General features: G+C 41.1%; 1 protein-coding gene and 1 pseudogene across 1 annotated transcript; one reads left to right on the forward strand and one right to left on the reverse strand.

The window, feature by feature from the left end:
- Positions 1-5,994: 5,994 nt before the first annotated feature.
- PRSS38 (serine protease 38) lies at positions 5,995-63,645 on the reverse strand. Its single transcript, XM_060094577.1, has 8 exons — positions 63,492-63,645; positions 63,138-63,300; positions 62,279-62,550; positions 39,134-39,276; positions 38,407-38,657; positions 8,639-8,648; positions 8,518-8,579; positions 5,995-6,100 (listed from the first exon to the last, which is right to left on the reverse strand). Exons 1-8 carry the CDS (start codon positions 63,643-63,645, stop codon positions 5,995-5,997), a joined length of 1,161 nt encoding a protein of 386 aa, XP_059950560.1.
- An 82-nt stretch (positions 63,646-63,727) lies between these two features.
- Positions 63,728-110,319, forward strand: LOC132487021 (RNA-binding motif, single-stranded-interacting protein 2-like; annotated as a pseudogene).
- Positions 110,320-126,965: the final 16,646 nt, after the last annotated feature.

Genomic DNA, 126,965 nt, shown 5'->3' on the forward strand with positions numbered 1-126,965 from the left:
GGGACTGTAGGGGGTTTGCCGGCTGGAGGGAGGCTGTGGGGTGTGGGGCTGGACAGTTCTGGTGTGGGAGCTGGAAGCTGGGAGGGGCCTTTCCTGAGTGGGGTTCCTGGGAGGGGCCTCTTTGACAGGTGCTGGTCCTGAGGGTTGATGGCTGAGGGGAAAGTGGGGAGAGAAGTGGCTTCTGGCCCAGCTGGCAGGAGAGTGGCCAGGACACAGCCGACCTCAGGGGCAGCTTGGCTGGGCCCCAGGGTGGGTGGGCACAGAGAGGAGGTGATGGCGGCAGTTCCCCCACCTTCCCAGGCTCCTTAGCATGTGGGGCCATGCGGGCGGGTGGGGGGCACCGGGCTGACAGGTAAGCTATCTGTGCCGAGTGCTGGAGAGGAGGTCCTATCAGTGCTGGCAGAAGGCTCCCGCGTAGATAGGGGCAGGCAGCCGAAGGTGACACCTGATAACGCAGCCCTGCTGCTGGGATGAGGTGGAGGTGAAGAGCTGGCCCCAGAACCTCCACCCTCCTGTTCTTTGGGCTGTGGGCATCATCTGGGTCATGGCCATCTGGGTTGCGGACACCTGGGGCCTTGTACGTCTGGGCCTAAGGCGATCTCGTGCGTTTACCTAGTCCAGGCACCACTGTGGTTTGGTGGGGGTGGCATGTCCCCTGAGCCCTGACCGGGAGGGCTGGGCTGGGCCTATTCACACAGGATTGGCTGAGGATGTCTGTCTGATGGGTGTTGCAGGCAGCAGAGATTAGCTCTGTAGGAAAAGCATAAAACATTAAGAGACACACTGGCTGTAATTTGGAGCAAATGTTTGGTGCTGAGACTTAGATGGGGGCCCGTCCCAACCTGAGGGAGCCCTCACGCTCCCACCGCACCCCACAGCAGCCGGGCACCCTCACACAGGCCCACACATGCCGCTCTCACTCCACACCGCAAGCCCAGCAGTAGGGGATAGAGAACAGTCCCCTTCCCCATCTAGTCACTCCAACGGGACGCAGGAATAATCCCTGAGCCCCAGTGCCAAAGCGTGGCCCTGTGCTCCCAGGCCCCAGGGGCACCTTGTCAGGACCCATGACGGTGGGCCCCATCTTGCTTTTGGGTGCCCGGGGCTGTCCTTCAGGCTGCCCAAAGTGGAGGGGGACCTTGCCACCCATACCCTCCTAGTCAGGTCTGCTCTCCAGCCGGCCCAGCCTCCATGTGCAAGTGTCTGGGGGTCTCCAAGGCCGGCCCTGAGATCCACTGGGACCCAGGGCAGTGGGGACAGTTTGCTGGGCTGGAGCTGCCCACGGGCCCCCAGCACAAATACATGCATTTTATAAGGAGATAGGATGTGGCGTCTGCCACTACTCCGCTGCATTTTATTAGAAAAAAAGAGAGAAGAAAACAAATAAACAGTGGCTCCTACAAGGGCCACACAGATGGCATGAGGCAGCTGGGGGAACGGCGGGCACAGGCTGTGCCCCGCTGACAGGAGCCCCGCCCCCATGACGCTGGCTCCCAACCCCCACGGGGGGCCTGGGGTGGGATTAGTACTAATGAGTCCCACTGGCCTCAGTCCAGGACTCCACGCTCACTGTCTACCTGCTGCCCTGGGATTAGGGACTAAGGCTGAGGGAGCTTGGGGGATGAGTCTCGCCTGGCCCTTACCCCCTTGGCATAGTTCTGGTTGGAGCCTGACTTGTCACGAGATCTGTTTGAGCCCCACATAGCCTCAAATGAGGTCTTTGCTGAGGACGCCAGCAACCACGGGGCCTGTCAAACAGTGGCGTTGGGGTGGTGCTGACCCCTCCAGGGACCCGCCCCTGACCTGTCACCTCCAGATCTGCCCTGGGTACCCCTCACCCCACCTCTCATCTCCAGGTCTACCCTGGGCCCAACCTACCCCTGGAGTCCAGCTCTCTCCTGTCACCACCTCAGACAGACCCTGGTTTGCTTTGCCCTGTCTTTTCTGGAGCCTACCCACAGGGACCGCAGAAGCCCCAGGCCCTGGTGTCAGTGTGTCTGCGTGCGTTTGTGTGTGTGTGTGGGGGGGGGGGGGCTGGAGGCAGCCACCGTGGGTAAAGGCCAGAGGGGGCCACAGCCCAACCCAACCCATATTGCAGAGGCTTGGAGCCCCCTCCCGGCTGCCCCCCTCCCCAGGTTGTGCACCTGCAGGGCTGATGGCGTCCAGGAAGGACTCTTCTCCTGTACTGGTAGGAGGAGGAAGGAGGCAGGCAGAGGTGAGTGGGAAGAATCAGATTTGAGGCCCCTCCCAGGGGTGGGCCTGGAGTCTGGCTCCCATTCCAGTGACTCTTTGCTCCCGGGTAAGGGGTGGGCTCAGGCCGAGGCGGTGGGTGGCAACCCAGAGACCCCACTGGGGCCCAGGGAAGGAGACAGGCTGAGGACCTGGAAAAAAACACTCATTGTGAGCATAAACAGGGCTCCACCTCTGCCAGATGTTCCTGGGAAATGTTTAGGATCCGCATCAACATATGAAATTCCCATCAAACCTTTTATTAATTGGAGGCGTTTGCTGTTAGTCCCCACCTGGTCCCTCCGGACATTCCTGGGAGGGGCCTGGGCCTCGGTCAGTGGGAGGGCTTGAGGCGGGGCAGGGCTGCAGCTGTCCCACGTTCAAGGCCAGGTTGGCTGCAGCTCCCCAGGCCACAGAGACCAGAACCAGGCCCACTGAGAGACCGAGACCTGAGACGGAGCAACCGTAGTGCTTCTGTGGGTCATGAGCCCATGCTTCCCACGCTCAGAGCAGCCCCTCTCCCACCCGCCCAACCCAGGGCTGCCAGGGGCCTGGCAGGGCCTGCAGGGCTGCTGTCAGCTATTTCCAGAGGTTCTGGACTGTGCACAGCGGTGATCCTTTTATGGGGTAGGAGACTCATAAAGAACCAAGAGCCCCACTTAGGAGCTGAGAGCTGGGCTGGCTCCCCAGTCAGGCAGAGGGAGGCTTAGGCAGGACTTCTGGGGAGGGGGTCCTAGGGGAGGGGTGTCCTGGGGGAGGGGGGTTCTGGGGAAGGGCTTCCTGGGGAGAAGGGTCCTGTAGGGGATCCAGTCAGCCCCTCCTCAGACCTGGATATCCACTGGCCTCCACCCCGCTTCTTCCCATCCTGCACATGCTCCCTGCTGCTGCAGAACACCCCTCCCTAGTCCCCTCCCTTCCCAGGCCTTCACAGGAGAGAAGTTCTCTCCCGTTCCTGGAGGGAGAGGGGCTGGGCTCATCCTGTCCTGGGAGAGCATCCCAGAGATCTTCGTGGGGTGGGGGAGCTGGGAGCTGATGCTGGAATTCCATACAGAAGTAGCGGCCGCTTTCTTAAAGACTGAATGTATGTATGCGTCTTTGCCACCTCTGTCAGGGCTACCCCAGCTGACTCACAGCTCTCTGAGATGGAGGTGGAGGGAAGGAACACTGTGTGAGCCACTCTTGGGTTCTGTCGTGGCCCCAGCCTCCAAGCGCCTGTGGCCTCAGGCTGTTTCGGGCATTAAGCTATGTGGAGAGTTGTAGCAGGGGGGTGGGGAGCATGGGGCGGGTGAAGTGCTGTTTTCGTGATGACCAGGGCCTGTATGTGCCTGGGCCACTGGGGAAGAAGAGCCCGAGAGGGTCCCCTGACCGTGAGGCCTGGGTGGGTGGGGTGGGAGCTCAGAGCAGCCCACGTTCCCATGACCCCCACAGCGCCTGTCCACTTGGGTCTTCTCTTCGGCTCTGGGGGACGTGGGCCAGGCAGAAGGGTAGAGGGCAGCTAGGGTTGGGGCTGGGGGATTAGGGGGTGGTTCAACCGCCCCACCCTCCCTGGGGTTCCTGAGGACTAGGTGGTCAGCGAGACCTTGGGCTGTGGATTAGGGGGGCAGCCTGCCCAGGACATAGCCTGGGGGTGCAGCACTTAAAGCGGGCCTCTCTCTGGAAGCTCCGGGATAGTCAAGGGTAGAAGGGGTGGGGTGGGGAGTCCAGACGCAGTGGGTAGGTGAGAGGACCCTGCTGGCCCCTCCACCCGTTTCCTGGGGTGAAGATCTTTACTCCCACCCCTCCGGAGGCCACAGTGGGGTGTCAGTCCCCAGCACTTATTAAGCACTGACAGTACGCAGCACCCAGTGATGAAGAGGGCGAGGAAGGAGAAGTGGGAGAGGTCCTGGTTTGCATTCCCGCTTGTTACTCACTTACAGACGGGGAGAGGGTGCACGCCTTGGAGTGTACAGGCGCCTCTCTGGGACAGAGTTCCTCGCGACCACAGCAGCAGGCACTCCACCTGCGGTTTGCACAGAGACATACATTAAATTTAAATCTGCAGCTCCAGGCCTACCCTGCTCACAGCAACCGCATCCTCTTTGTCCCACATCCCTGGAGCAGGGAGCAGGCAGCTCACAACAGAACTGGCCTGGGAGAGCCTGAAAGGGAAGTAGAAAGGGAAAAACCTTTGGTGGTGGGGGGAGTCCCCCGGAGGGGGCGGGGCGAGACGAGGTGCTGTCAGAGGGGAGAAGTCCCTAGAAGAGGGAGGGGTAGGACAAGGGGAGGGGCTTGGGGGAGAGTCCTGGGAAAGGGGCTGGGCGAGGAGAGCGGATTTCAGAGGGGAGGCGGGTAGGTTCCAAGAAGGGCAAGGGGTGGAGGCTCCCGCAAGCCCGGAGGTGGCCTGAGCAGCAGCGGTGGCAACAGCAGCTGGGCCAGGGGCGGGAGTGGGACGAGTGGGACTGGCTGCCAGGGTTCAAATGTTCTCTGCGGTACTTTGGGACGCGGTGTAGGGGTGGGGCCACAGCCCGGCCCAGCCTGCCAGTTCAGCGCTGAGCTGCAGGGCAGGGGTCCTTTGCCTCGCAGATCAGGGGCCCCTGGAGACCCTGGAAGAGGAGGGGCTTGAGGTGGGGCTGGGAGGTCGTCTCCCAGACCCAACAACAAATGTCCTGCTTAATCCAGAGGGAAAAGGGCTTCTGCGCCCTGGGGCGCTCCTCGCAGGGGCTGCCATCCCATGCCCCAGATCCCGCCCGGGTGGGGGTGCCAGAGACCTCGGCCCCTGCCAGGAACCGCAGTTGAACTGGCCTGAGGAGCCATCCACTCCGAAGTGACGGGCCCTGCAGGAGATCAAATGACCCTTGTCTCAGGAATGACTCCAGGAGGGGACCGCCAAGATGGAATCCTAGACAGGCAGCACAACGAAAGGGACAGACTGGGGTCTGGGTTGGCACACGGTCTGTATGAGCCTCCTGTCTCCAGCCAGGGGCAGGAACAGGCCTGGCCTGGACACTTATCCCTGAGCAGGCGGGGAAGGGGTGATGCCTCCCCATGAGGTCATAGCCTTGACCCTGAGGTTGGTGGGGCGCAGCCTTGTCCCTGACACAGGTACAGCTGCAGGTATTGTCCCTGCTGGACCCTTGGGCCTGACGGAGGGTCTTCACAGGCTATTCTGTGGAGAGGGGTTGTGCTGGGCCAGAGTAGACCTCCTGTTCTTGTCTCCTGCTCTGTCCTCTCACCTGCTTGTCCATCTGGGCATTGGCCCTCCAGGAAGGACACATCTGTCCCAGGTACCTTCCAGGCCCTTCCTGGTTCGGGGCTCAGCAGGCAGGGGCTGGGGAGGGGCACCACCCATGGACACTGGCTCTGAATGCTGTTCAGGAGAGCAGCCTGTTGTGATCCATCTCACAGGTGAGAAAACATCTCAGAAAGGTTAAAATAGCTCATTACACCCAGGTAGGGACAAAACCAGGTTCAGGCTCCCTGTGGGGTCTCCTCACCTGTGAAGTATGGGCAGGTGGCCTGCAGAGCCATGGCTGTGAGGATGCAGGTGTGTGCAGGCAAGGCTGGCATGTGGGGCTGTGTCGTTCGTCTAGTTGAATGCTAGGTCTTTGTTGGGGGATGGGAGGGCTGTCTGACTTTTGGGATTTGAGGGCCTGAGAGCATCTCTTCTGTTGAGCTGTGAGAACTTCTGAGGAACAAGAGTCTTGCTGACTGTCCCGCCTCCAAAACCTCGACACTACTGTGTGAGATGCAGAACCTGGGAGGGGAGCAAGGGGTCAGCAGTTATCACTACCCCAGGCTCCTGACACCAGATGCTCTCCACACGTCCCCACCAGACACGTGGATAACAGGCTCAGAGGCTAAGCTGTCAGCCTGGGCCACAGCGGAGGTGGTGCTGGAGAGAGAGGGAGGGGTGGTCTCAGATCCCCTCCACTTTCTCGCACCTTGTAGCGCCCCCATGTCTCCACTCCCCTCTCTGCATCATGTGCAGCCTTGCAGAGGAGCCTTCAGCCTGCAATTCTCCCACCCCATCTGTGTGCAGGGGAAGGCTATTTTTGTCCCGGCACCTGCATGGTCATTGAACACTTAGACACTATGTGTTCAGCTAGAATTGGACAAGCTCCCTGCCACACCCAGGTGGCCCACCTGCCCACAGCTTGGCCCCTGGCCTGGTCTGGGACCCAGAACTTTCCCAGTGGCCATGTCTGGAAAGTGTGAGGATGGTGGTCAAGAAGCACTCTGGCTGTAACGTGACCAGGACCCTCGACTTGCTCAGTAAGTACGGGCAGGACACAAGACTTTATCTGGTCCTCTGGCTTGTCCAGCTTTGCTTTTTGGGGTTGGTGATACACCACGAGGACTCAAATCCTTGATTCTTTTTTTTTTAATTTTTTTTATTAGTTTCTGCTTTATAACAAAGTGAATCAGTTATACATATACATCTGTTCCCATATCCCTTCCCTCTTGCGTCTCCCTCCCTCCCACCCTCCCTATCCCACCCCTCTAGGTGGTCACAAAGCACTGAGCTGATCTCCCTGTGCTCTGCGGCTGCTTCCCACTAGCTATCTACCTTACGTTTGGTAGTGTATATATGTCCATGCCTCTCTTTCGCTTTGTCACAGCTTACCCTTCCCCCTCCCCATATCCTCAAGTCCATTCTCTAGTAGGTCTGTGTCTTTATTCCTGTTTTATCCCTAGGTTCTTCATGACTTTTTTTCAAATCCTTGATTCTGATGGACCTGAGGGGAAGAGGTAGCTTAATTTAGCCATCAGGGGCCAGAAAGTCCTGGAGAGACCTGTGTCGCTCCACTTTGAGACTTGGGACTTTGAGACTGCCCTGCACCGCACCCCCACCCCATGCTGCCCCAGCAGCTCCCAACCCTGAGCAGGTCCCTGACCTCTACACTTTTCATGACTCTCTTTTATCTGTACCTGGGCAGCCTCTGCTTCCCCTGGTCCCTAGAGACAGACCGCACAGGGGTGGGAGCTGGTTCTGAGGACCCTCCGCCTGCCCCGTTCTCTCTTCTATGCCCTCCTTTCTCCTCTTCTCCCCGTTTCTTCCTCTCTCTGTCCCCTTCTCCCTCCCTTTTCCCTCTTCCCACTTTTTCTCTCTGGCCCTCGTTTTCCTCCTGTCTCCTGCCCCACCTCCCTCCTTCTCCCTTCTCCTCCTGTCCTATCTCCTGTGCCCTTCTCCTGCTCTGGCCCAGGGCCCAGGACATTCTTGCATGTTTTGGGGCTCAGACAACAGAGTCCCTCACCCTCACTGTGGCGTGCCCCCACCTACCCTAATTCTTACTGCATACCTACACACGGGGTGCACAGATGCCTGCTGCTGAGACAAGCAAACTGATGTGGGAGCCTCGGGGATGTCCCTCATCCCAGAACCTCCAAGCAGGGGAGGATGGCCCACTCCCGGCCCAGATGCTCATGTCCCTTGGAGACTGGGGACAAATCGACTTCCATGGCTCATCCTTGGGTAGCCCTCAGAATCGTTGGCTAATGAAACTACTGTATACGCGATACGTTTTGAAAATGTCCAGGAAAATGGGTGTTTGTCAGTGTTTAAAGGCCACGTGGCATCTCTCCGCTTCATGACCCTCTATTTCTCTCCACACTGAGTCCGCTCTGGGATCCGACCCCTGTGCTGCCACCCCGAGGGGCAACTCCACCCCCCCATGGCACCCACTGACAGGGGTCCTGCCCTCTCCCCTCGCTCCTGGACACAGGCCTGCCAGACCACCTCCACCCTTGTGATTCGGAAGGGCCACACGTGCACAGGGTGACCTGGCTCTGCTGCAGTTAGGCCCTGACCACACTAATGGAGAGCCCCACCTCAGGCCTAGCCCCACCTCCACTCAGAGAGCCCGCCCAACATGACCCCGCCCATCAGGACCCCACCCTTGGCCTGGCCCCACCCCAGCCTGGCCCACCCATGGAGAGCCTGTCCCCAGCCACCCTAGCCTAGCCCTGCAGACTTACTGTAGACTCACTAGCAGCAGCAGGGGGTATTGTGAGCACCAGCTGTGGGTGAGGATGGTGATGCTGTACGTAGCAGGTGTGGTGGCCCAGGTACTGCCTTGATGACCTTGCCTTGCGTCTGTGGGGCACATCTGACGCTGGTTCGGGGCGGGGCTGGGGGAGGGGAGGCATCCTTCACAAGCATGCGGCATTCATGAATGTCCACCTTGTAAAGAGACCTCAGCGTCCTCCACACCTCAGGTCTTCAGAGACCTGTGCGCTCCTGTTCTCACTGTGATCGGCAAGGAGGCGGAGGGCATGACATGCTGGACAGGCTGCACCTGTTCCTCTTACACTTGCTTGCCGAGCCCATTGGAGCCTCCAGGACAGCTGCCCACCGCCTGGGGGTTCCTAGGCTGGCGGGGGTGGGAGGGCGGTGGGTCAGATGGACAGGGTGTGGAAATACGGAGCTCACCAGCAGGCAGCTGCAGAGACGGAGCAGGGGCCCAATGGCTGCTCACACCCAGGACGACGGTCCTGTGCCTGGCCGCCATGTGAGAGGGGTCCTCGAGGGGCTGCTGCTCCTGGGAAGGCTCCGGTCGTGGGTCCTAACTCTCTTGGCAGTGTGTGATGATGTATGACATGATTTTATGATATGCAGGTTTTGCACGTTTTCTAGACTGATTCCCAGCTACCTTTTTTTGCTAATGGTTGCAGTTGCTACTGTAAATGGTGTTTCTATAGTATTTTCTAATGCCTGCTGCTGTAGAAAGATCAAATGTCTTCTTATATTGGTCTCAAATCCATGCACCTTGCTAAACCTCTTTAGAAACTCTCTTTCCAAATATATGGGGATTGAAAAAATTATCTTGTGGTATTAACTCTTTTTCTTTCTATAAATTTATTTATTTATTTTAGGCTGCATCGTGTCTTTATTGCTGAGCGTGGGCTTTCTCTAGTAGCGGCAAGTGGGAGCTACCACTCTTCGTTGCGGTGCACGGGCTTCTCATTGCGGTGGCTTCTCTTGTCGCAGAGCACAGGCTCTAGGCGCGCGGGCTTCAGTAGTTGTGGCGCACGGGTTTAGTTGCTCTGCAGCATGTGGGATCTTCCCGGGCCGGGGCTCGAACCCGTGTCCCCTGCACTGGCAGGCAGATTCTTTTTTTTTTTTTTTTTTTCTTTTTGCGGTATGTGGGCCTCTCACTGTTGTGGCCTCTCCCGTTGCGGAGCACAGGCTCCGGATGCGCAGGCCCAGCGGCCATGGCTCACGGGCCCAGCCGCTCCGCGGCATATGGGATCCTCCCAGACCGGGGCACGAACCCGTATCCCCTGCATCGGCAGGCGGACTCTTAACCACTGCGCCACCAGGGAGGCCCCTGGCAGGCAGATTCTTAACCACTGTGCCACCAGGGAAGTCCTGTGGTATTAACTTCTAACTGAATTGTTTTGCAGTGAGAGACATTGATATATGACACATGGTGTTGGAAACTGTGCAATGGCTTAAGAGATGGGGAACTTTTATGGGGGCTGCCAGCACCTGGGAAGTTGTGTTGCTGTTGCTGCAGCAGGAGGGCCTGTGCCCCAGAGCAAGCTCATGTGAGGCCTTTTCCCCATCAGTATTGGTCCTCTCTGCCATGTGTTCTCTCAGAGTCAGATATTCCTATAACTATATTATCTTTCTTTTGGCCAATATTTGCCTGATGTATCTGTCCCTGTGTTCTTGCTTTCAACTTCCCTGCATTCCATTGTTATACTGCGTTGCCTGAAAACAGCATAGAACTGGGAGTTGTAGCTTTAAAAAAAAAACAAACCCAATATGATCCTGTGTTTTAAGTGGTAAGAATAGCCCAGTATTTACTGTGATTATTGATATATTTGGACTTGTTTCTTTCATTTTATTTTTTGTTTCCACTTGAACCAATATTTCTTTTTCTTCTATTTTCTTGCCTTAATGGAGAGGTTTGTTTTAATATTCCCCCCACACACACTTATTGATTTTTCTCTATACAGGCTTGAAATTTATACTTGCTGATTCTAGTCTTTCAGTGCCGCCTCTAGAGCTGTTACCTGACTATTTAAGTTAACAGAGACTTAAATAATATTTGATTACCTCCAAGGCAATAAAAGTACTTTAGAACGTTTTAGCTCCAATCATCACTTTCCAACTTAGTATTGTTGAGTATTTTAGTTCTTTCTTTAACCTCATAAATTAGATGTTGTTTTGTTGTCTTATGGACAATGGCTGTTTGGATTCATCCACATATTACTGTTTTGTTTGTTGATCATTTCTTCTTACACACTGGACTGTCCTTCTAGGATTATTTTCCTTCTTCTCAAAGCACCTACTTGAGAATTCCTTGAGAGCAGGCTCTGATGTTAAATTCCCTCCATTTCTGTTCATCTTGAACTGATTTTATTTTGCCTTTGTCCTTGAGGAATAGATTTTTGCTCAGTATACAATTCTATGTTGGCATTCATTTTTCTCTCAAAACTTTGTAGCTGTTATTCTAACAAATTGAATCTATTGCTGCAAAACAAATTAGGTCAAAACTTAGTGGCTTAACACAAAAATAATTTTCCATGGTTTCTGTGGATCAGGAATTTGGGAGTGGCTTGGCTGTTCTGTTCTGCCTCAAGATCTATTGTGAGGTTAGATACTGTCTGAAGGCATGGAGATCTGCTTCCAGGGTACGTCAGTCACCTAGCTGTTGATTAAAGGCCTCAGTTTCTCTCCACGAGGACCTCTCCACAGGTCTACGGAGTGTTCCCCTTCCATGGTCATTGACTTTCTCCAGAACTTTCAGTCCAAGAGACCAAGGTGGAAGCATGAATGCTGTTCATGTTTTAGCTTTGGAAGTCATACATCATCACTTCCTCAATATCCTGTTGGTTATACAGGGCCAACCCGATTCAGTGTGAGAGGGGACTACAAAAAGGCACAAATGAGGTGAGGGTTACTGGAGGCCACTTTGGAGGCTACAACAATACCTTCAGTTGTTGTTGTTTAGAAGTCTATATGTCTTTCCTTTATAGGTGATTTATCCTCTCTCTCTCTGGGTTCTTGCCAGATATTCTCTTTGTTGTTGATATCCTTCAATTTTACTATAATATGTCTAGGTGTCAGATATGTTGTGCTTCCTACACCTGTGAATTTATATTTTTCATCACTTCTGGGAAATTCTCTTAATATATAGCTCTCTTAATGTTTGTGGCCATTCCCAAATAAATTCTTACCACTTTCTTCTTCAGAGATTCCAGACACAGACTAGAGCCTCTCATTGTATCCCCTTGTGCCTCTCAATCTCTTTTTCATATTTTCCATCTTCTCTGTTGCATTCTGGATAAATTCACTGGATACACCTTCTGCTTCACGACTTCTCTCTTCAACTATGTTTAATCTGCTGCTGAACCCATCCACTATGTGCATGTCTCTTTAAAATTTCAGTGATTATATTTTCCATTTTTACATTTAAAAAATCCTGCTAATTCCTGAAGGTTTGCTTTTATAAGCTAGCTGTGTAATTGCATCCTTTGTTTTTCATTTTTAAAAACATTTCATTTAAAAAATAACATCCATACATAAAATTTCACAAAACAAGATTGTGCAGCTGCAAGTTATCATGAAGGAAATGCCTTTATGGTGGGAACACCACCCAGATCAAGAAATAGAATGCATCTAGCAGCCCAGAAGCATCCGTGTGCTCCTTCTAATAACTCTCTCTTTCCTCCTCCTTGTAACTTCCTCTAGGCAACCACTGTCCCAACTTTATAATAACAATTTATTTGCTTTTCTTAACACCTGTATTCTTAAAAACCATAGTTTAGCCTTGCCTGTTTTTTGAACTTTATATAAATAGAACTACACACTATGTGTTTTGTTGTGTTCACCTTCTTTTACTCTATATTAGAGCTGTGAGATTCATGCATGTTGTTGCTTGTTGTAATCTGTTTATTTTCATTGCTGTATAGTATTCCATTGTATGAATATGCCACTTTAAAAAATACCTTCTTCTGTTGCTGGATATTTGGTTTTTTCCCCTGTTTGGGACAATTGTGAATAATGAGGCTATGAACATAATTTATTTGTATTTCTTGGTGTACATGTGCACGTATTTCTTTTGCGTATATACCTAAAAATGGTTTGTTAAGTCAAAGGATGGAGACATATTCAACTTCAGTAGATATTGCCAAAACAATTGAACCAATTTAAACTTTTCGCAGAAGTGCATGAAAATTTTCATTGTTCCATATGGTCTTTTTAAAAAAATATTAGGTATTGTGGTGGGTATGTAATTGTATCTCACTATGATTTAAGTTTGCATTTCCCTGATGAGTAATAAGTTGGTTATTTGAATATCCTCTTTTAAGAAGTGTCCAATCAAGTCTCATCCATTTTTCTACTGGGTTATCTGTCTTTCTTGATTTTTTTTGGAATTCTTCATATTTGTCAGTTTTATGAGTTATATTTTCTTAAACTCTATGGTTTTTCACTATCTCAGTAGTGTCTTCCGATGAAAAGAAAATTTTAATTACAATATCGAAAATTTCATATTTTCCCTCATAGTTAATGTTTTTTTGTGTGTGCATACACTCTTTTAAAGAAATATTTGCCTACAGCCAGGTTGTGAAGACATTCTAGCAGCTTTGTCTTTCACAATTGGATCTACATGCACCTGCAGTTGACAATGAGAGAGGTAAGAGTTGAGTTTCCTTACTTTTCCAGGTAGATATTGAAAGCACCACCCCTTCTCTACCGCTCTGAAGTTATTTTGTCTTGTAGCAAGTATCCACATGGAGATATGTCTACTTCTCAGCTCTGTATTCCATTCCCTTGGCCCATTTGTTTACCTGTATAACAGTACCTCACTATCTTAATTACTATAGCTTTATCATAGTAATTAAGATAGTGTGCTTTTGTATGTTTTAAGTACATTTGTACTTTTATATAAATTTTAGAATCAGCTTGTAAATTCATACAATGGAATTTTTATTGCAATAGCATTGACTTTGTAGTCCAGTTTGGAAAGAATTGATACCTTACTGCATTGGGTGCTCCAATTCATGGCCATGACATAGCTCTCATTTAATTTAGGGGTTCTTTAATTTCTTACAACACCGTCTGTAGTTTTTTGGGTAGAGATCTTGCACATATTCTGCTAGATTTATTCCTAGGTAGATGATTTTTTTTTTATTCTGTTGTAAATGGTGACCTGTCTTAGGCTGAGTTTATTGAATGTGTTAAAGCAGACTCAGGGAGGGAGGGAGTGGTCTCAGGAGAAGAGGCGTGGTGCAGCAGTGCAGGCGGAAGAGGAAGCTAAGCCAGGATATGGTCTGCACTGAAGCCCAGAGGAAAGCTCTTGCACAAGAGCTGGTGGCAGAGTTTTTGCAGCCTTAAGGCAAAGGGCTGGCCATCCTGTCAGATCTTTCATGGTCCCAGGCTCAGGTCTGCCCTGCAGAGGGGTGGTGCTAGCTTCCCAGACCAGGCACTCCCACTTGGACAAGTATAACCCTCTTGAGAAGAGCAGCTGTGAGCTGCTCCAGCCAACACTCACAGCAGCTGGCTGTGGGCACACCGGCTGCTACAGAGGATCTGGGAGAAAAACCAAGGGCATCCACCACATCCTCACTTCTCTTATTAAATCCACTCTGTCTGGCTAGCTTCCTTGAGATTTTGTTGGTCACACTTTCTTAGAAAATGTTGAAGAGGACAGTCAGTGGGATAGACCATGATCCTGCTGCTGCAGTAGGTCCTGAGCCCGATGATACTCATCCCCCTCCCCCTCTCCATTCTACTTCCCACTGCCCTTTGCTGGCCTTGGTGGCTTACCTGGGGCAGGGGTAACCCAGGTCCTCATCTCTGAGGAATTTGAGACACTCCTCAGGCCATAGTGACTTCATTTGCCACTTAACAGTCACAACTGAGCATGGGAACAGCGAGAGACACCCCCAGGGATTGCCTGGGTCCAAAACATATTCTTTCTGTCCCTGCCTCCATTTTATGGCTCCAGCCCAACTCCTCATGATGATCAAGGCCCATTAACCCTGCCAGCAGAGGTGCTCAATCAGGTGGAAGCTATCACTTGAAGTCTGGTGGGACTCTTACTGCACTCCCTGGTAGAGTTCTCTCTTTTTCAGAACCAAGATCTCTACACCATATAGCAGCCATTGATTTAAAGTGCATGCCACATTCTGAGACATAGTGCCCCAACCTTGTAGGGTTTTACCTCTAAGCTGGTGCCTAATCTACACCTTCCAGAGGCCAATCAAAGGCAGCTTCCAACTGCTGGGAGAGGTGGTGGGTCCGGTGGATTCTCATTCTGATATTTTTGTGTATTAGCTGCCGATCTATATTGCCTCAGAAACACCAAGTTCTTATCAATTTCATCTGTATAGACGCCTGAGGGTCAGATTCCCCTGGCTGTCATTCTGACCTTGCTGCCCACTATGGTAATTGCTCATCTTGCTTCTGATAGTCATGCATTGCCCTGACCTCCATTATTCCAGAGCCCAACATCCCCGCAGTTACCAGGGAGCCCAGTTTGGGGACAGCATCTCCTACATTTGGCTCTGCCCACAGAGGACAGCTCTCTGGGGCACACCATATGCCCTTGAGACATGCAGCGTTTGCGAGGTCCTCCTGTGGAATGTGGCAGCTGGTGGTTTCTGGTTTCATATAACTGACATATTCTAGCATGCCCACTTCTGCAAAAAGTACGTTGGGGTTTTGATAGGCATTTCATTTAATCTGTAGATCACTTTGGGGAGTATTGCCATTTTGACAATGTTAAGTCTTTCAATCCATGAACATAGGATGTATTTCCATTTATTTAGGTCTCCAATTTTTTTCAACAATGTTTTGAGTTTCCAATGTACAAATTTGTGCTTCCTTGGTGAGTATTCTTGGTAAGTATGTTATTATTTTAGATGTTATTATAAATGGAATTGATTTCTTAATTTTATTTTCAGATTGTTCATTGCTAGTGTATACAAATACACTGGTTTTTGTGTGTTGATTTTGTATCTTGCGACTTTGCTGAATTCACTTATTAGGTCTGATTTTTTGTGTGTGTGGCTTCTCTAAATTTTCTTTATATAAAACCATGCCATCTGAGAATAGATATAGTTTCACTTCTTCTTTCCATTTGGATGGCTTTTATTTCCTTTTCTTGTCTAGTTGCTCTGACTAGGACTTCCAGTACACTGTGGAATAGCAGTGGGGAAAGCAGACATCCTTGTCTTGTCCTAATCTCAGGGGAAACTCATCAGTCTCTCATTACGGAGTATGCTGTTAGCTGTGGGTTTTTCACATAGGCCTTTTATCATTTTGAGGAAGTTCCCTTCTATTCCTAGTTTATTGAATGTTATTTTATAAATGAAATAATGCTGGACCTTGTCAAATGCTTTTTTTTTCATTATTTCAGATGGATATGTGTGTTTTCCCTTTATTCTATTAATATGGTGTTTTACATTGATTAATTTTTGTTAGTTGACCCATCCTTGGATTTCTGGAATGAATCCTACTTGGTCATGGTATACAATACTTTTTAAAAAATTATTTTTTAATTGAAGTATAGTTGATGTGTATAATACGTTTAATATTCTGTTGGATTCATTTTTACTAGCATTTTACTTAGAATGTTTATACCTATATTCATAAGAGATATTGTTTGTTTTTAGTTTTCTTGTGGTGTCTTTGTCTGGCTTTGGCATCAGGATAATACTGGGCTCATGGAATGAATTAGGGAGTGTTCCCTTCTCTTCTAATTTTTGGAAGAGTTTGAGGAGGATCGATGTTAATTCTTCTTTAAATGTTTGATAGAATCCATCAGTGAAGCCACTTAGTCCTCAGCTTTTCTTTGTTGGAGGGGTTTTACTTATTGATTCAATCTCTTGACTTGTTATATGTCTATTCAGATTTCTTATTTCTTCTTGAGGCTGTTTTGGTAGTTTGTGTGTTTCTAGGAATTAGCCCATTTCACTTAGGTTATCTAATTTGTTGGCATAGCATTCTCTTACAGTCTTATTTCTGTAAAGTCGTTAGTAATGTCCCCACTTACTAATTTTTAGCAATTTGAGTTTTCTATCCTTTTTTCTTGGTCAAGTCTAGCTAAAGGTTTGTCAATTTTCTTGATATTTTCAAAGAACCAACTTTTCATTTCATTGATTTTCTCTATTTTTCTATTCTCTATTTCTGTTCTAATATTTACTTCTGCTAGCTCGAGTCCATTACTTCTGCTAGCTTGAGTTTAGGTTTGTTAGGTCTAGTTGATCTACAGTGTTGTTCAAATCTTCTATGTCCTTATTGATCTTTTGTCTGTTGTTGTATCCATCATTGAAAGTGCAGCATAAAGTCTTCAGCTATTCTTGTAGAACTGTCTATTTCTCCCTTCAATTCTGTCAATTTTTGCCTCATATATACACCTAACAAGATCACTCTTGTTAGGTGTATATATGTTTATAATTGTTGTATCTTCTTAATGGACTGGGACTTCTTTCAATATATAATATCTTTCTCTGTCTCTTATAACATTTTTTACTTGAAGCCTAATTTGTCTTTAAAGCCACTTCAGCTCTTTGTTGGTTAATGTTTGCATAAAATACCTTTTTCCATTCTTTCACTTTCAACTTATTTGTGTCTTTGTATCTAAAGTGAATCTCTTCTAGATAACGTATGGATGGATCATACTTTTGTTTTTGTCTTTGTAACCATTCTTCCAGTCTCTGCCTTTTAATTGGAGAGTTTAATCAATTTACATTTAAAATAATTACTGATAGGGAAGGACTTACTTCTATCATTTTGCTATTTGTTTTCTATATGTCTTATATCTTTTTTGTTCCTCAATTCCTCCATTACTGCCTTCTTTTTTGTTTGAGTTTTTCTACCAAACTGTTCTGATTCCCTTCTCAGTTCCATTTCTGTATATTTTTTAGTTACTTTCTTAGTGGTTACCTTGAGGATTAAAATTAACACGTTAAACTTATGACAATTTAGTTTTAATTACTACCAACTTAGCTTCAATAGTGTACAAAAACCCTGCTTCTATCCAGCTCTGTCCTCCTTCTTTATGTTGTCATTGTCACAAATTACATCTTCATACCTTGTGTGCTCATTAACTTAGATTTATAATTATTGTTTTATGTGTTTGTCTTTTAAATCATATAGGGAAAGAAGAGCAGTTACAAACCATAATATAATTCAACAGGTCTTTATGCTTATCAATATAGGTGCCTGTATCACTGCTATTTCTTTGTATGGCTACAAGCTACCTGTTTATATCTTTCTTTGCAGCCTGAAGGACACCCTTGGCATTTCTTGCAGGGTAGGTCTTACAGAGCAGATTTTGATATTTTTCATTTTCGTTATTAGTCAGTTTGAACTATTTTCTAGTATTGTCTTTGACTCAAAAGTTATTTAGAAGTGTATTTCTTAATTTTTAAACACGTTGGGATTTTCATTTAGAAAATCTTTCTGTTACTGACTTCCAGTCTAATTTCACTGTAATCAGAGAACATACTTCTGAGCTCATTTTTCTTCTCACTGCAGTACATTCTATAGTATTTTCCAGTGAGATTCTGTGTGGTAAACATCATGAGTCCTTGTATATCTGACAAAATATTTTTATTCCATTCATATTTATTTGACTGATTTAACTGGGTGTAGAAACTTCAAATTTGTTTTCCCTTAATCTTTGAGGATATGACTGCATTGTCTTCTGTTATTCAATATATTCTTTATTAGGTAGTCTGATTTCAATTTGCATCTCTTTCTTTCTATCTTTTTATCTTGAACATTTATGATTTTTCTATTTGCTATTGGTTTTCCAAAGTTTTACAAAGATGTGTCTAAGTGGACTTTTAAAAGAATGTGCATCTAGGTCTTTAGTGAGATAAATCAAACAGAAGACTCATAGCTTTCTTTTCACTAATGGAAAATTATTGGCCACTGTATCTTCAGATTTTACCTCCCTACCATTCTATCTATTCTCTCCTTCCAAAGTTGCTATTAGAAGTATGTTGTTGCTCTGCATTGTCCTCCATATTTCTTAACCTTTACTTCTATCTGTTTTGTATGCTGGGAATTTCTCTCTAGTTGATATGCCAGTAAACTAACAGGGCTGTCAGTGAGGCCAATTCTGACCTTAAGGCCTGGAGCAGACCCTTGCAGACCACCCAAGTTCCAAGGATTCTCTTCCTTAGACCATAGTATACTTGAACTTCAATCATCAGCACCTGTGACCCCTCTTTGGCAAGCTGACCTTGACTTCTGGCGCCAGTATGCCTGCAGAGAACAGGAAGTTCCTGGAAGTTTGTGTCCCCCAGGGTGGACCACAGCCAATGAAAGTTGAGTATGAATGTTTGAAAGCCCAGATGTCCTGAATCAGGTCAAGACAGCTTTGAGGCATAAGTGGCACTCACAGTCCTTATGCAGGGCCAGGCTTAGGCAACCTCCTACTGGACATTACCTCCATCAAGACTTCCTCATCTCTGTCTGGCTCCCCTCTGCCTGCCTGTATTCTCCTGGGAATATTTTCTTAATAAACTGCCTGCACAACAATCCTCATCTCAGGGTCTGCTCCTGGGGAGACTGGCCTAAGACAAGCTGTTTACTGATTTTATTTATTTGTTTTTATTGAGGTAGAATTCGCATAACATAAAATTAATCAGTAACCATTTTAAAGTGTACAGTTCAGTGGCATTTAGTACATTCACACAAATGACATCCTTAATACATTTGTGTGCCCATTATAATAGATTTCTAATTACTGTATTATGCATGTGTCTTTTAAATCACATAAGAACATAAGGGGAGTCACAAACCAAAACACAGTAATACTTGGCCTTTATATTCACCTGTACAGTTATGATGAACAGTGTTCTTTATTTCTTGCACAGTTTCAAACTACTGTCCAGTGTCCTTCCATTGCAGCCTGAAGGTCTCCTCTTAGCATTTCTTATAGACCAAGTCTACTCATAATACACTTCCTCACCTTTGGCTGATCTGGGAATGTCTTCATTTTTCCTTCATTTTGAAGGACAGTTTTGCTGCTATGGAATACTTTGTAGACACTATTGATCTTTAAATTTCAGTGATTATATATTTTTAATTCCCCAAATTAACATTTTCAGCCATCTCTGTTTACTCCAGAGCATCCTGTCCTTGTACCCTAGGTGTTACTCTATCTTCTATCTCTCTGAATATATTAAATATGCTAATTAAAGTCCTTTTAGGAACTGCTGTATTTAAAAAAAATTTTATTGGAGTATAGTTGACTTACAATGTTGTGTTAGTTTCAGCTGCACAGCAAAGTGAATCAGTTATTCGTATACATATATCCACTCTTTTTTAGATTCTTTTCTCATATAGGCCACTACAGAGTACTGACGAGAGTTCCCTGTGTTATACAGTAGGTCGTTATTAGTTATCTATTTTATATACAGTAGTGTGTATATGTCAATCCCAATCTCCCAATTTATGCCTCCCCCACTTACCCCCTGGTAACCATAATTTTTTTTCTACATCTGTAACTCTATTTCTGTTTTGTAGATAAGTTCATTTATACCCCCTTTTTTCAGATTCCACATAGTGATATTATATGGTATTGTATTTCTCTGTCTGAGTTACTTCACTCAGTATAACAATCTCTATGTCCATCCATGTTACTGCAAATGGCATTATTTCGTTCTCTTTTACGGCTGAGTAATATTGCATTGTATATATGTACCACATCTTCTTTACCAAAGCAACTGCTCTATTATTCCATTTTTTTAAATCTAAGCTCTTCTGTCAGATTTACCTTCTTTATGCTATTTCCCAACTGACTTTTGGTTGTGTACATGTCAAGTTTGTTGTTTCTATTATGTCTGTGTGTGTTCAAAGTAAAGAGTGCTTTCAACCTATACTCTAGCTACCATCTCTAGGCAGAGGGTCCTCTGACCTCATTCCTCTGCTCTCCCAGGAAGCCACAGTCTGAGAAGCTCAGCTACCCACCTAGCTTGGTTTCCTCAAGTCTAGAGGAGAGAACACAGAGGTATTGAATGCAAGCAGACCCTAAGTAGCAAGAGTGCCAGCAGGACCAAGGAGCCCAGACTGGTGAACAAAAAAAGGCCTTGGCTCTGAGCAGCTGCTACACTGAGACATTGTGTGTGCAAAGGGGTCAAGGGGCCTGATGTTAGGGCAACAAATGCAGGAATTCCAGGTCTCCCTTTTTGTAAAGCTTCAATGACCTTATAAAATCTCAGACATGATTACAGCTCAGAGCAGCCCGTCGTCTCCTGCATGTAATCCTTGTGTGCCCATCAGCCACTTCAGGACCACACCCCTTCTAGTCTTGCTTCAAGCTCTGGCACCCAAAGCCTGCTCTTACTTCTTGTACTCAGTCCCATTACAGTCCACTTACCCGGGTGGTGATCACTATGACAGATGCAAAGGGATGGAAGGTAAAGCGATTTGGGGAGAGAGAATATGCTGCCTAAAAGGCTGGAGCTTAAGCAGCCTGGCGAGCAGGGGGAGCCCTTCGTGTCTTGAGAGACATAGAGTGACCTTGAGGTGCTGGCAGGGTCAGGGAAGCAGGGTCCCCTGTGGGGCCTGAGACACCCCTGAGGAGGTGGCAGTATACTTAGCAATATGAAATCCGTCGATTCTGCACAGTATGAGAATTGGCACGAACGCCTGGGAACACAGGGAGGGCAGCCTCGTCACTTTTCTACGTGGCATCCAGATGTGGCTCGATTTACAGACCAGCAGTCCCCCAGAATTCCCCTGAAGAGAAGAGTTTGCTGTGGGCTGGGAGTAGATTGGCCCTCCTGTTTCCTGAATTCTCACTTTGATCACCAGGCACCATAATCCACCAGAATCTGGTGGTCAGGCATCCCCTGGGAGCTGACCAAGAGCTGGATGGGGCAGACCAGGCTGGTGGGGAGCAACTCGTCTGTCCACTCTGGATTCAGCTGCCTGCTCACTCACAGACACAGGCTCCAAAGGCCAGAGTTGGAATCCTTCTGCACACGGCCGTCTGGTATCCCCGACACTGGCCTGCAGAACAGAGGGCTCCTAAGAACATCACCCTTGAGGCTCCCTTCCCACAACCCCTGCTGGGGTAGGCATACACACACTGCAGGACCCCTGCCCAAAGGGGCCAACAGGGAGCGCCCCAGTGCCCAGCCTGAGATCTGCACATGCTGCAGTCCATTGGACGCCAGGCGACCTGCTCGCTGGTCCCTGCCCCACAAGCACCCCTGCAGCTGCTCTTGCAGGGCCTGACTAGACATGAAGCTGTGCTCTTGGAGTCCCTAGGGCCAGGCCTTCTAGGCCCGTATGATCTGTGCACACCTGGACTCCTTCTGAAAGCTCCCCCTGCTCAAACAAGTGAAATGTTGGAAACTGCTAGATTCAACTTGTCATTTTTGCCACTGTAACTCAGCACCTCCAAGCCAGGCATTGCTCACTTCCAAGCTGCCTGCAGCAAGTCTTTCTGGGTATAGAAACTCCCCCGCACAGACAAATTGGGAGGTAGGAGATTGCTCCTGGGCTGACTGGGCACACCCCCTGGCAGTGGGATTGCTCAGGCCATGACTGAGAAAGCAGCCTCTTGTCTTACTTTGTCAGTTCCTGGAGGAACGTTGAGGTGTGAGCTGGAGCTGGCAGGGGACTGAGCGGTGCTGGGCTGACGCCAGGACTCTGTATACAGGCCTGCCTGCATGCTTGCCTGTGTGCACAATGTGGTTTAGGTGGATGGACCTGTGATGTTTGAATCATGATTTTATGTTGAATTTTATCAAAAGTGTTCGAAACGCTCCTGTGTGTTTTCTCTTTTATGCTTTTGATGTTAATTATAGTTACGCGTTTTCTACTGTAAAACTATCATTGCCTTCCTAGAAGTAATAAGAAAATGAAAGGCAAACAAAGGAAATAAAGAAAACAAAGTCCCTTTATTTTCAGATGATTGATGACCTAACTTGGAAACCTAAGAAGAATCTACAGACAAATATTGTAACACTTGGAGAGTTACTCAGATTTAACGGATTGAAGATCAATATACAGAATAATTACACTTCTCTCTTAAGTAACAAGTAGCTAGGTGAGACTTTCAGAGGTGGCCACTAAGGGACTTTGTGGCTCTGAAGAGGGCTTATCAGGCCAGAGATCAAAAGTTGACTCTACAGCCCACCCAGGGATGGCCCTACTTGGAGGGTGCCTGGAGACTGCCTGCAGGGAGCTGGTGGTGGGTGTGGCCCTATGGCATCACTGTGCTCACAGGAGGCAGGAGCAGGAGAAAACCGCAGCCCATGTGCCTGCCGTCCTCACAGTCTCATTTGTAAGAAAATCACATTGTCAGAACCTAACATGGCCTACAACAATTGAAAATGGCCTAGTCTGGAACAAACTCACAGGCAAGCTGACATGAGACCACACGCCAAGACAGCCACCCAAGGAACCACAGAAATTCAGGGCAGATGCAAGGAGGAACCTGCTGGTCCACACTCTCCATGGCCCCTGCCTGTTGATGGTGAGAAGCAGCAGAGCTCTGGATGGACATGTTGGACCTGAGTAACACTGAAACCGAGGAGGTCTCCACGCAGGGCTGGGTCTCCCTGCCAGGCCTCTCAGGACTGCAACTCTGTAAGCAGCAGAGTTAGAGGACAGGCTGAGATGCTCTGCAGACAGAATAGACGTTTCCACAGTCCTGTGGTGTTGGGGAAACAAAGGTCAGTCAGTAGGAGGAATGCTGGAGAGAGCCCTGGTGGGGTGAGGTGAGGACCAGGAAGGCCTTTCCAAGGGCATTTGCCAGTTCTGGGCCTCCTATCAGCCATGTTGTGGCTTGGCTTGGCTGTGGGTGGCTGGAAAAGAGGGACCAGCAGAGTCCTGGCAGCTTGTTGGGTTGGGTGACAAGCTGGAAGAGCCACAAAGACAAAGACTATTTCCCGAATAGGAGAAATTCTGAAACTTCAGACAGCAGATTAAGGTCCAAGACAAAAATCTCAAGAGAGAAACACATTTTCCAGCTGTCTTTGATGTGGAGACCTGAGTAGGACTTTGGGGAACACACAGGATTTCTCTGAAGTTCCTGGAGCTGTGACCAGACTGCACAGAGCCTTGATCCTGGGTCGTGCCCATATAACTAAGATCATCAGACCACGCCTGCCGCCTGCCCAGCAGAGGGGACCAAAAGACCCGTAGCTTCCACTGTTCTTATGCAGAGGACCTTGGCATTCAAGCAAAACTTACTAGGCAGTGAGAGAGAGGATCGAGCACCGCCACATCAGAGGAAAAACAGACAGTGGATAGGCTTGCCTAGCCTCCCAGGAGGTGAGAAGGAAGCCTGTGTTGCTAGCAGCCTCCCATCTCTCCTGCCCCTCAGGTCTGGGCATCTCTCCCACCTGAGTGCCGCCCAGGGCCCGCCAGTGCCAGGAATGTGTCCATTTATGGGGGGTTGTGCTTAGAGGTCCAGCTGCCAGAGACTGGGACAGTCGGGGGGCTCACCAGCCATCCCCCTGACCACTGGGAGGATGTCCTCTGCTTCATTCCTTTTCTCTTTGGGACCTCTGTCCTGCTGGGTGGGCAGGTCCACCTCTTTTCAGTTTTATCTATGCATTTCTTTATGCCCATTTATTGCCACACCAGTCCTCTTAACCCCCTCCACCTGAGGCAATTATTTACATATTTTCAAGGTACATTTTTATTGGAATGTGTCCTTGCAATGTGTGTATTATTATTCTGTGAGCTTGCCTTTTTTTTTAAGTTAGGTGAGATTCACGTATAAAATTAACCATTAACCATTTAAAAGTGAACAGTTCAGGGGCATTAAGTACATTCGCACTATTGTGCAACCTCCAATTCCAAATGTTTTCATCACCCCAAAAGGAAAACCCATACCCATTAGCAGTCATACTCGACTTCCCCCTCACCCCAGCCCTTAACAACCACTAATTTGCTTTGTCTATTTGGATTTACCTTTTGTGGGCATTTCACATAAATGAGATGATACAACATGTGTCCTCTTGTGACTGGCTTCTCTCACTTAACATGTTTTTGAAGTTCATCCATGTTGCAGCATGTATCAGAATTTCATTCCTTTTTATGGCTGAATGATATTCCATTGTGTGGATGAACCACACTTTGTTTACCATTTGTTAATGGACATTTGGGTTGTTTCCACCTTTTGGCTGTTACTCAATGCTGTTGTGAATATTTTCGTACAAACATTTGTTTGAATAGCTGTTTTAATTTCTCTTGGGTACATACCCAGGAGTGGAGTTGCTGGGTCATATGGTAACTGCATGCTTAACTCTTTATGAACGACCAGAGTGATCACCCCAGCCACTGAGCCTGTACACATACATTTTTAGTTTATATAAACAGTTTACGCTTTAGCTTTCATTCTGTTTTATTCTCCAAACGTGAGGTGTGTAAGGTCACCTGCGGTGTTACATGTGCCCCCAGATCCTGACTTTATTTGCCTCGCAGCTTATTCCATGGTGAGCTCACCAAACTTCACCTACCTAATGGTGGGCAGCCAGTCAGTTGTTGCCACCCCCCACTCTCCTGCCCCCCAGCCCCCAAATTGCAGTGATTCGAATCCTCCCCTGTCCCTTTCAGGATCTGTGGGGGAAGGAGATACAGGCAGCAGTGCCTGCGTGTCCTGGCAGGCCAGCACCGGTGGACATTCCTAGCAGCAGTGGTTGGTGATGAGGCTGAGCATCTCTGCCTGTATACTGCAACTTGTCAGGTTTCTTCATATGTAAATTGAGTCTTCACACCTTAGTCCATTTTCTATTGAGCTGTTGCCTTTTCTGACTGATTTGCAAGATTACACTATGTATTTAGACATTATTCACATGTTGGTTTTAGGCATTTCAGACTTCTTACATTCTTCCAGTTGTCCATGAACTTTGTCCACGTGGTCCCTCATTGAAAAGACATTCTTTAACTTGCTGGATTAAATGACTGTTTTTCCCCAGATGGCTTGTGCTTTGAAACTTTTGTATAAGAAGTTCTTTTCCACTCCTAGGTTGCAGAGATGTTCTGCATTTTTGATTAATGTTTATTTTATTTTATTTTATTTATTTTTTTTTTTTTGCGGTACGCGGGCCTCTCACTGTTGTGGCCTCCCCCGTTGCGGAGCACAGGCTCCGGACGCGCAGGCTCCGGACGCGCAGGCTCAGCGGCCATGGCTCACGGGCCCAGCCGCTCCGCGGCATATGGGATCCTCCCAGACCGGGGCACGAACCCGTATCCCCTGCATCGGCAGGCGGACTCTCAACCACTTGCGCCACCAGGGAGGCCCAATGTTTATTTTTAAGTTTTGTGTTTAGGTCTTTAATTGGTCTAGAGGCCACTGCCATAGGTGGAGCTGGTAAAACCCAGTTTTGTTTTCCATCCTGTGGTGAGCCCCTCTTCCTGATGCTGTCTACACTAAACAGCCTGGCCTTTCCTTGTCAGTGGCACATTTTTCACCTGGGTCTCTTTGAGCTCTCCCTTCTCTTCCATTGGCCTATCTGTCTTTCACCAAAATCAAACTCTTTTTATGAAAACCATCATGGATTTGAAGTAGGTATTCATTCATATTCTCACACTTACATTTCATGTTGACTTAGCTATTTAAAAACCTTTATTCCACTGTATACATTTTAAACATTAAATTTATGGAATTTCTTTTACAAACTGAAGTTTTGGAATTTTGAATTTATAGATGTATTTGGAATAAAGTGGACATTTATTCATATTGCATTATCTCATTCAAGACTGTGCAATGTCTTTTTATCTTTCATTTCACTTTCTATGCCTTCTTTGCCTTTATTAGATTTGGAAAGTTTCCTCCAGAGAAGTTTTATGTGTCCTTTACAGTTCCATTTATCTTTATTTGTGATTATGTTTCCTGGTTAGTTATTGCTGTGTCAAAAAATGCTATTGATTTTTGTAGGCTGATTGTGTGTCTGGAAAACATGCTGAATTTTTTTTTAAATTTTATTTATTTATTTATGGCTATGTTGGGTCTTCATTTCTGTGTGAGGGCTTTCTCCAGTTGCGGCAAGTGGGGGCCACTCCTCATCGCGGTGCGCGGGCCTCTCACTATCGCGGCCTCTCTTGCTGCGGAGCACAGGCTCCAGACACGCAGGCTCAGCAATTGTGGCTCACGGGGCTAGCCGCTCCGCGGCACGCGGGATCCTCCCAGACCAGGGCTCTAACCCGCGTCCCCCGCATCGGCAGGCAGACTCTCAACCACTGCACCACCCAGGAAGCCCTGCTGAATTTTTAAACATTGTTTTAATAGTTTGTTGACTCTGTTGGTTCTTCTAGGAGGACAGGCTAGCCTGTCATCTGAAGTATCATCAGATTAACTTCCCTTCCAGTCCTCCCTCTACTCAGCCTTGGCCAAGATGGCAATATGCTATAAGCACTAAGGGGCGTGCTCAGCACTCTTTCAGAGTTCCCAGTCTGGACAAGGCTGCACGGAGATGTTTTCCCACCGTGAATGTTCTGACATTTGCGTAGAGCCTTTGCCAAGGCAGGATGTTTCCCTGATGTATACCCAGTTTGCCCTGGGTGTATTTTAATAAAAAATAGAGTTGAAGCTTATGAAATGTCTTTTCTGCATTGATTGGAATAAACATATGATTTTTCTCTGTTAATCAATTAATATGGTTTCTGCTTCCGTGAATGGCTAAGTCGTGCCTATCAGACCAAACTTCCTGCAAATAACAACTATAAACTTGGATAAAACATAAAAAACAACCACCTAAAGACTTTGAAAAGTGAATAGCCTTTTCAAAATACCAACTTATGACTTTATAGATCCTCTCTATCACACGTTTAGTTTCTATTTAATTCACTTCTCTTGTTTTAGGTACATTTCTTGCAATAGTATATGGGTTTTGTTGTTGTTTTTGTTTGTTTTTTACCAGCCTGACCACACTTGATTTTCATTGGAGTGTCTGGTACATTTATATTTAGAGTAATTGCTGGTGTGTTTGGTTTAAATCTACTACTTTATTCCGTGTTTCCTATTCTTCCTTCCCTTATGCTGGTTCATTGTCTCTTCTTTCCTGCCACCTTTGGATTGGCTGATAAAGTTCTCCACTTCCTCCTTTATTTACAATTATACACTGTTTCTATTCTTTCAGTTTTTATTCTAAAAGTTATAATTTATAATCATAATTTAATCAGAGAATAAAATTAACCAGAACTTTTAGTCATCCTGGATAATAGGAGAACTTAGCTCTACCTTCTCCACCCTAACCATATGCTCTGTTATGTAGTCTTTTACTTTCTTTTATTTTTTAAATTTAAATTTTATATTGGACTATAGTTTATTTGCAATGTTGTGTTAGTTTCAGGTGTACAGCAAAGTGATTCAGTTATACATATACGTATACTTATTCTTTTTCAAATTCTTTTCCCATTTACGTTATTACAGAATATTGAGCAGAATCCATGTGCTATACAGTAGGTCCTTGTTGGTTATCCATTTTAAATACAGCAGTGTGTATATGTCAATCCCAGAGTCCCAATTTATCCCTCCCCCTCTACCTTTCCCTTTTGGTAACAATAAATTTGTTTTCTAAGTCTGTGAGTCTGTTTCTGTTTTGGAAATAAGTTCATTTGTGTCATTTTTTTAGATTCCACATATAAGTGATGTCATATGATATTTGTCTTTCTCTGTTTGACCTACTTCACTTAGTATTATAATCTCCAGGTCCATCCATGTTGCTGCAAATGGCATTATTTCATTCTTTTTAATGACTGAGTAATATTCCATTGTACATATATACCATATCTTCTTTATCCATTCATCTATCAGTGGACATTTAGGTTGCTTCCATGTCTTGGCTATTGTAAACAACATTGCAATGAATATTGGGGTGGATGTATACTTTCGACCATGCTTTTCTCTGGATGTATGCCCAGGAGTGGGATTGCTGGATCATATGGGTAACTCTATTTTTAGTTTTTTTAAGGAACCTTCATACTGTTCTCCATAGTGGCTACACCAAGTTACATTCTCACCAACAGCGTAGGAGGGTTCTCTTTTATCCACACTCTATCCAGCATTTATTGTTCATACTTTTTGATGATACCCATTGTGACTGGTGTGAGGTGATACCTTATTGTAGTTTTGATTTGCATTTCTTTAATAATTAGCCATGTTGAGCATCTTTTCATGTGCCTATTGCCATCTGTATGTCTTCTTTGGAGAAATGTCTATTTAGGTCTTCCACCCATTTTTTGATTGGGTTGTTTGTTTTTTTTGCTATTGAGCTGCATGAGCTGTTTGTAAGTTTTGGAGATAAACCCCTTGTCAGTGGCATCATTTGCACATTTTTTCTCCCATTCTGTGGGCTGTGTCTTTGTTTTGTTTATGGTTTTCTTTGTGTGCAAAAGCTTTTGAATTTAATTATATCCCATTTGTTTACTTTTGTTATTTCCATTACTCTAGGAGATGGATCCAAGAAAATATTGCTGCAATTTATGTCAAATAATGTTCTACCTATGTTTTCCTCTAGGAGTTTTATAGTATCCAATCTTATATTTAGGTCTTTAATCCATTTTAAGTCTATTTTTGTGTATGGTGTCAGATAATGTTCTAATTTCATTCTTTTACATGTAGCTGTCCAGTTTTCCCTGCACCATTTATTAAAGAGACAGTCTTTTCCCCATTGTATAGTCTTGCCTCCTTTGTTGTAGATTAAGTGACTACAGATGCAGGGACTTATTTCTGGGCTTTCTATCCTGTTCCATTGATCTATATTTCTGTTTTTGTGCCAGTACCATACTGTCTTGATTACTGTAGTTTTTAGTATAGTCTGAAGTCAGGGAGCCTGATTCCTCCAGCTCCATTTTTCTTTCTCAAGATTGCTTTGGCTATTCGGGGTCTTTTGTGTCTCCATACAAATCTAAATTTTTTTTGTTCTAGATCTGTAAAAAATGCCATTGGTAATTCGATAGGGATTGCATTAACTCTGTAGATTGCCTTGGGTAGTATGGTCATTTTAACAATATTAATTCTTCCAATCCAAGAACATGGTATATCTTTCCAGCTCTTTGTGTCTTCGATTTCTTTCACCAGTGTCTTGTAGTTTTCCAAGTACAGGTTTTTTGCCTCCCTAGGTAGGTTTATTCCTAGGTATTTTATTCTTTTTGATGCGATGGTAAGTGGGACTATTTCTTTAATTTCTCTTTCTGATCTTTCATTGTTAGTGTATAGAAATGCAACAGATTTCTGTGTATTAATTTTGTAACCTGCAATTTTACTGAATTCATTGATGAGCTCTAGCAGTTTTATGGTAGTGTCTTTAGGATCTTCTATGTATAGTATCATGTCACCTGCAAACAGTGACAGTTTAACTTCTTCTTTTCCAATTTGGATTCCTTTTATTTCTTTTTCTTCTCTGATTGCCATAGCTAGGACTTCCAAATCTATGTTGAATAAAACTGGCAAGAGTGGACATCCTTGTCTTGTTCCTGATCTTAGAGGAGATGCTTTCAGATTTTCACCATTGAGAATGATGTCAGCTGTAGGTTTGTCATATATGGCCTTTATTATGTTGATGTATGTTCCTTCTATGCCTACTTTCTGGAGAGTTTTTATGATAAATGGGTGTTGAATTTTGTCAAAAGCTTTTTCTGCATCTATTGAGATGATCATATGTTTTTTTTAATTTTGGCATCATAATTTAGGTTTATTTGTGTATCCCAGAAGTTTAATTTTTTAAAATTTTTGTTGTATGTTCAAATTTGTTTTTTTAACATCTTTATTGGAGTATAATTGCTTTACAATGGTGTGTTAGTTTCTGCTTTATAACAAAGTGAATCAGTTATACATATACATATGTCCCCATATCTCTTCCCTCTTGCGTCTCCCTCCCTCCCACCTAGAGGGGTGGGATAGGGAGGGTGAGAGGGAGGGAGATCATATGGCTTTTATTCTATTTGTTGATGTGGTGTATCTCTTTGACTGATTTGTGGATATTGAAAAATACTTGCATCCCTGGGATAAATTCCACTTCATCATTGTGTATGATCCTTTTAATGTATTGTTGGATTCAGTTTGCCAGTATTTTGTTGACGATTTTTCCATCTATGTTTCTCAGTGATATTGGCCTCTAATTTTCTTTTTTTGTGGTATCTTTGTCTGGTTTTGGTATCAGGGTGATGGTGCCCTCATAGCACAGTTTGGGAGTGTTTCTTCCTCTGCAAGTTTTTGGAAACTTTTCAGAAGGATATGTGTTAACTCTTCTCTAAATGTTTAGTAGAATTCACCTGTGAAGCCATCAGGTCCTGGACTTTTGTTTGTTGGGAGTTTTTTAATCAGTTTCAATTTCAGTACTTGTGGTGGTCTGTTCATATTTTCGGTTTCTTCCTGGTTCAGAGATTGTACCTTCCTAAGAATTTGTCCATTTCTTCCAGGCTGTCGATTTTTTTGGCATACAGTTGCTTGTAGTAGTCTCTTATGATCCTTTGTATTTCTGTGGTGTCCATTGTAACTTCTCTTTTTTCATTTCTAATTTTATTGATTTGAGCCCCCTCCCTTCTTTTCTTGATGAGTCTGGCTAAAAGTTTATTACTATAAAACTCTTAGAGGAAAACATAGGCAGAACACTCTCTGACATAAATCACAGCAATATCTTTTTCGATCTGTCTTCCAGAGTAACGGAAATAAAAACAAAAATAAGCAAATGAGACCTAATTAAATTCAAAAGCTTTTGCACAGCAAAGGAAACCATAAGCAAAATGAAAACACAACCCACAGAATGGGAGAAGATATTTGCAAATGATGTGACCAATGAGGGACTAGTCTCCAAAATTTACAAACAGCTCATGTGACTTAATTGCATAAAAACAAACAACCGAGTCAAAAAATGGTGACCTAAATAGACATTTCTCCAAAGAAGACATACAGATCGCCAAGAGGCACATGAAACGATGTTCAACATTGCTAATTATTAGAGAAATGCAAATCAAAACTACAATGAGTTATCACCTCACACAGTCAGACTGGCCATCACTACAAACAATAAATGCTGGAGAGGGTATGGAGAGAAGAGAATCCTCCTACACTGTTGGTGGGAATGTATATTGGTACAGCCACTGTGGAGAACAGAATGGAGGTTCGTTAAATAACTAAATAGTTACCATATGATCACACAATCCCGCTCCTGCACCTAAATCTTGAAAAGAGGAAAACTCTAATTTGAAAAGATACATGCACCCCAATGTTCATAACAGCGCTGTTTACAAGATATGGAAGCAACCTAAATATCCATCAACATGTGAATAGATAAAGAAGATATGGCATATATATAACAATGGAATATTAGTCATCCATAAAAAGAATGAAATAATGTCATTTGCAGCAACATGGATGGACCTAGAGATTATCATACTAAGTTAAGTAAGTCAGACAAAGACAAGTATCATGTGGTATCATTTGCATGTGGAATCTAAAAAAAATGATACAAATGAACTTATTTACAAAACAGAAATAGACTCACAGACACAGAAAGCAAACGTAAGGTTGCCAAAGGGAAAAGGTGGGGAGGCATAAATTAGGAGTTTGAGATTAACAGATACATACTACTATATATAAAACAGATAAACTGCAAGGACCTACTGTATAACACAGGGAACTATATTTAATATCTTTTAATAACCTATAATGGAAAAGAATCTGAAAAAGAATATATATATATACATATATATCTGAATCACTTTGCTGTATACCTGAAACTAACACAATATTGCAAATCCAGTATGCTTCAATAAAAAATAAAAATAAAAAATATGTTCTAACTAATAATAGTTGTAGGCCATAAGAATAATAGACAACAATAAATTGTATTTCTGTACACTAGCAACAAATAATCCAAAAATGCAGTTATGAAAATAACTCAATTTACCATAGTATCAAAAGAACAAAATACTTAGGAGCAAACAAACTTATGGTTAACAAAGGGGATAGTGGGGTGTGGGGGAGAGATAAATTATAATAAATTATAACGGAAAAGAATCTGCAAAAGAATATATATTGCTGTACACCTGAAACTAACACAACATTGTAAATCAACTATACTTCATTTTTTAAAAATTGAGCCCTTGTCTTATATCATACACAATAATTAATTCAAAATGGATTAAAGACCTAAACATAAGACCTTAAGCTAATAAAGTCCCAGAAGAAAACGTAGGAGAAAAGCTTTATGAAATTGGATTTGGCAATGATTTTTTTTGGATATGACACCACAAGTAAAGGCAAAGCCAATATAGACAAATGGTCTACACTAAATTTAAAAAGTGTGCATCAAAGGGCATAATCAGCAGAGTTAGAAGGCACCCTATAGAATGGGAGAAAATATGTGCAAATCATATATGTGATGAGTTAATACCCAGAGTATACAAAGAACAATTATAACTCAACAAAAAGAAACAACCTGATTTTAAAAATCAGCAAAGAGTTAAATAGACATTTCTCTAAAGATGGTATACCAATGGCCAACGAGCACATGAAAAGATGCTCATTAGAGAAATGCAAATCAAAAGCAATGAGATATCACCTCGCACCCATTAGGAAGCTTGCTATCAAAAAGCAGAAAATAAGTGTTGGCAATGGAATAGCTTCAGCTCGATAAAGGAAGGAAATTCTGACATATGCTACAACATGGATGAATCTTGAGGACATGCTCAGTGGAAGAAGCTGGTCACAAAAGAACAAATGCTGTATGATTCCACTTATATGATCCTATAGCAGTCAAATTCAGAGACAGAAAGTAGAATGAGGATTGCAGGATTGGGGGAGGGGAAGTGGAGAGTCATTAATAAACAGTCTTAGTTTTACAAGATGAAAAGATATGGATGTTGGTGATGGCTGCACACAATATGAATGTATTTCATACCACTGAAATGTACACTAAAAATGGTTAAGATGGTAAGTTTTATGTTATGTGTATTTTCCCACAATAAAAAATCTAAAAATGAATAAAGAGGCAAATGACAGAGTTGGAAAAAATATTTGCAAATCACATAAAGGATTAATATTCAGAATATATAAACAATGCTTAAAACTCTACAACAACAGAAAGCAACCAAATAAAAATGGGCAAGGGGTTTGAATAAACATTTCTCCAAAGAAATGGCCAATAAACACATGAAGAGATGTTTAACATCACTAATAATTAGGGAAATGTAAATCCAAACACAAGACTACACATACATTAGAATGGCTATTGTAAAAAATCAGAAAACAAGTGTTTTTGAAGTTGTGGAGAAGTTGGACCCCTTGTACATTGCTGTTGAGAAGTTGAGAATGTAAAATGGTGCACCTGCTGTGAAAACAGTATGGCAGTTCCTCAAAAAATTAAATATAGAATTACTATATGATCCAGCAATTCTACTTCTGGGTATATACACAAAAGAATTGAAATCAGGACTCAGATATTTGTACACAAATGTGCATAGCAGCATTATTCACATTCGCCAAAAGGTAGAAACAACCCAAATGCTCAATGACAGATGAATGGACAAACAAAATGTAGTGTATACATCTGATGGAATACTATTCACTCTTAAAAGGAATTAAATTCTGATACAGATTACAACATGAAAGAACCCTGAAAACATTATGCTAAGTGAAATATCAGACACAAAATGACAAATACTGTGTCATCCCGCTTATATGAGTTTCTTGGAGTAGCAAATTCACAGAGACAGAAAGTGAAACGGTGGGCTCCAGGGACTAGGGAAGGAGGGAATAAGAGTTACTGTTTAATGGGTAAAGAGTTTCAGTTTGGGAAGGTGAAAAAGTTCTGGTGATGAGTAGTGGTGATGGTTGTACAACAATGCAAACTGAACTTAATGCCACTGAAATAACTACACCTTTAAATGGTCTAAATGCTAATTTTTATGTTATGTGTATTTACCACAATAAAAAAAGAAAAAAGTTTAAAACAAAACAGTAAGTGGAAACTTTAGTCTTGGAGAACTTACCAAGACACCATAAAAGTTTGACCACCTAAAACCATGTTTAAACATTGTTTGAACCTTCTAGATGTGTGTTCTCTTTGTTTCTCTGTAAATATTATTGTGATCATGCCTGAAAAACAAATTCTTTCACATTAGCAGTGTTGATGAACTGCACTCACAGTGGAAGAACATGGGACTTACCAAGATCAACAACTTCATCAAAACAACCTGCTGTGCCCACCCTTCTGGCCCTCTCACTATGTGTTGTCACTTTCACTTCTGCTGTTTCAGTTCATGATTAGAATGTCCTTGTTCTCATAAACTGCTTCAACCCTTCTGTTGTCATTTCCATTCTCTCTCAACTGGTTCTCAGGACTGTTACCCTTATTTCCTTCATGATTTTGACTACCAGAGTGTTTAGTTTGCATTTGGATGTAATAAAAGAAGTTTTGTCTCTGAAGTCTTTTCTTTTTTTTCTGGTTTGCATTTTTGGCTTCTTTTTCTCTTGATTATTGTTTGACTAGGTTACTTCCTGCCTGTCATTATTTGCATTTTAAGATGATCAATAATACTGAAAAAAATGTACAAATTAATTTGATATTAAGGCCTCCATAAGAGCAATTCAAGATGCATTTTAAGTTGCCACTTTGCTCTACTGAGTGGTGGTCTCTGATGCACTGACATATGTGTGTAGGAATTGTGTCATTGGAGCACTTACTTTTCCAGGCAGTTTGGCTGCATCTGCAGCCATAGTGTGTTGTTTTTCCACCAGGAACCAGCAAAACTTTGCCAAGGCAGACCAGGAAGAGGAACTAAGGCATGAAGGTCATCTGGGATGCATGAAGCACTCAGCTTCAGTGGCCACTTTGCCATTGTGTACTTTAAGTTTTCTGGCCAGCTGATACAGGGATTTGAGTAAGTTGTATTTCCTGAAATTCCATTCAAACAGGAGATGTTTGGTATGTTGACTACTGCACATGCTGCATTATCAGCTATATTCCTGACAGCAGAGAGCCTCCATCTTGACCTGTGTGGTAAGAACTAAACTCTTGCTTGCAGACAAGCTTGTACCTCTGTGCCGCACAGTACAGGGCCTGAGTGTTCCTGGCAGTATTGCTGCAGCCAAATGGCTAGCAGTTACTCACCTCTTCACAGAATGATGTATACCATGTAAATAAGTGCAATGTGGGAAGATGTATCACGCACTGACTCTCCCTTAGCTGGGTCCCCAGTGGCCCTGGATGAGAATGAAGGAGAGGCAGGGAAAGACACCAAATGCAGTTTAAGTTTGTCTTAACCAATTGCTGTGAGAATACTCAAGTGTAGCAAAATCACAGATCACAATGATGGGAATGCATTGCTCTGGCCCCGAGTGCAACTTCATCTCAGCTTCACGCCAAGGTGCCTCTTGTCACTCCAAGGTCCTGACAGTGCTTGGCACACAGCAGTGTTCAACAAATATCTTGTGACTGTTGCATGGAATGAATGTGGTTATGTTTTGACTATTAAAAGAACTGTAGTGTTCAATCATTCCAAAATTCCTGGAATAAAGTCTACTTGGTCAGGATGTATACTGTTTCTGGGACCCACTTTATATGGCCATACCGAATTGCACTTTTGAAAACTTAAATATCTTCAGTGATTTAAAGTGACACATTTCCCATACACTGATTTTCCAACATGTACTTGGGCCCAGTTCTGAGTGTTTTATCCACTGGTGTGTATGCACAGACACAAATTGTCAAGTCTTTATGGCATGTTATAATTGCAGCATCTTTATGGGACATTTTAATTTCTGCAGGGTTAGTCCCCACCATGGCCTTCATATTTAGTTTTATTCCTGGGTTTTCTCACTTGTTTGTGTTTTGATACAAACTTTGAAATCAATTTATCTAGCTCCAGAAAAATAAAACACACACACCTACATTTTGAGTTGATCTGTTCAAGAATATAGGCTGCCTTATCATTCATCCAAATCTACTTTTTCTTTTGTATGTATGTGTGATGTTTTGTTTTGGTTTTTGTTTTTTCCCCAGGAGTATTTTAAAGATTTCCTCATATCTATTTTCACATTTCTTGTTAAGGTCATAGGTATCTTATCTCTTTCATTGTTATTACAATTGGAGTCTTGTCTTCCATTATGTAACTTCTAACTGGAATATAGACCGATTTTGTCATGTTTTATCTAATGACTTTACCGAATTTTCTTACTATTTGTGGTAGTTTCATAGTTTTCTCTTGGGTGTTCCAGATATGCTCTCTTTTTTATAATAGGAGGCAGTTTAAAAGGCTCTTTTCCATTTCCCTGGTTGATCCTCTTGTGCCGCTGTGGTGGCTAATCTTCCAATACGGTGTTAATTAAGCAGCAAGGGATAGAGGAGCACCATTTCTGTGACCCTAACTTCAGCAGAAAGGCACTCAATGTTTTCTCACTAAGGAAAGTGCTAACTTTTAGGCTGAGGTGTATATATCTTACTATCCATTGATTCCTTGTTTTAAAGTTGGAAATGGGTTTTGAATTTGTTAAACACGTTTTCACTAATTTTATTCTCCTTAGAAAAGCAATTAGTATGGTGAATTATATCTATGGGTTTTCTAATACTTAATCATCTTTGCATTACTGGAATAAATCCTACATAATTATAATGTACTACTTAAAAAATAATGTTGAATTGTTTGTTAATCTTTCATCAGGATTTTTTTTTTTTTGTTACGTGGGCCTCTCATTGTTGTGGCCTCTCCCGTTGCGGAGCACAGGCTCCAGACGCGCAGGCTCAGTGGCCATGGCTCACGGGCCTAGCCGCTCCGTGGCATGTGGGATCTTCCCGGACCGGGGCACGAACCCGTGTCCCCTGCATTGGCAGGTGGACTCTCAACCACTGCACCACCAGGGAAGCCCATCAGGATTTTTTTTTAATTGACAAGTTGGATTGTCTTAAATTGTTTTCTGTGTGATCAGTTTTTGTCTTCACAACACTCTCCTCCCTTGTCTGTGTCTGGAACAGCATGGACAGCATTGGGACAATCCTGTGGTTGAAGGCTTGATATGATTCCCAAGGAGGCCATCTCAGCTAAGGACTTTTACTAGGATGGAGAATTTTTTCTTAAATTTCCCCATTTCTTCTATGGAAACTGGTCTCTAGTCTTCTGTCTCTACTGAGGTTAGTTTTGGTAAATTAGTTATTTCCTAAAAAGTGATACTTTTCATTTTGCATTTATTTATATAGAGGTGTACAATATCTCTTATGATTTCTTAAATTTTCTGTGCTTAATTGTCATTTCTTGTTTTGTGTATTTTTGGTCTTACATTATATCTTTTTTTTTGTGGCTGCATTGGGTCTTCGTTGAGGTGCGTGGGCTTCTCAATGCAGTGGCTTCTCTTGTCGTGGAGCACGGGCTCTAGGTGCGCGGGCCTCAGTAGTGGTGGAGTGCGGGCTCATTAGTTATGGCGCACGGGCTTAGTTGCTCCACGGCATGTGGGATCTTCCCGGACCAGGGATCGAACCCGTGTCCCCTGCATTGGCAGGCAGATTCTTAACCACTGCACCACCAGGGAAGTCCCCTCACATTATATCTTGATTATATTCATGATTTCTTTTCCTACTTCTTGATTTTCTTTTCAAAATCTATATTTCTAAAATGCTAGTTTTAGTGTTTTCAGATGTTTGGCTATTGATTTCTGCTTTTATCTTTTTTAGTTTCCTTTGTGTGCCTACTCTCAGCTCATGTTTTCCATTTTCCAAATTAGATGTTTGAATATTTAAAACTCTTTGATATTGATAGGTCTAAGTTTTTAAGATGATGACCTTCCCTTTGCCCTGGCTTTGGTCACACCCTGGATTCTATATCCAGACACCAGGGTTTGTATGGCTATCCTTTCTAGAGATGCTGCAGTTTGGTTTATCCTTCTCCTCTCACCCTTCTGCCTGTCATTCTGATAAGGCAGGGTGATGAACATACTCTGTGTGCATGAGGGAGCCTGCACGCTGGGTAGAAAGGTGAACACAGGACTTCTGGGACACTTGCTTTGTAAATATTTAATATCTTCCCAACTCTCAGGTACTCAGAGCACTCAACCAACATGCTCTGCTCTCCCAGGTACCCCACCCTTCTGTGATGAGACCAGCCTCTGCCTTCCTGGGTGTGGCCCTGGTCAGCCTCCTCTTGGACCTTGCATGTGGGCCTGGCTGATTGCCCTCACCTTGCTCAGGTGTGTGAAGACTTGAGCTGGAGCTGGGTAGGAACAGAGGCATGCAGCCATGAAGAAGCTGGATGAGGGCTGTGGTCCTTACAACATTGACAGGACAACCAGTGAGGTCACAAGGACATTGATGGCAGCCCCCAGAGTGGAGGAGAGGGTAGGGAGTGGCTGAAGAGGTAAGGGTGTGTTTTCTATGTGATAACGAATCCATTCTGAGAAAAAGGAGACTCGGGCATAAACTGCAGGATACATAGGGTATGTGCAACCATGCCCCCAGCTCACTACTCCAATTTGCATCCAGGTGCGGTTGAATTCACAGACAAGTGGGCCCCCAGAGTCACCCTGGAAAAAAGAGGAGTTTCTTGTGAACTGGGAGTTTGGGGCCTCCTGCCTGAGGGTGGCCCAATGCCAACACTGTGGGATGGGGCCAGGATACTGCCACTCATGCAGCCCCACCTTGTCAGTGGGGAGGCCCTGCTGCAGGCAAGCAGTGTTCACTGCATTGTCCTGCAAGTAAAGGGTGGGTGCCATGGAGTGACAGTCAGCAGGCATGGCCCCTGGGCAGACATGGAGCCCTGGGTGGCTCTGGCCAGCACTGGGGTCCACAGGGCCTGACTGAGGCCTGTGTTCCATTTGCACATAAGCTACCCTGTGGCCTCCCACTCAACTCATGGCTGCATGGAGATGTACTTCTGATCCCCACAGGAGCCAGGTGGTCTGGGACCACCTACCCAACTGGCAGAAGTGCCCCGGGCTTAAAGCAGATGGAAGATCTGAAATCCCTGGGCTTAGTCTCCCACCCCCACAGTGGGTTGTACCTCACAAACAGTCTTCACGTCCCTGAGGTCCCCGGCACACAGCATGTCCGGCAGAATGTATGACGTGTGTCCATAGAGCAGCTGGCATAGGGGCAATGGGACCAGAGGCAGCTGAACCTCCTGCAGCTTGTCTGAAGTGTCTCCTGTCAGAAAGGAGTACAGGGCCAGTGAATGGTCTTCTCACACCTGTTCTTCAGGGCACACCAAGCCCCAAGGCCTAGTGGGCTCATACTGGAGCTCCTTCTCTTGCTCCCACCCTCCACATGTCTCCTTTCTCTGCAATGGGGACTCAGGCTTTGGTCAATAAAGTTTAAACATATGTCACATGACACTTCCTAAGAGAGATGTAAGAGCCAGGACTTGGTTCAGCCCATTACATTCCCATTGCTGTGGCTCAAGTGCAAACAGCTCCTTGAGCTGAGTCCCTGGGTGAGAGTGAGCGGATGACAGAGTGTGTGCAAGAAAGTAGCCTCCAATTTTTGTGGGTTGTCACTTCATGTGTCCTTGTCTATGCCAATGGATATAGTAATTGCTCCCAGAAAACTTGCACTTTCCTGACCAATGTGAAAGTGGGCCTGCTCTGCCTGGAAAGGAGTTGTTCTCACAGGTTAAAGAAAATGATTGGGTATCAAGTGGGGGCATGTATTTGGGGATGGCATAGCCTGCAGTAGGTGGGGAATCAGTTTTAGAGCTAACAAATGTGTACCTCAAAGGAAGAAAATGGGAAGCAGAATATCGGCAGTGTTTGTGGTTGCTGCTGTGTTGGCAAGTTAATATCAGGAGAGGAGCCATGGAAGAATTAGATGATTGCAAATAGGAATGCAGAGCAATAGAAGGAGTCAAAAAACTCAGGGTTGGGGATGCTGGAGAAGCAACACAGTGAAATGCAGTTAGGAAATACGTTTAACTACTAAGCCAGCTAAAAATCTACCTGAGGCCTTTCATTGTGGCCACAGTGGGGTGACTGGGAGTGAACTTCCCTCTACCATAAGCTAGCAGTAAACATGTCTACCCAGCAGGCAATTATTTCCCACTGGACCTGAGTCAGGGCAGGGCTGTGGCCCCTGAGAAAAGAGAACAGATGAGGCAAGGTCTACAAGGGCTCCATCATCCTGCTTGGGGCACACTCCAGGCTGTGGCATGAGGAGGAGCACAGGCAGCTGGAATCCTCAAAGGCAGATGCTAGAAGGAGGGTTCTCCAGAGAGAAGGACCCTAGAGGGAACACAGGGGGCTTCAGTGCCCCCAGTCTGCCGTTGGACCCCGAGCCATGTGTGCAGAATGTACAATTCCACAGGAAGGGCAGAATGGCCAGGTTAGACTTCACAGTTCCCAGAGTCAAGAGTGGAGAGTGGAGAGTCTTGTGGAGCAACCAAGACATTGAGTGAAAACAGTGTAGATGCAGGGTAAAATATCCCTTACGCAGATGCCAAGGCCCACATGGAACCAGGTGGACAGAGGGCCAGAATGATGAGCTCTGCACAATTACTAGCACAGCACAAAGGAAGAGATGTATCACAGAAGTGGAAGGGAGAAGTCAGCTAGCTGTAATTTCAATGAGTTCTTCAACTGTGGGCTAGTGTGCCAGTTCAGAATGATGAGAAATCAGACAAGAGGAGGATTGCACTCACTGGTAGGTCTTTCCCTTAGGTCTCCACTAGCAGCTCATGAAATATACTCGGGGCACAGCAGGGGTCCACAGAGAGGGCACCTCAGTGCAGGTGTTCAGAAAATGACCACGTACCACTGGGGACCTGTAAGAACACAGCTTGCTTCCCTACTCACATGTGGAGCAGAAGCCTTCTACTGGTTATGTAGGGGGGGGGGGCACCACATACTCCTGCCCTCAGGACCTGGTACAGGTGGACTATTCTGGAGGAAGAGTAGAAACAAGCCCTACATCCCTGGAAAATCTGAGGTGCCAAGAGCCCACATCAGTAACATGAGAGGTCTGCTAATATGAGGGCAGGGTCTAGATCCTCTCAGAGCCATCACAGATACAAAGCAGAGCTTAGCTGCCCCAAAGGTAGAGTAGTGGTGCACAGAGATCCATTTCCAAATCTAAGACCTACAGCTCTGCCTGAGGCTGAGGCTGGATCAGGGGATCAAGTTTTCTCCTTCTCAATAGCAGCCTAGTAATGAATACCAAGAGCAGCAATTTTCTTCTGGAGGGCAGGCAAAATGTGCTGTGGATGTACAGAGATGTGAAGTGAAGGATGATGCAGGAACAGAGAAACACCCCAGGTCTCACACAGAGCACAGCATTGCAGCAGCCCACCATGGAGGGACCTGAGGCCTCTGGTGCTCTGAAGTCAGTAAGAGCAACAACAGAAGCCACAACCCAGCTCAAGTTCTCACTAGCCTGAATCAGCCCTGCCCCACCCTACTAATGCTTTGGCAGAAGAAGAGGAATGCCTATTTTGGGGTACAGAGACTTTAGTCTTAAATATTCTTCTATAATGTCTAACATTCAACCAAAAATTAAAAGATACACATATATACACACACACATGCACAGACACAAAGGTATGGGGAAGGCAGGAATAAAACACTGGACCCACTGTCAAGAGATAAAACATTGAACACAGTCAGGCCCAGAGATGACCAAAATCTTGAAAGTATATTTAAGGAATATTAAAATAACTATGATTAATATGTTGAAGAAATTATTAAGAAGTAAACAACAAGCATGAAAAAAATGAAGAATTTAAGCAGAGATATGGAAACTACAAAAAAAAGGACAAATTGGAAATGCCAGAAATACACATTATCAGAGATTAAAAAATTACTTCAATGGGTGTATCAGCAGACTGGACACAAATGAGGAAAAAAATCAATGAATGTGAAGATAGGTTAATAACTATTACCCATGCTGAAGCACAAAAGGAAAAGAGTGGGGAATAAAGCAAAACAGAGCACCTAAGAGCTATAGGACAATAGCAGTGTAACATATGTGGAATTATTCCCAGAAGAAGAGAGTACAGGGGATAAGAAATATGTGGAGATACAATGGCCAAGGCTATAATAACCAGAGATTCAAGAAGTTCAGAGAGCCCCAGGCCAGAATAAAACAAGCAGACACACACACTTAGAAACATCATAGTCAATGGAATTCCCTGGTGGTCCAGTGGTTGGGACTCTGCCCTTCCACTGCAGGGGGCACGGATTCAATCCTTTGTCAGGGAAATAGGATCCTGCAGGCCACATGGCTGAAAGAAAGAAAGAAAGAAAGAAAGAAAGAAAGAAAGAAAGAGAAAGAAAGAAAGAAGGAATCATAGTCAAATGGCTGCAAAACAAAGTAAAGGAAAAGCCTGAAGACAGGGAGGGTGGGGAAATATTTCATACAGAAGATCATGAATAAGAGTTACAAGTTTCTCATCAAAAACTATGCAAGCCAGAATAAAATGAAGCAGCCTCTTGCAAAGCAAAATAAAACCAGAAAACCATCTACCCAGAATTCTGTATCTAGAATTATCTTTCAAAACTGAAGGTAAAATAAAGACTTCTTCAGACAAAGAGATCTGTAACTCTTATTCATTGCTGACAGTGTAAAATTGTACATACATTTTGGAAAATCCTTTGTAGTTTCTCAGAACTGCATAAATAAGTAAACACATTGTCATGTATGTGCCCAAGAGCAATGAAAGCATATATGTAGAGAGAGTTGTAAGAGAATGTTCATAAGAGTTTTATTCACAATAGCCCCAAACTGAAGCAACCCAAATGTCAGTCAACAGAAGAATAGACAAATGAATTTTGGTATTTATGTTTTTAAATATTCCTCAACAATAAACAAAAAGGAGCTAGTGATACATGCAAAACATGAATAAGTCTTACAGGGTATACTGAGCAAAAGAGTACTGTAATTCCATTTATATAAAGTCCAAAAACATAAAACTCATTAATGGGGACAGAAATGAGAATAATACTTACCTTAGAAGAAAGAGTTTGGCTGCAAAGCAGTAAGAGAACTCTTTGAGATGATGAAAATGTTAAATGTATTGATTTGAGAGTTTCATGAATGTTTATACAGAAAAAGAAACAATCTTAAAAGCTAAAAATAAGACCAGAGAAGCTCACTGAAGAACATTCAGTGAAGAGTTGAGTGAGTGGGAAAAGTTGTGGTCTTGTGAGCTGAGTGTCAGAGAGTTCTTTTTGTTGGTAATTTTCAGAGGTTTGCTGGTGTGGAATAGGAGAAGAGGGAAATAAAGAAGAAATATGTATTGTATTGAAGTCAGAACCCATGTAATGTTATCTAAGCGACCTAAATAAAGATGGGGCTACTTTCTAGTTATTTTTGGTTTCTTGGCCTTGACTGAGAAACTGCAAAACTGCATTAGGTGGACCTAGGGTTACTTGGACCTTTTTTTATTTTTATTTTATTTTATTTTTCGGTATGCGGGCCTCTCACTGTTGTGGCCTCTCCCGTTGCGGAGCACAGGCTCCGGATGCGCAGGCTCAGCAGCCATGGCTCACAGGCCTAGCCAGTCCATGGCATGTGGGATCTTCCTGGACCGGGGCATGAACCCGTGTCCCCTGCATCGTCAGGCAGACTCTCAACCACTGCACCACCCAGGAAGCCCTTGGACCACTTTTGATTTGTGCATCCTAGAGCATGTTCTTGCATTCTAGATGGTTCTCTCACTGAGTTCTGCTGAGGGAAGGCCATAACACTGTGGTTGTATCTTGAATGAAAGGTAAGTCAGGCCCAGGGTCTCATACAGGATGAGAAGATATATAAAGGCAGCTTCCAGCTAGAAGAGAATGGAACCTGCCATTCTTTTATTTAGGTCCAAGCTTCCCAATCTGTGGCCTTAGTTCCTGAGGGGTAGTGGATTCTATGCCCTGGAATCCATGTATATACCATGATTGTCTGTGAGAGATTTGTGGAGAGGATCCTGGGAGATGGCCAAGCAGGAAACACGGAATCTGTCTCCCACCAGGACAACTGCACTGGCAGAATTTGTCTGATGTAAGTATTTTGGAACTCTAGAATCTGTTGAACGCTTGGAGGGTAAATTGCAGTCAACTTTGGTCAATTTCAGCTCTTAACACAGTAACAGCTACACACCCCCACCCCTGGGACAGGCAGCTGTACAAATATTACTGGAGAGCTTGCACACAGCATGTGAAAGCCAAGGTGAGCAAAGAAGACCCTGTCCTCTGTATACTGGGGATCTGTGCTTTGATTGCTGTTCCAATCACAGAGGTACACACAAAGAGGGAGGCAGCCATTGTTGTTGCACCTCTCCCAGTTGTCACAAGCACCTCCTGCTCCAGCTGAAGTGACTTCTAGGGAATTTATGGGGCCACGGCCCTTTTCTCCCTTCATTTTTCACTTTTCTTTTTTGGGATCAAGATATTAAAGACTAGGACATTCAAAAGCAACTGAACATATGGGGAAAATTAGAAAGTAACCCTGCATGCCCAGGTAAAGGTTCAGAAAAAAACATAAGATCTCAACCTCAAACTGACCCTCTGTACAGAGACAGCCTACACCAATCACTAACACACACAAATTTTTTTAAACCCAGCAAACCCTGGGTAAGGGGGAGGATCTGATTTCCATAGCTACCACATTGTTAGATTAAAATGTCCAGTGTTCGACAAAAAACCACAAAACATACAGAGAAAGAGGAAATGGCTCAATCAAAGGAAAAATATAATTAACAGAATCTGTCCCTGAGAAAGACATAAAGGCAGATATATTAGATAAACTTTAAAACATGGTCTTAAAGATGCTCAAAGAACTAAAAGATGTGGATAAAGTCAAGAAAATAATGTGTGAGCAAAGTGGAACTATCAACCAAGATAGAAAATCTAAAAACAAAACAAAAAGGAGGGGCTTCCCTGGTGACGCAGTGGTTGAGAGTCTGCCTGCCGATGCAGGGGACATGGGTTTGTGCCCCGGTCCGGGAGGATCCCACATGCCACAGAGCGACTGGGCCTGTGAGCCATGGCCGCTGAGCCTGCACGTCCGGAGCCTGTGCTCCGCAATGAGAAAGGCCACAACAGTGAGAGGCCCGTGTACCACAAAACCAAAACAAACAAACAAACAAAAACAAAAAAGAACTCCAAAGCTGAAAAGTACAATGACTGAAATGAAAACTTCACTAGACGGATTCAAAGGCAGCTCTGAACAGGCAGAAGAAGAATCGGTGAACTTGAAGATAGGACAGTGGAAATTATTGAGGTTGAGGAACAGAAAGAAAGAAGATGGAAGAAAAGCAAACAGAGCCTAAGGGACCTGTGGAACACCATCAAGAAGCCAACATGCACATTATGGGTGTCCCAGGAGAAGAGAGAGTTAAAGGGGCAGAAGAGTATTTTAAGAAATAATAGCTGAAATTTTTGCAAATTTAATGAAAGACATAGATATAAGAATCCATGGGGCTCAACAAACTCCAGGAAAGATGAATGCAAAAGGATCCACACTGAAACACATTATAATCAAACTTTCAAAAGCCAAAGCCAAAGAGCGAATTCTGAAAGCAGTAAAAGAGAAGAGGATCATCACATACAAGGGATCCTCGATAAGATTATCAGTATATTTCTCATCAGAAACTTTGGAGACCAGAAGACAATGGACAGATATAGTTAAAGTGATAAAAGAGAAAAACTGTCAAACCAAGAATTTTAATCTGGCAAAACTGTCTCTCCAAAGGAGGGAGGAACCAAGCTATTCTTAGAAATTCTTAGATAAACAAATGTAGAGTGGGTTTGTAACCACTAGACTTGCCATGCAAGAAATGCTCAGGGGAGTACTGCAGGTAAAAAGAAAGGACACTAGGGCCTCCCTGGTGGCGCAAGTGGTTGAGAGTCCGCCTGCCGATTCAGGGGATACGGGTTCGTGCCCCGGTCTGGGAGGATCCCATATGCCGCGGAGCGGCTGGGCCCGTGGGCCATGGCCGCTGAGCCTGCGCGTCCGGAGCCTGTGCGTCCGGAGCCTGTGCTCCGCAACGGGGGAGGCCACAACAGTGAGAGGCCCGCATACCGCAAAAAAAAAAAAAAAAGAAAAGAAAGGACACTAGACAGTAATTTAAAGGCATATGAAAAAATGAAGATCTCAATAAAAATAAATACACTGTTAGTGATAAGAGCCAGTATTATTGTAACAATGTTTTGTAACTGCACTTTTTGTTTTCTACATGATTTAAAAGACCAATGCATTTAAAAGAATTGTTAGTTTATGTTTGGGAGCACAAAATGTGTAACATATAATTTTGTGACATCAACAACCAAATTGGCTGTGGATGGAACTCTAAAGGAACAGAGTTTTTGTATGTTATTGAAGTTAAGCTGTTGTAAGTTCAAACTAGAATATTAAAGGTAATCCCCAAGATAATCACAAAGAAAATAGTTATAAAATATACACAAAAGGGGGCCTCCCTGGTGGCGCAGTGGTTGAGAGTCCGCCTGCCGATGCAGGGGACACGGGTTCGTGCCCCGATCCCGGAAGATCCCACATGCCGCGGAGCGGCTGGGCCCGCGAGCCATGGCCGCGGAGCCTGTGTGTCCGGAGCCTGTGCTCCGCAACGGGAGAGGCCACAGCAGTGAGAGGCCCGCGTACAGCAAAAAATATATATATATATACACAAAAGGAAAGAAATTTAAACATATTACTACAAAAAATCAACTAAATACAAAAAAATAGTCATGCAGGAAATTAGAGACAAAAAAGCTATGGGGCATATAGAAAACTAGTATCACAATGACAGAAGTCCCTCCTTATCAATAATTACTTTAAATCTAAATAGACTTAAACTCTCCAATCAAAAGGCAGAAATTTTCAGAATGGATTAAAAACACATGACCTAACTATATGATGACTACAAGAGTCACTTGAGATCCAAAGGCACAAACAAGTTGAAAGTGAAAAAATGGAAAAAGATAGTTCATGCAAATAGTAACCAAAAAAGAGCAGGAGTGGTTATTCTAATATCAGAAAAAAAATAGATTTTTAAATCAAAAAAGTTTATAAGAGACAAAGAAGGACATTACATACTAATAAAAGACTCAAAACAGCAAGAAGATATAACAATTATAAATATTTACATCAAAATATATGAAGCAAAAACTGACAAAATTTAAGGGAGAAATAGAAAGTTCTACAATAATATTTGCAGACTTCTATACCTCTCTCACAATAATGGATAGGACAATCAGACATAAGATAAACAAGAAAACAGAGGACTTAACACAATAAGCCAACTAGATATAATAGACATATAGAAAACTTTCCACCCAACAACAGCATAAACATTTTCCTCAAGTACATGTGGGACATTTTCCAGGAGAGACCATATTTTAGGCCACAAATTAAATCTCAATAGATTTTAAAATATTGATAGGATGAAAATTTCATGACATTGGATTTGGCCGTGATTTCTTGGATACGACACCAAGGCACATGTAACAGAAGAAAAAATAGACAAACTGGACTTCATGAAGATTTTAAAATTTTGTACATGAAAAGACACTATCCACAGTTGCCTTTTTAAGGCAACCTGTGGTCTAGGAATAAATATTTGCAAATCATATATCTTATAAGGTATTAGTATCCAAAATATATAGAAAACTCCTAAAATTCAACAACAAAAAACCCCAAACAACCCGATTCCAAAATGGGCAAAAAACTCAAATAGACATTTCTCCGAAGAAGACATATGAATAGCCAATAAACACATGAAAAGATGCTCAACATGCACATCAAAACTGCAATGAGATACCAGTCCACACCCGTAAGGATGGCTACCATCAAAACACAGAAAACAACAAAGGTTGGCAAGGAAGTGGAGAAATTGGAACACTTGTGCACTCTTGGTGGGAATATAAAATGGTACAGCTACTATGAGAAACACAATGGAGGTTGCTAAAAAATTAAAAATAGAATTACCATTTGACCCAGTATTTCTATTTCTGGGTATATACCTAAAGAATTGAAAGCAGGGGCTAAAATAGCTATTTGTACATCCATCTTCATACCACCATTATTCACAATAGCTAAAACATGGAAGCAACCCAAGTGTCCATTGACTGATGAATGGATTACCAAAGTGTGGTGTATGCACACTATGGAATATTATTCAGCCTTCAAAAGGGAGGAAATTTTGAAGGCCTAAATAGACATTTCTCCAAAGAAGACATACAGATGGCCAACAGGCACATGAAAAGATGCTCAACATTGCTAATCATTAGAGAAATGCAAATCAAAAGTACTGGTGTATCACCTCACAGCAGTCAGAATGGCCATTATTATGAAGACTACAAATAATAAATTCTAAAAAGGTGTGGAGAAAAAGGAACACTCCTATACTGTTGGTGGCTTCAGCCACTAAGGAGAACAGTATGGAGGTTCCTTAAAAAACTAAAAATAGAGTTACCATATGATCCTGCAATCCCACTCCTGGGCATATACCCAGAGTAATTCGAAAAGATACATGCACCTCAATGTTCATAGCAGCACTATTTACAATAGCCAAGACATGGAAGCAACCTAAATGTCCACTGACACATGAATATATAAAGAAGATGTGGTATATATACACAGTAGAATATTAGTCATCCATAAAAAGAATGAAATAATGCCATTTGCAGCAACATGGATGGACCTAGAGATTATCATATTAAGTGAAGTAAGTCAGACAAAGACAAATATCATATGATATCACTTATATGTGGAATCTAAAAAAAATGATACAAATGAACTTATTTATAAAACAGAAACAGACTCACAGACATGGAAAACAAACTTATGATTACCAAAGGGGATACTGGGGGTGGGGGGAGACAAACTGAGATTTACATATATATACTACTATATATAAAATAGATAAACAAGGACCTACTGTATAGCACCGGGAACTACATTCAATATCTTATAATAACCTGTAATGGAAAAAAATCTGAAAGAGAATATATATATATATATACACACACACACACACATATAGTTTAATGGGTATACAGTTTCAGATTTACAAGACGAAAAGAATCCTGGGGATGGATGGTGATGATGGTTGCACCACCAATGTGAATGTATTTAACACCACTGAACTGAACATTTAAAAATAGTTAAGGTGGTAAATTTTATATTTTGTGCATTTTAACACAATAAAAAAAAAAAGATTTGTGCTATGAAGTTCCCTCAAATGAGAAGACCCAAGAGGGTCAGGATCATAAAGCAGATACAAGTTACAGTGTTCTAATTTCCCTATTTGAGAGATGTTTACATAGGTATGCATTATATTATTACAAACAAACATAAAGAGGATCACGTATGAACCAGTGAATAATGTCTTTTGAACCATGAATTAGGATGACTCCCATTCTCTGCCCCTGATGGCCAAAGAAAGCAAGATAGACAGATACCAGACATATGAAATGACACTGGATGTCTGATAAGGGAGAGAGGACTGGGATGAATTTGGGAAAGGTCTCCTAGAATGAGAGTACCATGGAGAATGCATATGATCTGGGCCTACAGAGATCGTGGGTGTGCATTCCCTCATTCCCCTGCAGAGGTTGGGGTGCAGACATTTTAAAGATAAACCTGGGGGACGAGAAATATTGCTAGGAGATGAGTGGTCCTGGTTTCAGAGTAAACTGAATTTGAGCGTTGGGTCAATCATTTCCTGAATGAGGTTAAAAATGAGACTATTGAAAAGTATGTTGGAGAATTACTGAAGGTTTAAAGCAAAAATAATGTCAATATAGTGTGCAGAAGTAAAATATAGAACAATAGCATAAGGACTTGAAGGGGGAAATGGAGTTATACTATGTTAAGTGTTTATCTGTTAAGCAGTAAACTATAAATTGAGGGGAAATGAATTTCATTAATGAATCCAATTCTCCATACTTTCCTACATATATGCCCTTTGCCTTATGTCTTTGCAGTCACTCCCGTTGAGAGGTGTAATGTATTTTCTCAGTCCTTAGGTCTGAATTTTGCCACATGACATGCTTTGTCAATGGGATTTGAGCAGACGTGTTGCAAGCAAAGGCTTCAAAAAGTGTTGTGTTTCTCCCATAATTAAAAAAAGAGTCATGTACCACAATGTTCATTGCAGCACTATTTACAATAGCCAGGACATGGAAGCAACCTAAGTGTCCATCGACAGATGAATGGATAAAGAAGATGTGGCACATATATACAATGGAATATTACTCAGCCATAAAAGGAAATGAAATTGAGTTATTTGTAGTGAGGTGGATGTACCTAGAGACTGTCATACAGAGTGAAGTAAGTCAGAAAGAGAAAAACAAATGCCGTATGCTAACACATATATATGGAATCTAGAAAAAAAAAAAGGTTCTGAAGAACCTAGGGGCAGGACAGGAATAAAGATGCAGATGTAGAGAATGGACTTGAGGACACTGGGAAGGGGAAGGGGAAGCTGGGGCGAAGTGAGAGAGTAGCATTGACATATATACACTACCAAATGTAAAATAGAGAGCTAGTGGGAAGCAGCTGCATAGCACAGGGAGATCAGCTCGGTGCTTTGTGACCACCTAGAGGGGTGAAGTAAGGAGGGTGTGAGGGAGATGCAAGAGGGAGGGGATATCGGGATATATGTGTACATATAGCTGATTCACTTTGTTATACAGCAGAAACTAACATGACATTCTAAAGCAATTATACTCCAAAAAGATGTTTAAAAAAAGGTGTTGTGTTTCTCCACCACTGCCTGTGGACGTTTTCTGGCCAGCTTGCTGGACAGTGAAAGATGCATGAATCAGAGTCTAGTACTCCAGCTCAGTCTGTCACAGGCCAGCCCATAGAGAGACAACCATCAGATACACAGGCAAGCTCAGCCATAACCAGCAGGACCAAGCAGCTCAAGACCTGTATATGTAAAAGTGTTGCCAGTCTGGGCTAAAAGGTAGTGTGATGTTCGAAATGTCAAAAAGGCTCTGGGCTCCAGGAGAGGCTGGGAAATTTGCTCAATGTGGTATTTTTCAAGGCCTTTTTAAGAAGTAGCTACGGAGCAGGATATCTCAGAGAACAGTGCCAAGAGCCATGGAAAACAATGAGTCATTCAAAATCTTAGCAGGTTTATTGTAGAAATTGGGGAACTAATTCTAAAATTCATATGGAAACGCAAAGGACCCAGAATGCCCATGATAATCTTGAAGAAGAGAAACAACTGTGGAGGATGTGTAAGACCAGACTCATCATAAAGTTATGGTAAACACAGCACTGTTGTACTGGAGAGATCCATGTGGCAGAATAGTAAGCCTGGAAGTAGACCCACACACGTACGGTCACAAGATGTGTGACAAAGGTGCCAATACAGGTCAGTGGGAAAAGGCGATATTCTTTACAAATGGTGCTACAGCAAGTGAATATCAATATAGAAAAAGGTGAACCTTGTTTTTTTTTCCCTCACATCACATGCAAAAAATTAATTTTAGATGGATCTTATCACTAAAGGTAAAAATTAAACTCATAATGCTTCTAGGATAAATGGAGAAATTATCTTCATGAGCTTACAATAAGCAAGTCTTCATAAGCAGGATACAAAAGACCCTACATATGAAAGAAAAAAAACAAGCCATAGTCTAGCAGAGAATATTTACATACCTGTCAAAGTACATGTATCTAGAATATATAAAAAATTCTACAGATCATAAAACCTCAAGAAGCTATCCTGACACAATGATCGGCATAGCTAAAGTGAAACAGACTGATACTATCAAGTGTTGGCAATGATGTGGAGCAACTAACACTCTCACACATTGGTGATGGGAATATAAAGAGTCACAACCAGTTTGTAAAGCAGTTTGGCAGTTTCTAATAAAGTTAAATTTACCCCACCCTATAGCCAACACATTCTATGACCAAGTAAATCCCCAAGATAAGCAAGTACGTATGTTCACAAAAGGACTTATACAATAATATTTGTTGTAGACTTTTTAAAGGAATATGGATAAAAGAAATTTTTCCAAGTTCATATAATGGAAGATTAAATGACAGAAAAACAAGAAGACTACTGATATGAACAACAATGTGGATGAATCTCACAAACAGAAGGATGAAGGAAAGAGAAAAAAGAACACATGCTATATGATTTCTTAAACATGAAGTTTAAGACAAAGCATATCTGGGCTTCCCTGGTGATGCAGTGGTTGAGAATCCGCCTGCCAATGTAGGGGACACGGGTTCGTGCCCCGGTCCAGGAAGATCCCACATGCCGCAGAGTGGCTAGGCCCATGAGTCATGGCCGCTGAGCCTTCGCGTCCGAAGCCTGTGCTCCGCAATGGGAGAGGCCACAGCGGTGAGAGGCCCGTGTACCGAAAAAAAAGAAAAAAAAAAGACAAAGCATATCTAAGAATCCACTGCCAAATCCAAGGTCATGAAGATTTACTCCTATGTTTTCTTCTAAGAGTTTTTTGTTTTTTGTTTTGTTTTGTTTTGTTTTTTTTGTGGTATGCGGGCCTCTCACCACTGTGGCCTCTCCCGTTGCGGAGCACAGGCTCCGGACGCGCAGGCTCAGCGGCCATGGCTCACGGGCCCAGCTGCTCCGTGGCATGTGGGATCCTCTCGGACTGGGGCACGAACCTGTGTCCCCTGCATCGGCAGGCGGACTCTCAACCACTGCGCCACCAGGGAAGCCCCTAAGAGTTTTATATTAACTCTTAAATTTAGGTTGTTGACCCATTTAAAATTTTGTGTATGGTGTGAGATGGGGGTCCAACTTCATTTTTCTGAATGTGGATATTCAGTTGCCCCACCATCATTTGTTGAACAAACTATTCTTTCCCCATTTAATGGAGTGGCACCCTTGTCAAAAGTCAACTGGCTATAGATGTATGCATTTATTTCTGGGCTTTCAATACTATTCCACTGATCTATATATCTATTCTTATGCCAGTACCACATTGTTTTGATTATTGTAGCTTTGTAGAAAATTTTGAAATCAGGAAATGTGAGTCTTTCAACTTTGATCTTTTTCAAGACTGTTTTGGCTATTCAGGTCCCCTTCCAAATCCATAGGATTTTGAGGATCATTTTTTCCATTTCTGCAAAATGTTGGAATTTTGATAGAGACTGCACTGAACATGTAGATCACCTTGGGGAGTGCTGACATCTTAATAGTATTAAGTTTTCCAATTCAGGAACGTGACTTGTCTTTACATTTATTTAGGTCTTGTAAAATTTCTTCTGGCAATGTTTTGTAGCTTTCAGTATACCAGTCTTTCACTTCCTTGGAAAAATTTATTTATAGGTAATTTTCCTTTTGGATGATATGGAATTGTTTTCTTAATTTCCTTTTTCAATTTTTCATTAATGTGTATAGAAACTGATTTTTGTGTGTGTTGATCTTGTGCCCTGCAAATTTGTTGAATTTGTTTATTGTCTGTCATCTGTGAAGAGAGATAGTTTTACTTCTTCATTTCCTATTTGGATGACTTTTATTTCTTTTTATTGCCTAATGTATCTGTCTAGAGTCTGGTACAATATAGAACACCAGTGGTGAAAATGAGCATCCCGCCTTGTTCCTGATATTAGGGGTAAGTTCTCAGTTTTTCTTCACTGAGTATAATGTTAGCTGTGAGTTTTTCATAAATGCCTTTAATCATCTTGAAGAAGTACCTTCCTATCCCTAGTTTTATGAGTGTTTCTTTAAATTATGAAAGGATGTTGGATCCTGTCAAATATTTTTTATCCATCATTTGAGATTATCATATGGTTTTTCTCCATTTTTTAATGTGGTATATTACATTGATCAATTATTGTGTGTTGAACCTCCTTTGTATTCCAGAAATAAATCCTACTTTGTTGTAGTGTCTAATCTTTCTAATATACTGTTGGATTCAGTTTGCTGGTATTTGGTTGATGATTTTTGCATATATATTCATGAGGGATAGTGGTCTGTGATTTTCTTTTCTTGTGGCATCTCTGTCTGCTTAATGTTAGCCCCATAGAATGAGCTCCTCTCCTATTTTTTGGAGAATCTGAAAATAATTGGTGTTAATTTTTCTTAAAATGTTTGGTAGTATTCACCAGGGAAGTCATCTGGTCCTGGACTTTTCTTTGTTGAGAGGTTTCTGAATACTGATTCAATCTTTTTACTTGTTATAAATCTATCCAGAAATTTTATTTTTTCTTGATTCAGTTTTGATAATCTGAGTGTTTATAGTAATTTTCCCATTTCATGTAAGTTATCTAATTTGTTGACATAGAATTCATTGTAGTATTATCTTATAATCCTTTTTATTTCTGTAAGGTCAGTCGCGATGTTCCCTGTTTCATTTCTGATTTTAGCTATTTGTACTTTATCTCTTTTGTGTGTGTGTGGTCAGTCTAGCTAAAGTTTTGTTAATTTTGTCGATCTATTCAAATAACTAAATTTTATTTCATTCACTCTAATTTTTTCTGTTCTCTATTTCATTTTTTTCTACTCTAATCTTCATTATTTCCTTCCTCTTGCTAGCTTTGGGTTTAGCTTGTTCTTTTTACAGTTCCTTAAGTCATAAAATGAAGCTATTTATTTGAGGTCTGACTTCTTGTATAGCTATAAATTTCCCTCTGAGCATTGATTTCACTGCATTCTATAAGTTTTGGTAATGTGTTTTTGTTTTTATTCATCTCAAAATATTTTCTAATTTAATATGTGATTTCTCCTTTAATCCTTGTTTGTTTAAGAGTTGTGACATATTCTTTGGAAATAAGGAAAGTAAACCTAATTGAAAGAAGTATAATGCTAGGAATAAAGAAATTAGATTAACACGTGCATAAAACCAGATAAGCATGTCCTGTATAAAACAACAGTAAAAGAGAATAATCTTGATTGTATAAAAAAGATGGAATGAAAATACTGGAAAACAGTAACATACAAAATGGAAGTAACATATGAAATAATAAAACATATATATGTTTAAATTTATAAATATATGAAACAGGGTATTTTTTCCTTTAGATAACATGTATAACTGAACATACATGAGTATATATGTTCATAACTCATGTATGTTCAGGTATGCATGTTAAAAATTTAAGAAGAGCTACAAGAAGATTAAAAATCGGAAATTTAACTTGCAGAACAGTAGACAGTAAAAAAGTAATATAGAAAATCAGGGACTTCCCTGGTAGTGCAGTGGTTAAGAATCCACCTGCCAATGAAGGGGATGTAGGTTTGAGCCCTGGTCCGGGAAGATCCCACATGCCAAGTGGCAACTAAGCCCATGTGCCACAACTACTGAACCTCCATTTTAGAGCCTGCGAGCCACAACTACTGAGCTTGTGTGCCACAACTACTGAAGTCCACATGCCTAGAGCCCATGCTCCACAACAAGAGAAGACACTGCAATGAGAAGTCCGTGCACCACAACAAAGAGTAGCCCCCACTCTCAGCAACTAGAGAAAGCCTACATGCAGCAACAGACCCAACACAGCCAAAAATAAAATAAATTAATTCATTAAAAAAAGGAAAACAGTCTATTGGAAAGGGAGAATGACGGGGAAAATATTTAAAATAAAGCATCAAACAGTACAAAATAATAATTTAGAAATAAGTCTACACATGGAATTTCTGGCTAGGATGGAGTGAAGAGGTCAGCAAACCCTTTCTCCAATAAACAAGTATAAAACTGAACAAAATTATTTTTAAAAATTTCAGGGCTCCATAGGTCAAACAAAAGCAAAGGAAACTTGAGAGGTGCTTATTCATGAACAACTGGTGGAACTTTGGGTAACAATGGCAAAAGTCTGACCTAGTTGTCTGGGGCTTCACCACTCTTGACACTCCTCTATCTCTGCTCTGTCACTGTGGTAGTTTTACCTTGGTAGGGCTGGCTGGGAAAGCAGTTTTTCTGCAAGAGGGAGAGAACTTGATGTGGAGGGGACAGCTGAAAAAACCAACACTTTGTACTGTCATTTAAAGTATTTAGATTTGTAGGAAATGAGTAAGGAAGACCTAAAGCAGTGTTGGTCTGAGACTGTCATTCTGGGTGGGGTGAACAGTGTCTCTGATGGAAATATATGGGGACTCTGGAAATAAGAGGGCAATAGAAAGGCTAGATAAATCTCCACTGATCCCTGGGATGACTGTGTAACTATATGTATAAACATGGAGGCACAAGTGGGCTCAGTGAAAAGTAAAAGCTGAGGCAGACTCAAGAGTCACACAGACTCTAAATGTGTTCACCAGCCCCCACACAAAACCCACTGTCAGAGGTGGAAGCCTTAGAAGTTTGAGATGCCCAAATCATTGGCTAACCAATGAGATATTAAGACACAGTGGTGACACTTAAGAAGCCAGAATAAAAATAATAAATATAAGAATTAAGGGGCTTCCCTGGTGGCGCAGTGGTTGAGAGTCTGCCTGCCGATGCAGGGGACACGGGTTCGTGCCCCGGTCCAGGAAGATCCCACATGCCACGGAGTGGCTGGGCCCGTGAGCCATGGCCGCTGAGCCTGCATGTCCGGAGCCTGTGCTCCGCAACGGGAGAGGCCACAGCGGTGAGAGGCCCGCGTACCGCAAAAAAAAAAAAAAAAAAGAAAAGAAAAGAATTAAGAATAATAAAAAAAAAATGAGCACAGACCTCAGCAACTACAAACTACAAGAGAGATTCTACAAACTAAGTCCAGGCAAATTACTCAAAACAAAGCAAAAGAAATCAAAACCTTCAGGGAAAATCAGAATCCAAAGTTCTTACAATGTTTTATGTATGTCCAGTTTTCAACAATAAAAATTCTATGCAAAAAATAGGAAAGTATGACACATATTCAGGAAAAAACAAGTCAATATAAAGAATCTCTGTGTGGCCCCAGGTGTTGATTTTAGTTGATAAATATTTCAAAACAGTTGTTATAAGTATGTTTAAAGAATTTTTTTAAACTACATTTAAAAAGTTAAATGAAAATATCATGATAATGAGTTAACACATGGGGAATCTTAGCAGAAATACAAAAACTATAAAAAAAGAATAAAATGGAAATTCTAAAGTTGAAAAGTTCAGTAACCAATATTAATAATTCAGTAGGTTGGATCAACAGAAGATATGAGATAGCAGAAAAAATAATCAGTGAAATTGAAGCTAGGGGATATGGGAACATATGTATATGTATAACTGATTAAATTTGTTATAAAGCAAAAAAAATTAAAAATAAAGAAAAATTAAAAAAAAAAGAAATTGACGCTAGATTAGTAGAAGTTATCTAATTTAAAAAATAGAGTATAGACTTCCCTGGTGGTGCAGTGGTTAAGAATTTGCCTGCAAATTCAGGGGAAATGGGTTTGAGCCCTGGTCTGTGAAGATCCCACATGCTGTGGAGCAACTAAGCCCATGTGGCACAACTACTGAGCCTGCACTCTAGAGCCCATGAGCCACGACTACTGAAGCCCATGTGCCTAGAGCCTGTGCTCCACAACAAAGACAAGCCACTGCAATGAGAAGCCCACGCACTGCAATGAAGAGTAGCCCCTGCTCACCGCAACTAGAGAAAGCCCAAGAGCAGCAATGAAGACCCAATGCAGCCAAAAATAAATTAATTCATTAAAAAAAAGAATAGAGCAAAAAAAAATGAAAAGTGAACAGACCCTAGAGACCTGTGGATACCATGAAGCACATCAACACACATGTAACAAGACTGCCAGAAAAAGGGGAAAGGAGAGAGGTGAGAAGAGGAGAGGAAAGAGAGAGAAAGAGGGGGGAGGGAGAAAGAGAAGTGCAAAAAGAAATTGAAGAAAATGTGTCCCAAAACATCCTGAATTTGATGAAAAAGAATATTCATATCTGAGAATCTCACTGAACCTCAGGAAATATAAACACAAAGAGATACACATCTAGACACAATATGATTAAACTCCTGAAAGCCAAAGACAAAAGAAAATCCTGAGATCAATAAGAGAAATGCAACCAATTACATGGTGATAAACAGTATGGTTAATAGCTGACTTCTCACCAGAAACAATGAAAGCCAGAGGCAGTAGAAGAACAGACTCAAAAGTGTTGAAAGAAAAAACTCTTCAAGGAAGAATTCTGTATCAGAACTATCCTTCAGACATGAAGGTGAAATCAAAATATTCCAAGATAAATAATGTATAAATATATGTATCTATTATAGATTTTCTTTGTGGTTAACATTATATAATGCTTCTATATATACATGATTATTTTACATTGCTGATCTTTTATTTTCAAATGCATTTTAACAACAGTGCATTTTTACTCCCCTTTCTTCAAGATTACTGTTTTTGACATCATATTTTACTTCTTTTTGTTTTGTGTATTACTTAACTACTTATTGTGGATATAGATGGTTTTGTAACTTTCATCTTTTAACCTTCTTACTAGCTTTGTATGTGGTTGATTTACTATCTTTACTGTATATTTGCCTTTACTGATGAGTTTCTTCCTTTCATAATTTTCATGTTCTAGTTGTGGCTCTTTCTCACTTAGAGAAGTCCCTTTAACATTTCTTGTAAAGCTGGTTTGGTGGTGCTGAACTCTTTTAAGTTTTCTTGTCTGTAAAACTTTGGATCTCTCCATCAAATCTGAATGAAAGCCTCGCCAGGTAGATTATTTTTGGTTGTATGTTTTTCCCTTTCACTCTTTAAATATACCATGCCACTCCCTTCTAGCCTGCAGAGTTTCTGCTGAAAAGTCAGCTGATTGCCGTATGGGAGTTCCCTGTATGTAACTTGTTGCTTTTCCCTTGCTGCTTTTAATATTCTCTCTTTATCTTTAATTTTTGCCATTTTAATTACAATGTGTCTTGGTGTGGTTGATCCTGTTTGGGACTCTGTGCTTCCTGGACTGATGTCTGTTTCCTTTCCCCAGTTAGGAAAGTTTTCAGCTATTATGTCTTCACATATGTTCTCTGCCTCTTTCTCTCTCTCTTCTCATTCTGGGACTCCTATCATGCAATTGTTCGTATGCTTGATGTTGTCCCAGAGGTCTCTTATACCGTCCTCATTTCTCTCTATTTTTTCTTTTTTCTGTTCTGTTCAGCTTCATTGATTTCCACTACTCTGTCTTCCAGCTTGCTGATCCGTTCCTCTGTATCATCTAATTTATTGTTGATTCCTTCTAGTGTATTTTTCATTTTAGTCATTGTATTCTTCATCTCTATTTGGTTCTTCTTTATATTTTCAAATTCTTTGTTAAAACATCTAACTGCTTGCTCCATTCTTCTCCCGGGTTCTTTGATCATCTTTATGATCACTACCTTGAACTCTATCAGGTAGATTGCCTATCTCCACTTCACTTAGTTCTTCATCTGAGGTTTCATCTTGTTCCTTTATTTGGAACATGTTCCCCTGTCACCTCATTTTGACTAATTTGCTGTGTTAATATCTATGTAGCTGGTATGTTGGTTGCATTTTCCCACCTTGGATAAATAGCCTTTTGTAGGAGACATTCTATGCATCCCAGCAGTGTAATCCCCTCTGGTCACCAGAGCTATATGCTCTAGTGATGCCCCCTGTGTGGGCTGCGTGGGTCCTCCTACTGTGGCAAGCTGAGTGCTGAGGATTGTCTGGTAGGCATGGCTGACCCCCAGTCAGATTGGTTGCCAGGCCCTGATTTGTGTGGAGGCTGCCAATTGGTTGTTGGTGCCAGGTCATGAGGTGGCTGCCTGAGCAACACTGTGGGGTCCTGGCGCTAGTGCTGGCTTGCTCGTGGACAGAGTCAAGGTTCTGGTGTGTGTGGTTGTGGGGTCAGGATTCTTGGATCTAGTGTTGGCCTACTGGTGAGTGGGGCTGGATCCCAGGGTGGTTGGCTGAGGAGTCCAAGATATCTCAGAGCTGGTGTTGGTCTGCTGGTGAGCTGGCTGCTTCCTACAAGATAGGGTGAAAGGCTGTGGTGTTTCTGGGGCTGGTATACGCCTGGTGGTGCATGGGGCCAGGGGCCAGGAGATGCTGGACCTGGTGTGGGCAGAGCCAGGTCCTGGGGTTTCTCGTTGCATATCCTAGGGGCCCCAAATCATGTGTATTGCTCTGCTGGTGGGCAGTGCTCAGGCCCAGCTTGTCTCAGGGCTGGTGCCAGCTTGATGGTAGGTGAGCTGGATCCTGCCATAGCAGGCTGTGTGTCTGCAGTTGTCCTGGGCCTGTTGTCCACCCACTTGTGGGTGAGGCTGGTCCTGAGGCCAGAGCCAGCTCACTGATGGGTAGGGCCAAGCCCCAGGGCTTTCTGGGGCATATGCCTCCCCACTGGTGGATGGAGCTGTGTCCTGGTGTCTCTGGCTGCAGGGCCTTGTGTGCCCTGGGTCTACTGCCTGCCCAGTGACATGTGGGGCCAGGTCCTGAGCCATCTGGTGGACAGGGCAATGTCCAGTGCTGGCTGTTGTCTCAGGAAGTCTTAAGGCAACCTGTCTATTGGTGGATGGGCCTGTATCCAGCCCAGCTAGTTGCTAGAGTTGAGGAGTCCCAGTACTGGTGACTATAGGCTGGTGGGCAAGGGCAGGACTGAGTTCTGAGGCTAATAAGCTAGATGGAGGATTCCAAAATAGCGCTTGTCAACACAAGTGTCCATGTGGTAGAAAGAGCTCCCCAAAATAGCGCCACCAGAGTCTGTGTCCCCAGGGTGAACTCCGGTTGCCTCCTGCCTCTCTGGGAGACCCTTCAAGATCAGTAGGTGGGTCTGACCTAGGCCCCTTTCAAATCACTGCTTCTGCTCTGGGTCCTGGAGCATGTAAGATTTTGCATGTGCCTTTTAAGAGTCTTTATTTCTCACAGCTTTCTGGGTGTCCCAAAATTAAGCCCTGTTGGCCTCCAAAACCAAATATTCCTGGTGCATGACCCCAGGACTGGGGAGCCCAGTGTGGGGCTCAGACCCTTTTCTCCTTGGGGAGAAGCTCCATATTTGTAATTATTCTCCTGTTTATGGGTCACCCACCCAAGGGTATAGGTCTTGACTATACTATGACTTTGCCCCTCCTATCCATCTCTTTGTGGCTCCTTCTTTATATCTTTAGTTGTAGAAAACCTTTTCTGGTGGATTCCAGTCTTTTTCATCAATAGTTGTTGCATCAGTAGTTGTAATTTTGGTGCTCCAGTGAGAAGAGTTGAGCTCAGGGTCTTCCTATTCCGCCATCTTGGCTATATCTCCCTAACTCTGGTCTCTGTCTTTTGATTTGCAAGTTTAACCCATTTACACTTAAAGTAATTACTGACAAGGAGGAACTTGCTTCTGTCATTTTGCTACTTATTTTCTACATGCCCTATAGCTTTCCCCCCCGCATTTTCTTGTATTCCTGTCTTCTTTGCATTTAGTTGATTTTTTGTAGTGAAATGTTTAAATTCCTTCTTAATCTCCTTTTGTGGTTACCATGGGGACTACATTTAACATTTAAAGTTTTAACATTCTAATCTGAATTTATATCCACTTAACTGCAATAATGTTTTTTTACTTAAGTAAACCAGGTATGAAACTTTCTTAAACTGGTATAAGATATCAATCTGAAATCTCCAAACCAAGCCACAGACTTAATAGTAAACCATTAGAAGCATTTCCATTAAAATAAAAAACAAGAAAAGGAGACCTAGCAACATTTCTACTAGAGGTTCTAACCATTGCAATAAGAAAAATAAATAAAAGATAAAATATAGGAAAGGAAGTGATGAAACAATCTTTATCTGAAGAAAATATGATATTTAAAAATCTAGAACAATTAAATAATCAACTGACAAAATATTATAAATGAGTACTATATGGTGGTTGGGAACAAGATCAATTAACAGAAATCAACAGCTGTGTCTGATTAGCAAATGCAATTAAAAATAATATTTTAAATAACCATAAAAATTCTAAATTATGCAGATTTAAACCTAGAAAGAAAGTGCAAGGCTTTTATGGATAACTAGAATAACTAAAATGTTTTTCATAGGTTAAAAAAAGATTATCTCTAAATTGAATTTAAAATCTTAACAAAAACTATGCTTGGAAATTTGTGTTCTCAGTATACTAAATATTAATTCCACACTCAAAGTAGATGTAACTACTTCTCTGTAAACAACAAAAGAAAACAAAAATTCTACATTGACAGAGAAACAGATAATGATTGAGGGATAGGGATTCCAGTCCTCAGATACTTGCAACCCCTTAATGGACAGAACATGTTCTCTCCTGTAATGTCATAGAGCCATCATCCCTTCCACAAGCTCCAATAATGGGATTGAACCTGCACTTTGTTTTCTTACCTTGTTGGGAGATGGATCCCCATCCTGTAGCCCAGCAAGAAAGGTTTGAAAGAGTCACATCTGGGGGTGCAATACAGATGGGAAGCACAGAGTCAGAAAACACAATGCGAGTTTTCAGCTGCACCAGAGCGATGTCACCTCCAACAGGATGGTACACTTCATATGTGGGGTGTATGATCACCTTATTCACCTCAAACCATTGGGTGTGACTGCCTGCAACCCTGAGGTCCACAAGGCCCACATACATATCAAATGCTTCAGTGATCTTGTTCCTGTAGGGACAGAGGACAAAGGCATAGTGGTTCGAGCACCTTGCACCTGGGAAGAGGAGCTTCCATGAGATCACAGACTCAGGGAGTCCTGGAGCATGGCAGCCTGTGTATCCAAGCTCTCAGCCAGGACATGGAAAGCAAGCCCTTCCAGCACATCAGGGACCTGACTGTCTGGCAGAATTGCTCCCAACAAAGCCCTGACCTGAGCCCATGGAGGATTCAGGGACCCACCAAGACCTGCTGGACAGCCCAGGATGGTGAGCTTGTCTGATGTACAATGAGCTGCCAGTGAAGATAAGTCTTTCATCACCTCTCATCCTGTGATTTGTCCTCTCTTCCCTCCTCTCATCTAAGATGTGGCTCCTCTCCTCACCTCTCATCCTATTATGTGGTTCCACACCTTTCTGGAAGAGCTGAGGGCCCTAAAGGAGCCCTCAGCCTTGTGCAAGAAACTGTAGTGGATGGAGCTGTGTGCTGGGTCCCACTCTCTCCCCTGCCTCCAAGAAGTCCCTGTCCTATGTGACCCACGTGGTTGGTCTTGCAGCCCTAGACCTCCATGGGAATAGTATCCAGCACCGCCCACTCACCTGTCAAAGCAGTGGGCGGCTGACAGGATCCAGTATTCGTCAATGATGGACCCACCACAGATGTGGAAGCCTGCATAGTGCACACTGACCTGCCACGGCCACTTTTGCTCGAGGGTATCCACGCCTCCCATGATCTTCCCCTGCATATGACGCTGGCCACAAGCTGAGGAAAGGACAGAGTATGCGAGTAGCAGTGGCACCAGGGCAGGCGTGGCCACAGGCAAAGCCGAGGAGGGTGAGTGGGCGGAGGGAAAAGGGGGAGGGCCGCGGAAGACTGGGTCTCCACCCTTGGGGGGAGGAAGCCCGGGATTCACTGCAGGGACCACCGCCAACCCGCGCTTGGAGGGGTCCTACCCAAATCACGGCTAAAGGCGACCCCCTCACTGGCAGGGTGCCTGTGGGCCGTGGCTGCAGCCTGGGTGTGAGGCAGGAGAAACAGGAGCAGAAGGAGGCTCAGGGTCCTGGACTCTCCAGGCCCAGTGCGAGGGCCGGTCAGCGCGGTGGCCATGAGGTGGGAGTGCCTCCTGGATGCGAGGGCTAGACCATGCAACTTGTGACGTCACAAACATGCGACAGTGCCCAGGCACGCGATGGCATTAAAGCGCGACAGCATAAACACCGGCTCGCTCACTCTTCAGCTGGGAGCCAGCTCTCAATGGTCCTCCCCTCCATCACCCCCCAACCCTGCTGTGGCTGGCTCGCTGTGGTCTCACTCTCAAGAGGGTAGTCAGTAGACTCTGGGTGGTCTTGCTCCCCGGATGGTGGTGGTGGTCATTGGTTTCTCTCCCCACTCTTGGCTGATGCAATGGAAATAATTTCGTCCTGTGTCTCTCAACACCCAGCCAGTAAGCTGGGGTTTGGTCAAGTTTCAGTTGCAGCATTCCAGAAATGTACAAACAATTTTCATGCCTCCTCTTGATCATATTTGCTAATGTGCCATTGAATAGAGCAAGTTATACAGGTGTTGGGGAAAAAGCGATGGAAAAATGCCTTATACTACTTAAGACTTCTCTCTGGAAACTTCAGAACTCTGCTGCTGTGACAATACATACGGAAATGAACAGGACTGTATTCCAATAAAACTGTATTTACAGACACTGAAACTTGAAGTTCATTTAATTTTCGCATCTCACAAAATATTCTCTTGTTTTACCCCCAAGCAATAAGAAGTGTACAAACCATTCTTAGTTCAGAATGTACAGAAACAGGTAGTTTGCCAACCTCTACTCTGTTTCTTATATTTCTTTTTTTTAAAATAGATTTTATTTTCTATAGCAGTTTTGGGTTCACAGCAAAATTAAACAGAAGACACAGATATTGTTAATGGGGCAGGCAATGCATGTGTTAGGGTAGGAGGTATTGGGAAATCTCTGTACCTTCTATTTCTTGATATTAATCCCTTGTCTTTTATATGTATTGCCAATAATTTCTCTTTCTTCATTGTTCCTTGTCCTTTAATATGTTTCAAGTGTGTTCATAACTGTTCAATGGAGAATTTTTATAATGGCTGCTTTAAAATCCTTGTCCAATAATTCAACAGCTATGTTAGCTTGATGTTGGTGTCTATTAATTGTCTTTTCTTATTGGAATTGAGAGTTTACTAGTTCTTGGTGTGACAAGTCATTTTGGACTGTGTCCTAGGCATTTTGAGTATTACTCTATGAGCCTCTGGTTCCCACTTAAATCTTCTATTGATTTTTTAGCAAGTTGCAAACCTGTTTAGGTTCAGAACGCACATTCTGGCTCACTCTGGTGGACTGTGGTTCCAACAGCAGTTTAGTTTATTATGTCTCTGCAGGGCTATTCTGGTCTGTCCACTTGCATGTTTCCCAGATGACAGGACTCCACCTCAGGGTCTTCTCAGTGCTGGCTTGAGATGGGGAATGGTGTTACCTCATACTACAGGTGGGGAGAGAAGACAGTCTCCACAATGTGTCTGGCTTGTGTGTCCCATCCTTTCTGAAGGGGGTTGTAGAAGTCAGATAACACTGGTTCTCAATCAGGGGTGATGTTGCAAGGGCACATTTGGTAATAACTGGATACATTTCTGATTATCAGAATTGGGGGAGTGTGCTATTGGCATCTGGTGGGTTTTACAGGGATACTGCTATAGATCCTATAATGCATAGAATACCCTTCCAGAACAAAGACTTTTTCAGCCCCAGATGTCAATAATGCTGAGGTTGAGATATCTTGGCTTATAGGTTCCACGAGGAGCACCTTACTGTGGGGAAAAGTTGTTGGAACATAGCCTCTTACCAGTGAACTCAGTGTCTGCGATGGTTGTTAGGGAACAGAGGGGTGCAGCTCTCCTCATGTTTGCCCCAAGAACAGGCAGGGTGGCGAAAATGTTTCTGTCATGGTGGGCAGCCCTTTTCTGGGCCTTTGACTTTTCTTAAGGCATGTGTGTGTGTGTGTGTGTGTGTGTGATCGTGTGTTGGTATTTCGAGGTTGCAGTCTTCTCTAACCCTAAGTTGGACACATGGGAGGAAAGAAAACCCCAGGAAACTCCCCACTGGGTTGTTCTTCAAGTCCTGGGATCCCTAGCTAGTCTGCCTCCTTTTGTCTACATTTCAGAATCTTCTAGTAGGTGATTTGTGGCCTTGTGATCAGTAGGAGGAATAAAATGAAATGTATTCATCACTTTTATCTAAGCCTTAAGGAACTTGAAATCTTTAATAACTTAATTGTTTTCTTCTCCCAGTTGAGTTTGTTTCCTACAAATTGCTATTTTCAACTTGATTGATTTGGTGCTTATTTTCTGTGTTTAGAGGCTTTCCTTGGATATCTGGTCTTCTATTTGAAATTATGAATGTTGGAAAAAAAGGTAATTGGAAACTCTGGGATGTGGACATGGCTTGTTTACTTTGAGCTTCCAAGCAAGAGAACAGGATGAGTCATGGGAGAGCTGCTGATGTCAGTATCTTTAGGTGGTCCCTCTTGGGCTTGTCAGCTTCTCCAGAGGATCCCAAACTCCTTCCTGAATGGTAGGAGTCTTACTGCAGGGTTCTGGCAGCTCAGGTTGAGGAAGGCTATATCTTTTTTTTTGTTTTTTAATAAATTTATTTATTTTATTTATTTTGTTTTTGGCTGCATTGGGTCTTCGTTGTGGCTCGCAGGCTTTCTCTAGTTGCAGTGAGCGGGGGCTACTCTTTGTTGCAGTGTGCGGGCTTCTCATTGCAGTGGCTTCTCTTTTTTATTTTTTTATTATTATTTTTTTAGTTATAACTTTTTAACATCTTTATTGGGGTATAATTGCTTTACAACATTGTGTTAGTTTCTGCTATAAAACAAAGTGAATCAGATATACAAGTCTTTTGTCTCCTTAGGTAGGTTTATTCCTAAATATTCCTAAAGAGTTATTCCTAGATATTTTATTCTTTATGTTGCAATGGTAAATGGGAGTGTTTCCTTAATTTCTCTTTCTGATTTTTCATTGTCAGTGTATAGGAATGCAAGAGATTTCTGTACATTAATTTTGTATCCTGCTACCTTACCAAATTCATTGATTAGCTCTAGTAGTTTTCTGGTAACAACTTTAGGATTCTCTATGTATAGTATCATGTCATCTGCAAACAGTGAAAGCTTTACTTCTTCTTTTCCAGTTTGGATTCCTTTCATTTCTTTTCCTTCTCTGATTGCTGTGGCTAAAACTTCCAAAACTATGTTGAATAATAATGGTGAGAGTGGACAACCTTGTCTTGTTCCTGATCTTAGAGGAAATGGTTTCAGTTTTGCACCATTGAGAATGATGTTGGCTGTGGGTTTGCCATATATGGCCTTTATTATGTTGAGGTAAGTTCCCTCTATGCCTACTTTCTGGAGGAGGGTTTTTATCATAAATCGGTGTTGAATTTTGTCAAAAGCTTTTTCTGCATCTATTGAGATGATCGTATCGTTTTTCTCCTTCAATTTGTTAATATGGTGTATCACAGTGATTGATTTGCATATATTAAAGAATCCTTGCATTCCTGGGATAAACCCCACTTGATCATGGTGTATGATCCTTTTAATGTGCTGTTGGATTCTGTTTGCTAGTATTTTGTTCAGGATTTTTGTATCTGTGTTCATCAGTGATATTGGTCTGTAGTTTTCTTTCTTTCTGACATCTTTGTCTTGTTTTGGTATCAGGGTGATGGTGGCCTCATAGAATGAGTTTGGGAGTGTTCCTCCCTCTGCTATATTTTGGAAGAGTTTGAGAAGGATAGTTGTTAGCTCTTCTCTAAATGTTTGATAGAATTCGCCTGTGAAGTCATCTGGTCCTGGACTTTTGTTTGTTCGAAGATTTTAAATCACTGTCTCAGTTTCAGTGCTTGTGATTGGCCTGTTTATATTTTCTATTTCTTGCTGATTCAGTCTCAAAACGTTGTGCTTTTCTAAGAATTTGTCCATTTCTTCCAAGTTGTCCATTTTATTGGCATAGAGTTGCTTGTAGTAATCTCTCATGATCTTTTGTATTTCTGCAGTGTCAGTTGTTACTTCTCCTTTTTCTTTTCTAATTTTGTTGATTTGAGTCTTCTCCCTTTTTTTCCTGATGAGTCTGGCTAATGGCTTATCAATTTTGTTTATCTTCTCAGAGAACCAGCTTTTAGTTTTATTGATCTTTGCAATTGTTTCCTTCATTTCTTTTTCATTTATTTCTGCTCTGATCTTTATGATTTCTTTGCTTCGACTAACTTTGGGGTTTTTTTGTTCTTCTTTCTCTAATTGCTTTAAGTGTAAGGTTAGGTTGTTTATTTGAGATTTTTCTTGTTTCTTGAGGTAGGATTGTATTGTTATAAGCTTCTCTCTTAGAACTGCTTCTGCTACATCCCATAGGTTTTGGGTCATCATGTTTTCATTGTCATTTTTTTCTAGGTATATTTTGAGTTCCTCTTTGATACAGTGGCTTCTCTTGTTGTGGAGCACAGGCTCTAGGTGCACAGGCTTCAGTAGTTGTGGCTTGCAGGTTCAGAGTGCAGGCTCCGTAGTTGTGGTGCACAGACTTAGTTGTTCCATGGCATGTGGGATCTTCCCAGACCAGGGCTTGAACCCTTGTCCCCTGCACTGGCAGGCAGATTCTTAACCACTGCGCCACCAAGGAAGCCCCAAATGGCTATGTCTTAACATTCTTCATTAAGTATGTGATCTCCTAACTTTCCAGTTTGGGCATCCAGGGCCTTAAACTGGCCTGAGACTCCTCAGTGTGAATTACCTGTTTCACTCCTGGCAGAAAACAAAACTCCAGATTTCTGCAACAGTCTGTAAGGTACTCTAGACTAGAGATATGGAGTGGGGAGAAGTTTTAGGGATATAACTGCTTCTCAAACTACTTTTCCCCCAACAGTCCTCCCTTCCTAGTCAGATCTAGACACACCGATTCTTTTTGAGAATTCTGTATTATAGATCATTTTGTTTTCAGCTCTCTCTATGGTGTACTTAATTCTTTTAGGTCAATTACTATTTATAGATCTGCCATCCACTTGCCAAAACCTTTTTGATTAAGATATAATTTACAAACAGTAAATTGTAGCCAATCATGCAAGTTTTGACAAATACATACAGTCCTGTTACCACCACCATCAAGCTATAGAAGAGTTCCATTGTACCCCCTCAGTCCTGCCACCATCTTCCCTGTGCACATTTACTGTCAAGCCCTCCTTCTTCCCCCAGCCCCTTTAAACCACTAATCTAGTTTTCCATCCACATAGCCTGGCCTTTTCCAGAATGTCATATAGGTAGTCTTCTAAGTCTGGCTTCCTCTACTTAGCATAATGCTTCTGAGGTTCATCCATATGATGGCCAGTAAAATCCCTGGGCCTAGAATTTTCTTTTCCGAAGGGTTTTTAACCATGAATTCAATTTCTGTAATACATATAGGACTATTCAAATGATTGAGTTCTTCTTGAGTGAATTTTAGTACTTTGTATCTTTTAAGGAAATTATCCATTTCACTTGAGTTGTTGAATTTACATTTATAAAGTTAGTAAAGGTCCCCTTATTATTCTTTCAATGCCTGTAGTTATCACCCACCTTCATTCCTGATATTGGTATCTTCTAACATGTTATTAATTAATTTATTTATTTATTTATTTTTGCCTGTGCTGCCCAACTTGTGGGATCTTAGTTCCCTGACCAGGGATTGAACCCAGGCCTTGTCAGTGAAAGTGCCTAGTCCTAACCACTGGACTGCCAGGGAATTCCCTAACATGTTATCATTTTATATATGCAGGCTATTTGGTTTTTGTAAGCTACTTTACTGAATATTCTTTCAGTTTGTGATAGTTTCACATTGATACTTTTTTTGTTATTAAGAATGGTTTATAAATTCTTGATATAAGTCTCATCAGATATATGGTTTGCAAATATCTTCTCACAGTAGGTGGGCTGTCTTTTCACTGTCTTGAATGTGCTTTATGACACACAAAATTTTTAATTTTAAAGAAGTCCAAATTCTCTATTTTCTTTTGCCATTTGGGCATTTAGTGTCATATCTAAGAAACCATTGCTTAACCTAAGGTCATAAAGATTTATTCCTGTGTATTCCTATAAGCAGTTTATCATCTTAACTCTTACATTTAGGCCTGTGATCTATTTTGAGCTAAATTTTGTGTCATGATGTGAGGTAGGCGGTCCAACTTCATTCATTTGCATGGGATATTTGGTTGTCCCAACATCATTTGTTGAATAGACTAATCTTTTCTCACTTATTTTCTTGGAATCCTGGCCAAAAAAAATTGATAATAAATGTAAGGAGTTTTTTTTCCTAGACTTTTAATTGTAATTGATCTATATTTCTATCCTTATGCCAGTTCTACACTGTCACAATTACTGTAATCTTGTAGTAAATTTGTAATCATGAAAATTTAAGTCTTCCAACTTTGCTTTTTTCTTTTTCAAGATTGTCTTGGCTAGTCTGAGTATTTTTCCATATGAATTTTAGGGTCAGCTTGTTAATTTCTATAGAAAATCCAGCTGGAATTTTGATAAGGGCGCAATCAATCTGTAGATCAACTTTGAGAGTATTACCATCTGTTATGGGTTGAACTGTATTCCCCAACAGATACGTCCTACCCTCAGTATTTCAGAATGTGACCTCATTTGGAAATAGGGTTATTGAATATGAAATTAAACTTATGATGAGGTTAAACTGGAGTAGGGTGGGCCCTTAATCCAATATAACTGGTGTCTTTATAAGAAGCAGTTGACCAGATGATGCCCACTAACATATCAGGGATAATCTCCTTTATTTAAAGTCAACTGATTGTAAATGTTAATTACATCTACAAAATACCTTCACAGCAACATCTAAACAACATTTGAAGAAACAATTGGGCATCATAACCTAGACATGTTGACACATAAAATTAACCAAGACAGTCCTCCCTTGTCAACTTGGCACCCATACACATCTAATCCATACTTAATCTCCAAATAAAGACAACAGCAGAGTCATACTTCTGTCTAACATGATGCATCCATCCTGAGTACAACTGAAAATGCAGTAACCCTTTTCCCAGAAGAAAATCCAAGTCCTTGAGTGATGTTGTCTCTTCTCTTTGGCATCCTGAAACGTACTCTCTCTCTCTCTCTCTCTCTCTCTCTCTCTCTCTCTCTCTCTCTCATAGCAAAATGAGGAAAAAATACTCATAACACCTATAATCCTAGTTTCTGCAAATGGTCACATGGTCCTAGCTGGTATTTACACTTCCCTCTTCCACTACTCATTCCATATTCCCCTTGCCCAGCAAGCACCCTAAGATGGTCATGGTTCTTTATCTCATAGGTCATAGGTGACTCAAACTTTCATTCCTGAAGGATCTGGATCATTACTAGTCCTACCTGAATTGGGCTGTTGTAGTTTTTCATTGATTTTAATCATAGCATGGTGATATGGAGAGACACTATAAGGGATCTTCTGGGTTCCAGACATATTCTTCCTTACTTCCACTGTAGAGTAGTAGTCCAATTTTCCTTTGGTAATCAGACTTAATCATCCCAGCTAGTACAGCAACTCCCTTTTTTTGCCTGTTGATTCAGAAGCATGAGGAGCAAAAACTAGCTGGGTGGCAGTCTTAAATTCCAATTCAATGGCATCATTGTTGTGTTTCCTTATGGAAGCATTCCTTGCTGTGGAACAAAGACCTCTATATCAAGATTAGGAAACTAATACACAATCTTAACAATATTAAATCTGAACCATGAACACAAATGTCTTTTTATTTATTTAGATTTTTAATTTCTTTCAAGATTTCTCCCAAGTCTTGCATTTCTCTCATTAAATTTATTCCTAAATATTTTATTCTTTTTGGTGCAACTGTAAATTGAGTTACTTTCCTAATTGCATTTTTGGATTATTTGTTGCTAGTGTACACAAATACAATTGATTGCTGTCTATTGATCTTATGTCTTACAACTATTATAAGTTATAACAGATTTTTAGTGGCTTCCTTAGGATTTTTGTATATACATGGTCATGTTATCTCCAAGTAGAGATCATTTTACTTCTTCCTTTCCACTCTGGATTAAAATTTTAATTGTCTTTTATTTCATTTTCTCACCTAATTTTGAATAGAAGTGGCAAGAGCAGAAATCCTTCCCTTGTTTCTGGTCTTAAGGGGAAAGCTTCCAGTCTTTCATTATTAACTATGGTGCTAGCTTTGGATTTTTCCTAGATGCCCTTTATAAGCACGAGAAAATTCCCTCAAATTCCTAGTTTGTTGAGTTTTTTTAAATCATGAAAGGGTGCTGAATTTTGTGAAATGCTTTTTCTACGTTTATAAGATAATCATGTGGGTTTTTGGCCTTTATCCTATTAATATGTTGTATTATATTAGTTAATTTTGGAATGTTAACACAACCTTGCATTCCAGGACAAATCCCACCTGGTCATGGTGTATAATCCTGTTACTATGTTGCTGAATTCAGTTTAACACCATTTTTTAAAAAACATCTTTATTGGAGTGTAATTGCTTTACAATGGTGTGTTAGTTTCTGCATTATAACAAAGTGAATTGGCTATACATACACATATAACCCCATATCTCCTCCCTCTTGCATCTCCCACCCACCCTCCCTATCCCACCCCTCTAAGTGGTCACAAAGCACTGAGCTGATCTCCCTGTGCTATACAGCTGCTTCCCACTAGCTACCTGTTTTACATTTGGTAGTGTGTTTATGTCAATGCTACTCTCTCACTTCGTCCCAGCTTACCCTTCCCCCTACCCGTCTCCTCAAGTCCATTCTCTACATCTGCATCTTTATTCCTGTCCTGCCCCTAGGTTCTTCAGAACCTTTTTTTTTTTTTTAGATTCCATGTATATGTGTTAGCATACGGCATTTCTTTTTCTCTTTCTGACTTACTTCACTCTGTATGACAGTCTTTAAGTCCATGCACCTCACTACAAATAACTCAATTTCATTTCGTTTTATGGCTGAGTAATATTCCATTGTATATATGTGCCACATCTTCTTTATCCATTCATCTGTCAATGCACACTTAGGTTGCTTCCATGTCCTGGCTATTGTAAATAGTGCTGCAATGAACATTGTGGTACATGACTCTTTTTGAATTATGGTTTTCTCAGGGTATATGTCCAGTAGTGGGATTGCTGAGTCGTATGGTAGTTCTATTTTTAGTTTTTTAAGGAACCTCCATACTGTTCTCCATAGTGGCTGTATCAATTTACATTCGCGTCAACAGTGTAAGAGGGGTCCCTTTTCTCAACACCCTCTCCAGCATTTATGGTTTGTAGACTTTTTGATGATGGCCATTCTGACTGGTGTGAGGTAATACCTCATTTTAGTTTTCATTTGCATTTCTCTAATGATTAGTGATGTTGAGCATCCTTTTATGTGTTTGTTGGCAATCTGTATATCTTCTTTGGAGAAATGTCTATTTAGGACTTCTCTCCATTTTTGAATTGGGTTTTTGTTTTTTGATATTGAGCTGCATGAGTTGCTTGTATATTTGGAGATTAATCCTGTGTCAGTTGCTTCATTTGCAAATATTTTCTCCCATTTTGAGGGTTGTCTTTTTTATGGTTTCCTTTGCTATGCAAAGTTTTTAAGTTTCATTAGGTCCCACTTGTTTATTTTTGTTATTTCTATTTCTCTAGTAGGTGGGTCATAAGGATCTTGCTGTGATTTATGTCATAGAGTGTTTTGCCTATGTTTTCCCCTAAGACTTTTATAGTGTCTGGCTTATGTTTAGGTCTTTAATCCATTTTGAGTTTATTTTTGTGCATGGTGTTAGGGAGAGTTCTGATTTCCTTCTTTTACATGTAGCTGTCCAGTTTTCCCAGCACCACTTATCGAAGAGGCTGTCTTTTCTCCATTGTATATTCTTGCCTCCTTTATCAAAGGTAAGGTGACCATACATGCATGGGTTTCTCTCTGGGTTTTCTGTCCTGTTCCATTAATCTATATTCCTGTTTTTGTGCCAGTACCATACTGTCTTAATTACTGTAGCTTTGTAGTATAGTCTGAAGTCAGGGAGCCTGATTCCTCCAGCTCCATTTTTTCGTTTTTTTTGTTTTTCTCAAGACTGCTTTGTCTACTCGGGGTCTTTTGTGTTTCCATACAAATTGTGAAAATTTTTTGTTCTAGTTCTGTGAAAAATGCCATCGGTAGCTTGATAGGGATTGCATTGAATCTGTAGATTGCTTTGGGTAGTATAGTCATTTTCACAATGTTGATTCTTCCAGTCCAAGAACATGGTATATCTCTCCATCTGTTTGTATCATTTTTAATTTCTTTCATCAGTGTCTTATAGTTTTCTGCATACAGGTCTTTTGTCTCCTTAGGTAGGTTTATTCCTAGGTATTTTATGCTTTTTGTTGCAATGGTAAATGGGAGTGTTTCCTTAATTTCTCTTTCTGATTTTTCAACATTAGTATATAGAAAGGCAAGAGATTTCTGTGCATTAATTTTGTATCCTTTTACTTTACCAAATTCATTGATTAGCTCTAGTAATGTTCTGGTAGCATCTTTAGGATTCTGTATGTATAGTATCATGTCATCTGCAAACAGTGAAAGCTTTACTTCTTCTTTTCCCATTTGGATTCCTTTCATTTCTTTTCCTTCTCTGATTGCTGTGGCTAAAACTTACAAAATTATGTTGAATAACACTGATGAGAGTGGACAACCTTGTCTTGTTCCAGATCTTAGAGGAAATGGTTTCAGTTTTTCACCATTGAGAATGATGTTGGCTGTGGGTTTGTCATATATGGCCTTTATTATGTTGAGGTAAGTTCCCTCTATGCCTACTTTCTGGAGGAGGGTTTTTATCATAAATCAGTGTTGAATTTTGTCAAAAGCCTTTTCTGCATCTATTGAGATGATCGTATCGTTTTTCTCCTTCAATTTGTTAATATGGTGTATCACAGTGATTTATTTGCATATATTGAAGAATCCTTGCATTCCTGGGATAAACCCCACTTGATCATGGTGTATGATCCTTTTAATGTGCTGTTGGATTCTGTTTGTTAGTATTTTGTTCAGGATTTTTGCATCTGTGTTCATCAGTGATATTGGCCTGTAGTTTTCTTTCTTTCTGACATCTTTGTCTTGTTTTGGTATCAGGGTGATGGTGGCCTCATAGAATAAGTTTGGGAGTGTTCCTCCCTCTGTTATATTTTGGAAGAGTTTGACACAGATAGTTGTTATCTCTTCTCTAAATGTTTGATAGAATTCGCCTGTGAAGTCATCTGGTCCTGGGCTTTTGTTTGTTCGAAGATTTTAAATCACTGTCTCAGTTTCAGTGCTTGTAATTGGTCTGTTTATATTTTCTATTTCTTGCTGATTCAGTTTCAAAAAGTTCTGTTTTCTAAGAATTTGTCGATTTCTTCCAGGTTGTCCATTTTATGGGCATATAGTTGCTTGTAGTAATCTCTCATGATCCTTTGTATTTCTGCAGTGTCAGATGTTACTTCTTTTTCATTTCTAATTTTGTTGATTTGAGTCTTCTCCCTTCTTTCTGGATGAGTCTGGCTAATGGTTTATCAATTTTGTTTATCTTCTCAAAGAACCAGCTTTTAGTTTTATTGATCTTCGCAATTGTTTCCTTCATTTCTTTTTCATTTATTTCTGATCTGATCTTTATGATTTCTTTCCTTCTGCTAAATTTAGGGTTTGTTGTTGCTGTTGTTCTTTCCCTAATTGCTTTAGGTGTAAGATTAGGTTGTTTATTTGAGATGTTTCTTGTTTCTTGAGGTAGGATTGTATTGCTATAAACTTCTCTCTTAGAACTGCTGTTGCTGCATCCCATAGGTTTTAGGTCATCATGTTTTAATTGTGATTTGTTTCTAGGTACTTTTTGATTTCCTCTTTGATTTCTTCAGTGATCTCTTGGTTATTAAGTAGTGTATTGTTTAGCCTCCATGTGTTTGTATTTTTTACACATTTTTTCCTGTAATTGATATCTAGTCTCATAGCATTGTGGTTGGAAAAGATGATACTTGATATGATTTCAATTTTATTAAATTTCACAAGGCTTGATTTCACAAATCAAGCCCAAGATATGATCTATCCTCGAGAAAGTTCCATGAGCACTTGAGAAGAAAGTGTATTCTGTTGTTTTTGGATGGAATGTACGATAAATATTAATCGAGTCCATCTTGTTTAATGTGTCATTTAAAGCTTGCATTTCCTTATTTATTTTCATTTTGGTTGATCTGTCCATTGGTGAAAGTGAGATGGTAAAGTCCCCTACTATTGTTGTGTTACTGTCGATTTCCCCTTTTATGCCTGTTAGCATTTGCCTTACGTATTGAGGTGCTCCTATGTTGCATGCATAAATATTTACCATTGTTATATCTTCTTCTTGGATTGATCCCTTGATCATTATGTAGTGTCCTTCTTTGTCTCTTGTAATAGTCTTTATTTTACAGTCTATTTTGTCTGACATGAGAATTGCTACTGCAGCTTTCTTTTGATTTCCATTTGCATGGAATATGTTTTTCCATCCCCTCACTTTCAGTCTCTATGTGTCCCTAGGTCTGAAGTGGGTGTCTTGTAGACAGCATATATATGGGTCTTGTTTTGGTATCCATTCAGCCGGTCTATGTCTTTTGGTGGGAGCATTTAATCCATTTACATTTAAGGTAATTATTGATATGTATGTTCCTATTCCCATTTTCTTAATTGTCTTGGGTTTGTTATTGTAGGTCTTTTCCTTCTCTTGTGTTTCTTGCCTAGAGAAGTTCCTTTAGCATTTGTTGTAAAGCTGGTTTGGTGGTGCTGAATTCTCTTAGCTTTTGTTTGTCTATAAAGGTTTGAATTTCTCCATGGAATCTGAATGAGATCTTTGCTGGGTAGAGTAATCTTTGTTGTAGGTTTTTCCCTTTCCTCACTTTAAATATGTCCTGCCACTCCCGTCTGGCTTGCAGAGTTTCTGCTGAAAGATCAGCAGTTAACCTTATGGGGATTCCCTTGTATGTTATTTTTTGCTTTTCTCTTTCCCCTTTTAATATTTTTTCTTTGTATTTAATTTTTGATAGTTTGATTAATATGTGTCTTGGCGTGTTTCTCCTTGGATTTATCTTGTATGGGATACTCTCTGCTTCCTGGATTTCATTCACTATTTCCTTTCCCATGTTAGGGAATTTTTTGACTATAATCTCTTCAAGTATTTTCTCAGACCCCGTCTTTTTCTCTTCTTTTTCTGGGACCCCTATAATTCGAACGTTGGTGTGTTTAATGTTGTCCCATAGGTCGGTGATATTGTCCTCAATTCTTTTCATTCTTTTTTCTTTATTCTCTCTGCAGTGGTTATTTCCACTTTTTTTTTTTTTTTTTTTTTTTTTTTCAGTATACAGGCCTTTCACTGTTGTGGCCTCTCCCATTGTGGAGCACAGGCTCCGGACACGCAGGCTCAGCTGCCATGGCTCATGGGCCTAGCTGCTCCATGGTATGTGGGATCTTCCTGGACCTGGGCACGATCCCATGTACCCTGCATTGGCAGGCGGACTCTCAACTACTCTGTCACCAGGGGAGCCCTATCCACTATTTTATCTTCCAGGTCACTTATCTGTTCTTCTGCCTCAGTTGTTCTGCTCTTGATTCCTTTCAGAGAATTTTTAATTTCATTTATTGTGCTGTTCATCATTTTTTTGCTCTTTAGTTCTTCTAGGTCCTTGTTAAACGTTTCTTGTATTTTCTCCATTCTATTTCCAACATTTTGGATCATCTTTACTATTATTACTCTGAATTCTTTTTCAAGTAGACTGCCTATTTCCATTTGTTGGGTCTGGTGGGTTTTTACCTTGCTCCTTCATCTGCTGTTTGTTTCTCTGTCTTCTCATTTTTCTTAACTTACTGTTTTTGGGGTCTCCTGTTTGCAGGCTGCAGGTTCATAATTCCCGTTGTTTTTGTTGTCTGCCCCCAGTGGGTAAGTTTTGTTCAGTGGGTTGTGTAGGCTTCCTTGTGGAGGGGACTAGTGTCTGTGTTCTGGTGGATGAGGCTGGATCTTGTCTTTCTGGGCAAGACTGCATCCAGGTGTGTGTTTGGGGGGTGTCTGTGAACTTATTATGATTTTAGGTAACCTCTCTGCTAATGGGTGGGGTTGTGTTCCTGTCTTGCTAGCTGTTTGGCATGGGGTGTCCAGCACTGTAGCTTGCTGGTCATTGAGTGGAGGTGGGTCTTAATGTTGAGATGGAGATCTCTGGGAGAGATCTTGCTGATAGTTATTACATGGGGTCGGGAGGTCTCTTTAGGACCAATGTCCTGAACTCGTCTCTCCCACTCAGAGCCTCAGGCCTGACAGGCAGCCAGAGCACCAAGAATCTGTCAGCCACATGGCAAACCGGTGCTCTCAGTCAATCTCCTGCACCACTGAATTTTAAGTACTATAACATCATAATAAATTTTGGTATCTTGAGGGAAAATTTATCTACCATATTCTTCTTGGACCTACCCTTCCACATAAATTATACTTTTTAATACAAGTTTTTAGTGTATATTTACAAATATGTCAGGATTTTGATTAAAATCAAAATTTTAATCAAAATTTAATGAGTTTCTTTAAATCTATAGATTGATTTGAAGATAACTATATTTATAACATTAAGCCTTTGTATCCATGAACATTGGGTATCTCACCACTCATAATTTATCTTATCCTTTGTTTGTTTATCTTTTTTAAATTTATTTATTTTATTTATTTTTGGCTGTGTTGAGTCTTTGCTGCTGTGTGTGGGCTTTCTCTAGTTGCAGTGAGTGGGGGCTACTCTTTGTTGCAGTGCATTTTTTTCTCATTGCAGTGGCTTCTCTTGTTTGTGGAGCACAGGTTCTCAGCATGCAGGCTACAGTAGTTGTGGCACGCAGGCTCAGTAGTTGTGGCTCACGGGCTGTAGAGTGCAGCCTTAGTAGTTTTGGCACACTGGCTTAGTTGCTCCATGGTATGTGGATCTTCCTGGACCAGGGCATGAAGCTGTGTACCCTTCATTGGCAGGCAGATCCTTAACCCCTGCACAACCAGGGATGTCCCTCTTGGTTTATCTTAAATACTTGAATATTTTTATTGTATGGTACATGCTGTCACCTTTTAAAATTTGTGTCCCAGATGTTTGCTGCTTATATATACGATATGATTATTTATATTTGATCTTCAATCCAGTCAATTTGCTAATTTTTTCTACAACTAGAATAATTTTTCTTTAGATTCTTCTGACTTTTCATTGTAGAACCCAGGTTATCTATATATGACACAGTTATTTCCTCTGTCATTTTCTTTATTTCAGGAATGTAATGATATAAATAATAGAATTATTATTTGAGTAACAATCTCATTAATAGAATAAAAGAGAGACAGCTCATTTCAATAGAGAAGACATTTAATAATGGTCATTATAAACACATGAATAAAAATCTTAGTAAAGTGGAAACAGAAGGGAAATTTCTTAACTTTATGGAGAGTATCCAAAAATACCCCCCACCACCAACAAAGCCTGTAGGAAACATCATTATAATTGGGGAGGAGTTTTAACCATTTATTATAAAATCAGGATGGGAAAGGATGCTATCATAGTTCTGTTTGACACTGGGGAGAAGCTAGGGTATTCACTCTAAAACCAGGAATGGAAAAGGGTGCTATTACCATCATATAAGACACAGGGGAGAAACTAGATATCAGGTATAGGAAAGAATGCTATCATTGTTTTATTTGACATTGGGAGAAGCTAGGAGCATTCACTCTAAAATTGAAAATAGAAAAGGATGTTGTCACCCTTCAATTTGACGTTGGGGAGAAGTTAGAAAAATTCATTCTAGAATCGAGAATAGGAAAAGATGCTATCACCATTTTATTTGACAATGGGGAGAAGCTAGGGCATTTACTCTGAAATCAGAAATAACAAAGAGTGCTATCAAGATTCTATTTCGCATTGCTTTGGATCTCCTCACCTGACTCTACCTCAGCACTGATCCCTGTCAACTTCAGCCATGATTGTTACTATGCTTGTTGGTGCTTTCATTTTCAAGAAGTGAGAATTTAAGCACTTTTGTCTCCACCATGAAACACAGGTGCATGGATAAGACTTGGTACGTGAATGCATGTTGCCCTAGTGTGTTTACATCCATTTATGCTCAATGATGATTATGCCTGTTTTGTTGGTTACACCTCATGTTTTCCACTGGGGCTTGAAGAAATGAAAGAAAGTGTTCCTCTAGTCCATTAGCTCTTAGCCCTTCTTCTAACAGCCATAAGTTCAGAGTTTCTCTAGGAGATTGAAATGCACATGTATCCTGGTGCTCTTTTTAACAAATTTTAGAGTTTTTACCTAGGAAGTGTCCAAGGTAACATGCCATGTGTCAAGATGATAGAACAAAGTTTTCTTGTGAAATGAGTGCCGCCAAGGAGTGTGGGTAGGTGGTTGTAGAAGAAACGAGAAGGGAAAGCTAATGGTTTTCAAAGGCCCTAGTTCTTTAAGGGACTGCTTTCACCAAATAGAAGCTTGCATTTGGGTCTAAGTATGGGACACTAGTCACTGACCCCAGGAATATGACTGCACGCTCTGGTCTGGATTGTGGGAAAGTCTCTGCCAGGGTTTACCTGGGGCAAGGAAGTGAAAGTAGAAAAGGCCAGAATCCTGAGGCCTAGAGCTAGTGATAACTGCCTAGGGCTGCAAGATTCATTATAACACAGTGGTCCAAAGGTGTGGGAACTGCAGCCATGGGCATCCTTGGCCTGCAGGTCTGTGGACAGAAAGGCTTCCAAATGTCCTCTCTTCCTCAGTTCTCCTTTGTCCTGTGGAGCTTCCAGCTCTGCAGGATGGTGTTGGTAACTCTGCATGCACAGAATCGTAACCCCTGGACTCTGCAGCTCAGTTAGGTGAGGTGAGGAGAGGTGAGACATGTCTTCAGGGCAGGAACATATGGAAAGAGACAGCTCATAAGCTGGCCAGATCCAGACCTTGGTTGGTTCGCAGCAAAGCCACACTGGGCACTTGGCCATGAAATCCTGGGGACTGAATTGTGAGGGTGGAAGACAGGCAAGCCCACTCTTTTTCCAGCTGAAAGCAAACTCTCCTTCTTCCCAGGGTGCTCTACTTACAGAAAACAGCTACAAATCAGAATGATGATCTGGCCCAAATTGCTCAAGGATAAATGGAAACATGCCATATTCTTACGTTTCATTAATGTTGCCAGCGATATTGAATGGGTCAGTATGACAGCAAGAGTCATCTCCTTATCCATCTGTTCCACCTAACCCACTAAAAATATAGGTCTTAGCCCTGTGGGCAAATTCATCACCTGGTGACTATGCTTGTCTCTTTACCATGATATGAAAGGCTCATACAAATTTCTCAAGACCCTCCTTCCCAGGCTGCTTCACCATCCCTCTCTGGCCCTTGCCTTTTCAAATAGGGTGGGCTTCTTCTCAAAATTGCTGTTTGTTTTCTACCAATCTCAAGGATTGTCCGAAGAGTCAGGGCCATCCATAGGAGTGAGTGCTCCAGCCTGGGGGTCTGGTGAGGGATTGAGGGAGAGAGTTCAGGATTTCAGACAGCCCTGAAGGCAGGGCATGGATCTGGCAAGAGCCTTGAAGGGTGGTGGTCCTGAAGCACACTTATGGGATGCAAGATTTCCATGGACTGGATGTAAGAGAAAATAGTCTCTACTGAATGATAATTGCCCCTAAGGTACTGATAGATTCCTTAAAGGTTTATGAACTGAGAGGCCCTAGGATTTCTTCATTTGACTTTGTGACATCAGGACTCCATGATTCCTTTGCATATACGTGAATGGGATCTATACATGTAGTCACAGGAATCTTGTGAGAACCAAGTAATGCAGCCTGAAATGAGAAGAGGAACTCTGTGCAGCAAACCTTTTAAATGACACCACAGTGTGTTAGAATGACAACACTGACTTCCCTCCCAACTTAAGAGGGGGGAACACAGATGCATTTTCTCTTCTCATTGAAAGGATGATAGAAGAACCAAAATTGCATCACTATAGAAATAAGGGTAATGATGACACTACATTAAATGTACAATGCATTTCTCATTAAAATACTTTAAAAAAAGAATTTATGGATGCATAGTATTCATCATATTCTTCAGGGAAAATCCCAGATGCATTCCCCATGAAGCAACTAATTCACTGAATAACCTGTTATGAAATTATTAGCCCAACATCAGATAGGAGAAAATAACCTGAAGAATTGGGAAAGAATGACTTTAAACTCTTATTGATAACCCTAAAGAATCCATGTGATTTAGCTAGACTGACCAAGAAAAACAAAGGGAGAAAATTCAAATTACTAAACTCAGGAATGAAAGCAAAGTCATCACTACCAACCCTAAAGAAATAAAAAAGATTATAAGGGAAACCAAGAACAACTACACCAACAAATGGGATAATGTAGATGGACTGAACAATTCCTTTTTTCTTTTTGAAAACTAGAAAATCACATTTTTATTACACATATTTAATATAAACCAATAAAACAAAATTTGTACCAATGACTAAACTAGAACCAAATATCAAAACATGAAATATCAGATATAAAACAGTATTGTTTTGTTCTACTATACTGTCAAACTTTGTTATTTCATTGTGTGGTACATAATATATTAAAATTGTTTTCTTTTCCTTTATATAAACAATTTGTTAAAATTAACTCAAGAAGAAATAGAAAATATGAACAGATCTACAACAAATAAAGAGATTGAATTAGTAGAAATTTCCCACTAATAAATGTCCAGGCTCCAAAGGCTTCAATGGTAAATTCTATCAGACATAAAAATCAAGACCTGTACTCAGAAAACTATAAGATACTGATGAAAGAAATATAAAAGATGACACAAACAAATGGAGAGATATACCATGTTCTTGGATTGGAAGAATCACCATTATGAAAATGACTATACTACCCAAAGCAATCTACAGATTTAATGCATTCCCTATCAAATTACCAATGACATTTTTCACAGAATTAGAACAAAAGTTTTTTTAAATTTGTATGGAAACACAAAAGACCACAAATAGCCAAAGCAATCTTGTGAAAGAAAAACAGAGATAGAGGAATCAGGCTCCCTGACTTCAGACTATACTGCAAAGCTACAGTCATCCAAACAGTATGGTATTGACACAAAACAGAAATATAGATCAATGGAACAGGATAGAAAGTCCAGAGATAAACCCACACACCTATGCTCACCTAATCTATGACAAATAAGGCAAGAATATACAATAGAGAGAAGACAGTCTCTTTAATAAGTGGTGCTGGGAAAACTGGACAACTGCATGTAAAAGAATGAAATTAGAACACTCCCTAACACCATACACAAAAATAACCTCAAAATGGATTAAAGGCCTAAATGTAAGGCTGGCTACTATAAAGCTCTTAGAGGAAAATATAGGCAGAACACCCTCTGACATAAATCACAGAAAGATCTTTTTTGATCCACCACCTAGAGTAATGAAAATAAAAACAAACAAAAAAATGGGGTCTAATGAAACTTAAAAGCTTTTGCACAGCAAAGGAAACCATAAACAAGGCGAAAAGACAACCCTCAGAATGGGAGAAAATATTTGCAAATGAAGCAACCGACAAGGGATTTATCTCCCCAATATACAAACAGCTCATGCAGCTCAATATAAAAAAAAAACCAAACAACCCAATCAAAAGATGTGTGGAAGACCTAAATAGACATTTCTCCAAAGAAGACATACAGATGGCCAAGAGACACATGAAAAGATGCTCAACATCACTAATTATTAGAGAAATGCAAATCAAAACTACAATGAGGTATCACCTCACACTGGTCAGAATGGCCATCATCAAAAAATCTACAAACAATAAATGCTGGGGAGGGTGTGGAGAAAAGGGAACCCTCCTACACTGTTGGTGGGAATGTAAATTGATACAGCTACTATTGAGAACAGTATGGAGGTTCCTTAAAAAACTAAAAATAGAGCTACCATATGATCTGGCAATCCCACTCCTGGCATATATCCTAAGAAAACCATAATTCGAAAATATACAGGCACCCCAATGTTCATTGCAACACTATTTACAATAGTCAGGACATGGAAGCAAACTAAATGTCCATTGACAGAGGAATAAAAGAAGATGTGGTACAGATATATAATGGAATATTAGCCATAAAAAAAGAATGAAATAATGTCGTTTGCAGCAACATGGATGGACCTAGAGTTTGTCATACTGAATGAAGTAAGTCAGACAGAAAAAGACAAATATCACATGATATCGCTTATATGTGGAATCTAATAAAAGGGTACAAGTGAACTTACCTACAGAACAGAAATAGAGTTATAGATGTAGAAAACAAACTTATGGTTACCAGGGGAAAAGGAGGAGAGGGACAAATTGGGAGATTGGGATTGACATATACACACTATTATATATAAAATAGATAACTAATAAGGACCTACTGTATAGGACAGGAAACTCTACTCAATACTCTGTAATGGCCTATATGGGAAAAGAATCTAAAAAAGAGTGGATATATGTATATGTATAACTGATTCACTTTGCTGTACACCTGAAACTAACACAACATTGTAAAACAACTATACTCCAATAAAAATTTTAAAAAATCAATACCAACGCTTCACAAACTCTTCTAAAAAATAGAAGAGGAGAGAACATTTATTAATTCATTCTTTGAGGCTAGAATTTCTCTGACATCAAAACTAGATAAAAACATCAGAAGAAAACTACAGATCATTATCTTTTATGATATAGACACAAAAATTCTCAACAAAATGCTATTAAACTAGAGGGGAGCTTCAAGATGATGGAGGAGTAATATGTGGAGATCACCTTCCACCCCACAAATACATCAGAAATACATCTACATGTGGAACAACTCCTACAGAACACCTACTGAACGCTGGCAGAAGATCTCAGACTTCCTAAAAGGCAAGAAACTCCCCACGTACCTGGGTAGGGCAAAAGAAAAAAGAAAAAACAGAGACAAAAGAATAGGGATGGGACCTGAACTTCGGAGAGAGAGCTGTGAAGGAGGAAAAGTTTCCACACACTAGGAAGCCCCTTCACTGGTGGAGACAGGGGATGGGCAGTGGGGAAGCTTCGGAGCCACGGAGGAGAGAGCAGCAACAGGGATGCGGAGGGCAAAGCAGAGAGATTCCTGCATGGAGGATGACTGCCGACCAGCACTCACCAGCCTGAGAGGTTTATCTGCTCACCCACCAGGATGGGTGGGGGCTGGGAGCTGAAGCTCTGGCTTTGGTGGTCAGATCCCAGGGAGAGGACTGGGGTTGGCTGCGTGAACACAGCCTGAAGAGGGCTAGTGCACCACAGCTAGTGGGCAGGGAGTCCGGGAAAAAGTCTAGACCTGCCTAAGAGGCAAGAGACTTTGTTTTGGGGTGCACGAGGAGAGGGGATTCAGAGCACTGCCTAAATGGGCTCCAGAGATGGGCGTGAGCCATGGCTATCACTGAGGACAACAGAGATGGGCATGAACCTCTAAGGCTGCTGCTGCAGCCACCAAGAAGCCTGTGTGCAAGCACAGGTCACTATCCACACCACCCCTCCTGGGAGCCTGTGCAGCCCGCCATTGCCAGGGTCCCGTGATCCAGGGACAACATCCCCAGGAGAACACACGACACACCTCACGCAGTTGCAGTGTCACGCCAGCCTCTGCCACTGCTGCAGGGCTTGCCCCACATTTGGTACCCCTCCTTCCCCCTGGTCTGAGTGAGCCAGAGCGCCCTAATCAGCTGCTACTTTAACCCGGTCCTGTCTGGGCGGGAACAGACGCCTTCAGGCGACCTACACACAGAGGCGGGGCCAATCCAAAGCTGAACCCCAGGAGCTGTGCAAACAAAGAAGAGAAAGGGAAATTTCGCCCAGCAGCCTCAGGAGCAGCGGATTAAATCTCCGCAATAAACTTGCTGTGCCCTGCATCTGTGGAATACCTGAATAGAAAACAAATCATCCCAAAATTGAGGCAGTGGACGTTGGGGGCAACTGTAGACTTGGGCTTTGCTGTATGCAACTGACTGGTTTCTGGTCTTATGTTTATCTTAGTTTCGTATTTAGAGTTTATTACCATTGGTAGATTTGTTTATTGCTTTTGTTGCTCTCTTCCATTTTAAAAAATAGATATAGATACATATATTTTTTCCTTTTTCTCTTTTTGTGATTGTGTATGTGTATGCTTTTTTGTGTGATTTTTGTCTGTATAGCTTTGCTTTTACCATTTGTCCTAGGGTTCTATCTGTCTGATTTCTTTATTTGTTTATTTCTTTGAGTATAGTTTCTAGCACTTGTTATCATTGCTGGATTAGTATTTTGGTTTCGTTGCTCTTCTCTTTCTTTTTTTTATTACTTTTTAATTTTTAATAATATTTAAAATATTTTATTTTAATACCTTTATTTCTTTTTATTTCTTTTTCTTTCTTTCGTTCTTTTTTCTCCCTTTTCTTATGAGCTGTGTGGCTGACAGGGTCTTGGTGCTTTGGCAGGGTGTCAGGCCTGTGCCTCTGAGTGGGGGAGACGAGTTCAGGACATTGGTCCTAAAGAGACCTCCTGGCTCCACATAATATCAAATGTCAAAAGCTCCCCCAGGGATCTCCACCTCAACGCTAAGACCCAGGTCCACTCAACAACCAGCAAGCAACAGTGCTGGACAACCCATGCCAAACAGCTAGCAAGACAGGAAAACAGCCCCACCCATTAGCAGAGAGGTTACCTAAAATCATAATAAGTTCACAGACACCCCCAAACACACACCCAGATGCGGTCTTGCCCAGAAAGACAAGATCCAGCCTCATCCACCAGAACACAGGCACTAGTCCCCTCCACAAGGAAGCCTACACAACCCACTGAACAAAACTTACCCACTGGGGGCAGACAACAAAAACAACGGGAATTATGAACCTGCAGCCTGCAAACAGGAGACCCCAAAAACAGTAAGTTAAGAAAAATGAGAAGACAGAGAAACACACGGCAGATGAAGGAGCAAGGTAAAAACCCACCAGACCCAACAAATGGAAATAGGCAGTCTACTTGAAAAAGAATTCAGAGTAATAATAGTAAAGATGATCCAAAATGTTGGAAATAGAATGGAGAAAATACAAGAAACGTTTAACAAGGACCTAGAAGAACTAAAGAGCAAACAAACAATGATGAGCAACACAATAAATGAAATTAAAAATTCTCTAAAAGGAATCAACAGCAGAATAACTGAGGCAGAAGAACAGATAAGTGACCTGGAAGATAAAATAGTGGATATAACCACAGCAGAGAGAATAAAGAAAAAAGAATGAAAAGAATTGAGGACAATCTCAGTGACTTATGGGACAACATTAAACACAACAACGTTCGAATTATAGGGGTCCCAGAAGAAGAAGAGAAAAAGAAGGCGTCTGAGTAAATATTTGAAGAGATTATAGTCAAAAAATTCCCTAACATGGGAAAGGAAATAGTGAATGAAATCCAGGAAGCACAGAGAGTCCCATACAAGATAAATCCAAGGAGACACACGCCAAGACACATATTAATCAAACTATCAAAAATTAAATACAAAGAAAAAATATTAAAAGGAGCAAGGGAAAAGCAACAAATAAAATACAAGGGAGGGCTTCCTGGTGGCGCAGTGGTTGGGAGTCCGCCTGCTGATGTGGGGGGGCGTGGGTTCATGCCCTGGTCCGGGGGGATCCTGCATGCCACGGAGCGGCTGGGCCCGTGGGATGCGATCGCTGGGCCTGCACATCCGGAGCCTGTGCTCTGTGGTGGGAGAGGCCACGGCAGTGAGAGGCCCGCATACAGAAAAAAAAAAAAAAATACAAGTGAATCCCCATAAGGTTAACTGCTGATCTTTCAGCAGAAACTCTGCAAGCCAGACGGGAGTGGCAGGACATATTTAAAGTGAGGAAAGGGAAAAACCTACAACAAAGATTACTCTACCCAGCAAAGATCTCATTCAGATTCCATGGAGAAATTCAAACCTTTATAGACAAACAAAAGCTAAGAGAATTCAGCACCACCAAACCAGCTTTACAACAAATGCTAAAGGAACTTCTCTAGGCAAGAAACACAAGAGAAGGAAAAGACCTACAATAACAAACCCAAGACAATTAAGAAAATGGGAATAGGAACATACATATCAATAATTACCTTAAATGTAAATGGATTAAATGCTCCCACCAAAAGACATAGACCGGCTGAATGGATACCAAAACAAGACCCATATATATGCTGTCTACAAGACACCCACTTCAGACCTAGGGACACATAGAGACTGAAAGTGAGGGGATGGAAAAACATATTCCATGCAAATGGAAATCAAAAGAAAGCTGCAGTAGCAATTCTCATGTCAGACAAAATAGACTGTAAAATAAAGACTATTACAAGAGACAAAGAAGGACACTACATAATGATCAAGGGATCAATCCAAGAAGAAGATATAACAATGGTAAATATTTATGCATGCAACATAGGAGCACCTCAATACGTAAGGCAAATGCTAACAGGCATAAAAGGGGAAATCGACAGTAACACAACAATAGTAGGGGACTTTACCATCTCACTTTCACCAATGGACAGATCAACCAAAATGAAAATAAATAAGGAAATGCAAGCTTTAAATGACACATTAAACAAGATGGACTCGATTAATATTTATCGTACATTCCATCCAAAAACAACAGAATACACTTTCTTCTCAAGTGCTCATGGAACTTTCTCGAGGATAGATCATATCTTGGGCTTGATTTGTGAAATCAAGCCTTGTGAAATTTAATAAAATTGAAATCATATCAAGTATCATCTTTTCCAACCACAATGCTATGAGACTAGATATCAATTACAGGAAAAAATGTGTAAAAAATACAAACACATGGAGGCTAAACAATACACTACTTAATAACCAAGAGATCACTGAAGAAATCAAAGAGGAAATCAAAAAGTACCTAGAAACAAATCACAATTAAAACATGATGACCTAAAACCTATGGGATGCAGCAACAGCAGTTCTAAGAGAGAAGTTTATAGCAATACAATCCTACCTCAAGAAACAAGAAACATCTCAAATAAACAACCTAATCTTACACCTAAAGCAATTAGGGAAAGAACAACAGCAACAACAAACCCTAAATTTAGCAGAAGGAAAGAAATCATAAAGATCAGATCAGAAATAAATGAAAAAGAAATGAAGGAAACAATTGCAAAGATCAATAAAACTAAAAGCTGGTTCTTTGAGAAGATAAACAAAATTGATAAACCATTAGCCAGACTCATCCAGAAAAAAGGGAGAAGACTCAAATCAACAAAATTAGAAATGAAAAAGAAGTAACATCTGACACTGCAGAAATACAAAGGATCATGAGAGATTACTACAAGCAACTATATGCCCATAAAATGGACAACCTGGAAGAAATCAACAAATTTTTAGAAAAGCACAACCTTCTGAGACTGAACCAGCAATAAATAGAAAATATAAACAGACCAATCACAGGCACTAAAACTGAGACTGTGATTTAAAACCTTTGAAGAAACAAAAGCCCAGGACCAGATGGCTTCACAGGCAAATTCTATCAAACATTTAGAGAAGAGCTACCACCGATCCTTCTCAAACTCTTCCAAAATACAGCAGAGGGAGGAACACTCCCAAACTCATTTCACGAGGCCACTATCACTTTGATAGCAAAACCAGACAAAGATGTCACATACACACAAAAAAAGTACAGGCCAATATCACTGATGGACAGAAATGCAAAAATCCTGGACAAAATACTAGCAAACAGAATCCAACAGCACATTAAAATGGTCATACACCACGATCAAGTGGGGTTTATCCCAGGAATGCAAGGATTCTTCAATATATGCAAATTAATCAATGTGATACACCACATTAACAAATTAAAGGAGAAAAACCATGCAATCCTATCAATAGATGTAGAAAAAGCTTTTGATATCATTCAACACCCATTAAGATAAAAAAAAAAATCTCCAGAAAGTAGGTATAGAGGGAACTTACCTCAACATAATAAAGGCCATGTATGACAAACCGACTGGAAACATCATTCTCAATGGTGAAAAACTGAAAGCATTTCCTCTAAGATCTGGAACAAGACATGCTTGTCCACTCTCACCACTATTATTCAACATAGTTTTTGAAGTTTTAGCCACAGCAATCAGAGAAGAAAAAGAAATAAAAACAATCCAAACTGGAGAAGAAGAAGTAAAACTGTCACTGTTTGCAGATGACATGATACTAGAAATAGAGAATCCTAAAGATGCTATCAGAAAACTACTAGAGCTGGGCTTCCCTGGTGGCGCAGTGGTTGAGAGTCCGCCTGCCGATGCAGGGGACACGGGTTCGTGCCCCGATCCCGGAAGATCCCACATGCCGCGGAGCGGCTGGGCCCGCGAGCCATGGCCGCGGAGCCTGTGTGTCCGGAGCCTGTGCTCCGCAACGGGAGAGGCCACAGCAGTGAGAGGCCCGCGTACAGCAAAAAAAAAAAAAAAAAAAAAAAAAAGAAAACTACTAGAGCTAATCACTGAATTCGGTAAAGTAGCAGGATACAATATTAATGCAGAGAAATCCCTTGCATTCATATACACTAATGATGAAAGATCTGAAAGAGAAATTAAGGAAACAGTCCCATTTATCATTGCAACAAAAAGAATAAAATACCTAGGAATAAACCTACCTAAGGAGACAAAAGACCTGTATGCAGAAAATTATAAGACACTGATGAAAGAAATTAAAGATGATACAAACAGATGGAGAGATATACCATGTTCTTGGAATGGAAGAATCAACATTGTGAAAATGACTATACTACCCAAAGCAATCTACAGATTCAATGCATTCCCTACCAAAGTACCAATGGCATTTTTCAGAGAACTAGAAAATTTTTTTTCCACAATTTGTATGGAAAAACAAAAGACCCCAAAGAGCCAAAGCAATCTAGAGAAAGTAAAACGGAGCTGGAGGAATCAGGCTCCCTGACCTCAGACTATACTAAAAAGCTACAGTAATCAAAGCAGTATGGTACTGGCACAAAAACAGAAATATAGATCAATGGAACAGGATAGAAAGCCCAGAGATAAACCCACGTAATATGGTCACCTTATCTTTGATTAAGGATGCAAGAATATACAATGGAAAACAGACAGCCTTTTCAATAAGTGCTGCAGGGAAAACTTGGCAGCTACATGCAAAAGAATGGAATTGGAACACTCCCTAACACCATACACAAAAATAAACTCAAAATGGATCAAAGGCCTAAATGTAAGACAAGACACTATAAAACTCTTAGAGGAAAACATAGGCAGAACACTCTGACATAAATCACAGCAAGATCCTTTTCGACCCATCTAGAGAAATGGAAATAAAAACAAAAATAAACAAATGGGACCTAATGAAACTTAAAAGCTTTTGCACAACAAAGGAAACCATAAACAAGACAAAAAGAGACTCCTCAGAATGGCAGAAAATATTTGCAAACGAAACAACTGACAAAGGATTAATCTCCAAAATTTACAAGCAGCTCATGCAATTCAATATCCACAAAATCAAAAAACCCAATCCAAAAGTGGGCAGAAGACCTAAACAGACATTTCTCCAGAGAAGATGTATAGATTGCCAACAAACACATGAAAGGATACTCAACATCATTAATCATTAGAGAAATGCAAATCAAAACTACAATGAAGTATCACCTCACACCAGTCAGAATGGCCGTCATGAAAAAATCTACAAACAATAAATACTGGAGAGGGTGTGGAGAAAAGTGAACCCTCTTGCACTGTTGTTGGGAACGTAAATTGATACAACCACTATGGAGAACAGTATGGAGTTTCCTTAGAAAACTAAAAATAGAACTATCATATGATCCTGCAATCCCACTACTGGGCATATACCCTGAAAAGACCATAATTCAAAAAGAGTCATGTACCTCAATGTTCATTGCAGCACTATTTACAAAAGCCAGGACATAGAAACAATCTAAGTGTCTATCGACAGATGAATGGATAAAGAAGATGTGGCACATATATACAATGGAATATTACTCAGCCATAAAAAAAACAAAATTGAGTTATTTGTAGTGAGGTGGATGTATATAGATTCTGTCATACAGACTGAAGTAAGTCAGAACGAGAAAAATAAATTCCATATGCTAACATATATATATGGAATCTGAAAAAAAATGGTTCTGAAGAACCTAGGGGCAGGGCAGGAATAAAGGTGCAGACATAGAGAATGGACTTATGGACATGGGGAGGGGAAGGATAAGCTGGAACGAAGTGAGAGAGTGGCATGGACATATATACACTACCAAATATAAAACAGATAGCTAGTGGGAAGCAGTCACATAGCACAGGGAGATCAGCTCGGTGCTTTGTGACCACCTAGAGGAGTGGGATAGGGAGGATGGGAGGGAGGGAGACATAAGAGGAAGGGGATATGGGGGTATAAGTATATGTATAGCTGGTTCACTTTGCTATACAGCAGAAAGTAACACAACAATGTAAACAATTATACTCCAATAAAAATGTTAAAAAAAATTAACCCAACCCCCCAAAAAAATTCAGTGGTGCATGTGCCAGGACAAAAATGGACTGGTAATGGATAATTGATCATGGAATAGAGCCCAAGATTAAAGCTTTATGTATATGGACCTTTGATGTAAGTGCACTGGCATGGGAAATCAACATTGAGAGGAGGAGATTTTCAATAAAAGGTATTTGGAAAATTGGCTATCCACAAGAAGAAAAATAAAATAAGAACTCTACTTCACACTTTATACAAAAATAAATATAGGGCTTCCCTGGTGGCGCAGTGGTTGAGAGTCCACCTGCCGATGCAGGGGACGCGGGTTCGTGCCCCGGTCCAGGAGGATCCCACATGCCGCGGAGCGGCTGGGCCCGTGGGTCATGGCCAGTGAGCCTGCGCATCCAGAGCCTGTGCTCCGCAGTGGGAGAGGCCACAACAGTGAGAGGCCCGCGTACCACAAAACAATAAATAAATAAAAATTTTAAAAAATAAATATAAATGATAGAGAAAAGACTTTAAAACTTTTAGTTTAAATATGGATATGTTTCCAATAACGGCAAAAAATGTAATATGATCTTCTCAATGAAGACAATTAAAAATTCATGACAAAACATAAAATCTGTTTCCATAGAAGCTGAGAATATCTAAAACATGGTGATGAACCACCAGACCCAGCGAAGCAAGAAGATCTAAAGATAAGTTAGGCATTCAAGGCTATTTCTGCCTCAGAAATAGCAGCTAAATGATTTTGTGTCACTTTTGACAGTCTTTTTGGGATTACGGAAACAAAAGTAGGTGTCCAGCATTCACCAAGGGTGTGGACCATGACGAACTACACCTGCTTTGGTTTGAAACAAGTAAGGAATCACCCTAGGAATGAGTCAGCAGAGGGCCAGCAGCCTAGCCTTGAACCACACAGGTGGCTCAGAAAGTCCCAGAACTGAACTTGGTGTAAGGTAACTCCAGATTGCGAGTGCACCCTGTGCCTAGCAAAAATCCTCTTAGAAAAATGGTAATATCATTCTTAGCTTTAAATTATTTCCAAAAGTAACATTTAAATTCCTTTCCAGCACATAAACAGAGATGACCAGAAACTTGAGGCAATATACCATGACTGAGAAACAGAAGAAAAACAGCCCTAAGGAGGAATCAGGATGGCAGAGTAAGAGGACATGGAACTCGCCTCTCCCCATGAACACATCAAAAATACACCTACATGTGGAACACTTCTTACTGAAAGCTAACTGGAGATAAACAGAAAGACTCCCATACAACCAAGGCTATAGGAAAGATCCACATAGAATTGTGGGAAGAGAAGAGGAAGGGAAGAAAAGCAATAAAGCCAGGACCTGTGCCCCTGGGAGAGGACACAGAAGGAAAGGTGGAAGACCCTCCTTGGGGAGTGAGGAGTTCAAGCCACATATTGGGCTCCTGATCCCTGGGGTCCAACAAAGGGAAGACAAACCCCAGCAGTGGGGTTGAACACCCTTGGCTGGTTGGAGGGTTGCTGGGACTAACAGGAGGGCTGTAGGAAGCCTGGAATCCACTTGTGAGGAGTGTGGAGACACTTACTTGCTTCCAAGGCAAGGTGGAGAGAGCAGAATGAAATTAAAATTGCATGGGTAGCTGACTTTTTTCCTGTGACCAGCTCAGCACATGCCCCAGACTGAGCCAAGGGAATGCTCTAGCACCACTTGCCTCATGTCACAGTTCCACACTTGAGTGAGAGCTACTATGACTGAGGAAAGAGCTCAGCCAGTGGTAAGATGTTGAGGAGACTCTGAACAGGGAGAGGACAGCCATTACTGGCGATTGCACAGGTGGTGCATCAGAGGCAGTCTGGATTTCTGGGGGTGGCCAGACCACAACAGCCTGTGCCCTGACCCTTGCCAAATACCCACACTTGCTCCTTTTGCTCCAGCACTGCTCCCCTCTGGGGCAAGGGTGCTGGTGTTGGTAGGGAGAAGAACACACACTTAAAGGAAACTGAGTCAGCTAGGACATGACCCTCAGGCCTTCTGCTCCAGCAACATAAGACCTGACCCCACCCCCAATAGGGTGATGACAGCCACTGAGCAGGGGAGGAGTCCCACCTCACACTTAGCTCTTGCCCTAACCCCTCCATCTCCAGTTCAACCTCCTACCAAGGTGATAGCTGCCAGCACACCTTGAGGAAAGACATGACTTGTGTTTGTGTCAAATCCAGCTCTCCCACCAAAGCCAGTGGACACACACAGACTGTATGTATAGGGATCCTTCAAGATTACCATAGGTAACTGTGTCACCTAATTCATAGAGACAGAGGAAGATAAGCAAAATGAGAAGACTGAGGAATGAATTTGTCTCAATTGACAGAGAGAGAAAAAAACCCTGAAAAAACAACTAATGAAACAGAAAAAAAAACCAAATTACCAGTTAAAGATTCAAAGCGTTAGTAATAAGAATGCTAACTGAATTAGGGAAAAGAATAGATGAACACAGTGAGAATTTTAACAAGGAACCAGAAAATTTAAAAAAGAAACAGGCAGAACTGAAGAATACAGTAACTGAAATAAGAAAGCACATTGCAAGGAGTGAACAGCAGACTAGGTGATAGAGAAGAATGCATAAGTGATCTGGAAAATAGAATAATGAAAATCACCCAAAAAGAAAAACAAATAAAAAATGAATGCAATTTAAAGGATCTTTGGGATAACATGAGGTGTAACAATATTTGCATTATAGGGGTCCCAGAAAGAGAAGAAAATGTATTTAATGAAATTGTGGCTGAAAAATCCCCAAGGCTGAAGATGGAAACAAATATCCAAGTACAGGAAACACAGAGGGTCCTAAACAAGATGAACCCAAACAGAGCTACAACAAGACATATCATAATGGCAAGAGTTAGAGAATCTAAGGCAGAAATAGAAAAACAGAGTTACATACAAAGGAACTCCCATAAGGGTAACAGGTGATTTTTCTGCAAAAACTTTGCAGGCCAGAAGGGATACGCATAATATGCATATTTAAAGTGCTAAAAGGGAAAAACTTGCAACCTAGGATACTCTACCTAGCAAGACTATCATTTCAATTGAAGGAGAGATAAAGAACTTCCCAAACAAGCAAACACTAAGAGTTCATTAATACTAAATCAACTCTAAAAGAAATGTTACATGGTTTTCTCTAATTGGAAAAGAAAAGGCTATAATAAGAAGTAAGTATATATAGGAAAGGAAAAATCCCACTAGTAAAGACAAATGTAGGTGGCATCAAGATGGTGGAGGAGTAGGAGGATGTGGAGTTCATCTCTCCCCACAAATGCATCAAGAATACATCTACAAACGGAAAACTCTCATGGAGCATTGGCTGAACACTAGCAGAGGACCTCAGACACCTAAAAGGACAAGAAAGATACCCACGTAAATGGGTAGGATGAAAGAAAGAAGAAAAGAACAAAAAGAGGAGAGGAAGTGGGACAGGAACAGCAGCACTGGGAGAGAAGCTGTAGGTGAGGAGAGGTTCCCGTATCTGGGGAAGCCCCCCTCACCTGCAGACAGAACAGTTGGGATAAGAAAGGGAGCTTTGGGTGCTATCAGAAGAGAGTACAGCAACTGGTCTGGGGCAGGCAGGACAGAGTAAGACTTACACACATGGTCCATGCCACAGCCCTGCTGCATGCCCCAGTCTGAGACGTGTGTCTCTGGTGCAGATGAGGGCTGGGTGCTGGAACATGAGGTTTGGAGAGCAAACTAGGAAGATGACTGCTGTTGGCTGTGAGGAGACAGCCTGAGGGGATGGGATTGAGGAAATCTGCAACTGGAAATGCTCGTGGAGGAAACCCAGATTGCCACGGAACCAAAGCTCCATCGTTAAGTGACACATACGGGGTGGAACTGCCATTGCAGCCTCTCTCCACATGCACCTGCCCCTGTCTCCCTGGTATTAGGAAAGGCCCCCACCAGGGCCGGCTCTCTCACCCCACAGCTGCTGGCTTTCCCAAGTGCCTCATCACCACCAGGACCGTCTCTCTTGCACCCACAGCCAGGCAATAGGAAGGGTCCCCGCTGGGGTTGGCTCTGTCTTGCCCACGACTGCTGGCTCCCCCACGTGCCTAGTCACTGCTGGGGCCGGCTCTCTCACATGTGTGGCCAGACAGTAGGAAGGGCCCCTGCCAGGACCGACTCTTGTGCCCATGGCCTCTGGCTCCCCTGTGCACCTGTTGCCACTGGGCATCCTGCATCCCTGGCCACTGTGCTGCCTCTGCACATCCTCCACACTGGGGCAGACTTGTGTGCTCCAGGGCAGCCTCAGGAGCAGACCTGTGTGGGTGGCCCACATGCAGCGGTGGGGCTGAAACTACAGCTGAGCCCCTGGGGACGTGCAACTAAGGAAGTAAAGCTGAAATCTCTCCTTGCAGCTGTGCAAACCGTGAATTGAAACTCCTGCGACTGGCCTTGTCAACTCAGCACCTACAGAACATCTGAATGGACAATGAGTGCTCCCACAGCCAAGACAGGCCTAGCTTTAGCAGCTGTAGACTTTGTGGCTACATACACAGGAGGGTTGGGCCAGGCTAGAGTCAGAACTGCCCTCATAGCACCCACAGTGGGTCCAGATCCATGATTACTGCAATCCTGGGACCAAACTTCAGTGGATCTACACTGGTGGCCTGGTGAAAACGTCTGAGAGACACCAGGGCCAATTGCCGGCATACCCATAGTTAAGGTGGGGCCATAGGAAATGCCAACAGCAGTGTAATCTGAGAGCTCACACAATGGGTGAAAGGTGACACAACAGAGCACACCCACAGGTGAACAGCTCCAGAGGAGGAATACTCAGTGGCTTCTCTCCCAGTGGGAGTGATCCAATCCCACCTACCTCACACCGCAGATCAGAAACACAGCTAAGAAATAGAACTGGGGGCCTATACTTCAACATCTAAGGAGCAGGCCCCTCCTCTGACAGGGCAGTGACAACCACAGAGCAAAGGGGAGGCCCTGCTCAATATCCAGTGCAGGCTCTGGTCCTCACAACATCAGTCACACCTCCTATAAAGGGGATAATGGCCAGCATACACTGAGGAAAGAGGTGGCAGACATCTATAATAAAAACAACACTTGCACCAAAAAGTGTTAAACCCACACAGGCTACACAAGGATGTTCTTACATAAAACAGTCCTCCAAGACAGTCTGAGGGGCTGGCATCAGGCAGAAGAACCACCAGAGCATTTAGGATTGAAGGCCAGCAAGGCTTGAGTTCAGGAGCTCCACAGGGCTGGGAGAAGAGACTCCATTCTTGGAGGGCTCACACAAGGTCTCACTTGCACTGGGACCCAGCACAAAGCAGTACCTCCATAGAACCCTGGGCTACACCTACCTAGGGGTCTTAGAGGATCTTCTGGGAAGGTGAAAGTTGACTATTGCTCACTGTGAGGTCAAGGACACTGGTAGTGAAAGCCCCAGGGAATACTGATTGGAGTGAGATCTCCCAGAGGTCCAAATTTTGGCACCAAGGTCCAGCCCCACCCAACACCCTGCAGGATTCAGAGCTGGAAAGCCTCAGGCCAAACAACCACCAAGATAGAAACACAGCCTCATCCATCAGAAGACAGGATGCCTAAAGCTGTACTGAGCTCAAAGTCATGTCAAAACACACCCCTTGACACGGCACTGCCCATCAGAGGGACAAGACCCAGCTCCACCCACAAGAAGGCAGGCACCAGTCCCTCACACCAGGAAGCTTACACAAGTCCCTGGATCAACCTCACCCACCAGGGAGCAGACACCAGAAACAAGAGGAGCTAGATCCTGCAGCCTGTGGAAAGGAGACCACAAACACAGAAAGTTAGACAAAATGAGATGACAGAGAAATATGTTGCAAAAGAAGGAGCAAGATAAAAACACACAAGAACAACTAAATGAAGAGGAGATAGGCAATCTACCTGAAAAAGAATTCAGAGTACTGATAGGAAAGATGATCCAAAATCTTGGAAAATGAGTGGAGGCACAGATCAAGAAGATATAAGAAATGTTTAACAAGGGGCTAGAAGACTTAAAGAACAAACAAACAGAGGTGAATACTACAATAACTGAAATGAAAAATACACTAGAAAGAATCAATATCAGAGAAACAGAGGCAGAAGAATGAATAAGTGAGCTGGAAGACAGAGTGGTGGAAATCAATGCCACAGAGCAGAATAAAGAAAAAAGAGTGAAAAGAAGTGAGGACAGTCTCAGAGACCTCTGGGACAATATTAAACACATCAACATTTGCATAATAGGGGTCACAGAAGGAGAAGAGAAAGAAAAAGGGCCTGAGAAAATATTTGAACATATTATAGCTGAAAACTTCCTTAACGTGAGAAAGGAAACACTACTCAAGTCCAGGAAGTGCAGAGAATCCCATACAGAATGAACCAAAGGAGGAATATGTCAAGACACATATTAATCAAACTGCCAAAATATTTGAGACAGAAAAAATATTAAAAGCACAAGGGAAAAGCAACAAATAACAAGCAAGGGAATGTCCATAAGGTTATCAGCTGATTGTTCAGCAGAAACACAGTAGGCCAGAATGGAGTGGCAGGATATATTTCAAGTGATGAAAGAGAAAAACCTACAACCAAGAATACTCTACCCAGCAAGGCTCTGATTCAGATTCGATGGAAAATCAAAGGCTTTACCAACAAGAAACTCTAAGAGAATTCAGCACCACCAAATCAGCTTTACAACAAATGCTAAAGGAAATTCTTTGGGTGGGAAAGAGAGCAGCAACTTACAACAATCTTGTATATATAGAGACAGATGAATCAAAACCTCATGTGAACAGCAAACCCAAAAACTACAATAGATACACACACACACAAAAGAAAAAGCAACCCAAACACAACACTGAAAGTGGTCATCAAACCAAAGAGAAGAGAACAAAAGAGGAAGGGAAGAAAAAAGACCTACAAAAACGAACCCAAAACAATTAAGAAAATGGTAATAGGAACATACATATTGATAATTACCTTAAATGTAAATGGATTAAATGTGCCAACCAAAAGACATAGACTGGCTGAATGGATACAAAAACAAGACCCATATATATGCTGTCTAAAAGAGACCCATTTCAGATCTAGAGACACATACAGACTGAAAGTGAGGGGATGGAAAAAGATACTCCATGCAAATGGAAATCAAAAGAAAGCTAGAGTAGCAATACTTATATCAGACAAAATGGACTTTAAAATAAAGACTGTTACAAGACACAAGGAAGGACACTACATAATAAGCAAGAGATTCATCCAAGAAGAAGATATAACAATTGTAAATATATATGCACCCAATGTAGGAGCACCTCAATATATAAGGCAAATGCTAAGAGCCATCAAAGGGGAAATTGAAAGTAACACAGTAAGAGTGGGGGACTTTAATTCCACACTTACACCAATGGACAGATCATCCAGACAGAAAATTAATAAGGAAACACAAGCCTTAAATGACACATTAGACCAGATAGACTTAATTGATGTCTACAGAACATTCTATCTGAAAGCAGCAGAGTAAACTTTCTTCTCAAGTACACATGGAACATTCTCCAAGATAGATCACATCTTGAACCACAAATCAAGCCTTGGTAAATTTAAGAAAACTGAAATCATATCAAGTATCTTTTCCAACCACAAGGCTATAAGATCAGAAATCAATTACAGGGGGAAAAAAACTAAAAAAAAAACCCACAAACATATGGAGACTAAACAATATGTTACTAAACAAGCAATGGATCACTGAAGAAATAAAAAAGGAAATAAAAAAATACCTAGAGACAAATGACAAAGAAAACACAACCATCCAAAACCTATGGGATGCAGCAAAAGCAGTTCTAAAAGGGAAGTTTATAGCTTCAATCCTCTGTAATGACCTATATGAGAATAGATTCTAAAAAAAGAATGGATATATGTGTATGTATAACTGAGTCACTTTGCCGTACAGAGAAACTAATGCAACATTTTAAATCAACAATACTCCAATAAATTTTTTTAAAAACCAAATACATAGTAAAAGCTGAGGATCAACCACTTAAATATGCTAGTACAAAGATTAATAGCCAAGAAATTGTAAAATCAAAAATCAATGAGGCCACCATTACCCAGATACCAAAACCAGACAAAGACACTGCAAAAAAAATTACCAGTATCTTTGATAAATGAAGAGGCAAAATCCTCAACAAAATATTAGCAAACCTTCACAGGTAAATTCTATCAAATATTTAGAGAAGAGTTAACACCTATCCTTTTGAAACTCTTCTGAAAAACTGAAGACAAAGAAACACTCCCAAAGTCATTCTATGAGGCCACCATCACCCTATACCAAAACCAAACAAAGATATCATAAAAAAAGAAATTTATGGGCCAATATCACTGTTGAACATAGACATAAAACCCTGAACAAAATACTAGCAAACGAAATCCAACAACACATTAAAAGGATCATACACCATGATCAATTGGGATTTATCCCAGGGATGCAAGGATTTTTCAATATCCAGAAATCAATCAGTGTGCTACACCACATTAACAAATTGAAGAATAGAAACCATATGTTCATCTCAATAGATGCAGAAAAAGATTTTGGCAAAATTCAACACCCATTTCTGATAAAAACTCTCAAGAAAGTGGCCATAGAGGGAATATACCTCAACATAACAAAGGTCATATATGACAAACCCACAGCTAACACTGGTATCAGTGGGTGGAAAGCTGACAGCATTTCATCTAAGATCAGGAACAAGACAAGGGTGTCTACTCTCACCACTTTTATTCAACATAGATTTGGAAGTCCTAGCCATGGCAATCAAAGAAGAAAAATAAATAAAAAGGATCCAATTTGGAAAGAAGTAAAACTGTCACTGTTTACAGATGACATGATACTATACATAGAAAATTCTAAAGATGCTACCAGAAAACTACTAGAGCTCAACAATGAATTGGTAAAGTTGCAGGATACAAAAGTAATAGACAGAAATCTCTTGCATTCCTATACACTAACAACAAAGGATCAGAAAGGGAAATTAAGGAAACAATCCCATTTACCATCTCATCAAAAAGAATAAAATATCTAGATATAAATCTACCTAAGGATATAAAAGACCTGTACTCTGTAAACTATACGACGCTGATGAAAGAAATCAAAGATGATACAAACAGATGGAGAGATATCATGTTCTGGGATTGGAATAATCAATATTGTCAAAATGACTATACTACCCAAAGCAATCTACAGATTCAATGCAATCCTTGTCAAACTACCAATGGCATTTTTCACAGAACTAGAGCAAACATTTTTTTTAATTTTTATGAAAACACAAAAGACCCTGAATATCCAAGGCAATCTTGAGAAAGAAAAATGAAGATGGAGGAATCAGGCTCCCTGACATCAGACTATACTACAAAGCTACAGTAATCAAGACAGTATGGTACTGGCACAGAAACAGAAATATAGATTAATAGAATAGGATAGAAAACCCAAAAATACACACATGCACCTACTCTCAGTTAACCTATGACAAAGGGGGAAAGACTATACAATGGAGAGAAGACAGGCTCTTCAGTAAGTGGTGCTGGGAAAACTGGACAACTACATGTAAAGAATGAAATTAGAACATTCTCTAACACCATACACAAAAATAAACTCAAAATGGATTAAAGACCTAAATTTAAGACTGCATACTATAAAACACTTAAAGGAAAACATAGGCAGAACACGCTTTGACATAAATCTCAGCAATATCTTTCCGGATCCACCTCCTAGAGTAATGAAAATGAAAACAAAAATAAACAAATAGGACCTAATTAAACTTAAAAGCTTTTGCACAGCAAAGGAAACTATAAACAAAGACAACCCACAGAATGGGAGAAAATAAATACAAATGAAGCAGCCAACAAGGGATTAATCTCCAAAATATACCAACAGCTGATGCAGCTCAATTTAAAAAAAAAAAGGCAAACCAATCAAAAAGTGGGCAGGGGTTCCCTGGTGGCGCAGTGGTTGGGAGTCTGCCTGCAAATGCAGGGGACACGGGTTCGTGCCCTGGTCTGGGAGGATCCCATATACCGCGGAGCGGCTGGGCCTGTGAACCATGGCCGCTGAGCCTGTGCATCCGGAGCCTGTGCTCCGCAACGGGAGAGGCCCGCGTACCGCAAAAAAAAAAAAAAAAAAAAAAAGTGGGCAGAAGATCTAATTATACATTTCTCCAAAAAAGACAGACAGGTGCCCAAAAAGCACTTGAAAAGATGTTCAAAAACCCTAACTATTAGAGAAATGCAAATCAAAACTACAATGAGGTATCACCTCACACCAAACAGAATGGCCATCATGAAAAAGTCTGCAAACAATAAGTGCTGGTGAGGGTACAGAGAAAAGGGAACCCTCCTACACTGTTGGTGGGAATGTAAATTGATGTAGCCACTATGGAGAACAGTATGGAGGTTCATTAGAAAAATTAAACATAGAGTTACCATATGATCCAGCAATCCCACTCTGGGCATATATCTGGAGAAAACCATAATTTGAAAAGATACACGCACCCCAGTGTTCACTGCAGCACTATTTACAATACCCAGGACATAGAAGCAACCTAAATGTCCATCAACAGAGAAATGGATAAAGAAGATGTGGTACATATATACAATGGAATATTAGCCATAAAAAGAATGAAAAATACCATTTGCAGCAACATGAATGGACATAGAGATTATCATACTAAGTGAAGTATGATAGAGAAAGACAAATATCATATGATATCACTTATATGTGGAATTGAAAAAAAATGATACAGATGAATTTATTTACAAAACAGAAACAGACACACAGACTTTGAAAACAAACTTATGGTTACCAAAGAGGAAACATCATTGGGGGGGAGGGATAAATTAGGAGTTTGGGATTAACATATACACACTACTATATATAAAGTAGATAACAAACAAGGACCTACTGTATGGCACAGGGAACTCTACTTAATATTCTGTAATAACCTATATGGGGAAGAATATGAAAAAGAATGGATATATGTATATGTGTAACAATCACTTTGCTGTACACCTGAAACTAACACAACTTTGTAAATCAACTATACTCCAATATAAAATAAAAATCAAATAAAAAAAATAATTTTCTTAAATAAAGAAAATAAGAGATAAAGAGATAAATTATTTTCTTTAATATCTGGAAATTGAAGAAATGTTATACATTTTAAAAATCCAAATTGAAATGTGAAATAAATCATTAACAACTGGATAATCTGTTATATACTATTAACAGAAATAATAGTAAAGGCTATTTCATGTGCCTATAAATGTAAAAAAAAGATACTGAAACCAAATCCAACAGTGTATAAAAAAGATTATATGTCATGATCAAGTGGGATTTATTCCAGGGGTGCAAGGATGATTCAATATTCACAAGGTGAATTCAATCAATGTGATACACCACATTAACAAACAGAAAGATAAAAATCACATGATCATCTCAATAGATGCAGAAAATGCATTTGACAAAATGCAACATAGATTCACCATAAAAACTCTCATCAAAGTTTGTATAGAGGAAACATATCTGAATATAATAAAGGACATTTATGACAAAATCTTACCTAACATCATTCTCGACTGTGAAAAACTGAAAGTCTTTCCTCTAAATTCAGAAACAAGACAAAGATGCCCACTCTTGCCACTTCAATTTAACATAGTATTGGAAGTCCTAGCCACAGCAATCAGACAAGAAAAAGAAAAAGTCCCCACCAAAAAACGTTTAGAATAAGTGAATTCAATAAAATTGCAAGATACAAGATTAATATACAAAAATCTGTTGCTTTTCAACATAATAATAATGACTATCAGAAAGAGAAAGTAAAAAACCAATCCTGTTTAAAATTGCATCAAAAAAATACCTAGGGTAAACTTAACCAAGAAGGTGAAAAACCTATACTTTGAAAACCATAAAATATTGATGAAGGAAATTAAAAATGATTCAAAGAAATGGAAAGATATCCCATGTTCTTGGGTTGGAAGAATTAATATTGTTAAAATATCCATACTACCAAAGCAATCTACATACGTAATGCAATCCCTATTAAAATATCCATGACAGTTTTACAGAACTAGAACAAATAATCTTAAAATTTATATTGAACCACAGAAAGACCCTGAATTGCCAAAGCATTCTTGAGAAAAAAGAACACAGTTAGAAGTATCACACTCCCTGGCTTGAGACTATACTACAAAGCAACAGTAATCAAAACATCATGGCACAGAAACAGACACATAGATGAATGGAACTGAATAGAGAGCCCAGAAATAAACCCACACTTATGGTTAATTAATCGATGGAAAAGGAGGCAAGAATATACAATGGAGAAAAGACTGTCTCTTCAACACGTGGTGCTGTGAAAACTGGACAGCTACATGTAAAATAATGAGATTAGAACATTTCCTTATCTCATATACAAAAATAAATTTAAAGTGGATTAAGGACCTAAATGTAAGACCTGAAACCATAAAACTTCTAGAAGAGAACACAGGCAAAACACTCTTTGACATAAATAGTAGCAATATTTTTTGAAATCTGTCTCCTAAGACAAAAGAAAGAAAAGCAAGAATAAACAAATGGGACCTAATTAAACTTAAAATCTTTTGCACAGCAGAGGAAACCATCAGCAAAACAAAAAGACAACATACTGAATGGGAGAAAATATTTGTAAATGATATGACCAATGAGGGTTTATATCCAAAATATATAAAGAACTCATACAACTCAATATCAAGAAAACAAAGAATCTAATTTAAAAATTGGCAGAAGACTGAATAGAAATTTTTCCAAAGAAGATATACAGATGAACAGCAGGTACATGAAAAAAATGCTCAACATTACTAATGATCAGAGAAATGCAAAGCAAAACCTCCATGAGATATCACCTCACACCTGTCAAAATGGCTATCATCAAAAGTCTACAAATAATAAATATTGTCAAGGCTGTGGAGAAATGGGAACTTTAGTACTCTCGGTGGAATTGTAAATTGGTGCATCCACTATGGAAAACAGTATGGACGTTTCTCAGAAAACTAAATATAGAACTATCATATGATCCAGTAATTCCACTGCTGACTATATATTCAAAGAAAATAAAAACACTAATTTGAAAAGATACATGCACACCAATGGTAATAGCAGCATTATTTACAATATCCTAGATATGTAAGCACACTCAGTATCCATCAACAGATGAATGGATAAAGAAGATGTGGACTATTGCTCAGCCATAAAAAAGAATGAAATTCTGCCACTTGCAACAACATGGGTGGACCTAGAGCATATTATGCTTAGTGAAATAAGTCAGACAGACAGAGAAAGACAAATACTCCATGTTATCACTTGTATATGGAATCTAACAAAATAAAAGTAATGAATATAACAAAACAGACTCACAGATATAGAGAACAAAATGGTGGTTACAAGTAGAGAGAGAGCATGGGGGAGGGGTGAGATAGTTGTATAAGATTAAGCGACACAAACTACAATGTATAGAATAAATAAGCAACAAAGACATATTGTAAAGCCCAGGAAATTTAGTCATTAATCTGTAATAACCTTAAATGGAGTGTAATCTATAAAAATATTGAATTACTATGTTGTACACCAGAAACTAATATAATATTGTAAGTCATCTATACTTCTATAAAAAAAAAGAAAAATCTGGGAAAGGAAACAATCAGACCTCCACAATTAGTAAGATTTAGTGGACAGCAAGCCTTTAAAGCAGGGGTCTCCAAACTTTTTCTGTGAAGGTCCAGATAAAAAAATATTTTACAATTTGTGTGTCACACTGTCTCTGTCACAACTGCTCAATTCTGACACTATAGGGCAACAGCCTTAGGCAATATATAAAGAAATGAGCGCAGCTGTGTTTCAATAAAACTTTATTTATAAGTAAAAGGTGAAGGGTTAGATAAGATACACAGGCCATACTGTCAAAATATTTTCCTCTGTTCTAAAGCAATCAAATGGGAATAATTAAGCAAATTTTTTTGAATTGTAAGTTTTCCAAGTTTATAAATAGGTTGCACTCAACTAGATATAAACTATTTAGACAGATGAAGGCGAATAACATAGGAATAGAATAAACAGTATTCTTTAGTAGGTAATGAAGAAGATATTAATGCCCTCAAAGGGTGGAGATGCTTTGGAATAGAAGATAATAAATGTTATTTTCATTATATATAAACATTATTTCCCTTCTAAATGTTTGGATTGTAAAACAATGCTGATAAAACAGCATAAGTTTCATGCAGAAAACACCAAAACATGAAAAGTATATTTGAAACAAACAAACAAAAGAAAAATTATTGAAGATTCCATTCTAAGGGTTTCTTTTCCTTTTTTCCTTCCCTCCCTCCCTTGCTCCCTCCCTTCCATCCTCCTTCCTTCCTTTCTTCCTTCCTTTCTTTCTCTCTTTTTCTTTGTTTTAATTTAGTCTGTCAGTCCTTCTAAAAAGAACTCATCCGGTATAGATAAAATAATTCTGAATCTCATTCCAGACTTTCAAAATACCTTCAAAATATAAAAAGTTATACCAGGCAAAGGTATAGAATTCCAGGTAGAATAGCAACTGAAAGCTATTATTCCCTCCAAAGGATTTTAAACACTATATATATTTTTTAAAAAGAAAAACAGACCTGAAGAAATACAAATATTTGGATTATCAGTAAGACAAATGTAAACTATAAAACAAATGTCCTTATTATGTTCAAGGGGATAAAACCAAACATGTAAATTTCTGTAACAACTGGAAAGTATAAATTTGACATAGAAGATTCAAAAGAGAACCAAAAATGAAAAATACAAAAATCAAAGTTCAGAATCCATTGAATGTCTTTAACAACAGTTTAGACCCAGTCTTAAAAATGAATGAAATTTTGATGCATTCTAAAATATTGATAAGCCTTGAAAACATTTTGCTGAATGAAATAAGCAAGACACAAAAGAACAAATGCTGTATGATTCCACTTATATGAGATCCCTAGAACAGGCAAATTCATAGGGACAGTAAGTAGAGTGGTGGTAACCAAGGGCAGGGGGAGGTGGGAAATGGGGAGTTAGTTTAATGTGGACGGAGTTTCAGTTTGGGAAAATAGAAAGTTCTGGAGATTGATGGTGGTGATGGCTGCACAATGCTATGAGTGTACTTAATGCCACTGAACTGTACACTTTAAATGTTTTAAAAGAGATTTTATACTATGTCTATTTCATCACAATAAAAATTTTAATCTAATCTTTATGAAGGGAATAAAACTATATTTTCACCAAATGTTTATATGTCTAATATAAAAATCTATTTTCTTTCAAAATTAAAATAATTGTCTTCCCTTCTACCCTCAGAGTATGGAAAGATTGTCTGAACTTGAGGGGCAGGTGACAGAGGGGAAGCAAGAGAGATACATCTCAAAACAGCTCTCAAAAGGGCCCTGTGGGGCTTCCCTGGTGGCGCAGTGGTTGAGAGTCCGCCTGCCGATGCAGGGGACACGGGTTCGTGCCCCAGTCCGGAAAGATCCCACATGCCACGGAGTGGCTGGGCCCGTGAACCATGGCCGTTGAGCCTGCGCGTCCGGAGCCTGTGCCCCACAACGGGAGAGGCCACAACAGTGAGAGGCCCACATACCACAAAAAAAAAAAAAAAAAAAAGGGGGCCTTGTGCCTTGTTGTTCTGGGAAGCCAGACCCCCACTAAAGTGCTGGACATGAGAGCTGTAGTGGAAATACACTCCCTTTTCCTGAATAAGTAGGCATAAAGTATCAAAACCAGAGTTTCCCTATGGGTATAGGGAGCGTATTGGTGTTGAGCGTATCAGTGGTGGGCTTGAGAGCAGCTCAAATTTCCCAGGAGGATATATCTCTGAGAGGCTGAATGGAGCCCAGAGACTAGTGAAAGTGGGAGCCATGTGTTTTGGATCAGGAGATCAATCCAGGAAGGGACAGGAGCCAATGACCAGAGTCCCATTAAAGTCCATGCACATCTGCCAGATGAATGATGACCAAAGATGAGATATCCCCATGTCAGTGCCTTGCATAACCAAAGTCATCATCCTTCCCAGGATGGGGATAACTCCTGGACTAAGTGAGATCTAGTTTTACATAACAAGCAGTTTGGGCTTGCAAAGTGGAATGTTCATTTACAGATAGATGAAGAAAAATACTATTCTTATTGAATGTTGGATTAAGATTTACAACTGTGAACTCTGGAGAGAGAGAATACACATTCTTTTAAAACATAGGTAGAAGGTCTTTCAAATAAAAGCCTATAATAGACTACAAGCAATATCTCAACAAGTCCCAACTTTTTATATAATACAGGTCATGTCCACTGATTACAATGGCTTAAAGCTCAAAATCAGTAATAAAATGTGGGGCTTTTCCAAAACATCTCTAAACCTAGAAAAAAAAAAACCCCCACAACTTCTAGAGGATTCTTGGGTGAAAGAGAAAGCCACCTACCACTCACATCACAGTTAAGGCTTTCCTCTTAAGATCAGAAAGAAGACAGGGATGTCCACTCTTACCATTCCTATTCAGTGTTGTCCTGGAGTTCCTGGCCAGTGTAACAAAAGAAGAAAAAGAAATAAAAAGAGAAAGTAAGGAGTGAATCCATTTCTATTCACATGGTTGCCCATGTAGAAAATTCCAAATAATTTATCAAAAAGCTACTAGAGGCTGAGGGCGGGAACGCTGAGGTGGGACAGCTGCAAAGGCTGAGGACGCGGCAGCGTCAGAATGATGGAATTCTCGGAGAGAGGGGAGAGCGGTACCTCTCTACACTCAGATAAGAGTGAGCTCTGTTCAAGAGGTCTCTTAGTGAGCTTCGACATTCGAAGGCCAGATGCGGCCCTCAGTACCCCACCTCACAGTGCGGCATGGAGGTAGAACAAACACCTAGACTCCAGCATGAGGTTTTGCTCAGAGACAGTTTGAACAAACATCCCAACTCTGTGAACTTCGGCTTGGGCATAAATTTCAGGTTGGTCATATGTGCCATTGTCTTAGCAAATGGCACCATCAAGTCCAGTCAACGGTACCCCTAACAGCAGCAGTGGGAGTACCTGTAAATGACCAGCTGAGTGAAATCAACTTCTACATCAGGGCATTGCAGCCAAGCACTACTGACCAGGACCTAGTCAAGTTGTGTCAGCCATACGGCAAGTTTGTCTCCACTAAGGTCATACTGGGCAAGACCACAAACAAGTGCAAAGGCTATGGCTTTGTGGACTTTGACAGCCCTTCAGCAACACAGAAAGCTGTAAAAGCACTGAAAACCAGTGGCGTACACACAGAGATGGCAAAGCAACAGGAGCAGAACCCCACAAATTTATACATCTCAAACCTCCCATTGTCAATGGATGAGCAAGAACTGGAAGGCATGCTAAAGTCCTTTGGTCAGGTTATCTCCACTTGAATCCTTCGAGATACCAGTGGAACCAGCAGAGGGGTTAGCTTTGCAAGGATGGAGCCCCCACAGAGAAGTGTAAAGCTATCATCACCCACTTTGGAAAATATATTAAGACACCTCCTGGCGTACCAGCCCCATCTGATTCTTTGCTTTGCAAATTTGCTGATGGGGGTCCAAAGAAATGACAGAACCAAGGAAATTTTATGCAAAATGGACAGCCTGGTCAAGGAATGCAGACATGCGTGGTATGGCTTTGACCTATGACCCCACCACAGCTCTTCAGAATGGGTTTTACTCAGCTCCTTATAACATCACCCCCAACAAAATGCTTGCTCAGCCTGCACTGTCCCCATATCTTCCATCTCCTGTGTCTTCATATCAGAGAGTAACTCAGAAATCTCCTCTTATAAGTACCTAACCCATCTTGGATGCACCACCAGTCATATCGCATACAGCCTTCAGGTTCAGTTCTGACACGAGGAATGGATCATCCCATTTCTCTCCAGCCTGCCTCCATGATGGGATCTCTTACCCAGCAACTGGGCCACCTCTCCCTGAGCAGCAAGGGCACATATATGCCAACAGCTGCAGCTATGCAAGGAGCTTACATCTCCCAGTACACCCCTGTGCCTTCCTCTTTTTCAGTTGAGGAGAGCAACAGCCAGCAAAATCAAGTGACCGTGGATGCTCCCTCAGACCATGGGGTCTATTCTTTCCAATTCAACAAGTAACAGTGGATTTCCCTCCCCGTATTTTTTAAATATAAATGAATTCTTGGAGATGCTGATGCTCCAGACTCAAGAGGGCTGGCTAGGAATACAGCCCCTTTGTGGGCCTGCTGAGGGCTAACACTTGGCCATCGGTTTTCACAAGCCTAGGCCTGGAAAAAGAAATCTCTGCACTCTTGTCCTCTGCTCTTCCTCTACTCCTGGTGGAGCCTGGGGGAACTGTCACTTTTTGTGTGTGTTACAGTCAAGAAGATCAAAAAAAGTTTTAAGAAAAAAAAAAGCCACTAGAAATAATGAGTTTGCAAGGTTGCAGGATACAAGGTCAGTACACAAGTATCAGCTGTATTTCTACATAATAGCAATGAGCAATTGGAAACTGAAAGTTTTAAAAATACTACTTGTAATAGTAACTAAAAATCATAAGGTACATAGGTATAAATATAGAAAAGTGTGTAATATCTAAATGCTGAATGATGTGTATAATAAAGGAAGTCAAAGAAGACCTAAATAAATGTAGAGATATACTACATTCATGGACTAGAAGGTTAAGGATTGCTTAAGAATAGCTGCTTCCCCTAAATTGACCTATAGATTCAACACAATCTTCATAAAAATCCCAGAAAGCTTTTTTTTTTGGTAGAAGTTGGCAAAATGATGAAAAGATGATCCATGAGGGTAGGGGTAATTGCAAAACACATGTCTGATAGGTGACATGTCCAGAATATATAAAAATCTCAAAACTTAATATAAGAAAATAACAAAAATATTGACAAAATATTTCAAGACACTTCATCAAATATATGTATAGCAATTAAGCATGTGAAAAGATACTCAACATCATTAGTTATTAGGAAAATGCATATTAAAACAACAATGTGATACTACTATATATACAACACCATTGATATTACCAAGTGCTGGCAAGGATGTGGAGCAACTGGAACTCTGAACCATTGTTGGTGGGAAGGCAAAATGGTACTGTCACTTTGAAATCAGTTAATAGTCTTCTGTAAAGTTAGATGTGCATTTGCCATATGACCCAGCAACCCCACATCTAGTTATCTATGCAAAGGATATGGAAGCTTGTGTTTGTTCAAAACCTGTACATAAATGTTTATAGCTTTATTCATAATTGCCAAAAGAGTAAACAATCCAAATGTCCTATAACTGACAGATACATGAACAAACTGTGGTACACTGATATGACAGAATACTACTGTGCAATGTAAAGGGAAAACTACTGATAAAAGCAACAGCATGGATGAGAATTTTCAAAATCATCAAGTCCTGGTGTCTTTTTGTTTAACAGATCTTCCCTCAATTTATCTCTGTTTTTGCATTTTTCCTGTCGCAATAAGTAGAAACCAGGCCTCCTCTTGAAGTTTGGAAACAATTTTTGCTAAGCATTCTTCCACTACATAACAAGGATCCTCCTTCTTCCAGTCACCTGCAGCATTCTCACCATCCACTTTGCTCCTATATTTTTCTTCTATACAATCTAGTCTTTTCCCATTATACTCTACAAAATATTTCCAGCCACCACCCACTGCCAGATTTCAAACCCACCCCACATTTAGGTACTTATTAAGGCACCAGCTCATGCTTGGTACCAAAATCTGCATTAGTTTTCTATTGGTGCATAACAAATTATCACAAACCTATCAGCTTAAATAAAAGCATATATACATTTTCTCAGTTTCATTAGGTCAGAAGTTCAGAATGCTATGGCTGAATTCTCTGCACAAAGCCAAAATCAACTTGTCAGCCAGACTGAGTTCTCATGTGGAGGCTCTGGGCAAAAAATCACTTTCAAGCTTATTCTTGTTAGCAGTATTCAATTTCTTGAATCTGTATAACTGAGGTCCTTGTTTACCTGCTGGCTGTCAACCAGGGGCTACTTCCAGCTCCTAGAGGTCACCGACATTCCTCATCATATGGCTCCTCCATCTTCAAGTCAGCTGCAGTGCATCAAATCCTTCTTGTGTTCTGCATCTCTCTGACTTTTCCTTCTGCTATCAGCTGGGAAAAGCTCTCTGCTTTTCAAGGGTTCATGTGATTAGGTCAGACTCAGGATAATCTTCCTATCTTAAGGTCAACTGTGCCATATAACATAAATAATCATGGGAGTAAAATCCATAAAACCTAAGCCCCAGGGATTATTTTGGACATGATTTATAGATTTAACACCATTCCTATCAAAATACCAGAAAAAAATTTTTTGTAGACCTAAATAAGCTTCTTCTAAAATTTATATGGAAAGGCAATGGCTCTTTTGCATACCTAAAAAAATTTTTTAAAGAAGAATAAAGTGAGAGGAATTACTCTATCCAATGTTAAGGCTTACTACAATATCTGCAATAATCAAGACAGTGTGATATTAGTGGAGGGAAGACACACAGATCACTAGAATAAAATAGACAAACAGAAATATACCAATGAAATAAGCCCAACTAATTTCTGACAAATTAAATATGGGTAAGTATAGTCTTTCAACAAATGATGCTGGAGCAATTAGACATACATAAGGTAAAAAAATGTAAACCAAACTCTATACTTCATAAAAATTATTTCAAAATTGACCACGGGTTTATGAATAAATTTTAAAAGCTAAAAAAATTTAGGAGAAAAATCTCCAGGGCCTAAAGCTAGGTGAACAGTTTGTAGATGAGATACCAAAAGTATGATCCATAAAAGGAAAAATTAATAAATTATACATAACCAAAATTAAAAGCTTTTGCTCTATGATATACCATGCCAAGAGGATAAAGAGACAAGATAAAGACTTGGAGAAAACATTTACAAATTATATATCTGACACAAGACTCACACCTAGACTATATGAAGAACTCTCAAAACTCAACAGTAAACAAACAATCTGATTATAAATGGGCAAAAGACATGAATAGACATTTTATCAAAGGGATGGTAAAATTGATGGTAAATAGCAAATGAAAAGATGTTCAACATCATTAGCTATTAGGGGAATAAGACATCACTACACACTTAATATAACAGGTAAAAATTTAAAAAATAGTGACAATACCAAATGTTGGTGAGGATATTGAGAATCTAGGCCTCTCAAAGATTGCTGGTGAGAATGTAAAATGGCACAGGCTCTCTGGCAAATAGTTTGGCAGTTTCTTCCCAAATTAAACAGGCACTTACCATACAAGCCAGCAATTGCACTCTTGCACATGTATTCCAGAGAAATGAGCATTTTTGTTCACACAAAACTCTATATGTGAATGTCTACAGCAGCTTTACTCATAATAGCAAAAAACTGGAAATAATCTAAATGTCCTTCAATGGGTGAATGATTGTACAAATTCTAGTACATCCATACAAAAGAATACTACTCAGCAATAAAAAGAATGTGGTAAGATTTCCAGAATGGTGGTGTGAGGAGCCTAAGGAAACCTCTCCCCTGGAGAGACATCTATTAGCCTGGCCAAAATTTGCAGATATAAACATTTAAAGACTAGATATTGATCAAAGGGATTACAACAAATTGAGAAATATTTATTTTTAAAAATCTATGGAAACTCAGTAAATGGGAGACTGGCATTCGAGCTAGGGACTGCATCCATTCCCTCACATCTCTGTCTTGCTGCTTCAGTTTGGTAGGCAGCCAGGTTGCATTTCCCATCTCTTCAAGTTCCATGGTATAGAAGAGCTATTCAGGATGGGTCTGGCAGCCAGTGAACATCAGCAGATGTTATCTTCCATTGCTCAATGCTACAGAAGGCTTATCTTGAGTGGGTGGTGGCAGCCAGGCAACATCCATCTTCCCACCCTCACTTTCCACCATGTAGGGAAGATCTGAGTGGGTGCCTGGTGAAGAGTGCAGAAACTCTTTCCAAAACAGCTTTGTGTACTGGGGAAGCTATTTTGGTGGTCTTAGCAGCAGAGTTGCAACTCCCATCTCCACCAGCTTCTTGGGGCAGAAGAACTATTCTGGGTAGACTCAACAGCCAGTGAACATATGCAGATCCCCTCCTCCCTGGCTCTGAGCTGTGGAAGCTCCATAGTGGGCAGTGTCAGGAACTGAAAAGCAATACCTGCTCCTGCGCACCACCCCTACACACAACTCCTATTCCATAGCACAAAAGTTCTTCCTAGGGGATGGGTGGAGCAAGCCTCAAAGACTGGCAACACCCTTGCCCCTACCAAGGAGCTTGACTTTAACTGGATCAGACTGTGGGGCAATTTATGTCACAGGGTTGTTATAAACATTGGAGGAGTCAGCTAGCAGTTAGTGGAGGCTAACAGCTGGGTGTGATACCAGTAGAGGCAGACCAGCCAAAAAACTTGATAGGGAGACTGGAGACAGAGACAAAGTGAGCCAGCTAAAACCACAGTCATCCTGGTGGACAGGGAGACTGCACACATTCCCAAGACTCTTAACTCCATGGAGCAACACCAGAGGCTACATTGCAGGGGAAATAGATTTCACTGAACTAGACCAGCCAAGTCTCTAAACAAGTGAACAAGCAAACAGTACAACAAGCCCCATTTCGGGGGGGGGGGTCAGTATTCAAAGTAACTACAATATATTATCTGAAATGTCCTGTTTTAACAAAATCTATATAAATATACAGTAAAGTGTGACTGATACACAAGAAAAAGAAACAGTTGATAGAAACTGCCTGTGAAAGGGCCTGTATATTTATGCCACTAACATTCTGGTAAGCAAAGATGTCAAAGCAGCTATTATATGTTCAAAGAACGGATGACAATGTCTGGCCAAACAGATAATATCAATAGAGATAAAAATCATGAAAAAGAATCAAATAAAGTTATGGAGCTAAAAGGAACAATAATCAAAAAGAAAAATTTACTAGAGAAGTCAACAGTAGATTTGAAGTAGAAGAATAATCATCAGTCTTGAAGAGAGATGTGCAATCAGAAGGAATAAAGAAAAAAGAGTGAAGAAAAACTTACAGAGCCTCGAAGAAATGTTAGACACCATTAAGGGCAACATATGCATAACATGAATACCAGTAGGTAAGGAGGAAGGAACAGAACAAATGTTAGAAGAAATCATTGATGAACATTTTCCACATTAGGTGAAAAATAGTAACTGACACATCACTTGTAAGCTGAAGAATGACCTCCCCAAATATGTCCTCACCCTAATTCTCAGAGAACATTATCTTGTATGGCAAAGAGACTTTGCAGAAATGATTAAATTAAAGATCTTGAGAAAGGGAGATTTATCCTGGATTATTTGGGTGGGCCCAATGTAATGACAAGGGTCTTTATAAGAGGGAGGCAGGAGAGTCAGAGTGAGTAGTAGGAGATATGACAATAGCAAGAGATTGGATTACTGTGGCCATAAACCAGGGAATATCTGTAGCCTCCAGAAGTTAGAGGAGACAGAACAGATTCTTCCCAGGAGCCTCCAGAAGGAACTAGCCCTGATGGTATCTTGATTTTAGCCCTGTAAGACTCATTTCAGACTTCTGACATCCAGAACAATAAGAGAATAAATTTGTGTTCTTTTAAGCCCTAAATCTGTGGTAATTTGTTACAGCAGCAATAGGAAACTAACACAACATCCAAGAAGCTCAAGAACTTCAAGTAGAAGAAATGCAAAGAGATACACACCCAGACACATCATAGTCGAAATATTGAAAGACAAAGACAAAGAGAAAAATCTTGAAACCAGAAAAAGAAAAATGAATCATCAAAAGGGAACTCCAAAATATTAACAACAGACTTCTCATCAGAAACAATGGTAACCAGACGGCAGTGGATAACATATTCAAAATGCTGAAAGCAAAACACATCAACTAAGAATCTTATATAGTAAAACTATCTTCAAAAAATGAAGGCATAGTAAAAACATTCCCAGATAAGAGAATTTGCTGCTTGCAGACTTGCTTCACAAGATTTATTAAAGAAATTCTTTGGGCTGGAATCAAGTGAACACAGATGGCAATTTGAATCCACATGAAAAAATGAAGAGCTCTGGTAAAGGTAATTATATAGGTAATTACAAAAGACAGTGTAATGTATACACCCTCTCTTCCCTTCCTTTAACTTATTTTAGGAGAAATTTCATAAAGCTATATGTATATAATTGTATTTTGGGGTCATTAACATAGAAATGTAATACATTTGATAATGATAATAAGAGCACAAAGGTGGTGGTTGGGTAAGGAAATCACATTAGATGGCAACACAAATTCACAGGAAGACATAAAGATAGAGATGGCAAATGAGAAAGTTAACATAAACTCTATAACTGTATGCTTGCTCTTCTTTCTTCCCTCGGATTCTTTAAAGAGACATAAAATTAGGTAAATTAATAATTATAGCAATGTATTATTGGGTTTGTAACACACACACACATATATGTAAAATACGTATAGTAATACAACAAAAGGGGGAAAAGTAAAACTATAAAGGAGTAAAGTTTCTACATATCCTTGATTTAAGTTAATATAAATCTGGAGTCAATTTTGATAAGTTAAGATTTATACAGGCATATCTCATTTTACTGTGCTTCACTTTATTATGTTTTGCAGATACTGCACTTTTTTACAAATTGAAGGTTTGCAGCCACCCTGTATCAAGCAAACCTTTTGGTGCCATTTTTCCAGCAGCATTTGCTCATTTCATGTCTCTGTGTCATGGTAATTTTTGCAATATTTCAACCCCTTCACCAGCAAAAAGATTATGACTTGCTGAAGGCTCAGGTGATGCTTACTATGTTTTAGCAATAAAATATTTTTAAATTAAGGTCTGTACATTGTATTTTTAGACATAATGCTATTGCACACTTAACAGACTACAGTATAGTGTAAATATACCTTTCATACACACTAGGAAACAAAAAAATTTTATGTGACTTTCTTTATTGCAATATTTGTTTAATTGCAGTGGTGTAGAACCAAATCTGCAATATCTTCAAGGTATGGCTGTATTGTAAGCCTTAGCAATCACTAAGAAAATCACACAAAAAATACAGTTAATATTATTAAATTAATTAAAATGTTACACCAGAAAATGTTAAAATAATGCAAGAGAAAGCAGTAAGCGGAAACAGAAGAACAAAATAGGTATGAGACATATAGAAAACAAAAAGCAAAAGGTAGACGTGTATGCAACAATAACATTAACTATGAATGGATTAAAATATCCAATCAAAATGTAGAAAATATGAGACTGGATAAAACAAAATAAAACAAAGATCCTACTATTTGTTGTCCACAAATGATACAAGGATACAAATAGGCCAAAAGAAAAAGGATGTAAAAAAATATACCATGAAAACCACAGAAGAACTGGAGTAGCTATACCAATACCAGACAAATTGGATGTTAAAACAAAAATATTACTAGAGATAAAGAAGGACATTTAAAAACTATAAAAGTACAAACAGATGGAAAGATATACCATGTTCTTGGATTGGAAGAATCAACACTGTGAAAATGACTATACTACCCAAAGCAATCTACAGATTCAATGCAATCCCTATCAAATTACCAATGGCATTTTTCACAGAACTAGAACAAACAATTTTAAAATTTGTATGGAAACACAAGAGACCTCGAATCGCCAAAGCGATCTTGAGAAAGAAAAAGGGAGCTGGAGGAATCAGGCTCCCTGGCTTCAGACTATACTACAAAGCTACAGTAATCAAGACAGTATGGTACTGGCACAAAAATAGAAATATAGATCAATGGAACAGGATAGAAAGCCCAGAGATAAACCCACACACATATGGTCACCTTATTTTTGACAAAGGAGACAAGAATATACAATAAAGAAAAGATAGACTCTTCAATAAGTGATGCTGGGAAAACTGTACAGCTACATGTAAAAGAATGAAATTAGAATACTTCCTAACACCATACACAAAAATAAACTCCAAATGGATCAAAGACCTAAATGTAAGGCCAGACACTATAAAACTCTTACAGGAAAATATAGGCAGAACACTCTATGACATAAATCACAGCAAGATCCTTTTTTTTTTTTTTTTTTTTTTTTTTTTTTGCGGTACGCGGGCCTCTCACTGATGTGGCCTCTCCCGTTGCGGAGCACAGGCTCCGGAAGCGCAGGCTCAGCGGCCATGGCTCGGGCCCAGCCACTCCGCGGCATGTGGGATCTTCCCGGACCGGGGCACGAACCCGCGTCCCCTGCATCAGCAGGCGGACTCTCAACCACTGCGCCACCAGGGAAGCCCGCAAGATCCTTTTTGAACCACCTCCTAGAATAATGGAAATAAAATAAAAAATAAACAAACGGGACCTTATGAAACTTAAAAGCTTTTGCACAGCAAAGGAAACTATAAATAAGACAAAAAAACAACCCTCAGAATGGGATAAAATATTTGCAAATGAAGCAACTGACAAAGGTTTAATCTCCAAAATTTACAAGCACCTCATGCAGCTCAATATCAAAAAAAGAAAAAAACCAATCCAAAAATGGGCAGAAGACCTAAAGAGACATTTCTCCAAAGAAGATATACAGATTGCCAACAAACACATGAAAGAATGCTCAACATCATTAAACATTAGAGAAATGCAAATCAAAACTACAATGAGATATCATCTCACACCTGTCAGAATGGCCATCATCAAAAAATTTACAAACAATAAATGCTGGAGAGGGTGTGGAGAAAAGGGAACCCTCTTGCACTGTTGGTGGGAATGTAAATTGATACAGCCACTATGGAGAACAGTATGGAGGTTCCTTAAAAATCTAAAAATAGAACTACCAGATGACTCAGCAATCCCACTACTGGACATATACGCTGAGAAAACCATAATACAAAAAGTCATGTACCACAATGTTCATTGCAGTTCTACTTACAATAGCCAGGACATAGAAGCAACCTAAGTGTCCATCAACAGATGAATGGATAAAGAAGATGTGGCACATATATACAATGGAATATTACTCAGCCATATAAAGAAATGAAATTGAGTTATTTGTAGTTAGGTGGATGGACCTAGGGTCTGTCATACAGAGTGAAGTAAGTCAGAAAGAGAAAAACAAATACCATATGCTAACACATATATATGGAATCTAAAAAAAAAAGAAAATTGTCTGAAGAGCCTAGGGGCAGGACAGAAATAAAGATGCAGATGTAGAGAATGGACTTGATGACACAGGGAGGGGGAAGGGTAAGCTAGGACGAAATCAGGGAGTGGCATGGACATATATACACTACCAAATGTAAAATAGCTAGCTAGTGGGAAGCAGCCACATAGCACAGGGAGATCAGCTTGGTGCTTTGTGACCACCTAGAGGGGTGGGATAGGGAGGGTGGGAGGGAGAGGCAAGAGGGAGGAGATATGGGGATATATGTATATGTATAGCTGAGTCCCTTTGTTATAAAGCACAAACTAACAGACCATTGTAAAGCAATTATACTCCAATAAAGATGTTAAAAAAAAAGATACATGTACCACAATGTTCATTGCAGCTCTACTTACAAAATAGCCAGGACATGGAAGCAACCTAAGTGTCCATCAACAGATGAATGGATAAAGAAGATATGGCACATATATACAATGGAATATTACTCAGCCATAAAAAGGAACGAAATTGAGTTATTTGTAATGAGGTGGATGGACCTAGAGTCTGTCATACAGAGTGAAGTAAGTCAGAAAGAGGAAAACAAATACCGGGTGCTAATGCACATATATGGAATCTAAAAAAATGGTACTGATGAACCTAGTGGCAGAGCAGGAATAAAGTCGCAGACATAGAGAACGGAGTTGAGGACACAGTGGGGGAAGGGGAAGCTGGGACGAAGTGAGAGAGTAGCACTGACGTATATACACTACCAAATGTAAAATGGATGGCTAGTGGGAAGCTTCTAGAGATCAGCTCGATGCTTTGTGACGACCTAGAGGGGTGGGATAGGGAGGGTGGGAGGGAGACTCAAGAGCGAAGGCATATGAGGGTATATGTGTACATATAGCTGATCCACTTTGTTGTACAGCAGAAACTAACACAATATTGTAAATCAATTATACTCCAATAAAGATTTAAAAAATTATAAAAGGGTCAATTCATCATGAAGATACCATAATTATAAACATATATGCATCTAAAACAGAGTCCAAAATTCATGCAGCAAGAATTGACAGAATTGAAGGGAGAAATAGACAATTAAACAATGGCAAAATGAATACTTTAACAACACATTTCAATAATAGATAAAACAAAAGTTGAAGATAAACAATGATGAACAATACTGGAACAATACGATAAACCAACTATACCTCAGATCTATGGAATGCTTAACCCAACAGCAGCAAGATACGAATTCTTCTCTGGAACACATGGGATGTTCTCTAGAATAGACTGCATGCGAGGTCAAAAAAAAATAACCTCAATAAATTTAAAGGATTAAAATCATACCACTTATGTCCTTTAGCCAAAATGGAATTGTCTGAAATGAATAATAGAATAAAATCTGAGAAATTCATGAATATATGGGAAGTAAATAACATACCTCTAAATAACCAATGGGTCAAAGAAAATATGACAAGGTAAGTTAGAAAATACTATTAGATAAATGAAAATAAAGCACAGCATCATAACACATCAAAACATCAGATGTACCTAAAGCAAGTCTTAAGAGTAACTTTATAGCTTCAAATGCCTACATGAAAAAAAAGAAAGTTCTCAAATCAATAACGACCTTAAGTAATAAGAAGGAGCAGAAACTAAACCCAAAGCAAAGAAAAGGAAGGAGTTGATAAAGATTAGAGTGAATCAGTGAAATAAAAAAATAGAATACAAAATAGAGAAAATCAACAAAACCCAAAATTTTTCTTTGTAAAGAGCAACAAAATTGATCAACATCTTAATTAGACTGACAACGAAAAAAAAAAGGACTCAAATTACTATAATCAGGAATGATTTACCAAAAACAAACAAACAAAACGTTTTATGAGGGAATACTATGAACAACTATATGCCAACAAATGAGATAATTTAGATGAAATGGAGAAGTTCCTAAAAAGGCACAAACAACCTAGACTCAAGTAGAAAGAGAGTATCTGAATAGAGCTATTACAAAGATTAGATTAGTAATTTTTAAGACTTTCCACAAAGAAAAGCCTTGGACTAGATGACTTCAATGGTGAATTCTACCAATAATTTAAAGAATTAATATCATTCATTCACAAACTTCTCCAAAAATAGAAGAGGAGGGAACACTTCTCAACTCATTCTCTGAGGCCAGTGTTTCCCTGATCCAAAGACAAACAACACCATCACAAGAAAACTACAGACTATTATCTCATATAATGTAGACATAAATATTCTCAGTAAAATACTATCAAACTGAATCTAGCAACAAATGAAAGGAATTATACACCATGACTAAGTGGGATTTATGCCAGAAATGCAAGGTTGGATTAACACCCCAAAATCAATTAATGTAATAAATCACATAAATAGATTAAGAACAAAGTCTACATATCTACATTATCTATTGATAATCTCAACAGATGCAGAAAAAGCATTTGAAAAAATTCAACACCCTTTCACAATAAAACACTCAACAAACTGGGAATATAAAGGACTTCCTTACTGTGATCAAGAGTGTCTGCAAAACCTCCACAGCTAACATCATACTTAATGGTGAATGACTGGATGCTTTCTCCATAAGATGAGGAACAAGACAAAGATGTCTGTTCTCACCACTTCTATTCAGCATTTTGCTGGAGCCAAGGAAATTTGACAAGAAAAGAAATAAAAAGTATCTAGATTGGAAAATAAGAAGTACTGAACAATTGAAATGAAATTAATAAAACAATTCCATTTACAATAGCATCAAAAAGAATAAAATACTTAAATAGAAGAAGTGGAAGCTATGTACACTGAAAGCCATAAAGCCTTCTAGAAGAGTTTAAAGAATATCTAAATAAACAGAAAGACATTCAATGTTCATGGATCAGAAGACTTAATATTGTTAAGATGGCAATGTTCCCCAGATTGATCTACAGAGTCAATAAAATTCCTATCAAAATTCCAGCTGCCTATTTTTTTCATAATTCAACAAACTGATCCTAAAATTTATATGAAAATTCAAGGATTCAGGATTGCCAAAACAATTTTGAAAAAAAAAAAAAACCCAGAGTTGGAAGACTCATACTTCCTGATTTTAAAGCTGCAAAATTACACAAAGACAGTGTGGTGTTGGCATAAGGATATTACACATAAAAATTAGTGCAAAATGATCATAAAAACCTAAATGTAAGAGCTAAAACTTTTAGATTAGAACATAAGAGTAAATCTTCATGACTTTGGGTTAGCCAATGTTTTCTTAAATGTGATATAAATCACACCTCGTCATGGTATATAACCCTTTTTATATATTTTTCTTTATTAAATGCTCCTTGGGTTGTGGCAAACTTTTGATTAGTTTCCAGAGTACTGAGAAAGTTGGTTTTGACAACTTTTGATGTTGCTTTATGGAGAAGTGGATTTTCAGGGCAGTGTAAGTCTAAAGGGGCAGTATTAGAGCTCCTCTGTGGTGACGGAGCAGTTCTGTACCTTGATGGTGGTTATTAATGAGATCCAATTGCAAGGAACTAGACACATGGACACATGCATGCACACACACATGAACGTAGGTTTTTAAAAAGGTGAAGATTGACTAAGGTCTGTAGTCTAGTTCCCTGTATTATATCAATGTCAATTTTCTGGTTTTGACATTATGATACACTTGTAAAAGATGTCAGTCTTGGATGAAAGTTACCTGGGTCACTTTGTACTATAACTGCAGCTTCCTATAAATCTATAATCATTTCACAATAAAAAGTTAAGAAAAGAAACAAATATCTTTCCCAAAGAAGCACTTTTAAAATGCCTATACTATCAGAAAGCAAGAAAGTAAAAAAGTAAGTAAAAAGGGTAATTTTAAAATTTCCAAAATATTTAAAGCTCATAAAGTGGCGTAAGTTAAAGCTCATACTATTCATGAGATTATAATAGGATTTGGTTGGACTTCAGAGTAAAAAATAATCCGTCATGCCATTACCCAAACCTGCATGTTACCTACATGTGTGCAAACAATACATAAAATGAGTTTTGACTTTGTTTTTGGTTCATAAACATATAGGGGGAAAAGATTAACCTGAAGTGTGTGTAAAAACTTGTGCTTAATTTCAAGAACTAAATTAATCCATAAAATTGGAAAAAATTATTATTAGGACTGAAGTGCCAATAATAACAGAAATCATGACATGTTGGGGTATAAAGAATGTTGAGCCATAAATGTCATCAGAGATGGCAAATGTTTTTAGCTTTCCTTCCTCTTTAATGTTCAATGTCCCACTGCATGTTTTTTCATAGTTTATTGATTGATATTTAGTTTAATATTTCACTACTACAAATAACGTTTTAGTGAATTTTCTTATCATATGTCTTCTTATTATAATAAAATATACATAACATAATATTTATCATTTTAACAATTTATGAGTGTACAATTCAGTGGCATTAAGTTGCACATTCACAATGCTGCGCAACTATCACGACCATTTATTTCCAAAACTTTTCCATCACACCAAATAGAAACTGTGTGCACATTAAATTATTTCCTGTTACCCTCCTCCTTCCAATCCCTGGTAACCTCTCTTCTCCTTTCATGTCTATGAATTTGCCTCTTCTAGAAACTTCATGTAAGTGGGATAATACAATATTTGTCCTTTTTGTCTGGCTTATTTCATTTAGCATAATGTTTTCAAGGACTTTCCACGCTGTAGCATGTATCAGAATTTTATCTCTATTTAAGGCTGAAAAATATTCCATTGTATGGATATATCACATTTTGTTTATCCACTCATCCATTGATGGGCACTTAGGTTGTTTCCACCTTTTGGCCTGATTGAGGCCGAGAGTTCTAGGATAGCTTGGGAGAGGCAGGGAGTCCTAGCACAGGTCTGGGGGTGGCAGGGAGCTCTGAACTTGCCTGGAAGGCAGCAAGGGCTTTTATTAGGCTCAAACTCAGAGCTAAGGTAAGAGGTGGGAGAAGTGCAGGCCACCCAAGCTCACAGACTGGTAGGTCCTCCTTGTACCTGCCATGTGGGGACACCTCATAAATATCCTTTTATTGGTGAGGGGACCATGTGTGAGCAGGACTGTGGAGGCCTGCACTCTGAACTTTAGGTTAGCACAGAGGTTATGGGAGACTCTGCTGAGAAGCTCTGAGAGCTCAGAGGCCCTAAATGTGGGTCAGCCAGGAGCTGAGTCAGTACAGAGCACGATGTACTGGCGACCAGCTGAGCCAGAGCTGCTCCAAGCAGCCCAGCACCTAAATCAAGTCTGCTGCAGCACTTCCGTGGGTCAGGGGCCTTCAATCAGAGCAGAGCAATGGACAGCACAGAGCAGAGCCCCTGCCTGCCCGGTTAATGCGACAAGACCTGGGAGCCAGAAGCAGCAGGGACAGACACACCCAGATCAGCCACCTGCCTTTGAACTTGGGAAAACGGGAGGCAGATTCCTACAGTCAGAAAAGCGTCTGATGGTGGGATAGTGAGGGCTGGTGACTGGCCACGCTGACCTCTTCCTGGTACTTTCACCACCAGTGTTCGGAGCTTCAATGAGCCCTGGGGGTCGGGACCTGAGCTGCAGTGATGAAAAATAAACCACGACCACAGTGTGATTGCAAGGGCATCTCCTACTCTGGGGGCTGGCAGAGGGACCCGAGAGGCTGTTGCTCTTGCTAGGGCCTTAAGGTTGAGTTCTGCGCGCTGTGCTGGCCTGTGCCCTCACCCAGGACACCCAACAGCTGTTCAGGGAGCTGTCAGTGACCACTGTCCCCAGGGGCCGCACAGATATATGCTATCCAGCCTCCCGTGACCCGAAGAGGTTCCTCCCCCTCCCTCCTCCGACCCCTCACCTGGCAGGGTTCCCTCACCTGGCAGCGTTCCTCCCCTAAGGCGTTCAGAGATGAGCATCGCATCGTGAGGAGGGGCCTGGCCAGGTGCACGTTGACAGGAACTTCGGGCTGCCTTCCGAGGAGGAGCCAGGAGACGGGTCAGCCAGAGGCCTCAAAAGGCTGCCGCCAGGCAGGCGAGGAAGGCCCGGCAGCGGCATCCGCGGAATGTTCTCTAATCCGCCTCCCGCCCCAGCTAGGGCGGCCACGGGTGAGGCCCCCTCCCCTCTGCTGCTCCAGCTCCACTGCCTCTCAACGAAGACTGTCCCAGCTCCTCTGAGACCAGGGAGAGGCCCCAACCCTCACACCCATCACTAGGGGATAATGTGTAGACACAGGTGGAAATGGATGTGAACCCACTTAACATACAGAAGTATGTCCCATGTAACCAGCACATCCTTTCACAGATGTTAACTATCTCAATAACCCCCTAGTAAAAATCACAGTTTTCCAGTCTTACAGATAATGCCACATTCTTGCACTCTCAACATGTATTCCTGTGGGATGGATTTTCTTTTAAATGCAATTGCTGGTTGGAAGGTCAGCATATTTAAAAGTTGGTGGGCACTGTCAAATTCCCCTGAAAAGACTGTACTAGCTTAAACTCCCACCAATACACTGCCAAGGAGTTTCCTAGGAGAATCTGGGCTGCTTGACAGAATTTACCAGCAGTGCACACAGTTGCCCATCTCCACAGCCAGCTGAGTATTGCATATTATTGTATTTTCACGTTATTATTCTTAAAATCTTTGCCACTCTAGCTCAAGTTAACACTCTGGTTTACACCTGCTTTGGGATTGCCTGCCATCTAAGAGTGATTTTATGTTTTCAAATGAATGAAAAAAAAAAGTAAAATATATCATGACGTGAAAATTATATGAAATTCAAATTTCAGTGTGCATGAATAAGGTCTTATTGAAACCTAGTCATGCTCAATCATTTATGGGTCATCCTGGCTGCTTTTCTGAGACAATCACAGAGGTAAGGGATGTGACTGTAGGGCCCAGGCCTCTGGCCCTTCAGAGAAAACGTTTGCTGACCCCTGACACAGCTCATGGAAACCATGGGAATTCACTGTTGTTTGTGAGTGTGGGTCCCCATGTAAAGGCTGCTCCTGCCATCCCCCATGTCCCCTACTGCAGCTCCTCACTGTCCTTCCCACAGGCCTGCTTTTCCATCCTTCATGTCTTCTCTTTCCCTTCCCACTAACTGTTCCCCACAGGCCTATTCCTCCCCACCATCCCAAGTCCCCTCCTGCATCCTTCATGTCTCCTTCTGTGCTCCTGGGGCTGTCCTCCCACAGACCTGCTCCTTCTACCCTCATGTCCCCCTCTGTACCTCCGACTGTCCCCCACAGGCCTACTCCTTCCATCCTCCATGTTCCCTCCTGCCCCACCCACGTGTCCTCCATAGACCTGCTCCTTCCACCCCAGGCTGTCCACTACTAGTACTTCCCACCCCTGAGATATGGCTCCTCCTCTGTTCATGTTGACCCAGGAGTCCACTGTGGCCCCACAGACCCTCCTGACTGCACTTCCCACTTCATGGGCCTGTTTCTGCAGAGCCACGCTGGCCTCCAGCTGGCATGGATGATGCCCCTGGGTGGGAGGACTCAGGCTATCCCTGGGAACCTGCCCTTGTGGGGGCTTTCTGCTGGGCAACCTCTCCCAGGATCAATTCTGAGGATTCCCCGCCCCACATGTCGGGCCTCATGGGCCTTAGTCAGGGTCAGTGGGGTGGATGAGCT

Source organism: Mesoplodon densirostris, chromosome 3, assembly GCF_025265405.1.
Source record: "Mesoplodon densirostris isolate mMesDen1 chromosome 3, mMesDen1 primary haplotype, whole genome shotgun sequence".
NCBI lineage: Eukaryota > Metazoa > Chordata > Mammalia > Artiodactyla > Ziphiidae > Mesoplodon > Mesoplodon densirostris.

Coding starts and splice junctions, on each gene's coding strand:
- PRSS38 (XM_060094577.1), bottom strand. CDS start 63,645: ATGGCCACCGCGCTGACCGGCCCTCGCACTGGGCCTGGAGAGTCCAGG. Junction 62,551..63,137: donor GCCGCCCACTGCTTTGACAG/GTGAGTGGGCGG, acceptor CTGTCCCTACAG/GAACAAGATCACTGAAGCAT. Junction 39,277..62,278: donor GGGATCCATCTCCCAACAAG/GTAAGAAAACAA, acceptor CCTTTCTGACAG/GAGACACTTCAGACAAGCTG.